General features: G+C 41.8%; 2 protein-coding genes across 13 annotated transcripts; one reads left to right on the top strand and one right to left on the bottom strand.

The window, feature by feature from the left end:
• Nucleotides 1-51,024: 51,024 nt before the first annotated feature.
• On the top strand, nucleotides 51,025-83,492 carry NEMP2 (nuclear envelope integral membrane protein 2). The gene is made up of 10 exons (XM_043524784.1): nucleotides 51,025-51,165; nucleotides 67,579-67,694; nucleotides 69,146-69,374; nucleotides 69,560-69,632; nucleotides 71,068-71,161; nucleotides 71,901-72,015; nucleotides 73,654-73,879; nucleotides 76,237-76,413; nucleotides 79,648-80,049; nucleotides 80,126-83,492. Exons 2-9 carry the CDS (start codon nucleotides 67,605-67,607, stop codon nucleotides 79,880-79,882), a joined length of 1,239 nt encoding a protein of 412 aa, XP_043380719.1. The 5' UTR covers nucleotides 51,025-51,165; nucleotides 67,579-67,604; the 3' UTR covers nucleotides 79,883-80,049; nucleotides 80,126-83,492.
• Nucleotides 83,493-84,637: 1,145 nt separating this feature from the next.
• Nucleotides 84,638-128,341, bottom strand: MFSD6 (major facilitator superfamily domain containing 6). 12 transcript variants are annotated; one of them, XM_037912782.2, is made up of 8 exons: nucleotides 127,977-128,309; nucleotides 113,473-113,499; nucleotides 111,782-113,356; nucleotides 102,580-102,677; nucleotides 95,258-95,419; nucleotides 94,483-94,581; nucleotides 90,325-90,605; nucleotides 84,638-86,967 (listed from the first exon to the last, which is right to left on the bottom strand). In XM_037912782.2, exons 3-8 carry the CDS (start codon nucleotides 113,299-113,301, stop codon nucleotides 86,803-86,805), a joined length of 2,325 nt encoding a protein of 774 aa, XP_037768710.1. In that variant the 5' UTR covers nucleotides 113,302-113,356; nucleotides 113,473-113,499; nucleotides 127,977-128,309; the 3' UTR covers nucleotides 84,638-86,802. The 12 variants fall into 12 exon arrangements, 11 of the variants coding, with proteins under 11 accessions (XP_037768710.1, XP_037768712.1, XP_043380713.1 ...); XM_037912784.2 differs by lacking the exon at nucleotides 113,473-113,499 and adding an exon at nucleotides 87,166-87,184 and having other exon boundaries at nucleotides 127,977-128,215; XM_043524778.1 differs by lacking the exon at nucleotides 113,473-113,499 and adding an exon at nucleotides 123,851-123,917 and having other exon boundaries at nucleotides 127,977-128,205.
• Nucleotides 128,342-129,110: the final 769 nt, after the last annotated feature.

The raw sequence follows: 129,110 nt of genomic DNA, 5'->3' as shown, positions 1-129,110 counted from the left end.
GCCACAGGTTTCCCATCTACCTCAGCCAGAAACTTTCACATCACTGCTGCAAGAGCCAAGAATTCAGGGGGTTCTGCCCTAGAGACAGCAGCTCTGGTTAGCGTCCAGATTCTTTTGCCTCTTTCACGTTTGTTTTCTTGGTGAATTCTTCTCACCCAAAGACGAGGCAGGTAGTTGAAAACAGACGTTATTCTGGGCACTTCTTAAAATTCCCTGTGAGGCAGGTTGGGTATCCTTGATAGATCTTCCTCGCCCCGGTTAACAGGGGAAGGTGGAAGGGTTCTGCCACTGGTGTCTCTGAACTGGGCTTTGTTGTAAATTTAGCCAATGTGCAAGTGGCAGCGATGGAAGATGCAGAGGTGGAATTGATAGTAGCAGAATTGAAAAACTGTCTGTGTGCAGGTGCATGGTTGAAAATCGGGAGTGAAGAGCAAAAGCTTCTAAGTGAAAATAGTGCTGATGAGAAGTGCCAATGTGATAGTCTTTGGGAATGAAATTCTGTATCCATAACGTAGTTAAAGGCTTTTCTACATCAATTCTCAACACTAATCCGGAAGAACCACATCTAGGGATGAAAAACCAATTCATTTGACTTGGCCCTCTGGTTCCTGCCCTCTTATCTGAGACTGCCAACAAAGATACAGATTATTATAACTCTTTTATCATTGATGATTGACAGTGGTGACGGTGGCTTACTAAGAACCAGACCACTTATACATAGGCCTTCAGATGCTAACAATTTTCAGTCACTTACCAACATGAGCTGCATTCAAAGTGGGGACCTAAAAGGGAAAAACTCCGCCTCTTGAGCCAACTGACATCCAGTATGTTCTCATATTTAGCCATAATTCCTTTGTCTAGATCTGAAAGCAAGTGAACAGTAAACCACTGTGTCCTCTTTCTCCTCTTACATGTCAATGACTATAATATACAAACCTTTATTCTAAACTAGTAATCAGTGGAACCAGTAATAAAAAGTGAAACTTATAAAAGTAAAGGAAGTATTTGTAGATTTAATTAAATAATATGTTAATAATCTTAAAATTATTGTACTGATAATAGTGAAATTATGCTTTATATGACATTGTTCTTTCCATTTCTTATTAGACAGCTCTTTAGTGGGAATGCAGTCTGTTATTTACAGAGACTTACTGGTTGGGGTCAAGAATCAAACTGGTAATTTAGGTAAAGTTTCCTTGAAGTACTGATAAATGTAGTCATGACACAAACTATAAATTAATGTAGACTACTAATTGTCGCATATATTAACTGTGCAATGAATCAAAATAATATTCCCAATGGAACCAGAAAAAATAGTGAGCTGTGTACAGAATAATACAAACTCCCCTTTTTTGTGTACCGAAATCTTCCAGCAAGGGTATTTCTTACTGTCTCCTTGATTTTAATAATGCCATCTAATGATGACAGCAGCAATGCTATTTCAGGGAATAGTTACTAGCCTCTTTGTGTAACGGTTTGATTAGAATATGGTGAATTAATTCCCCTTTTTGTAGATGTTTCTTTTCTGTGAAAACTTGACAAAAAACCCCAAAACAAAAAAAAAGGATTTATTTTTGTTCAATATCAAGATGAGGCATTGTGTCCTGGCTCACCAATTATGTGATTCTAGGTTTGACTGAATTACAATTCTAATTTTGTTCTCCTCCATTACTGCTTCATTAGAAGTTCATTTTAATTTTATGGATTTTTAAAACACAAAATATCCTCAGACCAAGTAAACTGAGAGAAAGCTATATAGTACACAATATTTAGCCAATATTCAAAAAGCAAGGCCAAGCAATTGATTAAAGGATAATTTGAGAATCTGAAACAATTTAAATCCTGCTTAGTGTGTAAGACGGGGGAAAAGGACAAAGTGTAAAGAATGAAAAAACAAAACAGGGAAAATCTAAAAATGTAATAAAACAGGTTTAATTAGCTTTAGGTGCTCACCTCAAATACTGATTCCTTTCTTGCAAATTTTAGACTGCATATGATTTTTTTTAAATAGGAGAAACTTAGCTTTTTTTCTTTTTAGAGGGCATTTTCCATTGCCTTAAAATTATCAGTATGATACTAAAATTCATACTTGTTCGTTTGCATATGTGCTTGCCTGCTAGGAGGCTGAGTCATGTGCTAACCCTTTGATAACCGCATTTAAACAAAACTGAGTTTGTTTTTCAGTTTTTTCAACTATCATGTCAGACAGCTTTTAAAACGATTTATTCAGGAAATCTTTGGTAGATCATCCACCATATGTACTTAAGGACATCTAAAAACCAATATGTGATCTAAACAAGTTTGTAGAAAGTAAAATGTACGTTTTAAATGGCTTTAGGGCTAAATTCTGCCCTCAGTGACTCTCATACAACCTCAGTGAAGTCAGTGAATTTGCACTGGTATAACAAGGCAGAAGTTGGCCTGCTGCCTTTATTATGTTTTCTTACAGTAAACCTGCTTTTTGTCCATGCTAGTTGCCCATTTCAGAAATCTTAGCAAAATAAGAAATACTGTCATAATGGAGTAGGGTGAAACCTTGTTAAAGCTGGTGAACAAAACATCCTTCATATAGGATAAAGCAGTTAGGCTTCTTTTTGGAGTAAGATAGCTGAAACATTATAAGCCACTGCTCAAAATGGGAGGCCACATGCAATGCTGGTCAGAAGCTGAGCTATGCGGGTAGAGTTTTTCTGGGGACTGAATGCAAATAGGGAGCTAGGAAGAGGTTGTTTGGTTAAGGTGTGTCTGTAAGTCAAAGCACCCAGAAGCAACCAGAGAAAGAGGCGGAGAGAAGTAGAAAGCCAGCAAACAGCAAAAGAAGCACTTGTAGCATGATTCTGAGGAAAAAAAAAAACACTAGAGAGCTTTTTGGGCAGAGTGCTGGCTGGGAACAGATTTGGAACTGTGAGCAAAGAAACTTTCTGAACATAGTAGGAAAGAAACAGGAGGCAAACAGAACTTTGTGTACTTCTTTCTTTTGTATAATTCTTTGTAAATAAACAGAATTGCATCAAAGAAATACCTGAATCTGTCATCAATTTCTCCTCTTAACAGAAACAGCCCAAGACCTCTGAATGTTGGCTAACCATCCAGGTCAAAAGGGGTAACAATAACGTTGCCCTGGCAAAGGGTGAAAAGGTGGTTTTCATGGTGAGCCTCCTGGTATCTAAGTGGTAGTCTTCCTCACCCAGAGGCTGCTCTAAAAGTGTTTCCATCCCTTTTTTCTGAAGGTAACTTTTCCTTCTTCAACTGGACTGGAGATTGAAGTATTCTAAGCCTCCGAAATAATTTTCAGCAAAAGCAAGACTAATTAACTGCCTCATTTTTATTTTGTGATACAGTCACAACGCCCTGTGTTTTTCTTTTTTCATTATAACTCTTTGAAACTAATTGTGTTAACCACATATATATTGGCTTGCATAAAGCCTGTTTACATTGCTATAAAGGTTCCTATGGCAAATTCTGCCTGAATGTTTATGCCAGAAATGCTACACAAGGGCCCTCTGTTTTTCTCATTGTCTCTCCCACACATAATATGGATGGGTAGGAGTTTAGAAGGAGTGCATGCTCCACTTGCTTTGTGTACTGAGATCAAGAAATAGGCAGGTTACTGTAGAGGTTGCTGTTTTCAGTCTAAAAAACCGATGCCACAAATCAGCAGTTCAATTCTGAACTCATTCCTGAGGCAAAACTGCCACTGACTTCAAAGGCAGTTTTGCCTAAGGAAGAACATCAAGCTTAGGCCCTAGGTACATGTACAGAAATGGAATAGTCACTATTTAGGACTGCTGCAGGGGATGGAAGTAGAGATAGACGAACTCTTACTTAACACAGAGATGACTGTTGATATCTTTACCTTTGGGTCTGAGCCATGAGTCTACTAATGGACTAGCCACAGAGGTGCATGCAGCTTTTCTGTCTGGCATACTGCATGGTTCCCACGAGAAAACGCGATTGTGCATTGCCCTGCAAAACCACAAAAATGTTCACAGTGCTACCTTCTCTCCTCCCACTCAAAATGGTTTTGCATATGCCCTTAGGCACTACAATAATAATAATTAAAGCTGTAAAATATTATCATCGCACTTCGGTAGCACTTTCATCCCAAATGCTTTAAACGCTATACATACAGCACAACAGATATGCAGCCACTTCTGGGGACAAGGGGCAGCGACATTGCACAACAGCGTGGGGCGTGAAATTTTGATCAAAGACACTGCAATAAACCTTTACTCTTACAAAGAGTTCCAAGAGCTCTTTATGGTGCAAACATACAAAGGATTCCTGCAAAACATAGTCCACACATCAAACTGTATGGAACTCAATTTATCTACTCTATAAGGAAGAAGGGCTATATTAATTCCTCTAGAGCACGTGAACCCAAGGATCACAATGTTTTATTTTTTCAATCTGGTGCTTAGAACACTTAGCCTCACCTCTGGCTTCTGATGGATGCCACTGAAGCTGGCGTAAAATCACAGCCTTCTCCTGGGTTGCCCTAGATAGCAAGTCTGGGAGGGAAGGATGAGGTACACTTGTCTTACATGCCTTCCAACATGATTAGATTTTGGGGTGGAAGGGAGAAAGCCTGGAGCAGGTGATGTGACAGCCATAGCGCTCCCCAACAGAAAGCAGGGTAGAAGTGCCTTTTGCAATGCTTTAAGGGAGAAGCTCATAATGTGCCCTGATCATATCTCATGCAACGACACAGCATGGAAGCTGGTGCATAACCTGGCCCTACCAAAGGATTTTCTGATCTCTGGGACTTAAGTGCCCTGGATCTGTTTACAGTCTCCCTGGCCTTTGGGAAACTGTTCTCCAAGGCTTTTTCTGGGGCCAGGACAGGGTAGTGGGATTGGCTGGCAGGGGCTGAGGAATGGAAGGAATCTGATTTAGGATTGGGATTTTGGGACTCTTCATCTGGAGATCTGTTCTTTTTTGGTTGATTATGTTTTACATTTTGTGTTTTAACTGGTTGTAATATGCCTAAGGCATAGGATAGGTGCAACAGGGAAAATGTAAAAAAAAAAAAAAACAAAATCAGTGGGATCCAGTGTCCTGTGTACTACAAGCTCAGTACAAAGGATACCACATCTTCATAAGAGCATCTCACATCTATTTCAGACCTTCCTTCCTGAAGTGTTTACAAGCTGTGGGCTAATTTTCATAGATTTTAAGGCCAGAAGGGACAATTCTGATCATCTAGTCTGACCTCCTGCGTAACCCAGGCCATAGAATTTTACCCAGTAATTCCTGCATACAGCCCAACAGTTTGTGGTTGAAATTCAGAAACGATGCATAAAAGGGTGTAAGTTAGAGTCACTTACATGCAAAAGACCTACTTCAACCTACTTACACCTGCTCTACTGTTGCATAAGGGTGTCAGAGTAGGTGTAATTTACATGCTGAAGAGCTGGAAGAAGGTGTAAGTTATTCCATTAGGTGGCTGGGTTCCTCGCATCCCTCAAAGACTGAAACATAGATTCACTTCCAAAACCCACAGAAACCCTTGGATTGTTGCGAAGGTTTAGTGCCACTTTGCAACCAAGAGCCCTCGATCCCCAGCTATAGCTGTTCCAGGGATCCCAGCCACAAAGGGGCCAGGAAAGGGAATATAGCCCAAATGTGAGCTCTGCATGGATTGCAGGGTGTGTATGTGGGTGTGTGGAATGGGAGATCTGTGCCCCCCTAATTATATCCCCAACCTACACTGGCCCTTCTACCTGCCCAGCCAGCCCAGTTCCTCCCTCTTCCCCTTGCATGGATTCCAACCCTACAGAATGCTCTCTTGGGACACCTAAGAAGATAACAGGTAATATTTCTGCTGAGGTGGCTTCCCCTTCCTTCCCAATTTACTGCACAGATCTAGAGAGCATGATCTGTGTTTTTCATTTTATTTCTGATTTCTTAAAACAGATTAAATACACACAGGGTATGGAGGTAGCATATAATATACACAAGAATATGTATGGGATTGATTCCTTTTATTATAACCCTTCCCTCCCCCCCCCAAATGTTAGAGTTTATCATGGGTCTGTATAAGATCTGAGTCTCAGATTGATAACCGTATATGTTCCATAGAATCAAAAAAAAAATCAACAGCAAGCAATTATATTCAGGAAGACAAGACAGCAAAACTGCAAGGCTGCCAACACAGCAGCTGGTATAGCTCCCTTAAGAGTTTCAAGCAGAATGTCTCCCACGGTTTGGTTCCCAGCTTCCCTGACTGCCACCAGAAGAGATGAAGTGGGGAGGAGGAGAAGGAAGGGCACAATGTGAGGGCGTATGTGGCACTTCACCTCCTCATTACAGTCTGTTTAATTCTGCTAGGTCACAACTACTAGTGGTCATAACACAATTATTATTTCAAATGTATGTTTTAAACATATTTCTTAGGGATGCTATTAATGTGTGTGAAGAAAACACTCAAACTGTTTGCTTTTAATTATGAAGACTGAAAATTAATTGCATATGCATCTATGTTTTTATTATCTATCATTTATATTGCGCCAAGTGTCCATAACACTGTGCAATGAGTGGGATGTGCCAAACAGATGACAGTGCCTGTTAAAAGTCCATGCCCCAGAGATTGTACGTCTAAAGGCACCACATAGGTATAAGCTAGTGTAACATACTGCAGAGCAAACACAAACACAGAACAGGGTGTGTAGCTTTGATAGCTGGAACTCCTCCCTGTACAGGGGAGTAACAAAAAAGTTTATGAAGGAGGGTGCATAATGAATATTAAGCAACAGACTGTTCCAATGAGAGGGGGCAAGATGAAAGTGAAAAGTATAAGGAGTGGGCGAAGTACACAAAAGGAGCAATCATGAGAGAAGCTTGGGTGGAGACTAGGGAATGGAGTGGTGTGTAGGAGTTGATGAGGGCAAATATGTAGGCAGGGCAGAGCTGTGCAGAGAGTTAAAATGAAGAGAAGTTTTAACCTGATGGGAGGGTGGAAGCCAGGGAGATATGGTCAGAATGGAAGGAGAGGAAGCAGTCTCAGCAGCAATGTAGTGTGAAGCTTCCTACTGATTCTCAAGATACAGATTGATAGAGTATAAAGCCAGAAGAGACAGATACAATCATAGAATGTGATCTCCTGTATAAACACAGGCCAAAGAATTTCACTCAATAATCTAGTTACTTAGTCCTTTGTCAATAAAATGGCATAATAAAATAATAATAAATAATAATAATAATAATAACTATTATTATTACTAGAAAGTTTGGATTAATCCCTTAAAGGAATTCTCAGTCTTTGCCAGACTTCAGACATTTGAGTCATTTCAGTCCTTTTAGGGAAACAAACTGAGAACTCTGCAAGCACATGATTAATAAAAAAATAATAATACTTTTCCCTTGTATGGCACTGTTCACCTGAGGATCTCACAGGACTTCACTAATATTAGTTATGTAATGATCTTCAACACCATTCCATTTGCAAAGCTCTGCATATGCGTTATTTAGTAATGACTATTAAAGTCAATAGAAACTGTTGAGCAAAAACTTTACTTATCACTTTGGAAATGGAGGTCTTTATGGTCTTCTCCCATGGGGCATGGCAGGGAGTCAAAGCAACTTAGCTTTTACTAATGGGTCAGAAGGCGATTCATGAAGAGGAAAGGCAGCTAACACCATATTGCTGATGGCACCTGCTTTGTACAAGTTAAGTATCAGAGTCATTCTGAATCGTGCAGAAGGGGCCTAGCAGAAGTGGGAAGGAGTAAGGAATAGCTGCTCTCCATGATAGGTTCCCTTCCTTAAACTGCATAGGCTCTAGAAATAGAACCCAAACGTCAGTGGCACTATGAGCAACTTCCACATGTTCTGTGACTTCCAGTGGCCACAGTTACATGATCTCCTCCACCACTGAGACTAACAGAAAAACTGCACAGGGGCCAGTGGTGTTTTCACTGCTGAGAGTATGGGAGGTATATGGAGGTAGGAAGGACTCATATGAACAGGCCTAGATCCATAGGGTTTGCACTGCCATCAGCTGTGAATCACAGACATAAATGTGAATTCCTGCCCAGTCCACACCCCTGCCTGCCACATCATAGCAACAGGAGGATGCACCAGTGCTGATCCCTGGCTGTCACTCAGGAAGTACTCCAGGTGTGTTCTCCTGAGCTGGGTAATTTAATGCAGTCTCATTAAGAGGAAAGAATGTTCACATCTGCTAGGTAAAATATACCCTAATGAATTACAAAAAGGTGAGTGAGTTTAATACACATGGACTGAGGGACAAATAGGACTAGTCAGAACTACACAAAATGCCGTAAGGAACTGTGCAAAATTCCCCTATGCAACTCTACCAATTTGGATCAATCCGGAATTATAACAACCTTGCAATAACTATCCTGAGTCTCTCCTTAATAGAAATAGATGGTAGTTCAATGGGTTTAGGATACTGACAAATGAAGATCAGGATGGGACCACCAAAAAATTAATTCCTTAAACAAAGCCAATATGTGAACTCCTGTTTCAAGAGGCGCAAGGCAAGTGCATTGCAATAACACCACCATCTAAAACCCCATGCATGTTGCTTAATACCTTTTTTCAGTGCTAAGAATATATTTTATTTAATTCTTTGGTCTGTAAAAATAGTGGCGGTGGGGGAGGGAGAGAAAACCTGGTTTGAGTGACAGCAAGTGTGGCTTTACACCCCAGGAGTGGGTGTTTGGCTTAGCATCCAGTCACTTAGATCTCGTCAATACCCTGAGGTGATTTTTAGTTTGTAACTTTAATCTTTTAATCTTTCTCTCTCCCTGTGTGTGGGAGAGCAGCTCGTTGGTGGGTAAATTCTATAGCCTCTCTCTCTCTCTTTTTGCTTCGTGCATGTATGTAGTGTGAGTTCTGTATGCCTTACCTAATTCTGATACCATGGATAAAAACTGAGACCACAAGCAAACAATGAGTGGTGTGATCATTCCCAGTGGAAGAGCTTTCATAAGGATAGGTATGGAGACAAAACACCTAAAGTTCCTTAAAGACAAGGCATGTCAGGGCCAGCAGCACAGGCCTTCATTGTAGGAAGGTGATTGCCCAGGGAAATGAGCAACAACTAATAAAAACTCTAACCTAGTAATAAAAAAACTTTACTACACACAATTTTGTATACTTGCATTTGAGAATAATAGAGCTGCTGCAAATGCAGTGCCTATGCAGTGTCTTTGACAGGGTCATCTAAAGATTAGAGCAAAGAGTGAGAAGTCAGGATTCCTAGTTATTAAACCAAGATGATTGGCTTGCTGTGTGACCTTAGACAAGTCACTCAGACCAAACTTTTCAAACTTGAGTGCCTAAAAATGGGGGTGAAATCCTGGCTTCTTTGAAGGAGTGGCAAAACTCCTATTGACTTCAGTGGGAACAGGATTTTACCCAAGGTAGCAAGTCATCTAAATCCATATTTAGACACTTAAAAAAACAGTCTGGTTTTCAGTTGTGCTGAACACTCTCAACTCCCATTCCCCCACTGTCTTTTATATGGATTTAGGCGCCTAACTTTAGGCACATATGCTTGAATATTTTGATTTGAACCACCTCGTACTTCAGTTTACCCATCTGTCAAATGAGGATAATACATATCTACTCCACAGGGATTTTGCAAAATCAAATGTTTGTAAGGAACCTTCAATCCCCAGGTGAAAGGAGCTATAGACTGGCAAAGTATAATTATGAACACATTCCAGGTCCTTTCTTGGAGTAAGGAGAAGGCTTCTACACTCTCCAGCATCTTGCCCCTTGGCAATGATTTAAGTGTAGGCAGTGGTCATAATTAGGAAGTGCCTCCTCCAGTTTACAGCTGGTGATACCACCTGTGCCTGTCTAATTCCAGCCAAAACAAACCTCCTCAAGCCCACTTGCGAGGAAGGGCAGAGGATCCAACAGTGACAATTCAGAGTCAGAGGGGATAGTGAAAGTAGTGGTTCTGGTTTAAGCACTGACTTATTTCTGGAGGTTTGTTGCTTTTTTAACGGTGGGATATTTTCTCTTTCTTTGTAAATACAACAGCTCAGTGAGAGAAATAGACTCTGTAGTACATTGACTGACGGGTGCACTTAGCAGCAAGGGCAGCATCTTAGGCCAGGTCTACACTATAAATTTACATTGGTATAACTACATTGCTCAGGGATGTGAAAAATTCATAGTCACTCCGACCTAACCTCCAGTGTAGACAACACTATGTTGCTGGGAGGGCTTCTCCCATCGCCATAGCTACTGCCTCTTGATGATTACCTGTTCTGTTCATTCCTTCTGGGGCACCTGGCACTGGTCACTGTCAGAAGACAGGATACTGGGCTAGATGGACCTTTGGTCTGACCCAGTAGGGCCGTTCTTATGTTCTCTTGTGGAGGTGGATTAACTATGCCAACAGCAAAAGTTGTCCCATCAGAGTAGTAGCATCTTCACTGGAAGTGCTATAGTGGCGTAGCTGCAGTGTTGTAAGTGTAGACCTGCCGTTAGTTATTGCCTAAGGGTTGGGGATATGACCTGGTTGGACAGTAGATTATCATTAATAAAGGGCTTTATCAACCAGGATTGAATTTAAAGGTACTGGGCACTAGGGAGACCACAGTGGTGCGTACACTAGTTCGTAAGGCCACTACTCTTTCCTTCAGTTCCCTCAAGAGGGGAGAGTTTACCACAAGGCCTACAAGAAATTATCCAATTAATAATGTAATAATGATAAGGCAGAAAGTCAGCTTGGGAGAGCACATACATGTGTGCGTGTATAAATTGGTTGTATATTTTATCTCTCTCTCCTACCCTTAGTTTGTTGCTCATCTTCTCGGAGTATAAGCTCTTTGGGGCAGAGATTGTGTCTTATTAGTTGCATTGACAGTGCCTAGCACATTGTGGGTGCTACTGTAATACAAATAAATTATAACAATAGAAGTCTTGACTAGAACTGGGCGAAAACTTTTTGCGGAAACTTTTTTCAGCAAAAAAATGCTGATTCAGCAACACCAAAATAATTCATTAATTTGTGAGTCTTTTGCTGAATTGTTCTTTGGGGGAGGGGGGAATTCAGAAAAAGTCAAAATGTTTCAGTTTGACTTTTTTTAAATGAAATTTTTTGATTTTTCAATTCAAAATGCCTTTTCCTTTTGAAAATTCCTTCCATTTTATAGGGGAAATAACCCCCTAAAAATCCCACTCAAAATCGAAACAAAACATTTAATGTTAGGTTGACCCAAAATTTATTTTTTAAAACTTTTTGAGTCACTGAAGAATTACAAAAAATTCAGTTTTGAGTAACTCCAAAATGACTTTTTGTTTTTGATTATTCAACCCTTGCCAGCAAATTGAAAAAATAACGTATTCAACCAGGTCTAGGCTTGATTACTTATCATAATTAAATAGCCTGTGGCACTTTTCACAAGACTAGGAGTATTGGACCCCATGTCCTAGACATTGCAATTTGAGGTCACTGCCTTCTGCCTACCTAAATCCTCTATAGTTTTAATTGGATATGGCAATCTTATTGACGGCTTCCTAGTGTGCAGTATTGCTGTGCACTGTTAAACAGCTACTGCAGTCCACTCTAGACCTGCACTTCAGTGCTAGTTGAAATGATTCCTGGAACCTCTAGGATGACCTTTTATTTATTTATTTATTTATTATTTTAATATATCTCCTGGCTCTGTACAGGACACTGTAACCTAGTCTCACTTGGGGAACCAGAAACTCAAGGTAATGTGTTCTTTAGAAAGAATCATACATGAGTTCTTCTGGGGAAACCGATATTAACAAGGAAAGTCTAGCTCCTGACTTTGTATTTGTTATGTATTTAGCAAGGACCTTCCAAGAATTCCAAAGTGAGATAGTCCAGACAGAATGAACAGAGAAGAACATTTTAAAAAGTGCTAATTAATTCTGACTTAATTAATTCTGTTCCAGGTATTCAAGCTGAGACGCATACATTAGGGTCCAAATTCTGCTCCTAGTGACATCAATGATAAAAATCCCATTGATTTCAGTGGTGCTGGATCTGTCACTTAAGGTCTGATTTTCAGATTTACTGACCACCTGCACCTTCTACTGACTTCATCAGGAGTTGTGGGTACTCAGCTCCTCTGAATGATCAGACTTCAGATGCGTAGGCTGGACACCCAAAAAATTAGTGCATACCTTCTATAATTTTGGCCATAAGAGCATAGGAATTGCCAGACTGGATCAGAGCTGAGGTCCACCTAGCCCAGTATCCTGTTTCTGCCAATGGCTACTAACAAATGTGTCAGAGGAAGATGTAAAAACCTCAGCATAGGCAGATGGAGAGTAAATCTCCCCTTCCCCTCCATCTTGGTCTCTAATTGTTAGATATTGGTTTAAACCCTGAAGCATGAGTTTTAATGTTCCTTCCAGAATATTGTTATCATTAATTAAAACTCTGGATATTCTTGATAAATGTCCAATCCCTTTTGAATCTTGCTAAATTCTTGCCTCAATGCCATCCGGTGACAGTGAGTTCTACAGTCTAATTATATGTTGTGTGGAAAAGTATTTCCTTTTATCACTTTTGAATTTCTCACTTTTTATTTCTTTGAATGTGCTATGAGATGGGGGAACAGAAGCTCCAGATCTACTTCTCTAAATCATTCATTATTTTATCATGTCCCTTTTTGTCTTTTTAAGGTAAACAATCCCAATCTTTTCAATCTCTCTTCACAGCAGAGTTGTTTCAGGCCCTTCATCAGTCTCATTACCCTTCTCTAAACCTCCTCTAGTTCTGCAATATCTTTTTTGAGAGGGGGTGACCAGTACTGCCCATGGTATTCCAGATAAGACTGCCCCATTGATTTATATATTTATATTCTTTATGCATCCTAACAATTTGTTAGCTTTGTTGACCGCAGCTGCAAACCGAGCAGAGATTTTCACTTAGTTATCTACAGTGATGCCTAGCTCCCTTTGTGGAGGAGATACAGCTAATTTAGAATCATAATATTTATAATGTGCATAATTTAGCCAAAATGTGCTCACTTATATCAGCTATGCAAAGGTGGCACTTGGGGAGCAGACATCAATCTAGAGCTGTAGGATCTGAGACACCTTCAGAAACTGAGTTATAAGGAAATATGATAAATGAGGTGGTGCAAGACCTTGAATTACTGATCGTGAATAAGGATAAAAAATTATTCTGCACTGACAGACTGGGAGACAGTGTTAGGCCATGTCTCAGGAGCCCTATGACCAGGCAATTTAGTTGTGGCCAGGAATCTGATTGATGAATTTAGGATTTTGTTAATGCGGGGGGAAATGGTCCTGAATTTAGAGATAGGTGGGAAAATGACCAAGTGGTTCACCAATAACAGACTGGGTCAGGTGAATGCTTTGCCAGAGAATTCTAGGAGGAAGTGAATCAGAAAAAGAAAGGAAAGAGAGGGCTGTGGCTGTAATTTTTCTACTGTGGGTTCAGTGAGGCTTTTGATAAGATATTGCATAGAAAGTTAGTTAAAGTCAAAAGTTCGTGCATCAACTCTTGAACCTGGACTGAAAGTTTGTTGGCCAAAAAAGGAGCCAGAGTGGCTAGAAAACCCTCAAACCTCAGAAGAGTTAGAAGCCTGGCCAGCCAGAGACCCTTACCACAGGCTGATCTGTGTTTTGCATTTGCAATTCCAAGAGGCCAACAACAGGTCCCACAAGTGACCCCTTCCCCTCCAGTTCATTTGGCAACTGGACCTTTATCTTTAAATCCCCACCTGCCTGACAGTGTCTCGGGACAGATATCAAATTAATCACTGAACAGGTCTGACAGTTGTTATGAAACAAAAACCTATTCAATCCTATCAGAATTCAAATTCAGATCAACCCAAACCTCAAAACAACCACTGTTGTTACAAATACAATTTCAGCCTCTCCTAGTACCATGAGAAGGGCAATACCTACTGTGACAATTGATATGCAGCTAGAATCTTGTAATTGCAATTATGGTCCCACTTGAAAGTATTTTAACTAGTTATTTTCATTCTAAAAACATACATGGGGAGAGGACAAAAGGATTAGAATAAAAAACAAAAACACTTTCTGACACTGGATAAAGCAATCTGCTTCATCAGTGTTTCCCCCTTTTTAATGCCTGTCTGCTATTTCATTTCCCACACCCAGTATAACCTCAAAGCTGTTTCTTGGATAACCTTTATTCTTTTTGCCATGGATTTTGCTGAACTGGCCCATTTGGCTACAGCAAGCATTTACTAGTCTCTGTTTGAAAAAGTACATTCCTGTTGTCTGATCCTATAATTATCTGGGTATGAATTTGTAGTGGGCAGGTTCTCATCTTCCAATTCAGATTTTTTTTTTAAATAAACAAAGAAAAGAAGAAACTGTTCAGCCTCACGAATCTATAAACTTTTTGATCTTTAGTGTTTGGGGTTTTTTTTCAGTTGAATGCAGTAGTGACAAACAAGCATATGAGTGACTGACAAGCCAGCATACAAAGACTGACAAACACGCATATCTAAAATTCCAAAGAGACACTCAACATTTTTTCCCACCTCACATGGGAAAATCTCTCTGTCAAAATTTGTAAAGCTGCCACCCTCTTTTCTTTCAAATCCTTCTGTAAAACCTACCTCTGCGATGATGCCTGCAGATCATTCCCATCTGGCACTGGTTAGGCAAGTGACAAGTTGTGACTCTGCTTTTCTGTTCAACTCTGTTTGTTTTATTGCTATTGCATCCTTCCAACCTATTTCAACCCGATTTGTCTGTTAAATCCACCTACAGTGTCCTGTCTGACCAAACAGATTCTAAGTTATATGGGGCAGGAGCTTTGTTACTTAACTGTGCAGCAGCTAGGACAATGGGGTCCTGTCCTTGATTGGGGTCCCTAGGCACTACAGTAATACTAGACATTAATAACAACACTTTTCTTGCTGCATCGCCAAAATTCAGCCACTCTTTCTCCTGTGGCTTCATATCCTAGTGTCATAATGCCTGTTCCTGAGGCACCTGAAATGAGACACCAGTTCCATCAGCAACTCAAAAGACTCCTGGCAATTTTACCCACTGTCTTGTCTTCTTCTCTCTAGGATTTAGAATAGAGGCCTCCGCTTTCTCTCCACCCTATCTGGCTTCTTGGAGCAGGGGTCAATTTGTTGTCCTTCTTGTCATCCCCTTTGTTGGGACCTCAGTTGGAATGAATGAGGCTGGGATAGGCAGTACCCTTGTGGTTTCATAAAAACATCCAGCTGGTAACTCACCTTGAGGTTGCAACCATCTGTTGTTGTGCAATGAGACTCCTGTAACACACTTTCTTAGGAGTGGGCAAGGTAGGCAGAGGGGCTGAGTGACACTGGAACAGAAGGAAAAGAGAGATCTGAACCATGTCTCAGCTATACTTTAATTTGGTACAGATTTAGGGGTATACTTCATCTCAGTTCCTAGTGCATGCAAACTTCCACCAGGCCCTCCACTGTCCCCCCTTCCCTTTTTAACTTTTACTCAGTGTGCAGCCTGGAACATACAGAATGTAAACAGTTTCTAGAGCTGACAGCTATAACATAACAGTGTTTGACTTGTCTGACTACAGGCCTGATTCTGCAAGCATAGAGCTCCCACAACTCAGCAGCAGCAGAACAGTTACTTCAGATTTTCAAAGATATTTATGCATCTAACTCCCATTGATTTAGGCACCTACATTCCTTTGAAGATCTGGGCCACAGACCCCAATTCAGCAAAATAATTAAGCATATGTGTAATTTATATGAGTATTGCTACTGACATGTGTAAGTACCTTACTGAATCAGGACCTTACCCTGTAAGCGCTTTCAGGCAAGGAATATGTTTTGGCCTATGTTTGTAAAGCACCATGCAAGTTTATGGTACAGAACATTATTATTATTATTACAGTAGAGCCTCAGAACCCCCATCAAGGTTGTGGGACCCATTGTGCCGTGCTGTACAGACAAATAACAAAGAAGACAGTCCCTGCCCCAGATAGTCACAACCAACATTCCAGACAAAAGGCAACAGGTGGGCAATACAGACAAATGAGGCTCGGTGTGGATTGAGGGAAAGGGGGATGAGGTTACAATAAAAAAACCAGAAATTAGCAAAAAAGCAAAAGTCTCAGCTGACCACTTTCCTACATGTGATTTTTTTTTATCAGAGTGAAAGTTCACAAGCAGGTCGATAGCCATAAATAAAATACACCTAAAACCTACTCAAAGGGCTTCTTCAAAGAACAGGGAAATCTGTACATAATCACAACTGCACCATGATCCCCTTCATGCCTCTTCAGGTAGTCTCATGTATTATTCCATTGCTCCTTACACAATGTCCTTTTGTTCTGGAAATTAGTAGCCAGCTTTCTAAAGACCACAAAACATGTGAACTTCTTAAGGTACTTGTTGCTTGGATTTCAAGCAGATGGTGAGGTCAGGGTTCTAGTCCTGCACCAGCACCCCCTTCGGGTGTTGTTGGGGTTGCATACTCACTCCAGGTCAGGTCGCTTGAGTGAGGGCGCTCCATAGCACTCTGAAGGGGCCAGAGTCTCTGGTATCAGCCCTCCAGTCGAGTCCCTCTGGATGCTCACCCCTTCTGGGCTCCCAGGGGTAGACAACTTAGGAGCAAGAAAATAAACGAAGGAAAAGGAAATATACCGTCAGTCCCAGCTGGCATCTCTTCCTTCTGAAAGGCCTTGGATAGGCCACAGTCCGGCTCAAAGTCGGGTGCTTTGCTGGCAGAGCAAAATGGTACAGTCCTGTCATGTTCCTCTGTACCAGATAAGGAGTGGCTACAGAGCTTGCTTATGCATACCAGATGTGTTCAGTACAAGATCCTTTAATGTACTGCCAGTTATGGCTGAGGTACATTTAAATAAGGTATTTTACATACAGTGCCACCTGAATAGTATCATACAGTTTTGCATTCCATTACATCTCCCTCTAAGTTCTACTTTCCTGCCATTTACAATATTTACACTATCATGCTGTCTTCGAAGTTCAGTACAGATCAGTCTGTTAAGTGTCTCTAAATCGTACTGGTTTTCAAATTACATGACCCGAACGTGTAACAACTTGGTCATCTGGCTGCCCATTAGTTGCAGTAACTGGCTGTGGTTTGGAATCTTTGAGTCTTCTTTGTGTTCTTCATGGGCCATCTGTAGAGTTTGCTTTGTTGATTGTTCTTTCTGAGGAACACAAGACGTAGACAGTTTCTGTTGAACTGTCCACTGTTGGTCTTGATCATATATAATCGGGGCGCTGAATTTATTTTCTTCATGACTGCTGGAGCTGTCCATCTTTTTTCTCCATCCAATTTGACATAAACATGGCCACCAGGTTCTAGACCCGACAGTTCTCTGCATGATGTCTGTTGTAAAAATGTTCATAAGCTCTTTTAGTTTTTTTATCTGATTTAGCTACTCTCTTCATGTCTGGCTACTCTGGAGACAGGTTCTTTTCCGAAGCTGGAACAATAGTTCTGAGTTGTCTTCCCATCAGGAGTTGTACTGGACTATATCCAGGAGCTGCTATTGGTGTTGATCTGTATCTCAGTAGAGCAAGGAATGGATCTTCCTGCTGTAGGATTGTCTTGGCTGTCTTATAGCTCTCAGCCTCTCTATTCTCTTGTGGGTAATGTGGGCTACTAATAATATGATCAAAATATATTTCATTTGAAATTACTTAAATTCTGCTGCAGTGAATTGTGGTCTGTTGTCTATCCGTAATTGTTCTGGAATACCAAAGTGAGGAAAAGTGCACTTCAGTTTCTCGATAACACTGCAAATGTTATGTCTTTCAAGTAGTTATTTCTATATACCTGGAAAAATAGTCGACGACAACCAGATAATGATATCCTCTGAATTTGCATAAATCTGCAGCTAGGCTTCTCCAAGGTCTGTCTGGTAGAGGTTTTGTTGTTAAAAGGTCTTTGTGTTGTCTTGGTCTCTTAGTTCTGCAGTATCCACATGCAGAGACTTTATTCTTTATGTCCTTGCTGCTGCCCAGCCACCCCACTGACCGGTTGGCCCATTCACAACATTTAGTTAATCCTTGATGTCCTTCATGGATGAGGTTTAGGTTTTCTCCTCTTATTTTGTTTGGAATTATGATGCAATTACCTTTCATCATAAGTCCTTTGACTCACTTACTTGTCCAAGCACTGCAAAGTAGTATCTTGTAACTTCCTTAGTGTCCTTTATTAGATACTGGAGCTAGCATCCCTTATGTAACTTAGAGCTTCCTGAAGTTGCGTGTCTGTCAAGGTTGCTTTTTGTAGCTGGAATAGTCTCTTTTCTCACACTGGTTGTATGTGTCCACAGCATCCACATACGCCTTTATGTCATCTTCGAGCTCACAAATAGTTGAGTGTGATGCTGGACTCCATGACACCGTGTTTGCTACTACCAGATTTTTCCCAGGAACATATCTAGCAATGTGTTTAAATTGCATTAACTTTAGCAACAGACATTGGCATCTCAATGGCTCGATTGTCAGTAATAGAGTCAATTTCCTGAGTGCTTTGGTGTCACAAACAGCTGCAAAATGTCCATATTTCTTGCATTTATTACACAGCATGCCTCTGGACGTGCATCATATCTTGGAATATGACTTTTTTCACACCTTGTGCACATAAGCTGGAATTTGTCCCTCTTAGCCTGGCAGTTCTCTCTTCTTGCCTCAGGGGTTTTATGATAATGACTTTTAACACTGAAATGTCTGTTTACAGTTTCTAAGCTTGTTTCAGCGTTTTCAAGTTTGTCAAATTGCTCTAGATTTTGCTGTTTCACTAGCCCAGACTGCTTTTCTTTCTGTGTAGCTGTGGCTAAGGTTAAATCTCTCTTCCATTGTAGCTGCTGTAAAGGCTGTTATCTATTCACCCAACGGCCAGCCTGTCTCTGATATCTTCATGTTTTACAGTCCCAAAATTGCAGTTTTCAGCCAATGTATGCAGAGCTCTTATAAAACATTCAGTATTCTCCCCTGGTTCTTGTATTTTCGAATGAAAGCATGTTCTTTCATAAACCACATTTCTCTGAGGTATGCATCAAACTTAGCCAGAATGCTTTCATAGTCATCTTTGTGACGGTTACCAGTAAAGTCAACAGATTTAAATATATGATCCACTTGCTTCCCCGTAGCATAAACTAAAGAAGATACCTGTATATCTCCAGTTTCTTTGTGGAGTTTGTTTGAAGTTCACAATCTTACAAAATACTGCTTCTAGTCCATCCATTGTGAAGATTTGCCAAAGTTTAAGTTCTCTGGGGCATTGAAAAGTGGCATGTGGATGAGATCCTGCAATTTTTGTTGCTGTTTCCTTTCAGTTTCTGCTTTTAGTTTACTCCTGACACTATGTATCAGGTATGAACAGAGCTTGCTTATACATACCAGATGTGTTCAGCATAAGATCCTTTGATGCACTGTCACGTATTGGTGCGGGTTATTTAAATAAAGTGTTTTACACACAGTGCCACTAGTGGCTGGATGGTATAATACAGTTTAGCATTCCATTACAGCCCTCTTTGCCACAGGGAGCTTGGACCTTCTTTTAGTTTTGCTCTGCCAGGCCTCTCTCTGGGAGCTGGGAAGCTCCCCTCCCAGAGCTGCCCACTATTGAGCTGAGCTTCCCCCCAGCCCTTGACCTCCTTCTCCATTCTTGACATGACTTGCAAGTGCAGTAGTATGGAGCCACTCCACCCCAGAGCAATTCCTTAACACCTTCCTGCCTGGTGCAGGATTTATACCATGTCACAGGTGATTACTGTAGACAGGGTAAGGTTGCCACCTCTGAGGTACAAAAGTCCAGGACGTTGAGGATGATCCTGAGCCCAGAAAACTGGACAGCTGGAAGTGTGTACTGAGCCCCCTTGCAGATTTCCCTGGAAAGCTCCCACAAAAGAGGGACGATCCTGAGAAAATCTGGATAGGTGGCAATCCTATGGCAGGGCTGAAATTTCATTTGGGCTGAAATTTTACATGGTGGAGGTAAAAATTCTAGCTAAAATGCGTCACCATTTCCAAGAACAAGACTAGGGAAAATATGTTGTGTTGCCCAAATTGAAAAATTATGGCTACCTCTTCTTAGAGAAACATTAGTACCCCAGACTTTGGAGCAGGTACTTGTAATTTGGCCAGGGAGTGGCCTTTGTGTCAAGGATGTACTTTTTGCTAGCCCTGTGACAATCCACCCACATTTGGCCAAGTTACAAGACTCTGAAAAATCACAAGTCACACATGCTCAGTATTCAGAGTAGCAGCCGTGTTAGTCTGTGTCTGCAAAAAGAAAAGGCGTGCTTGTGGCACCTTAGAGACTAACAAATTTATTTGAGCATAAGCTTTCGTGAGACTTGTTAAAGCGTTGCAGTTTAATTCCCCAGAGATTCCATCTTCACTGAGCATGCTCCAGCTTGGAACTGAGCATGACTTTCCTTACAATTGCAGTCAGGGCTGCTGCAGACTGGGACCAAGTCCTGGTCTTCGTCTGGGTGCAGGTAGCCTGTTTCCTGTGCTCCCAATGCCCCCGTGCTGGGCGCAGGCAGAGTGGAGGAGGAAACTGCCTGATCTGAATGCAGAAGGGACAAGAACCTAGGAGATGTAGGGGGACAGACTGGAATGAGGAACCTGGCAGGTGGGAAAGGGAAACCTGTCTCACCTCCCATGGTTGCTGTGAAAATAAATTAATTAATGTTTGTGAAGCACTCATGCTATAGTGATGAGTGCCACAGAAAAGCCCATAAAGAAATTAATAATGTGTGTTCAGAGCAGGGTTGAATTGTGTGCAGTAAATAGGGCCTGGAGTCACCCACTGAACAGCAAGGAAAGAACAAAATATAGAATAGCTGCTCAAAGTGAGCACCGTCCATCCTGTACACTAAATGAGGCAAGGTCCTGTGGAAAAATAGTATGGGATCATGTAATTAAAGACTGTACCATAATGCATACACACAAAGGGACAAATTGAGGATGGACGGACAACCTTAAATCAGGCATTTCCTAGCTTTTGAGTTCTTGACTTTGCAACCTTAATGTTCTCATAATGTAGCATTTTTGTATATAATATGACTGCTGTAGGCATAGCCACCCCACAGCATCCTCTTCTGCTCAAGTATGGTACTGTCAGCACCCCTGCCTCAGTTTCCTTCTCCAAGATGGGTTTCCTCAGCTTTGCACACACAGATCAGTTCTGGAAATGTGGCTTGGCCCTCCTGCCAAGTCCTAACAACCACAAAGGCCCTTCCACTCTGCATGGGCTTCTCTTCAGCCTACCCTCTGGACCCTATTCTCGTGCCCTTTCTGGACTAACTTTGAGCTTTTCCTCTGTTCTAGAATCGAGCTTGTACTAGCCTAGTCAAAAATTTCACACCCCAGAGTGATCTTTCTTATTGCTTTTATGAGGCTCAGGTGTCCATTAAGACCCCCTTACTCCCACCCCCTCAGGCTGGGAAGCAGCTAATTAATTAAGGCCCAGGTGAAGCTGGCCCCATCTCCCTTACAGGGGTTTTGTCATCCTGAAACAGTACCATAGAAGTTGAATCATTTGGGCTTTCTGATCCTCTACCCTAAGTGGAAAACCTTTTTAATTTCAGAAACTTCCCTGTGACCTTTTCAATATTTGTCAGTACCCATTTGCAAAAGTCTCAAAATGGGTGCACTTACCAGATGAGATATTGCAATCTGCAACCCTTCCTTGCATCCCCTGCACTCTTGAGCTGAATAAGGAGAACTGGTTTTCCTACAAGAAAGTGGGAGCTGGGAAATGTGATGCAGAAGACTGATCATCTCTTCTCTGCCTATCAATGAAAACTCTTTGCGGGCATCTATATATTTTTTTGCCCCACCTCCTCCTTTAAATCCTAAATACATTCTTATTTAAATCTTAAATACACAGTTATGTTTGGCATTGGAAGACCCAGCTCATTAAGTTGGTCAGATGTGAGTGATATTTTTAGATTCACTAGTATCCTGGTTCATTATAATGGATATCCAGTGTATGAAACTGTGCAACTATCGTAGAGTGGAATGTATTTAATTTTACATTTGAGGGGGTGTTGTACACCTTTCAAATGTACTAATCAATAAGGGCCAGATTGCAGACCCCCTCATATGTCCACATCTTGGTAGAGAAGCAAGGAAGAAGCCCAAGGTCCCATCAGAATAGCTACCAAGTTGCTCCCCCACATGGAAATAGGACAAAGAATAGGCAGAGCTCTGGTTCAGCCCCCACTGCTCACCACACAGTGGAGCTAGCCACCATGTGCAGCATGAGTAGGCTGTACCACTTAGAGTGGCATCACATAATACTTTCTCTCCCCCCTGTAACCAGGCAGCAGAATTCTTTCCAGTGCTCCTCTGAGACAGTATAGCTCCTGGCTCCACACTGCCCCAGCCCAGGCCTGTGGCAAAATGCCACAATTTAATAAAATAGATAACGCTGTGTGCCACTATGCAATATTTACCAAGATTTTAATTGAATGATTTCCAGTTTTCTGGGAGAAGGGGGGGAATTATAGGGAAGATAGAAAAATGTGTAAAAAGGGAAATACAGAAAAAATGTCAATGATGAATAATTAAAAACTGCATTTAACAGTTTAAAATTGTCTGAGAAACATAAACATCCCTCTCCGTTCAACAAGAGAAGTTCATAGTCCCCACTGCTTTCCCATAGCTAGCAAACCTCTGGTAAGCAAAGGTTACATAGATATAGATATAGATATGTAGGTATGGAGCATTTGGGAAATGACAGACAATCCTTTCCTCTGATTTTTCTAATGTTTCATAGTGTCTGATTGTAAATTCTTCATCTAATATTTCACTCATTTCTATTTCTGCTGAAAATCAGCACTGAGCTCCAGTGTATATCCAAAAAGCTAAAACTACGGTTTGACAGAGCACTGAAGTTATCAAGTTTCAGAGTAGCAGCCGTGTTAGTCTGTATTTGCAAAAAGAAAAGGAGTACTTGTGGCACCTTAGAGACTAACAAATTTATTTGAGTATAAGCCCGATGAAGTGAGCTGTAGCTCACGAAAGCTTATGCTCAAATAAATTTGTTAGTCTCTAAGGTGCCACAAGTACTCTTCTTCTTTTTTTGAAGTTATCAAGTGACTTTTGCTCTTTGATGAATTATTTTGAGTATATTCAGGCGGGGGTATGCAAGAGGGAGGATTTTCACAATTACAATGGCATAAGAAATAAATATGAAACAAAAGATTAGCGTCCAGCTGTTCTACTAGGAGTCAGGGGAGAATGTAGGGGAACAGTGGTGGTAGACAGGCCTAATAATAGCAGTAAGAATCCCCAGAGACTTAAACAAGTGCTCAATTTGAAAACAGTTAGAGGTAGCTAGACTTGTAGCCCACAGGATTACTTTGCTAGCTATTATATCCTACTAATCCAGCCAGCAGTATAAATTAATATGTTTCTTTTTCTGAAATTAATCCATTTTATTCTTATATTTTATCAGTATTAATTCCTTGGAATTTAGGATGTGTTGAGGCATGTATTTCCTAATAATAAGTTTTGCTGAAATGCAAGAAGCCTACCAGCCATTAAGATCCGGTAAGATCTGCTATATAGCAAAAAGTATAATCAGTTATAAATATACCATCATAAATGTTGGCAACCTTTGGCACAAATAAGAATGGTCCCTGAACTTTGGGGAACCAAAAGGAGGAACTATCCACATCACATCACAGGTTTATTCGGCTTCTACAACCAGTTGGTAACCGCACGGTACATCACAACTTGGGGTCATCAAGAGAGCTTAGGTTGGCAGTTTTGGAATGAGATAATTCTTATTAATATATTTATAAAGCAAGGGTCATAATCCACTAACCTATAGGAGAAGGGTACCCATAAATTTCTTAGGGTAAGATCTGGGTATAGTAGGTTGGGCCTGAATTACATAGGTCAGGATACTATAAAATACCCTCTAAGAGAGATTCAGGGGTCAGTCTTTAGGGATAGCTTTAGGGATAAGTTCAGCTCTTCTAAGTTCTAAACGCTAGCTATCTATTCTATCTTCTATCACGCTGTCAGCTCAACTTATGTAGTATAGTATAACTACTCAACATTCCTAACCATTGGGGAAGCGAGCACCATCGCATTATCGGGCATGCTAGGAGTGAGGCTGGTCCTTCACCTCCTATTACCAGGTCCTCAAGGAAAGGTGTGAGTACGTTAGGTTAAGGTACTTATAATAAAGATGGTACCACCAGGAGTTTTGGAATTCTTTTACTGTTTTGCAGTTATAAGTTTCATTGCATTTCTTATTTTTATGTTAATTTCAATAAGGGTTTTATTAATTTGGTATTGTCCTCAGTGTACTTGTTCTTGCCAAGCACCCTGAGAATCCTCTCCCAATATAGAACTCTCCGAGTTCTTAAACTCTGTAGTCTGAATTGGATAAGAACCTATGAATCTTCTGGTCAGATGCGATCAGTGGCGAGCCATAATAACTAACCCATCATATTCAGGTCAACAGACTCAACCAATCCACCCCAACCCAGTATTTGACTTGGATCAATTTTAGATCCATTGCCTCTTCCCACATAACTGAAAGAGGAGCAGACCTCAATAAAGCACCTATTACCTTAACTGAAATCAACAAATTGTTTATACCAAATCACCAACTCATTTCTCTTAGCAACATATTTGGCTCAGCTGTTGAAGCCAAAGTTCAATACATTATTCACTCAAATACCTAATACCCATCATTACTTTAACAACAACAACTAAAACATAAAAAATAAAATAAAAAAGTTTGTACTGGATATATAGAAATGCACAGAGATTTTATTCAGTATATGGTATGCAATAGTCTGCTTTAACTTCAGATATCATCTGGACCAGATTTCAAAACCGGCCTCTGATTTTGCATATAAAAAATTGTACACCCACCATTTGAATGCAGAATTATCACACTTGCCTGTATAAATCAGGTAGCTGGGCCTGTAATGAACTGATTTTTAAATGTAAATCCTCTATTGAACTTGCAGATACAGGGCAAGATTGTAAGAAACTTGCCCTTGTTCCCCACACAGTGGAATAAAGGGATATAAAGAATAAAGAATAGAATAAAGGGACATAAACGGGCTACCCAGATCGCTTTCTGTGCATAGGGATAGCTGTCCATGCGGCACTATCTACCCCCATGCATACGTGCCCATTTTGGTGGGAGAAGGAGGTGTGAGTGGGCAGAGGTTGGGGTCCACCCTCCCCTAACACAGCAACCTGTAGATCTGAGCTGGAATGGGGTGAAGAAGTTAACTGTGCTTGGTAAAGGAGAAACAGAACATCCTTTCCTTCCTCACCGCCTGGAGCCATAGGAAAACCCGGAAAAGAATAGTGCCTGTCTGAGAGATGTAGCTACATGCCACTCCCTACTGCGGGTGAACTATAAAGTCTCATGCTTACCCATTGTAATTGTGCACACAGAATTAGAGGCTAGGTTGAGGCCGGGTGAAAATTAGACTGTCGACCCACCATGCGACATTCTTTATCCATGATTGAATATGTCTTTTGCTAGTCCTAATTTCTATGATCCTATGCAAGAAAAATGTGGTGTTTTTGCATGAGTCATTGTTACTGTGCAATACTGTGTCTATAAAATGGCTTATTTTTTGGACTTCATGACTGGATTGAAGAGAGGGGCATATCTGGATACCAAATAGTGGACCAGATCCTGGGCTTCAGTAAGGAAGCTTTTGTGCTTGCTAAACTACGGTTTTGCTCCTGGAAACCTGGCAGACATCTAACTGGTTTGGACCCACAAAAGTTTCCACATGCAAGGTTGGTTTCTTGTGTGCACACATAAATACATGCACAACATGCAGGCAACTTTAACTGTAGGGCCAGGTTTTCAGTGCACAATAAATATCTGCTGTTCTGTATTTACTCAACCCACAAGAAGTATTATCTGACATTTGAGTGTACGGTTACTCTGCTTTCCCACTGAGACTCTGTTGGCCAGGTTCTCAGCTGGCATAAATCAGTGTAGTTCCATTATGAGTCTGCTATCGAGAGATCTACCACTATATTCACTTTTAGCAACTGACTACCTTACGGCATTTTTGCACATATGAGTTTGAGGATGGTGGTGTTGGTGCTTTTTCTCACTTCCTTGCATCTTTAGTACTCATATCAAAATGATATATAATTTGCGGTGATTTCCACAGGGAGGGGCAGGCTAAGCATAATTGCAAGCTTCTAAGTAATTTGTGCCTTTCAAGCTAGTTTATGTAATACAGATGCTCCATCTAAATGTTACTGAATGCTCGTAGGTTCCTAGGTACTTTGGTATCTTTTCATACCATATTACAATATAGCCCTTTGAAGCACTGTATCTGCAGCCCACCCCCACTCCTTTTCCTTCTTTCCCTCCATCTCTGTTTGCTCACAAGAATGTCTAGTTACCTCTCTGTAGCTTTCAGATGACTGTGTTGTTTACTGCATAGCCAGCCCCATACAGGGATTCAACAGCTTTCTCTCTTCTTATGAAGAAAAGGAGTACTTGTGGCACCTTAGAGACTAACCAATTTATTTGAGCATAAGCTTTCGTGAGCTACAGCTCACTTCATCGGATGCTTATGCTCAAATAAATTGGTTAGTCTCTAAGGTGCCACAAGTACTCCTTTTCTTTTTGCGAATACAGACTAACATGGCTGCTACTCTGAAACCTCTCTTCTTATGATCTTCCACCCAAAGGATGCTCACTGGAAAATGTTCTTAACCATAGCTAAAAAACGATACCCCACAATGCCACCTCTCCAAAGCAGCAGATGGAATACTGAAGGTGATGGAGCATAATAGAAAAAAAACTGCTAGTGAAACTTGAACTAATGTATTATATTTGGCAGTTTGGGATATCCAAAAATCCTGACCTTTCCCATTTTGGAGTAGATGTATAGATAGATATATATTACTCAGAACAAAAATATAAAGGGTTTCAGAACACTTTTTGTTTCTGAATCTCGTTCAACTGGATAGACTATTATGACTCAGTTCTGTTTTAGAAGGGCTGGGAAAACTTGTCACAGTTAAGAATGAAATCATTAGGCTGACATGGCATTTAATATCTGAACTGCCATCAAACAGAAAACTGCACTGTCACTTTAAAAAAACCCAATGGGATAATTTATATTATGGGCCAAATTCATCTCCAGTGCAATCCAGTCATACAATGGATGAATCTGCCCCTATATTCCTCTGATATTAAAGTGTGGTTCTCCTCTGAAAAGAGCCTGTAAAAATGGCACTTTCAGACTCAGCTGAACAGTCCCTTGTGTGTATTCAGTGACATAACTGCTTCCCTCAGTAGCTAACGCAACTTTTTACTCTATTTACTCCTGTCGGCAGTGCAGGCCCAATACAGCTCCGGGAAAGTAAGCAAGATTCAGTTTTGGCTCATGTATCATCAAGAGGGTTGTTAATTAAGTTTGACTGTGGAAACTTTATTGATGGGGATATGTCAGTTAGAAAGAACTCAGCTTAGCTGTTGGAGCGTAGATTGAGTTTGCAGGGCTGGCAGATAGAATAACAATCATTTTATGTGTAAATGGAACAGAGTTGACCTGGAAATCGTTGAGAAACAATAAACATGGGAAACCCCTCCCCCTTTTTTTTCTGAAGCTACTGATACATATCTTTAACCATAAGCCTAGCATAATGAGGTTTTTTGCTTTGGAATTTAATTCGGCATTTGTAAGTATTTTTTTAAATTATTGCTCTTTGACAGGATTCCATAAAAGGTTAATAAGGCCTGCACTTGGTTACGCGGGGCTAAGTATGTTAAGGAAAATTCCATGTAATAACTAAGGGCGACACTGAGATTTTAGGCTCAGTCCTGAGTTCTAAGTTTGCACACAGCTGCAGGGGAAGCACCAGGAAAAAACTATACCTCAGAGGCACCCCTGTGAGTTTCTGTTCCTTCACAGTCCTGGGGTGTGTGTGCGGAATATGCTCTATCAACCATTACACAATGTAGCATACTCCTTGCTTTGCCTCCAGTTAGCTCCACTGGCCTGCAGGCAGGGGCAGAACTAGTGCCAGATTAAACAATTTTGATGCTCTGTGCACTATGGCAATTGGGGGGGCCCCCCATCTTCCCTGCCCCCCCCCCAAGGAGGAGACCCCAGGGGAGGGGCCACACCCTGCTACTGGGCAGCTGGAGGCCCAGGGTGGAGCTGTAAATTATTGATGCAAATGGTAAGCCAAAATTTGTGTTCTTGTGAATTGTTTCAGTTACAAGGGAAAAAAACTGATATGGAAGTCACATATTTCTTTGATGTAACCCTATTTATTTACAAAGAATGTATGAAGTCTGGTATCCCTGAACACACTAAGAACTAACCAGCAGGAGACAATTTCTTGCTCACAGTTCCAAGCCTCTTTTTAGCCAGTACTTTACCCCAAAGCAGCTTTTTTTCAGGGTCACACTGCAAGTCTTTCTCTGGCTATCCTTGGCTTTCTGTTGCCTTTTGTCTGTATCTCTCTCTCTCTCTCTCTCTCTCTCACCCCCCCCACCCCCCCCCCCGCAACCCTACTCCAGCCTGGCATGTGGCTTATATATTGGGTAGTAGTTCTTATTGTTTCAGCTTGATTGTTTTTTCACACGTATTCTGAAGGAAGGGCTGCTGTTACACCCACCAGCTACAAGGATGATTCACCAACCCCGGCATAACATTATTAACTTACAAGACTCTCCTAATCAAACACGTCCTCATCAAAACCAGCAGAGGGAAAAACCAGGGAGTCCAATTCTAAGTCTAGCTCAAATTATTTGAGAAACAAACCATATAAAAACTAAGTAACTTTCCAAAAGAAAAAAGAAAATCACCTCCTTTTTTAAACTCACTTATCTATGAAATGCCTCCTCCAGTTTGCCTCAAACTTTCAACAACAAAAAACCGCACCCTGGCTTCAAATCAAACATAGATAACTGTAGATGGACTGATTTACTTTTGGCAAAGTTAGGTATGGTGGGTAGGGGTCAAAATTGGATTTATACTGGAAAAATAGCTCCACATTTCTCTAGAGAAAGGCTATTATCTTTCCATAGTAAGATGACAGGCTTTTGAGAGAATTTCTGTTATGTTAAGCAGAAAAGCTTTCCTCACTAAAAACCAAGAACTCCTCTTCCTTCAAACACTGAGAACCATGCATTGTATAAAATGTCTTTGAAAAGCAATGTGCACATACAGTATAGTCTGACATTATCCCTGTGGCACTGGGAACTTGTTGAACAGAATCACCCCTCATTGAACTGGTCTTACAACAGCAAACACGCACACAAAAAAGCTTTCCCTACAAAACTGTAAAACATTTATGCTCTCAACACAAATCCAATTTAGCAGCCAGGATTTGAGTTACAAACTGAAACTACAGTAGTTGTTATTGTCTCTATTGCATGAACTGTATCAGCATTAAGACAGAGATCATGGGTACACTTGCTATAAACAGTCGTCCGCTGGACACTCAGAGTATGGCAGCAGCAGAAAATGAAATTCAGTGTTTCCCTGACTTTGGACTAGGAGACAGCAGAATAAACTATGCCAGAATGCTTACTGATGCCAGCACCACTCCTACTCGTACAAAGAAATCCAAATCCAGGCTTGCTTTTCTTTGTTATAAGCATCATCTTATTCAGTTTATGAAAGCTGATGTTCCTATAATTACGGACAGAACCAAGCAACAGCAAAGATCAAAAAACATCATTCCTGTGGGGGTGTACATGATAACTGTCGCACTACCAAGAGGTTCATGTTCAGAGTATGACTACCGCAGAGCAAAAGGTTGCAACTGAATAATTCTTCAATATGAAATGGCGGGGTACTGCATCAATTCAAACTCATTCACAGTGTATTTAGCTTCCCTACAGTTCACAAGGAGGTGTTAGAAACTTGTGATTAGTATTAATGACTACACATGGTCTTTTCACATACATAAGTGAAGCCAATATGAACTTGGGGCCTGATTCTGATCTGACTGTACACTGGTGTACATCAGGAGTAAGTCCACTGAAATCATTGGATTTACCTTAGTGCAAGTGAAAGGACGATCAGGATTCTCTGGGGCACAGGTTGAAAACACAGAGGTCCTAGTGCAACTTATTCAGCCTAGAGCTGAAAATATACATATGTCAACCCTGGGAAAGACTGTTATAAAACAAACAGATAACGAGACTCATGCTGTGTTTGCACTGAAGAGAACACAATGTGTTGGAACAAGAGGGGGGAGCATGATGCTCCCTGCACGAACACGCCTCGTGCACCATTAAACACTGCATTGCAAGGCTTGCACCCACCTAGCTGTAGGTGATCCTGAAAATGAACACTACTACCATGAACAACAAAAGCCTGTTATTCATAATGCCACCACTCTGCTTCTTGACAAGCCTCTGCACGAACAATTAAAATAAAATCACAATAAGTAAGTAAATAAAATTGAAGCATTGCAAAACCAGTCAAATATTTCACATAAGTGACAGAAGAGTCTACTTAGAATACTTACAACACTCAATACATACTCAGAGAGGAGTGCTGGTCTGGGGTGGATTCCCATTGGGAGCATGTTCCAACGCAGCTTGGGTTAGGTAGTAATCAAAGGTGCAGTGGTGGGCACCCTAAAAGGTAGGTGGTGTCAGAGTGCAAATACCTGTCACTTTAACTGTTCATATTCCTTTTCTGAGCATCTTCATTGCAAGTTGGCCATTTGCCCAGGAAACAGACTGTGAAAGCTTTGTTGCCTCATAAATACTCATCATATGCAACTCACCTCCAGGCTATTCTAATTGTTCTTGACAGATCCAGTCTGTGGGTCTGATCTGTGACTCTGCTGAGGCAGGTACAGGAGAAACCTCCACAACAACCCCATTTCAATCCCTTGGCTACTCTTCTCCTCAGAAGTTCACACTGCTTTTTGTGGATTCATGCATCTTATCTTAAACAGGCATAATAGTCAGCTTAGTTTGCCCAAGAAGAGTGGGTATCAGGGTGACAGAGATTTCAGTAAGGAAGACTCTGGAGAGCTATGTACACCATAGTGCTGGCACCCCTCATCCTACTTTCCCACAGCAAGGGGAAGCTCGACACTTTCTATCCCACTGGATGTGAGTTTCAGTTTTCAGACGCATCCCTCCTTCCTGATCCAATTCTACCTCTTCATTTTCTCCCAAACTGAAGAACCAGAGGCATGCAGATTTTCAAAGATTGTCCCTCCCAGGTTCTCTGGCCTGTGTTGTATCTGCAGTTGTAAAAACCAAATGATTCTGTAACTTGAAAGGTTTGTTTATCCCTTTATAGATTTTCTCCTTGCATATGACTGAAATCCCTCATGCTACTCTCATTTCCTCTCAGATGCTTCTATCCTCCATTTTCTGTAGACCTGACTATGGTTCCTCTCAGAGTTGTGGTTCTATGACTCATGGTGGAAGGAACTAATGTAACTCCGTGTTGAAACCAAATAGTAAGTTGGTAGCCATAATAACACTACACAGAATGGGAGAAGAATAAAGGAAAATGTATGTCTCTATGAGAGTGACTAGTAATCCCGAGCACCTCTAGTTTGGGTTTAAATGTGACACTTTCAAAGTGCCTGATTTTCAGAAAGAGCCGAGAACCCACCCTCTGAAGCTCAGATTTCTTTAAGATATCTCACAATGGACATCCAGAATCACTAATTCCTTTGGAAAATTTAGGCCATTGAGACTGGAAGTTATCACTGACTGGGGAGCAAGGTGGGTGAGAAAGTAGAAGCAGGGATCAGTGCTGCAGGGAGTTGGGCACCTGTTTAGAAGAACTACACTAGGGAGCAAGGGAAGTACCTGCTCCTGAGCAGATCCTGGCCTGATGCCAGAAGTCATCTTCACCTACCAGCATGACCACAAGATGCTCTTCTTCCTGTTCTTCCTACAGCCAGAAGATTGGCGCTCCTGCTTGGTTCTCTTCACACTAGGGGCACTGTCATAAATATAAAGGGAAGGGTAAACACCTTTAAATCCCTCCTGGCCAGAGGAAAAACCCTTTCACCTGTAAAGGGTTAAGAAGCTAAGACAACCTCACTGGCACCTGACCAAAATGACCAATGAGGAGACAAGATACTTTCAAAGTTGGAGGGGGGGGAAACAAAGGGTTCTCTCTGTTGTGTTGTCTTTTGCTGGGACCAGAGCAGGAATGCAGGTCAGAACTCCTGTAAAGAGTTAATAAGCAATCTAGTTAGATATGCGTTAGATTCTGTTTTGTTTAAATGGCTGATAAAATAAGTTGTGCTAAATGGAATGTATATTCCTGTTTTTGTGTCTTTTTGTAACTTAAGGTTTTGCCTAGAGGGATTCTCTATGTTTTGAATCTGATTACTCTGTAAGGTATTTACCATCCTGATTTTACAGAGGTGATTCTTTTACTTTTTTTTTAATTAAAATTCTTCTTTTAAGAACCTGATTGCTTTTTCATTGTTCTTAAGATCCAAGGGTTTGGGTCTGTGGTCACCTATGCAAATTGGTGAGGATTTTTATCAAGCCTTCCCCAGGAAAGGGAGTGTAGGGCTTGGGGGGATTTTGGGGGGAAAGATGTTTCCAAGTGGGCTTTTTCCCTGTTGTATTTGTTAGACTCTTGGTGGTGGCAGCAATAAGGTCCAGGGACAATAGGTAAAATAGTTTGTACCTTGGGGAAGTTTTAACCTAAGCTGGTAAAAATAAGCTTAGGGGGTTTTTCATGCAGGTCCCCACATCTGTACCCTAGAGTTCAGAGTGGGGAAGGAACCTTGACAGGCACAAAGACAGATGTAGGAGAAAACATAGAAATTGAAATTCTACTATCTTTACAGAATAAGCAGCTATTCCATCAAGGAACTTAGAAGATTACTGAATTTCTTTCAGCGTCTAAGCTGCCTGAGCCACATCTGTCCGGCTTAAACATTTTACAAACACTGCTACAGCATTGGCAGAGCTTCTGAACACTTGGAGCAACAACTATTAGGCTCATAGTTTCCAACTATTGTCAGGTGTCTGTATGGAGCTGTTTGGCTTATGGAGCTGACAAGGTTCTCCACTTCTAAGATCTTTGAAGCAGAGAATTTCCTTTGGAAGCTTAAAAGCTCTGTAGGATGTCTGCACAGTTTGTAAGCTCCCTCAGAGGAATCACGAAGTATGGAAAGTGCAGATCACTTGGCTAATCACTCCTGAAATTGGCACCATACTTTTGGAAAAATCATCCTATGCACTAGAAATTAGGGCATAATAAAATAATTAACACATGAAATTTCTACGCCATGTCACTTTTAAGATTTCACTTAACAAACATTAAGAGCCTCTTTAAAAAATGATAAGACATCATGTTCAAAGTCCCATATGTCAGAAACTCGTCATCTGGTTAACATGAAAATTTTGACAACAAAAAAACAATACATACACAGATAAAATCTGCCTTAGTACTAAGATCAACACAAGCCAAAAAAGATGAAGAGAGGAGTTGAGGAGAAAATTTAGATGGAGTTTAAAAATCAGGTTTATAATGCAAACAGGTACAGCCTTAATTATAGAGTCATTACTGTTCTCCACCATCTAACTATACCTTATGCATTTTATATGCAATGTGTATACATGATCTGGCAAGCCAGACCCCTAAGGCCAAAATGTCCAGTAATTATGCCTTTAAAGAACTGTGGAGCCCAGCTGCTTGTGATGCTGACTTCAGTAGGTTGCCCATCAGAGATTTAGCCCATAGTCAATAAGGGTGAGATTTTCAAAGTGCTCAGCATTGACGTAACTCTGCTCTCATTTCAGCAACAGTAAAAACACTGACATCAACAGAAGCAGAGTTAGGTAGGTGCTGAGCACTTTTGAAAATCCCACCCACATCTGTGTAATATGCTCAAGACAAAGGACAAATTGTGTGGCTGGGGATGTGGCTGCCCATTGTTTGTTGCACATGGGGACATCTCTAAAAACTGAAAGTTTTAGAAAATTTTAATTTATAGAAAATAACCCACCCCTGACCATTGTACTTTATTCTTTCTGGTCTCCATGGGATACATGCCAGAATTGAAAAGACCCACTTTTGCCTGGTATGAAAGAAATGCAGGGACATCAGCAGCTGTACACTGCTGCACTCAGACTCCTGAAAATCCTCAGTTGTAATTACATTATCTTATTAAGCCAGTTAAAGCTAATGTTGATAATATAAAAGGCTTGAATAACTCCAAACGGTTATAAAAGCCTATGTGAGGCATGTCCTGCATATCTCAAGCAACTGCAAGAACTGCAATTATCAGCATGGACAAAATGACTGTACATCCTGGCTCTCCATAACTCTATACTTGATGCATGTACAAATATTCATATTTTATTTATCTGTGTTTTACATGGTGGTCCCTTTAAGCAAATTACCTTATTTCAGAGATAGGCACTGGAAAGATTCCAACATAATGTGTGGCTGATTAAACCCATCAAGTACTTTATGGGTTCTAACAGCCATTCACACATCTATACCACCACTACAAGTTATTCATAGTATTAGTTTCTCAGAGTCTCACCCAGGTGTACATTTAGTTACAGAAAAATGCAGCAGTGAAAACATTCAGAATAGGCTAGGAAAGAAATATTTGAGTATAGCTACAACCTTTAGAAAGAATCTGCTTGATAGCATGGAAGACAATAAGCCCATTATTTTAAAACACTTGAAGAAAACGAACTGTACCTTTTACAGATACTTATGCACTAATTGTTAAGGGATATATGACGGCTATAAACTTGCTAATTAACCATAAAGTGTCTGTCACAACAAAAAAGGCGGAAATTCTATCATCTCAAAACATCCATGACTTTTGAGTCCCACACTGGCATACTGCACGAGTATGAATGGGAAAGGAGTGAGTGAAGATCGGTACAAACTTTATTAGAAGTCTTAAGAGAACAGCCAAGGGCAAGGAATAGGCAGCAACACTACACAGACTGCGGATAGATTACTGGTGGATTAGTAACATGAAGTCACAAGCACATGCAGGTTTAAAAAAAAAAGTTTCAGAAAAGCCCCCACAAACTGTAAGGGCCAGAATGTAGCAGAAAGTCACAGGTCTCCTGTGGGTTGAGGCAGAGCTGTACTGCTCCAGGAGTTGTTGTAGGATGCACAACTCCTACTAGATCTCCTCAGTGCAAGAACCATCCCTTACAATGATATAATTTTCTCCCCCGCATCTCTCCCACCATCTGCTTGGCTAAATCCAATGGCTGCTTTCTTGGGCAAAGGCCATGGCCCACCACCTCAAGGAGTGTTCATGTCCATGAAATTCCTCCCAGCACTCCATTGAATGCAGGGCCTGTGATTATACCCAGTGCTTGACTAGGATGTGCTGGGGGGCGCACGATAGCTTCTTGTCTCTCTTCCCCTCCTGAACACCTATGCAAGCACAGGGTACAATCCAGCCCTAAGATTTCTATGAGAATATTTTTAAAAACCTTAGACCTTCAAGCAGGACTGCATAAAACAGGAAAGATCAGTAATTAAGTACCCGGGAGAGAATAAGATGTCCCTAGAACCTTTAACATACAGGCCAGATCCTGGTAGAAATTGTTGTAGTCCTGGGGGTGTGGGGGAGGGTTCACAGAGTCTTGGTTGGATAAAAAGTGCTTTGGTGTCTGCCAAACACATTCATGGCTTTCCAGAACTTTTGCTGTGGTTTCCATGATTTATGACATGGTTACCATTACTCCTTCATGACTTTTCCAAAAATGTATCTTAATAATCAACCAACACAACCCCAATGATAATTATAATGTATTATTTCAAAATAAGAGATGCTCTTTTCAAGAACCTCTTTACTACAAAACAACCTCCTTCGATCTAAAAATATGTGACAGTCTTCTTTGATAATGCAAAGATTAATCATTAATGTAGTCTAACACACTTGAGCTAAAATATAATCCCAGGAAATAAGGGATATTTGGAAAGACACTACAAATGCTCCCCGGCTTACGCAAGACCCGACTTATGCAAATTCGCACTTACGGAAAAAGTTCCATCAGCCAGAAATAGGATTTTCGAGTTGCGGAAATTTTTGTGTAATGTACAAGTATACATTTTCAACTTACGCAAAATTCGAGTTACGCAAGGCTTTCCAGAATGGAACAATTGCATAAGTCAGGGGGTGTCTGTAATTCTTTTCACATTTTTAAATGTTGTTAGCAAATCATTTTTCCAAGCATGTAATGTCAGGCTCCAGAATAATTAATAAAAGCTACTACAGTAGAACCTCAGAGTTACGAACACCAGAGTTATGAACTGACCAGTCAACCACACACCTCATTTGGAACCGGAAATATACAATCACGCAGTAGCAAAGACAAGGCAAAAAAAAAGCAAATATCGTACAGTTCTGTGTTAAACGTAAACGACTAAAAAAAAATTAAGGGAAAGCAGCATTTTTCTTCTGCATAGTAAAGTTTCAAAGCTATATTAAGTCAATTTCAGCTGTAAACTTTTGAAAGAACAACCATAACATTTTGTTCACAGTTACGAACATTTCAGAGTTACAAACAACCTCCATTCCCAAGGTGTTTGTAACTCTGAGGTTCTACTATATATTGATATAATAATAAGCAAATCTGTTTATATGAATGCAAATCTGAAAATGCAAGGCAGTGAGCCATACAAATACGTCCATAAACAAAACAAACATTGTTCCTATTGTCTCTTAACAAAGCCAGACTATGTGTGATGTGAATTCTAATGGAAGCCAGGGTGGGTTTAGTTTTTCTGTTAGGTCTTTGTTCTTGTTTTAGACAATGTTTAAAAATAAACATCCTGTGAATGTAGTGCTCCTGAAAGCTGTTTGACTGACAGGTCTGGAGATGAAATCCTCTGTTTATTCCCAGAACAGACACAGCATGATCAGTGACCCTGCAAGCCACTGCCTAGCCTTTCTAACTCAATCATAAACAAGAGGGAACACCTCTAAGGGTGAAGGCTGTTCAATTCCCATTTCTATTCAAGTATTGGCCACTCTTCTGAGACTGCCAACAAGGGTGCCAACCAGGGTGGTGGAGTGTGATGTGGTTACTTATCAGCTAAAGCACCAATTCACACAGACCATCAAAAACCATCAGGTAGTAACGGATTTTAGTAACTACTGGTTTGGCCTAGATTGAAACCATTAGCCTTGGGGCGAAAGGCTATATAATAGCACACTGATAATTCTCTGAGTCATCTTGTCTCATCTTGTGTCAATTTATAGCATCCCCATGCATTAGCCCAGATTGTCTCCCATGAAGTTGAGGGTCACTCCATATACGGATCTCTCTTCTCCATTATACTCCTGCATGGAAGGGGGATCACTCATATCCATGATACAATCTTCTTCTCCTATACCCTGCAGAAGCCTCTCTATGGGACAATGCGCACCCCAAGGCAAAAAGGTTGGGACTGGGACAGACACACATCCTCCTCCTCTGGGCTTATGAAGCTTAAAGAGAAAAGATAACACAACATACGCTATATTTGAGAAGTACCTATGTGGAGTGGATCCATTCAAGGTATATGTATCCAGCACACGAGTGCAATACAATCTGACTATAGCTTCAGGATCAAATGGATCACTTACCAGGAAATATCCCAGAGGTTCATTCTGGCGGTTGCAGTATGTGACATTAAGGAAGGAGGATATCAATGTGAGGACTTCTTCATTAGCTCTCTGAAGGATCATAGCCTCTGTTGAGATCCGATGCACTTTCTGACCAATACTGCTCTCACTTACACCCTGCTCCTAATTTAACTTATGAAATTATATTCAAAAATGGCAAAATATTTGAAATACAAAGAAAGTATTACAGTCTTAAAATGTCTGCTGTAACTGTTCCTGAAAAAAATATGCAGTCCTGCATGCTTGAGGGACCACTTCTCCCACAATGTCCATCCAAAGTAACTGAGGTTTCCAAGTTGTCCTTACTCTTCATCTTGAGGGTTCAGGAACGCTGTCTCTGGAGGAAACTCCCTGGAGTCCTAGTTGTTTTCAAGGCCCAGTGCAAAACTTCTCTATTCAGATAGATTCTTCTGACCATTCTGATCTCCTTGTATTCAGCAGCTCTTCCTTTTTGCACTGTTTCTTTTGCCTTGTTTTATTGGCGGGAATGATTTTTTTTTCTAGGTACTGAGCCAAGTTCTTGTTTAACTCTGTGTAGAGATTGCACAGTGCCTCAGATAAAGTGGATGAGTTGGGCACTTCATAAATCAATCCATTCAAAGTGCCCAACTCATCTTATGTGCACTCTTGTTTAAAGAGACTTTGAAGGACTTTCAGACATTTTTTCCAAGTGTTTGTTTACCGTTTAAAATGTCCTGTATTAATAGAGCTGACCTATTAATCAACAGGTCAGTGCACTTCCGCCACTTTGTCTTGTGTGGGCACATATTGGAAGGGGATACCAAACTGTGAAAGATATTTTTTCGAGAGGCAATCAATGAATTTCCAGGGTATTGTGTCTGAATGATCTGCAACTGCCCTGAGGGCTCTCATGTAAAGTGGCTGATGGACTTTCATGGCTGTCTTGCCTCCTTAGGTAGTATTCTTTGAAGGAGAAACAGGCTCTCTTACCTTTTGATGGGGACCTCAAGAAACTCACTTGGGTCCCGTTAGGGCTTCCCTATAATGACTTTGATAGAATGAAGACTCTGATATTTTCATCAGTGAAAGATGCACATGGTAAATAGTAGTGTTCTGGGTCAAAACATTCTGCCTCAGATCTACATCTGAAGCAGAGATGGAATCCAGTAAGATTTAGAATACTGCTTGCATGTCACAGAAAAAGCTAAATTTGACATACTAAGAATAAACTAGATATATTTTAATGGCCCACTACTAATAAGATGCTTTAGAAAACATTGGCCTAATTCTGACCTTAATCATTACTATTTAAATCAGGAATAATTCCAATTAAGTTACAGGAGAATATATAATGAGATCAGAATCAGACTCAGCATGTTCCCAGCATTAGCATGGGCATATCCACCTGCAGAATATTCATAGAATCATAGAATCATAGAATATCAGGGTTGGAAGGGACCTCAGGAGGTCATCTAGTCCAACCCCCTGCTCAAAGCAGGACCAATCCCCAAAAATATTTTTACACCATAGGCCTGATCCTGTATTGCTTATGACCCAAACTTCCCACTGAGGTCAATAAAAAATGTGGGTGTTCTATGAATGTGGGATCAGGTCTCAGGAATCTACAAAAATCAGAAGCCAAGCAAAATAAAAGGGGCCATATTATCCACACCAGCCTACTTAAAGAAACTTCAGACTCCTTCCCCCTTTCACTTGGATACATGCTAAGAGATGACAATCAAACACTCCTCACCTCATACCTATGATATAATTGGAAACCAGACATTTTGACACATTGTTTTTCAAATGTGCAGTTGGCCTGAACATAAGTATTTGGCACTTAGGTTAAATATGCAAAGAGTTAAGAGAAAAACACAGGGCATAAGAGAGTGCAAAGAACATGATCCATTTGCCTAATCAGTAAAAAGCGACACTTTACTAGCCTTTCAAAAATCATTTCTATTGTTCAGTTCCAAACTGAACCACACCATGCATTATGAAAGATATCTAGAGTACTTACATTTTTGAAGTAGTAAATATTCCTAACAGTGCAGAATCTGGCCCTCTATCTATTAAATGTCAAGCATAGAAATTAGCATAAAACTACTGTAACAAGTAGCTCTACCTATTTTCTTGTAGATCATTTTTTCTCCCACAAAAAAACCCACCATTTTTTGTCTGAAAAATATTTCAAACTAATGCACTTCTGAAAAGGCAGTTAGAGATTAACAAAATACTGTGAAATGGCTCTTCTGCCTATTTTTAACTCTGAGAACTCATTTAGATCAAATATAAAAAGACACCATAGTGTACTTGGTTATAAACTGTATTATGTGCAAGGGCACTTACCAAGCGTGAATGATTTGTATTGTCAGAATAAACATTCAACAGAATACACCAAAGCATGTGATGCTGTTTAAAGGGAAATAAAGTAGCTCTCAATTCCAAATTAATAAAGGCAAAGACAGAAGTGTGCTTAAGCACATACAGATACTGTGCTATTTTGATTACATGGGGCAAGCTAAAAGCAGAAAGGCTGTCTGTTTTGCCATTTTCTCTTGCTTTTCTACGAAGCCAAATATTAAGTACTTGGGTTACAAATCTCCTCTCACAGTCAATCCCACTTCCTTTGACATTCACCTCCTACGAATGACACACAATCCAACACCCACCTGCCAGCCCTGAGAAAAAAAGAATAGCTGTAGATCTAACAAACCTGCACAGCTGGCTCCAGCCAAAAAGATAAAACATTCTGTAAATGCAAACAAATTATATCATTCACTGATGTCAAAAGAGAAAAGGTGGAGGAAAGTGAAAAAAAGAGGAAATGACCAAAGAGCCCTTAGTCATCTTGACTTCGTGTAGAGATTTCAACTGAGTGTTGAGATTAGAATCCTCTACTAGATTTTAAGAGCTATGCAATAGGCTATAAAATACATTTTAACAAATCATGGCATCATAGTAGTTGGGAATGGACAGATTTATCAAATCCATCCTGCAAAGGCAGTTTATACTCGTCATCAGCCCCACAACAGAGAACGTTTCAGATTTTAAAATTTTATTAAAGCTTATATTAAAATTATCTAAAACACGGATTAATGAAAAAGTTTCTATTCATCTGGGTATAACGCTTAAATTATCCAAAAGTAGCAAGTTTCGTTTTAAAAGTCATAAAATGCATATAGTTCATAATCTCCAATATCCCAAATTAAGGATCTTAACCGAAAGGTCAAGAAGAAGAGACGCCGGCGGAATGGCTGGGGTCTTTGAGAGAGAGTTAAAAGGCAATTCAGTGTTATACCAAAAATTGTATTAATTTTTCAAACAGGGAGTTTCAATATTGGGTGATGTAACATAGCATTATGGAAGTTTCAGATGGGAAAAAAAAACCTCATTGTGTCCAACTGCTGCAGGTCCCTGATAGAGGATGAACCAGACACTAAAACTGATGCTACATTTTATTGGGTGCGTGCCCGCTGTTTGTTACTTGAGTTTCCCATCAGGGATTATTGTGGGATCCACAGTTGCTTCAGAGGATCATATAACAGCAGTGTGTCCAGGGTAACTTAATCTTATCTTCATCTGGTCCAGAGGATTCTGAAAAGCAACAGTGAAAACTAAAAAGAAAAGGAGTACTTGTAGAGACTAACCAATTTATTTGAGCATAAGCTTTCGTGAGCTACAGCTCTCTTCATCGGATGCATAAAGTGGAAAGTACAGTGAGGAGATTTTATATACACACAGACCATGAAAAAATATACATGGTAAGGAGAGTGATCACTTAAGATGAGCTATTACCAGCAGGAGAGTGGGGTGGGGGGAGAGAAAACCTTTTGAAGTGATAATTAAGGTGGGCCATTTCCACCACATTTCCAGGAGTTAACAAGAACGTCTGAGGAACAGTGGTGGGGGGGGGGGGAGAGGGGAGGAGAGGGGAGGAATAAACAAGGGGAAATAGTTTCACTTAGTATAATGACTCAACCACTCCCAGTCTCTATTCAAGCGTAAGTTAATTGTATCCAATTTGCAAATTAATTCCAATTCAGCAGTCTCTCGTTGGAGTCTGTTTTCGAAGTTTTTTTGTTGAAGGATAGTCACTTTGAGATCAGAAATCGAGTGACCAGAGAGATTGAAGTGTTCTCCGACTGGTTTATGAATGTTATAATTCTTGACATCTGATTTGTGTCCATTTATTCTTTTACGTAGAGACTGTCCAGTTTGACCAATGTACATGGCAGAGGGGCATTGCTTGCACATGATGGCATATATCACATTGGTAGATGTGCAGGTGAACGAGCCTCTGATAGTGTGGCTGATGTGATTAGGCCCTATGATGGTGTCCCCTGAATAGATATGTGGGCACAGTTGGCAACGGGCTTTGTTGCAAGGATAGGTTCCTAGGTTAGTGGTTCTGTTGTGTGGTGTGTGGTTGCTGGTGAGTATTTGCTTCAGGTTTGGGGGCTGTCTGTAGGCAAGGACTGGTCTGTCTCCCAAGATTTGTGAGAGTGATGGGTCGTCCTTCAGGATAGGTTGTAGATCCTTGATAATGCGTTGGAGAGGTTTTAGTTGGGGGCTGAAGGTGACAGCTAGTGGTGTTCTGTTATTTTCTTTGTTGGGCCTGTCCTGTAGTAGGTGACTTCTCGGTACTCTTCTGGCTCTGTCAATCTGTTTCTTCACTTCAGCAGGTGGGTATTGTAGTTGTAAGAATGCTTGATAGAGATCTTGTAGGTGTTTGTCGCTGTCTGAGGGGTTGGAGCAAATGCAGTTGTATCGTAGAGCTTGGCTGTAGACAATGGATTGTATGGTTTCTGGGGAGTTTTCACCCTGCTGCAGCTTGGGAAAGCCGTGAGAAGCAACCACGACACAGGAGACATCATGGGACAGCACTGCACTGGTTTATATTTGGTTCCCAGTTGGAAGGTTCTCTTTGTCAACCATAAGAGATAAAACTCACTTTTTTCATAATAAAAGCTTAGATGCTGAAGAAGTTGATGGTTCTCACCTTGGAAATCTTCCAACTCACCATGGCATCTTAGGTTTTTTATGCCACACCTTAGGATCCTCTCTACCCACTACTGAAAGGCAGTCTTCTGCTACTATTTAACAGCATACCGCACACAGTTAAGGACTGGAAGTGTATCTAACTGGAATTGTACAGGGAGTGTATTGAATCAGAACAGAATGGTCCAAATTGGAATGTGTCCAAGATACCAGTGTTAACAATACTGCAAAATGTACCACAGAAATTTTAGTCACCACAGATAGTCTAACTTTCTAGTTTCTTTTACCATGTCTATCACTGTGGTATCTGAGTTCCTGATGCCACAGCCTTGACTTTGATTTTATATCTCATCAAAAAGAGAGCACAAGGTCTTCCTACACTGATGCAGTATTTGGCTCAGTACTGGCCGAGAGTCTACCGAATCATCAACATCATTGCCTGCAACATATAAATTTTCTCTAGCTGTCTCCCAACCAAATACTAATCCTGCTCAGTCCTACTAACCTTATAAGGTATGGTGAGGGAACATCTTCAGCTAGTATGGCTGAAACCAGTAAATAACTTCCCCCCCTTTTTTCGTATCATATTTGTAAATAAACGAGGGCTGCATATGGGTGGGGAAATTGCATGCAGGGCCATGAATGTAGGGCTAGGGCAGGAGGTTGGGTTGCGGGAGGGAGTGCAGGGTGTGGGAGGGGATGCGGTGTGCAGAAGGGGCTCAGGGCAAGGAGTTGGGGTGCAGGAGGGGTGCGGAGTGTGGGAGGGGGCTCAGGGCAGGGGGTTGGGGTGTGAAAGGGGGCTCAAAGCAGGCGGTTAGGGGGCTCAGGGCTGGAGTTCGAGGCACGGGCTCTGGCCTGGTTCCGCTTACCTCGAGCGGCTCCGGGGTGGCAGTGGTGGACAGAGGGGCTAAGGCAGGCTCCCTGCCCTGCCCTGGCCCCGTGCTGCTCCCAGAAGTGGCCAGCATGTCCGGTAGTGGCTCCTGGGGGTGGGGTGGGTGGGACAGACAGCTCCACCGCGCGCTGTCCTCGCCTGTGGGGACCACCCCAGAAGCTCCCATTGGCCCTGGTTCCCCATTCCTGGGGAGCAAGGGAAGCGCATGGAGCCCTCTGCCCCCGCTTTCCCAGGGGCCGCAGGGACGTGGTGCCGGGTGCTTCCGGGAGTGGCGCGGGGCCAGAGCAGGCAGGGAGCCTGCCTTAGCCCGCTGTGCCATGGGGCTGGCAATCCCGCAGGCCAGACTGAAAGCCCTGATGGGCTGGATCCGGCCCGCAGGCCGTAGTTTGCCCTCCCCTGAGCTACGGCAACATTACAACTGAGGTCAAACACCCTGAAAATAAGAGTTAGAAATAGTGACATCCTTAACTGTAACAACACTAGCAGGCACCACCATAACAACAGAATTATAACCTCTTTTATCAAGGAATACTTAGTGTGGTAGAACACTGTCGAATAGATATTGTACCTTGCTTGATTGAATATGTTCTCCTTGGAAAGGTTTCTAATAGTTTCAAACAGAGCGTGGTCCCCTAAAGCTACATTTTACTTCCGTTTCATACTGACTGACTGTAACCCTAAGACAGTTATTGAAAGATAACTAGCAGTGAAGTGCAAAGAGCTCTAGGAATGAACATGCAAAGGCAGAAAATTGAACACAGATTTGCTCTCTCAGAAAAAAAAAAAGTCAAAAAGATTAACATAGAATATCTCAAATAAAAAATTTGAGAATGATTCCTTTAATAAATGTTGCTATTAACAAACCAGTTCTGTTAATAAATATAACTGAGAGGTGACATATTTATAGGAACTGATTCATTACATGAATAAACATAACTAACATGTCCAACATTTCAGCCATGACTTCAGTTGCGACAGAGAGGCTGGTAAAGGCAATCTTACAAGTATCCAAATTGGATAAAGACCGCTGAAGAAACAAACTTGTTGGTGGCTCCTTTCTTTACAGTCTGAAGTTCATGCTTAGTAAATCAAAGATATTGCACATTGTATCTAATGTAAACTATTTTGGGCCATATTCACCACTGCCTTGCAGCTTGCAAGGTATAATCCACATTTATGTCTGTGCTGAGTGAGTGCAAAGTGGGTGTAAAAGGCTACCAAATCAGAATGACAGTGCTTAGCCACCCACTTGGCACAGGTGTAAATGACTAGACAAGGTGCAAGGCAGTGGGCAGGCCTTGTACATGTTAAAAAAAGCCAAGATGAAAAACAATATTGTCCATGAAAGAAAAGGGTTAGCTATTCAAGGGTCGGATCCAATTCTCATTGAATGCAATGGACTTCCCACAGTGACTCCACTGGGAATTGGATCAGGTGCTAAATAATCTAGATTTAAAAAAAAAAGAAGATGACCATCTGGCACACATATTAATTGTGCAGTGACAAAAAAAAGTATGAAGTCTGACAAAGCAGAATGTAAAGGACAAATAAAGGATCGGCTATAAAATTAGACATTAGTAATGCCCAAAAGTCTTGACATATTCATACTTATTGATTTTCACAGTATATGATAAAAGAAAACACTTTATAGACACATAAACAAATCCTCAAACATCCTTCTTGTTCTCCAGCCACATCCTCACATCTTGCCCTTATTTGCAGATGACTTGCAAAGCAAGAGAGAAGACTAGCACACTTGTGGTGGAGAACTCAGGCTGCATCTGACCTAGCAAAGGTTTTGATAAGTCAGACTAAACATTTTTTAGAAGTCCCTGGAGTCCAGTCAGGTGAGAGAATGGTCCCCCCTTGTCTCCCAAGACATCCACACACTTCCCTGTTCTAGCACTCTGGACCATCTCTGTTCTCTCTATCTCACTACCCCAATTAAAATCCTATAAGGAGAAACAGCAGACTTTGAACACAGGAAATCTGAGGTAAAGGTGTCTAGGGGGTGTGGGCCAGAAGGGGTAGGCAGGGTTGGGGATAACCCTGGCAACCTAGAAACATGCCAGGCTTTTTTAGTGGTATTTACTAGTTGTATTCAGAGAAGCTCTGTGTTAATTTTGCTTTGTAATTTACCAATCGAGCCTTTAGTATCGTAAGAGTAAATTAACAATGGGGGACAAAACTCTTTTTTTTTTTTTCTTTGCTGTATAATACTTTAAATTGAAGAGAATCCCATATAGGTTAGAAGGAAGTGTGAAGTTTCATTTCTTGGGAACAGATATACATTTATTTTCTTTTTTCCCCCCCTTTTCTTTGTTAGTCTTAAAAATGGTAATAGAACATTCAGGGGTGTTTGCAGTATCATAATCCGGGGAGTCCTTTAAGATTATGTAATATGAATATACTGTTATGAAGGTGTTCAATTGATCAAGTTGATCGTGGGGGCTGGAACAGGCCAATTCCTACAGACTACCCATATAGTTAATTGGTGTTTGGTTCTTGTATCACACCCATGACCATTTGAAGTGCCCTACAAATCTCTTAAAAGGAGCACAAGATCTGTGTCTGTGTGAATTTCTAGGTCACTTTTATTTATTGAGTAAGCTTTTATTTGTCATGGTGCATAGATGTTTTATTTGAATCCTGTCAGGTCAATTTTGCATTGTTGTGATCCCATAGTTTACGAAGTTTGTGAATTCAGAAACTGAGCGACGCCATTGCTGTACAAAAGAGTACATTAAATACAAAAGAAAAGAAAAGCATATTGGAGGCAAAATCCAAAAGGCTAAGGCACTGAATGAGTAAGGGAAAATAAGGCAAGAAGAGGCTGTATAAATATATTAGGAGGAAAAGGAAAGCGTAGATCCATTCACTTAATGGAGAAGGAGAGGAAATAATGAATGACACACAGAATGCTGAGTTGTTTAGTGTGTTTTTTTGAGGCTTCAGTCTTCACTGAAAATCTTGATTGTGACCAGATACTTAACAATGTGGGAAGGATCTCAGATCAAAATAGGGAAAGAACAAGTTTAAAGAATATTTAGATAAATGAAATGTATGTAAATTGACAGAGCCAGATGAAATTCACCTTTGAGTACTTAAGAAACTAGCCAAAGCAATCTCTGAACCTTGAGCAATTGTCTTTGGGAGCTAATGTAGGAAGGGTGAGGTACCAGAGGGCCAGAGAACGGCAAACATAGTAGCTAACTTCAAAAAGGGGGAAAACCAGAGCTGGGCAATTATAGACACATCAGCTTAACTTTGATACCCAGAAAGATACTGGGACAATCAGTTTATTGTAACCTAAAGGGTAATAAGGAGATGAGTAGTAGTCAACATGGATTTATCAAGAACAAATAATGTCAAACCAAACTTATTTTCTTCTTTGATAAATTAACTGACCTAGTGGATAGAGAGGAAGCAATAAATAGGACAAATACAGTCTTTAGTAAGGCATTTGACCCTGTCCCATATGACAGTCTCATAAACAAATTAGGGAAATGAAATTTAGATGGAAATATTATAAGATAGGTGCATAACTGGTTCAAAGGCTATTTCCAAAGAGTAGATATCAATGGCTTTCTGTCAAACTGGGGGATATATGTTTCTCTTGGGTCCACACTATTCAGTATTTTCATTAACGACTTTGATAGAGTGGAGAGTATGCTTATGAATCTGTTGTTGTGATGTTTAAACCATTTCTTTGCCTGAAATGTTGCAAATTAGTAATTGGTGTGTAGTTCATGACAAGATGACAGGGTGCTGCTAATCAAACTATTATGTAAGAACACAGGCTATCAGATCTCGGTGTGTTAATCTCTAATAACAAACACGTGTTATCTCATTGCTGTATATGTTGGTACCACTCACCATTCCAGGGGGAATTCTGCACCACTGCGCACGTGCATAATTAATGAGCCAGACATTTTTAATTTTTTGCGTAGAAAAAAAGCTTCTGCCGGAAAGTTGCTTCAGTCCTGCCTTTTCCCCACCAGAGAGTGCTATTGTGCTAGAACAGGGGGAAGGGGGTTTGAGCATCGACCTGCTAAAGCCAGGGTTATGAGTTCAATCCTTGAAGGGGCCATATAGGGATCTGGGGCAAAAATTGGGGATTGGTCCTGCTTTGAGCAGGGGGTTAGACTAGATGACCTCCTGAGGTCCCTTCCAACCCTGATATTCTATGATTCTGCTGTGGCTGTGAAGGAGGCAAAGAAAAGTTTCTTTGTCTACACCATAGCATCTGCGAAATCTCACTTAAGAGATTGCTTCTGGGGGACAGAGGGCCTGGTTAATCTGTGCTGTCTCAGTTTGTTTCTTTCCAAAGAGAGTTGTGTGGAACCAGACCAAACTTTTGTGTCTGGAGAGGAAAGGAGAGAGTGTGCAGAGTAACAGATTGAGAAGACAAATACTAAATCCTCTATGCTTGAGTTTTGGCTGGTTTCTCAATCTGAGGTGCTAAAATGTTGGAAGCACCTCATGCCAGCTCCTGTGCTTTGGACCCAAGCCTAATCCTATTTTGGCTCTTGAAGACCAATTGAGAAGAATTGAGTCCACTGTTGGTGAAGATTGTCAACATTTCTTTGGGGAGGACAGAGTGGTGGTAACGTGCCTCCAGGAAGCTTTTGTATTTGACATTGACCAGGTGGTCCATTATTACCCAATATATGATCTGTTTTTAACATGAGTAATGTTAAGAATTTGCAGAATCAGGCTCTAAGAAGACCAAACACAGATGAGGGGAGGGAAATAGAACATAAACATACAAGCAAATGACCCAATCCTGTAAATACTTACACACTTTAATGGAAGCTAACATGTAAACTCTTCACAACTTCAATGGGACTACTCATGAGAGTAGTTAAGCATGTGTGCAGGGCCTTACACTGTAAAATTTTTGGTGCAAATTCTTTGATTCTTTCGTATACGTTTTAAAAGCACCTAATGAAACAGATACCTGAATAGGGCTTTTTGGTACTAATACATTATCAATGATAAATAATGAATACCCCATATTTCTTTTTTAAAAATGCATTTAACACATAGGGAAACTGAGATACAGAGATAGAACCAAATCCTGTTGATGCCCTGTCCTGTGCTTTAACTACAGGATCATGTATGCACCTGATTCTGCTCCACTAAAGTAGGGTTGCCAGGTGTCCGTTTTTTGACCAGAACACCTGGTCAAAAAGGGACCCTGGCGGCTCCGGTCAGCACTGCTGACCGGGACATTAAAAGTCCAGTCAGCAGCGCTGTAGAGCTAAGGCAGGCTAGTCCCTATCTGTCCTGGCACAGTGATGCGCTCCAGGAAGCGACCAGCAGGTCCGGCTCCTAGGCGGGGGGGAGGGGTTGCACGGGGCTCCGCATGCTGCCCGAGCCCCCCCAAACCCTGCTCCTCCACCCCAAACCCCTCATCCCCAGCCCCACCCCAGAGCCCGCACCCCCAGCCCAGAGTCCATACCCCCTCCTGCACCCCAATCCCGTGCCTCAACCTGCAGCCCCTCCCACACTCTGAATCCCTCGGCCCTACCCCCCAGCTTGGAGCCCCCTCCTGCTTCCTAAACTCCTCACCCCCAGCCCCATCCCAGAGCCTGCACCCCCAGCAGAAGCCATCACCCCCTCCCGCACCCCAACTCCCTGCCCCAGCCTGGAGCCCCCTCCCACACCCTGAACCCCTCATTTCTGGCCCCACCCCAGATCCCGCAGCCACAGTTAGAGCCCTCACCCCCTCCTGCACCCTACCCCCTTCCCCAGCCCAGTGAAAGTGAGTGAAGGTGGGGAAGAGCGAGCCACTGAGGGAGGGGGAATGTAGTGAGTGGGGGCCAGGGCCTCAGGGAAGGGGCAGGGCTAGGGTGTTCGGCTTTGTGTGATTAGAAAGTTGGCAACCCTACACTAAAGACAAAAAGAGTTTTGCCATTGGCTTCACTGGGAGCAGCATCAGGCCCTATCTGAAGACTAGCCAGCAGGCAGAGAAGACTCCTGAGAAATAACTATTCTGTTTTCATGTAAGTGTCGCTATCACTGGGGGAAAAAAAAGAGGAAGAAATTCAAACTATGACGTATAAAACAGAATAGCCCCTAAACAGAATGTTTTTCAAAGTTTTCCCTAAAGTACCATCTGCTCTTTAACCTCCTTATTACTACATTGTCTAAAGTTTAAAATACATTTAGCTCAGAGACTTCTTGCAAATTATTCCAATTCAAATCCAACTGTTTCCCAATGTATCAAAACAAAGTTAAATAACAAAACTAGAGTTAAATAACAAACAGTGGGACAGAAACATTAAAAGATTAAGACAAGAAAAGATACGTAATTGGGTGAGACTGAAGTAAACGGACAGTTGAGGGGACAAAGCCTGTTCCAGATGATAATAGCTGCAAAGAAAGTGGGTCTCATTTCAACAGTTATGAGACTCTCTCAAAAAAGACAGAGAGGAAGCCAGTGCTAAAACTGTGGAAAAAGGGAAGAAGATAGACAAGGTCCATGTGCTGCTATAGCACCATAGCATAGACACTTTCGACATTGATGGAAGGGGTTTGTCCATTGTTGCAGTTAATCGACCGCTCCACGAGGTGGTAACTAGGTTGACCGAAGAATTCTCCCACTGACCTAGCCCAGTCTACACCAGGACTTAGGTCAACCTAACTATGGCAGACAGGGCACAACATCTTTTACAGCCTGAGCAATGTAACTAGGTCCATCTAATTTCTGAGTGTAGCCCAGGTTTGAGAAAGGCAGGAGCAACTTGTTAGATGATTTTAAACATAAGGAAGGAATTTTAGACTAGATCCTGAAATAAATAGGAAGCTGTGGACTGGAGCAAACCAGGAAATTCAGCAGACACATATAGATCTTCTGTTGAACAAAGTTGAGATGGATCAAACCCAGAACATCACATTCAAACCCTTCCAACTCCAGGGTATTGGGATCTGTCTTGAACACAGATCTAGGGTCATCGGCCCTTCAGAACAGTCCTGGAGTCTCCAGGAATTAAAGATTAGTTTTTAATTAAAGACTGTCATGGGATGAAACCTCCAGGAATACATCCAACCAAAAATGGCAGCCCCAGCCAGATCCAAAGCCAACAGGGCCCTATTTTCTCCCTCGGCTGTGACCAAAACCTCAGGTGAGCAGCAGGGGAGAATTCAGCCCGGCCACATGATTCACACCCTAGCCCCAGTCTGCGCCTGCTCTGGAGGGACCTCAAACAGCGCCTGGTCCACTACTGTGAGGTGCAAAGCTTTAAACGTTTCCCACCCACAGCAGCTGCAGAGACCTCTCCCCTCAGAGGCGCCCCGGGCACACTGGGTCCCCCCGCGACGAACAGGGGAGCGCGATCTGCAGCGGAGGCAGCTCCCGGGGACGGGGAGTCCCAGCAGCCGCCCTGCTCCAGCCGCGGGACTCCTCGCCCCGCCTCGGCCCGCGGGCCTCCCCACCTCGCCCTGCCTCAGAGGCGGGGCCGCGGGGCCGCCCCCTCCAGACCCAGCCAGCCGATCGCCTCGGCCCGTCCTTCCGCTGCCGCCATTCTCCGCAGCCAGGCGGAGAGTCAGGCCCCGCGGCGCCGGCCCATCCATCGGCCCGGGCTCGTGGCGTCTCGGCTGCCGGCTCCAGTTCCGACGCGCCCTTTCAAACGGTGCAGCCCGCGGGCTCCCCGCTGCGGCTCCTCTTCCTCCTCTCGCTGGCCAAGGCGGCCAGGGCAAGCGGGGCGGCGGCGGGAACAGGTAACGCCTGGGGCGGCCGCCCCGTGGCCGTGCGGGGTGTCTTCAGACTTTCCCGCGGAGGCGCCCCTGGGCCGACGCGGGGTTCTGCAAAGCCCCAGGCCCTGGCCTGTGGCCGCTCTCCAGGGAGCGCGATCCGCCTGGCGCGAACCCGGCCGAGGCGGCCAGAAGGCGGCAGCGGGTCGTTTGGCCGCTTTATGTTATTCCCTGGTCTGTAGAGCAGGGGTACCGGGCATCCACGGGGTTTGAGCTCCGGGATTCTGCAAAGGTGGCTGGGACCTACCCCAGGACAAAAGCTGCGGGAGAAACTTTTAGTTTCTGTATACAGATCGCTGTAAAGCAGGGTTTTGGTGATTTCCCCCTCTTTTTTTTCAGACCACAAGGGTTTTATGAAACGAAACACAACCCGCGCTCGGTGATTTACTTAGTCAATATAGGTTTCAGAGTAGCAGCCGTGTTAGTCTGTATCCGCAAAAAGAAAAGGAGGACTTGTGGCACCTTAGAGACTAACCAATTTATTTGAGCATAAGCTTTCGTGAGCTACAGCTCACTTCGTCGGATAGTCATTCTTCAAAGGTAAAAAGACACACATTGTTGGAAAGGAAAAATGGGCAGTTCTGTAAGTAAAATGTAATAATGGAGTCTCCTCTCCACTCTTAGGTCTTTGAGCATCACGCTTTTTTTATCTGCCCTTAGATGTACCCTAGCCAACTGATTTCCATTTTCACCACTGAACCAATTACACAGTTTTGACCAAACCAGTGTAACTGTAAAAAGACACACGGACTCAGTTGGGCAGGAGTCCTAGCCTTTGACTCATTAAAGGCCCCAGGAAAATTGTCTGCCTTATAACTTCTGCAGACTTCCCACTTGTCTGTTCTTGATCTCTCCCACCTACTTTCACAAAGTGACCCAAGATTTATTCAGCCTTTTAGCGACGGATATTGTCATTGTCACAGAGCCTTTTGGTTTACAGGTTTCAGAGTGGTAGCTGTGTTACTCTGTATCGGGGGGAAAAAACCAAACAAACAAAAACCCGAGGAGTACTTGTGGCACCTTACAGACTAACAAATTTATTTGGGCATAAGCTTTCGTGGGCCAAAACCCACTTCATCGGATGCATGCAGTGGAAAATACAGTAGCAAGATATACATACACAGAGAACATGAAAAAATTGTAAGGAGACTAATCAATTAAGGTGAGCTATTATCAGCAGGAGAAAAAAAAACTTTTGTAATGATAATCAGGATGGCCCATTTCAAACAGGTTTCAGAGTAGCAGCCATGTTAATCTGTATCCGCAAAAAGAATAGGAGTACTTGTGGCACCTTAAAGACTAACAAGAAGGTGTGAGTAACAGTAGGGGAAAAATTAGCATGGGGAAATAGTTTTTACTTTGTGTAATGACCCGTCCACTGCCAGTCTTTATTCAAGTCTAATTTAATGGTATCCATTAGCAAAAGCGGACAATCTCTATGCAAAAGAATCATAGAATCATAGAATATCAAGGTTGGAAGGGACCTCAGGAGGTCATCTAGTCCAACTCCCTGCTCAAAGCAGGACCAATCCCCAATTTTTGCCCCATATCCCTAAATGGCCCCCTCAAGGATTGAACTCACAACCCTGGGTTTAGCAGGCCAATGCTCAAACCACTGAGCTATCCCTCCCCCCAATAATAATAAATGGATACAAATCAGACGTCAGGAATTATAACATTCAAAAACCAGTTGGAGAACGCTTCAACCTCCCTGGTCACTCAGTTTCAGACCTAAAAGTTGCAATTCTCCAACAAAAAAATTTCAAAAACAGACTCCAATGAGAAACTGCAGAATTGGAATTAATTTTCAAACTGGACACCATTAAAGCTGGAAGTTGAAGCTAGACAAATTCAAACTGAAAATAAGGCATACATTTTTGACAATGAAAGTACTTAACCACTGGAACCATTTCCCAAGGGTTGTGGTGGATTCTCCATCATTGACAATTTTAAAATCAAGATTGGGTGTTTTACTATAAGACCTGCTGTAGGAATTATTTGGGGGAAGTTTTCTGGCTTGTGTTGTACAGGAGGTCAGGTTAGATGATCACAGTGGTGCCTTCTGGCCTGGGAATCTATGAATCTATTTGATTCTGCCTAGGTGAGCTGCATGGTACACTGCCACTGTTCATACAATAGCTCCCATAAAATGGGTGCTGATAGTGGCAGCATTTAAAGAAACAGGAAAATGCAGTACTTCCTTACTTGACTCATTCCTAGCTCCTCCTTTCTGAACACTCAGTTTGCTATACACAAGACACTTGTTGCGCTGCATCCGAGAGTGCTAAAGGAGTTGGCAGATGTGATAGCAGAGCCGTTGGCCATTATCTTTGAAAACTCATGGCGATTGGGGGAGGTCCTGGACGACTAGAAAGGCTAATGTAGTGCCCATCTTTTAAAAAGGGAAGGAGGAGGATCCGGGGAACTACAGGCCAGTCAGCCTCACCTCAGTCCCTGGAAAAATCATGGAGCAGGTCCTCAAGGAATCAATTCTGAAGCACTTAGAGGAGAGGAAAGTGATCAGGAACAGTCAGCATAGATTCACCAAGGGCAAGTCATGCCTGACTAATCTATTGCCTTCTATGATGAGATAACTGGCTCTGTGGATGAGGGGAAAGCAGTGGACATGTTATTCCTTGACTTTAGCAAAGCTGCTGATACCGTCTCCCACAGTATTCTTGCCAGCAAGTTAAAGAAGTATGGGCTGGATGAATGGACTATAAGGTGGAGAGAAAGCTGGCTAGATCGTCGGGCTCAACGGGTAGTGATCAATGGATCCATTTCTAGTTGGCAGCCGGTATCAAGCGGAGTGCCCCAAGGGTCGATCCTGGGGCCAGTTTTGTTCAATATCTTCATTAATGATCTGGAGAATGGCGTGGACTGCACCTTCAGCAAGTTTGCAGATGACATTAAACTGGGAGGAGTGGTAGATACGCTGGAGGGTAGGGATAGGATACAGAGGGACCTAGACAAATTAGAGGATTGGGCCAAAAGAAATCTGATGAGGTTCAACAAGGACAAGTGCAGAGTCCTGCACTTAGGACGGAAGAATCCCATGCACCGCTACAGCCTAGGGACTGAATGGCTAGGCAGCAGTTCTGCAGCAAAGGACGTAGGGGTTACAGTGGACGAGAAGCTGGATTTGAGTCAACAGTGTGCCGTTGTTGCCAAGAAGGCTAACAGCATTTTGGGCTGTATAAGTAGGGGCATTGCCAGCAGATCGAGGGACGTGATCGTTCCCCTCTATTCGACATTGGTGAGGCCTCATCTGGAGTACTGTGTCCAGCTTTGGGCCCCACACTACAAGAAGGATGTGAAAAATCGGAAAGCGTCCAGTGGAGGGCAACAAAAATTATTAGTTTCAGAGTAGCAGCCATGTTAGTCTGTATTTGCCAAAAGAAAAGGAGTACTTGTGGCATCTTAGAGACTAACAAATTTATTTGAGCATAAGCTTTCGTGAGCTACAGCTCACTTCATTGGATGCATTCAGTCCACTTTTTAAAAATGATTAGGGGACTGGAACACATGACTTATGAGGAGAAGCTGAGGGGCTGGGATTGTTTAGTCTGCGGAAGAGAAGACTGAGGGGGGATTTGATAGCTGCTTTCAACTCCCTGAAAGTGGGTTCCAAAGAGGATGGATCTAGACTGCTCTCAGTGGTAGCAGACGACAGAACAAGGAGTAATGGTCTCAAGTTGCAGTGGGGGCAGGTTAGGTTGGATATTAGGAAAAACTTTTTCACTAGAAGGTGGTGAAGCACTGGAATGCGTTACCTAGGGAGGTGATGGAATCTCCTTCCTTTGAGGTTTTTAAGGTCATGCTTGACAATGGGATGAGATGATTTAGTTGGGGATTGGTCCTGCTTTGAGCAGGGGGTTGGACTAGATGATCTCCTGAGGTCCCTTTCAACCCTGATATTCTATGATTCTATGACACTGGAACTTTTTGGAACCTGTAGTGAACGAATCAAAGAGCCTATTATTCCTGAGGCAGGATTTCAAGGGAAACTGTCTACTTGAAATCTAGCCAATTTAAAAAAAAAGAGTTAAAACAGTTGCAGGTACCACACCTGTCCCAGAGTTCCATATCTATTTTTGTGATTTTGCAATCGCACTTTCCTATATTTAATAATACTTTCGCTCCCTTGTTGTTGTGTGCGCCCACTTAAACTCAAGGGGCAGCTGACTATTAACTGATTGAACAGGGAAAACCATGAAAATCCCTGTAAATAAAGTGCTGTCAAATGCACAAGGTAAACACCCTGGAAAAAAGAAAAATATTTGCCCCCTCCTCATCTTTTTACAGTTACAATAATCCAAGGTCTTTCTTGTAATAGTAGATAAAACCAGTTCACACAGAAGTGTGATTTTTAAGGTTATGGTGTCCCTTCCGTTCTCCCTGTAGTCTGGTTCATGATAGCCGAGGCAGAGTGTATCTTTCATCAAAGAGGACTATGATAGTGAGAGGGACTATTGAGATTCCAGTTGCAGCACTGATGTATAGTTCAAGAGGCATTTTACCAGCTTGTTTTCTTATTTCTTGCACTGAAGGTCTCTGCCCTTGGTTCTGTTTTAGGTTTCTACAGTTGATCCTGATTCTCTCCACAGATCGTAATCTCTCACATTTGGACAGTTCCCTTCCCTTCCTTGCCTCAGGTTCAGTCCTGTTTCTCCTAATGCTGAAGTCACTTGTTCAAAGGGATCTTCCTCTTGGAACTCAGTTGGTTTATAGTTACCCTAGATGTCACTCTCATGGAGTTGAGGGCATAGTCAAAGTGGAAGATGGCTTGGTAAGGTGGTTTTCTTCAGAGAGAACATGGATATTGATATGTTAATACTTAGGGTGGCACTGATAAGAAAACATCTGCTAGCTCTCTGGGAATAACTAGCAGGGAAACCAGTTCTAATCTGAATAGAAAGTTTATTGTAATCACTTAACAAACAGGGCAGCACCCTCAGCTCTTGCTTCTGGAAGGAATCCAAACTACCTTTTGCCTGGGCAGGCAGAAATCTCCCTGCCCTAAGAACCTGTTACCTGGCACGGAAGATAAATTACCTGCAGACAGTCTAAGGAGAGAATGGAGTTCCCTTACTACTGGGTTCACCTCACTTTTAGCCAGGGGTTGTGCCCATTCATGAATCTGTTTTTGACACCAGCAAGTAACAAATTCCGCAGATAATATAGCAAGTACCAGGATCCTCTACTGAGCCAGTTGGATTTCTTTGTGATTCCCTTTTCCACTGTTGTCCTTTATTCATCCATCCCCCCCCCAGTGCTTCATAAAATAATTCAAATGTTCTGGCCCGACTAAAGAGCCATATTCACTCTTTCATGATCCAGGAGGGTTTGGTTTATGGGTTTGTATATGGACAGTCTGTTACCAGCTTTGCCCGTTACTTTAGGGTATGCTCATTTATTAGGGTTACTCTTCTGGGGTGCGGGAGGGTTCTGTACTTCTATCAATGTACTGCTTGTGTCACTTGTGTTCTCATACAGAGCTCTACTTCTCCCTACTGAAAGTTCCCTCCCAATGGAGTTATCCTGCAGGACCTAGGTTCCCCAGATGGGTTCTTCCAGCCCCAGAATTAGATAAACACACACACAGCGCATCTGAGAGGACTGGGTTAATCAGCACTTCCAAGCTGCCACCCTCATATGTCCCAGGTTCAGCACGTCTGTCATAACCATACAGCTAAGGGTAGCCTGTATTCCCATGCTGCTGGGGGAAGACTTGGCCAACCACGTGAAGCTAGCCAAGAGGGTGGGAATGGTCACCTGCAGCCAGGCTAAGCGAGCTGTCACACCTAGTTCTGTTCCTGAGCTTTCAACAAGGGCCTAGTCTATGTTACCAGAGACCCAGACTGAGGTGGTGGAACCGGACACCATGCCAACGTCTGCGACAGCAGTAGTGGATCCAGTCGCAGAGACCCAGCCAGAGCCAGTCCCAAAACCAGAAGTGGTGGAGCAACCAGTACCAGAACCATTGCCAGCACTGAGTTCAGCGTTTGCAACCCCGTCTACAGCTCCAATACCAGAGGGCACCACTGAGCCTGCACTGGCAGCAGCAGATAACCCTACACAAGAGGCTCAGCCAGAGCCTGAAATACCATATAGTTCACCAGTGGAGAGCGGTTCACAGTCAACGGAAACAGCCCCATCACCTTCATCGTTTCCAGAGGGACCAAGCCCAGGTCCACAATCCAGTGAGGAACTGATGTCTCCAGCATCAAGGGAACAGTTCCAGGCCGAACAGGAAGCAGATGAAAGCCTCCAGGGAGCTTGGACAGCAGCACAAAGCAACCCACCGCCTCTCAGCTCTTCTAATCGATCCCAGTTTGTTGTAGAAAGAGGACTTTTATACAAGGAAACTCTTTCTGGTGGGCACCAGTAAGACTGGCATCCTCAGAGACAGTTGTAGTTCAACTAAGTACCGGGGAAAGCTCTTGAGCTTAGCCCACCATCTTCCCTGGGGCCATGCTGGGGTGAACCAGACCAAAGACTGTTTGGGGAGGTCCTTCCACTGGGAGGGAATGGGCAAGGGTGTTTCTACTTATGTCCAGTCTTGTGAGGTGTGCCAAAGAGTGGGAAAACCCCAAGACCGGGTCAAAGCCCCTCTCCAGCCACTCCCCATAATTGAGGTCCCATTTCAGCAAGTAGCTGTGGATGTTCTAGGTCCTTTTCCGAAAAAGACACCCAGAGGAAAGCAGTACATACTGACTTTCATGGATTTTGCCACCCGATGGCCAGAAGCAGTAGCTCTAAGCAACACCAGGGCTAAAAGTGAGTGCCAGGCATTAACAGACATTTTTGCCAGGATAGGTTGGCCCTCTGACATCCTTACAGATTCGGGAACTAATTTTCTGGCAGGAACCATGAAAAGCCTTTGGGAAGCTCATGGGGTGAACCACTTGGTTGCCACCCCTTACCATCATCAAACAAATGGCCTGGTGGAGAAGTTTAATGGAACTTTGAGGGCCACGATAGGTAAATTCGTAAACAATTGGGACCTAGTGTTGCAGCAGTTGCTCTTTGCCTACAGGGCTGTACCACATCCCAGTTTAGGGTTTTCACCATTTGAACTTTTGTATGGCCATGAGGTTAAGGGGGCCATTACAGTTGGTGAAACAGCAATGGGAGGGATTTACACCTTCTCCAGAAACTAACATTGTGGACTTTGTAAACAACCTACAAAACACCCTCCGAACCTCTTTAGCTCTTGCTAGAGAAAACCTAAAAGATGCTCAGGAAGAGCAAAAGGCCTAGTATTATAAACATGCCAGAGAACGTTCCTTTAAAGTAGGGGTCTTGGTCATGGTCTTGAAGGTGCTCCAGGCCCATAAAGTGGAAGTGCCTTGGGAAGGGCCATTTACGGTCCAGGAGTGCCTGGGAGCTGTTAACTATCTCATAGCATCCCCCACCTCAAACCTAAAGTCTACGGTGTACCATGTTAATTCTCTAAAGCCCTTTTATTCCAGAGAATTAAAGGTTTGTCAGTTTACAGCCCAGGAAACAGATGACACTGAGTGGCCTGAAGGTATCTACTACGAAGGAAAAAGTGACAGTGAACCTCTCAATGGCCCTCGGACGTATGCAGCACCAGCAGATCAAGGAGCTGTGCACTAGCTTCATGCCGATGTTCTCAGCCACCCCAGGATGGACCGAACGGGCATGCCACTCACTCCATTGACACAGGTAATGCTCACCCAATTAGAGCCCAACCGTACCGGGTGTCTCCTCAAGCCAAAACTGCTATAGAACGGGAGATCCAGGACATGCTACAGATGGGTGTAATCCGCCCCTCTAACAGTGCATGGGCATCTCCAGTGGTTCTAGTTCCCAAACCAGATGGGGAGATACGCTTTTGCGTGGACTACATAAGCTAAATGCTGTAACTCGCCCAGACAACTATCTAATGCAACACACAGATGAGCTATTGGAGAAACTGGGACGTGCCCAGTTCATCTCTACCTTAGACTTAACCAAGGGGTACTGGCAAGTACCACTGGATGAATCCACCGAGAAAAGGTCGGCTTTCATCACACATGTAGTGCTGTATGAATTTAATGTTCTCCTTTTCGGGCTGTGAAATGCACCCGCTACTTTCCAAAAACTTGTAGATAGTCTCCGAGCAGGATTGGCAGAATCTGCAGTCGCCTACCTTGATGATGTGGCCATCTTTTCTGATTCTTGGGCAGAATACCTGGAGCATCTGCAAAAAGTCTTCGAGCGCATAATGGCGGCAGGGCTAACTGTTAAGGTTAAAAAGTGTCAAATGGGCCTAAGCAGAGTGACTTACCTTGGACACCAGGTGGGTCAAGGAACTATCAACCCCCTACAGGCCAAAGTGAATGCTATCCAAAAGTGGCCTGTCCCACAGTCAAAGAAGCAGGTCCAATCCTTCTTAGGATTAGCCAGATATTACGGGCGATTTGTACCGCACTACAGACAAATTGCCGCCCCACTGACAAACCTAATCAAAAAGAAACAGCCAAATGCAGTTCAGTGGACTGAAGCGACACGCTGTCTGACCCTGTGCTAAGGGCCCCAGACTTTGACAAACCGTTCCTAGTAACCATAGATGCGTCTGAGCGTGGTGTGGGAGCAGTTTTAATGCAGGAAGGACCGGATCAAGAATTCCATCCTGTAGTGTTTCTCAGCAAGAAGCTGTCTGAGAGGGAAAGCAACTGGTCAGTCAGTGAAAAAGAATGTTATGCCATTGTGCACGCTCTGGAAAAGCTACGCCCATACGTTTGGGGATGGCGTTTCCACCTGCAAACAGACCATGCTGCTCAGAAGTAGCTTCATACCATCAAGAACAATAACAAAAATCTTCTTCGGTGGAGTTTAGTTCTCCAAGATTTTGATTTTGAAATACAACACATTTCAGGAGCTTCTAACAAAGTGACTGATGCACTCTCCCGTGAAAGTTTCCCAGAACCAACTGGTTAAAATAGTCCTTGAAATGTGGAAAATATTGTTAATCTTTATATAACCAGTAGTATATCTAGAGGTGCATGTGTCTTATTAACTTTGTTTTCTCCTAGAGCTCCAGGAAGAAATCACAGCCAGTGTGGTACAGGCTGTCCAGCACCATCTGTGATTTGGGGGGTGTCAAGGTTCCTTCCCCACTCTGAACTCTAGGGTACAGGCTTGGGAACATGCATGAAAACCTCCTAAGCTTACTTTTACCAGCTAAGGTTAAAACTTCCCCAAGATACAAAGTATTTTATCTTTTGCCCTTGGATTTTCGCTGCCACCACCAAATGTCTAACCGGGTTTATTATTGGGAAAGAGTTGTTTGGAAATGTCTTTCCCCCCAAAATCCTCACCAAAACCTTGCACCCCCCTTCCTGGGGAAGATTTGATAAAAATCCTCACCAATTTGCATAGGTGACCACAGACCCAAGCCCTTGGATATTAAGAACAATGAAAAAAAGCGTTCAGTTTCTTACAAGAAGAATTTTAATAGAAGAAAAAGTAAAAAGAATCACCTCTGTAAAATCAGGATGGCAAATACCTTACAGGGTAATTAGATTCAAAACATAGAGAATCCCTCTAGGGAAAACCTTAAGTTACAAAAAGACACAAAGACAGAAATATCCATTCTATTCAGCACAGCTTATTTTCTCAGCCATTTAAAGAAATCATAATCTAACGCATATCTAGCTAGATTACTTACTAAGTTCTAAGACTCCATTCCTGTTCTGTCCCCGGCAAAAGCATCACACAGACAGACTGAGACCCTTTGTTTCTCCCTCCCCCCAGCTTTTGAAAGTATCTTGTCGTCTCATTGGTCATTTTGGTCAGGTGCCAGCGAGGTTATCCTAGCTTCTTAACCCTCTACAGGTGAAAGGGTTTTTCCTCTGGCCAGGAGGGATTTTAAAGGTGTTTACCCTTCCCTTTATAGTTATGACAGGGGGCGTGTCATAACCACACAGCTAAGGGTAGCCTGGAATTCCTCCTTACCTGTAAGGGGTTAAGAAGCTCAAATAACCTGGTTGGCATCTGACCAAAAGGACCAATGGGGAAAGAAGATACTTTCTAATATTGGGGAAGGCTTTGTTTTTGTGTGTTCTCTTGGGAAGCAGAGAAGCATCAGGTCAGAAAACTCCTCTTATAAACCATCCTAAAAGTCTCTAATATTACAAAAATTGTAAGTAAAAGCCAGGCAAGGTGTGTTAGATTATCTTTTGTTTTGCTTGTGAATTTTTCCTTTGCTGGAGGGAAGTTTATTCCTGTTTTTTGTAACTTTGAAACTAAACCTAGAGGAAGTTCTGCTGTGTTTTTGAATCTTTTGTTACCCTGTAAAGTTATTTTCCATCTTGATTTTACAGCGGTGATTTTTACCTTTTTTTAAAATAAAATCCTTCTTTTAAGAACCTGACTGATTTTTCTGTTGTCCTAAGACCCAGGGGTTTGGGTTTGTGACCAACTTTGTAACCAACTGGTTAGGATATTATTCTCAAGGCTCCCCAGGAAAGGGGGTGTAAGGGCTTGGGGGGGCTATTTTGGGGAATAGGAACTCCAAGGGGTCCTTTCCCTGATTCTTTGTTAAATCACTTGGTGATGGCAGCATACCCTCCAAGGGCAAAGAATTTGTGCCTTGGGGAAGTTTTAACCTAAGCTGGTAGAAATAAGCTTAGGGCGTCTTTCATGCGGGTCCCCACATCTGTACCCTAGAGTTCAGAGTGGGGAGGGAACCCTGGCAATGTCTCTATCCCCACTTTCACGTTACAGTTGTTCTTGTAGTAACCTACTTGATGAGCAAACCCCACAGGATTTTTGGGCGCTGCAGGGATCTTTTAGCTTAGGTACGAGGAGCGTTGCTGCAGAGCGAATGAGGAAACCAAAAAACACCCACAGGGGGGTAGGGGTGGGGGTGGAAGGGAAGAGAGAGAGAGAAGCAACCAGCTTAATCATGAAAGTTATTTATTGCCAGGTAATAACCATAGGGGAGCCAAACAAACAAAACAGTTATAATATTAAATCGAACTTAAACTTGATTATAAAAGTCAGGTTTAGAAAACTATAACTGATCACACAAGTCAGGGTCAGAAGGCTAGAGAGAGAGAGAGAGAGAGAGAGCTGGGTTCTCACCATTCCATGAAGCTTGAATTGATCAGGGGTCCCAGGTGGTGGTGGTAGCTGAGGGTCCGGAGTGCTGGAGACAAGCAGAGCCCCCAGCATGATCAGTCAGGAGAAGATGAAGTCCCAATGGAACTGATGCAGATTTTGGCTCCAGGCATCAGAACACTTACTTGAGCATGGATAGGGGTTTTTGAAGAGAAAAAACAATAGTTCAAGGGAGGACACTAGATTTGTTTATGTATATACAAGGGAGAATACCAAAGTTGTTTTATTCAGGCTAGACATGGGAGCTGATTATTCCTGGCTTTGGGCAGTGTTCCTTGGATGGAGCTCACAATGCAGCTAGGGAGCTTCACTATTTTGCATACAAATAAAGGATTTATTTCTAGAATTGGTCTGATACCTACTGAGCTAGGTGTGTGCATGTGTGGGTTCATTAACATCTGGAGTAGAGATCCCCCATCATGCAGTGCTCCCCTGTTTTTCTGGTCCCAGAGTTCTGTGCGGTTCTTGCCTTGGAATCTCTGTTCTTCATTCTGTATGCTAATGGAGATTCCTCCTTGTCCCATCCTCGATGCAAATGAGGCTAGGGGAGTTTCCTTAATTCTGTCTTCCTTATCCCAAGGGTTTAGGTATGTCTCCCATTGCCTTTTCATTGCTTTTTGTAAGTCTTTCTTCTGATGCAGATTTGGTTCAAGCAGAGGCTGGGGAGGAGGGGGAGTCTTTCATGTACTGTGCCCTGGTTCCCCAAGAACACAAAGCTGCTAGATAACAAGTCCCCCCGTTGATGGGATGCTTGCGACAAGCGAGTATCCCCATCACATTCTTTCTCCATGGTACCGGGTCTGATCTTCAATCCATTGCAGCTGCCGCATCAGTTGGTGGATCCAGCAAACCAGAAGAATCAGACCAATTGCTAGTATAATTTGGAAACTGATTATCACCACAATGGGGTGAAGCGTGATATTTAAAAGACCTGTTGCACTGGGGCTCCACCAAGCAAAGTCTCCCACCAGGAGTGATGACCCTGTGTTTTTAACTGTAGCTACAAGTCTAGTGATCTCCTGGTTGAGGTGTTGAATCTCGAGTTTGCCATTCTCCCCCAAAGTTTGGAGCTTCTACAGCTCAGTTTGTAAGGAGGGATGAGTTAATAGTCTCTTAATGGCAGTGAGACCCATTCCCAGTGAAATGGGGGAAATCTCCTTGTAGAGCTCAGGATAGGCTTTCAAATGTTGTACAGTCCATATAGGCACAGTAAACTTAATATCTCAACTAACAGTAGTGGTTACATTACAGAAACAGCGATTAACGTAAGGCACCAGGGGTTGAATCCAATGTCCATTAATCAGTACAATATTACATTTCGTTCTTACGCACACACATGATTTACCAACACAGATAACAACAGACCCCTCTTCCTGGATAACATCGAAGGAACAGTGAGACCTATTCCCCGGTTTTGGGAAGAAGCATTCATCATGTTCCTCCAGCGCTTGGTCTTCACAGATATAACCCAAACCTTCTTTTCTCCTACACCCTTTACATTTACTGTGTTCCTCACTTTATCTTTCTGCCAGGCCCAAGTGTTAGGATCTCTGGAGTACATTACTGAGTTATCATTAATCTGTAATCCCAGTGGGACTACTGGGTGGATTACTCTAAGAATAACTGCAAGCTTTGCTGGTGGTGATTGTACGAACTGTTAAACATCTCTACCAAGGCCGGAGGTCTAATTCCGTTACATGGGGTCAAATAAAGTTGATTGCCTCCATGGGAATTTGTCCTGCTATGACTTGCCGAATAATTCCCATGATTATGTTCTGGGTGAGAGCCTGAGCTTGCTTACACCTGAGGTCAATGAGACATTATTCTGGAGGGACTGTACACCAGATATTATTAACTCTTCATTTTTTTCATGAGTCTTTTCCACCCAGAAAATACCTTACTTATTAACTGCTGTTACTCACTTAACCGTTTCAAAGACGCTGTTAATGGGGTTCCCATCTTTTCTATATTTTCGGTGGCATATGATAGTTTATTAGCCAGAACTTTTATGTTTGCAGCATCAGCTAAAGAGATTCCTGTTCCTACAGGTGCAATCCAATCACTTAATTCCCTTTTTACTCTATTTACATGGTCAGCCCCTTGCCACACTCATCCTAACCCTTATGGCTAATTCCAATCAAGGGAGCACAGACAGGTGCTATGTGAGAGACAGTCATGCCTTTTAAGTGGATTTGAACCTCCTTCAGAGAAGTCTGAGGTTGAAAAACCAAATGTTCTTGTTGATTCAATTTTAACACATGGGGTCCTGAAATTTGGTCTCTTAAACGTCGGAGGGGAGTGAGGTTTGTGATCAGAGGGTCAAAATTTAAAACTGTTTTTTGTTGTTGGTCCAATTCTATTCTGTACAATCTGGGCTCATGGAATCCCTCCAAAGTGGCAATGTGCCCATAGAATTTAAACCAAATTGTTGGCATGAGCTTGTCACAATGTGTGCCCTTTAATGGAACTACCCAGTCTGGGGGACCTTGCTGAATCAAGTAATGTCCAGCTAAAGTCCATTTCAGAGGTTCCCAGTTTATGAGGAACTGTGTGATAGTCTTGCCTGCTGGCGTGATCGGAGACAGCTGCAGTTCATCTCTGGGTAACGGAGGTGTCTGGGTTCTGATGACGATGACGACATGTAGGGGCATGGTTGCTACCCAAACAGTGGAGGAAACCGGGACTATCCGCCACCTGGGAAGCTGTTGCTGGTTGCATCTGATGGTGTACATCCCTTTTGAGACCACAATGGCTTACAGAAGAATGGGACGGAATCTGGCGTGGTCTTAGTTTCATAACAAAACTTGAGTGACTCCCCGGGGCACTCTGTGTGCAATTAGCAACGCTTTCCCAGGGGCAACCCGAGGAGTTGCTGACAGCGTAGAACTGGTAGCGATGCTGCAGGGCCAGGGGGTTGCTTGCATTCCCATAGAATCCATGCATGTGGCACAGCAATTTTACTTCCTGGGCTCCAGCTGGCAATCACCTCCAGAGGTTCAGAGGGATCACAGGTTCAGTATAGAGCCTTGACAGCATCAGACTCCAGACACTTATGAACAGCAGAGTGCTGGTGAAAGGGATAGATAATAAGACAGAAAATATCATATTGCCTCTATATAAATCCAGGGTACACCCACATCTTGAATACTGCATGCAGATGTGGTCGTCCCATCTCAAAAAAGATATATTGGAATTAGAAAAGGTTCAGAAAAAGGCAACAAAAATGATTAGGGGTATGGAACAGCTTCCATATGAGGAGAGATTAATAAAACTGGAACTTTTCAGCTTGGAAAAGAGATGACCAAGGGTGGATATGATACAGGTCTATAAAATCATGACTGGTGTGGAGAAAGAAAATAAGTGTTATTTACTCCTTCTCGTAACACAAGAACTAGGGGTCACCAAATGAAATTAATAGGCAGCAGGTTTAAAACAAACAAAAGGAAGTATTTTTTCACACAACGCACAGTCAACCTGTGGAACTCCTTGCCAGAGAATGTTGTGCAGGCCAAGACTATAATGGGGTTCAAAAAGAACTAGATAAATTCATGGAAGATAGGTTCATCAATGGCTATTATCCAGGATGGGCAGGGATGATGTTTCTAGCCTCTGTTGGGTCACTTGATGATTACCTGTTCTGTTCATTCCCTCTGGGGCATCTGGCATTGGCTAATGTTGGAAGACAGGATACTGGGCTAGACGGACCTTTGGTGTGACCCAGTATGGCTGTTCTTCTGTTCTGAAGGAGTACATTTCAATCTGTTGGTGCTGGTAGCTTGATGAGTGAGGCGTTAAGATGCTGTACTCAATGATTGGGATTGCCAGTTAATCCACAGACTATATTCAGTCCTGGTCTGAAAGTTTCCCGCTTCTGTTGGCTTCAATGTGGGTGAGAGTTAACTAGTCAAAGGGTTTGCCTGCAGAAGAAAGTTTCACCAGTTTAACGTAAAGTGTGAATTTAAACCGATTTAGTTAAACCAGTGCAAACCCTTGGGTGGACAGTCTTAGTTAAGTTTTAGAGTGGCTTATTAAACTGAGATAAGTGTGTCCAGACAGGGATTTGCATCATTTTAACTAAATCAATTTAAAACAGAATTTAAATTAAACTGGTGCAACTTTCTCATATAGAAAAAAGATCGATTTTTACCTACAAACAGCATTTCTTTGAGTTGACTAAATCGAGTCTGCACAGGAGCTCCTTTTGCTATCCTCAGTGTTTGACAACATTCTGTCCTGTATTATTCAGATAGTTGTTACATTCACACCTAGTTTTCTCTTTAGTGGACCAAATTCTTTCCTGAGTTAACAGCTGTATAATGTTTCTTTATTCTGCTCTTTAATTATGTTACTGGAATCTTGAGGTGATACACTGTAGGACAGTTTTTGTGTGTGTGCAAGTTTGCATGTATGCTCTTGAAAATTCACCCCACAAATCAGTTAGGGATATTTATACTGTGGGATTTGTATCTAATCCTGAAAGCAGTAGGGAGTATCTAAAATTTCCATGAAGCAAGACAATGGAAATGATTGATTAGACAAGTTGCCAATGCCATTAGGAGTGCTAGAGACAGCTAATTACCCTCACCACCAGAAGGTGTTATCACTGAAAATTATGTTAACATTCAGAACAAGTAGGAGAAATAATTTGATTACATATTTTAATATACTACTTAAAAATAACAAAATTACACTATTTCTCCACTTCAAATTGGTTCTGATGTTAAAACTTCTTCAGTTGGCAGCAATATCATGTGGTAAATGACTGTTTTAACATGAAAAGCCTGTTTTCCTCATTAGACGTCTACAGTCAAATTCACCATTGGTTTAAGCACTAGAGTTACACCCACTTATGCCAAGAGTGAATTTGGCCCATGGGCCTTATCCAAATGCTATCAAAATACTAGCACAAAAGTAATTTTTTTCTAAATGTAGTAAAAAGCCAAAACGGGCTAGAGACAGAATGTTGCAAAGTGCCAAAGTGATGTAGGCCCCTAAATCCCGTTGAAAATCATTGGGACTTAAGCTTCTAAGTGCCTAGGTCATGTCTGAATTTTCAGCTTGGGCTCCTAAGTCACTTCTGAGCTTCTGAAAATATTAACCTGTAGCAGGGTTTTGTGTCAGACTTTCTGCAAATTGCTTCTGGCCCCCGGAATATCAAACCTACAATTCAACAAAAGCATGAACGGAGGAAGTGCACATGTGCCCACACTTTGAAATCCACTTCATTTAGTGTTCTTCTTTCTTTAGATAAAAACTGTAGCCATTTGAAGGAAATGGACATCATCCAAAAACCAGATGCAGATTGTTACTGTTATATGCAAAATGGAACAAAGCACTTAAAATATATTTGGTCAGCTCTTCAGGTAAGACTCTGTGTTTGGAGCTTGCTTCAGATTTTTAATATGTTACATGTTTTCCCAGCAACCAATCTGATCAAGATATGAGATCACAGGTGCATCTCAGTATGAAATCAGTCCGAGGGTTGCGTAGGCGGAGCCTAGAACGAAGCATCTTTTAGTGTCATGCTGCTTTCACTTCTAGTGTGGCTGACTTGGGAGATGGTGTCTCTTATTTGTTGCACAGATGCGGGGCCTTATTTCTTTGCTGAGAGGACAAAGAAATGTCAACTCAACTGTGTTGTGTGTATTATATGGTGACTTTTTGACAGCAAAAACAAGAACAAGGCTACATAATATCAGATGTATATTTCCAATGCTGACAGGAGTGGCAAGGGTGCACCTTGTAAGATATTCACCTTGGGCCCTGGGCTGCAAAGTACTAAGTCTCAACTACCATTGAAAGCACCAGAAGCTTAGAGCACCTCTTTAACCCCTGTGCTAAGGAGCAAGTTCAGGATCTTCTCCTTGGCTCTTCTTCTGAGGAGTTGACTCCCTGGGTGGGGAAAGAAACAGTTTCACCTCACCTCTGCTGTAGGAAGGGGCTCCCAGGTGTAAGGAACTGGAGTTTCCTCTTCATCTCTGCCCAGAACATTTTTCTCCAGGCAGATACAATGTGTATGGTCATTTTTATGAGCGGTGGCAGACTTTTGGCAGTGATCACATCCAGCAACTGGGAAAGTTTCTTGACGTAAATGCTTAAAAGTGGACAGCTAAGATTTTCCCCAGCAGATCACTCTCTTCTTGCATTTCAGTAAAGAAGCCTATCTTATTAGATGAGATAATGCTTCTCCTTGTCATTGGGCATCCATTATTTCAGATGCCCAGGTTCATTAGCTCACAATTGAAGCATCAGGAGGACTTTTCCTGTTCAGAAGGTGGAGAAGATCAGTGTTACAGTTCAGTCCTTCTTGAAGAGAAGAGGGCTGGATTTTTTATTCCGGTTTTTGTTGCGCTCTCTTCTGCTTTCTGACAACTTCCATTTTTGTTCTCCCGTAACATCTAATGTGCAGTTAGCATCCTTATCCACAAGAAGATTCAGGAACAGTGGGTTCATAGCCTATGAGGAAAGTGAGCCTGGGTGTCTGCCAAAGAAATTGTGGGCAGTCAATGTTAGTAGTGTGTCAAACATCTGTAGCATCACAGTGCTCATGATGGAATTGTAACCTTAGGATCTGGTTCTTCAAATGGATCCATGCACCCACATGGGGGCCCACTGACTTCAGTGAGGCTGTATGTGAATCATTAAGTACAGTAGGACTAGGTACCTGATTTAAGGGACTGCAGTGGGATTATTGTTCCCTAGGCTTCTGCTCTGTTATTCCTCCCTATGTTATGTTAAATACTGGGTGTGTTTTTGAAAGATACCTATTGATCCGAGTTCCTACTATGTATGTTTTGTTTTGCTCTGTTTACAGGTGAAAATTAACAGCACAGAAATGTTCAAGTTTGTGCCTATCTCAGCTGAAAGCAATTGTCATAATTCAGAAACTGTTTTTGCATTTTTCAAGTGTGTTATTCAAATCATTTGGCAATCAGAGGCATCTAAAGAAACGGTCATAAACATAAACCAATATGGAGAGAATATGTGTTTCAGAGTCCAACCGTACAAGAAGGTACCCTACACTGTGAGTGTACAACGAAACAGTAAGTAGGGTGATGCTTTCCATTCATCCAATGAATGGGCTGGATAATATTGCCAACATTATCTGAATAGTGCATTCTGAGTTGTAAGTTACCTTAATGGAACAGCTGAGACTTGTCTGATAATGTTGGTACAATTAAAACCACCCAGATGAATTAGCCTAACATCTCGTTTTTTGCATTTTCAGTGGTGGATAGGAAACTCGTCCTTTTGTTTATAGCTGGTGTTTTTCTGTTCCATTTTGCAAATGCCTTGAGTAGGTAAGTATTAGCCCCTTTATCTTGGTATTCTTTCCAGAGTCATTGCATTCTTGGTGTGTTCCTATTCATGTATTGTCCTCTCTGTTTATTTGTATAGCTCAATGATCCCAAGCAACTGTTTGTTTTTTAAGAAATGAAATAAGAAAAAATATATGTAAACTATCATAATAATGTAGCCATGCAGAGGAGAGATGTGATGTAAAGATTTTTCACTTGTCTGGCTGTGGTAGGGCTTCCAAGATCATGGCTTCTAGCACTTGTAGGTGTACAAGGACTGCACCTGGGATTCTCCCCATGAGCAAGTGGGCAAGGAGTATGCAGAGCCATCACCTCCCTTCCAATGAAGCCTGGGGGGTGCTGCATAAAGGGAGGTTGCAAATTTCCCATTCCCAGAGTGTGGGAATCTTAGGGAGGAACTGTGTGTAAAATGAGGTCATCTGGGCCTCACTGCCTCCTCCCTCCACCTCACCCCATACTCATGGCTGCACATTAAAGAGCACAAGCTAGTCCTCATATTTTGTGTAGTGTAGAAGGAAAGATATTTGCAGTCACTTTGTTTCATGCTGGAGTTTGGCATTGTACAGTGAGTTAATTTGTGACTCATCTCAAAAGTTCTGTTCCACTTCAAAATTTGCAAATCACCAAATTTTAAACAGTATTAGGTCAAATTTTATCAAAACTTTGGATTTTGTAAAAATAAGTTTACAAAAACGAGAGTTTCTAAATTTTCTTTTTATTTCCATCAAAACGTTTTTTAAAAAGTAAAATAAAAATATTCTTGCAATCCAAAAATTACAGCATTGTGAACAAGGAAATGAAATTGACTAGAAACATGATAAACAAAAGTGGAACTGAGGAGATGTTTTCGCTGTTGAGATTTTGAGACATGGAAAAGTAAATAAAAGCTGAAATAAGGAAAAGGCAATGAGATTATTTTTAATTCTCACAACTCTAGTAATCTAATGCTTTTTGTTTTTTAAAAAGTACTAGATCCTCAGCTCCCTTGAGTTCACACTCAGCCCAGCATAGGAGCTGGCTGGGGCCTAATGTGACCCTTGTGTAACTTCAGAGCAGCTCTAAGTTCTGCCAGCTCCCCTATCCCACAAGGTCATCTGGGCACCATTCAGATGCCCATGCACTGCCCCCCACCCAACCTCTTTCCGCCCCAACACAGGGGTTGGAGACGAGCAGGCAACCTACAGCCATCTGTGCCACCCAGAGATTCCTCTCTGTCAGGGAATTCTCAGCTGCCTCTTTATGGGAGTTTTCTGGCTGCCTCGTTCTGCCTCCACAGTGCAAAGCAGATGAAGCCAGAGCTGAAAATCTGTGTTCAGTCTCTGATTAAGTACAGCATTACACTTTTTGGTACTTCCAAACCAGTTGCAACTCAGTAAAAGGTTTTTACAGTGTCCCCCACCTTGCTGTTCCCTAACAGGAGTACTGTGTTCTATTACTCTGCTGGAGTGGCACTGGGTGTTCTTGCTACGCTAGTCTTTCTCCTGTTGACACTTAAAAGATTTATTCCAAAGGTAGGTGTACCATGTGGAAAACAAAATAGCAAATTGCAAGTCTAGGGCCAGATTCTGATCTCTCATTGGTTTTATGACAGAGTAACTCCATTGACTTTGATGGGGGTTTACTTCAGTGTAAAACCAATGTACCTAAGATCAGAATCAGGCCCTAGATAGACGGCCCTCCAAAGTCTGAAATAAACAGTTACGTTTGCTGATGTACAATGACGAGCATTTATTCTGAAACCATAATTACAGGGGTGTGATTTTAGTCTCTCAACTCAATTTGCTTATGTTGTGAGACAACAAATCAGACAAAATGAAACAATTTTTGTGGCAGTTGTAACCTTGACTTTATTTTTCATATCCAGTAGCAAAATTATCTCACACAGGCAGGGCTGAATCTTATGCCACCCCTTTTCCCCCCCAAAATGCTTTGGTCTCTATAAAACATGTCAGAGTTAAGTATTAATTATTATTATTGTAATACCAAGACATGATACAGCTTCAAGAAGTTTGGTCAAAAATCCCATGCAGTGGCCCCACTTCATCTCACTTATCTTGAGACTTCAGAGCATGATACAGCAGGGTTAACGAGTGAATCAGCTCAAAAGTTCTTCAGTACAGATAGTGCCTATGTTTGTGAAATCCCTAGCCCACTGTGGCCCAGTCCTGATTGGGACCTGTGGATGCTACCATCATATAAATAATAAATCATAACCGAGCTGGTTCACTAACTGTTTTTTTTTACTCCCAGCACAGCACCTTCGGGATTTTAATGAGTGGCTGCTGGATGTCCTCTCTCTACTTTATTTACTGTTTGAAAGGGGAAATGAAGTGGCTGTGGTCTGAATATAGAAACTACTTACTGGGTAAGAGAATGAGCAGAAATGTACAGCAGACAGGTTTTTGTTAAGAGGTCAGAACGAACAGTTTGTAAGAATTGCGTCTGATTAATATTTTTCTCCCATGAATGTGAGGTGTGGGAGGATTCTGAAGGCTCCTAATCCATTCAAATGAGAATTTATTCTCATTAGATTCTTAAATAGGGAGTTTGATGTTGGTTTGTAGAGGCATGAAGAAGAGGGAACGTTTTGCCCATCTTTGGTTTCCATCATTTCACACCTACCATGGAAGCAAAGAGGGAGGTGGTGGTGGGAGAAGACAGCTATAATCTCTTCTCTGGCTGGAACTTGGAGTGGGGGTTGTGCTTCCTGGAAAGGGGGAGTGGCCAAGGGGGCTGGGGAACCTATTGCTTCAGCACATTTCCTCGGCATCCTCCTTGGTCAAAACAACTGTGCAGCCTCTATTATCACCTAAAGCCATCCTCCCTGGAGTTAGCCCTATCCGACAGTGGTAATGGTAGAAACAGTGCTATCTTCCCTGAGCAGAGCAAGCATCTCTGGCACTGGGAGGTTCAGCTAGGGTGCACTTACTGTTAAAGCATTTACTAATATAAGAATCATAAGGAATTCCCATGCCCCCTGCTGGCCTAGGGAGAGAGAGATTGGGATACAAGCTTGTAACTTGGTTCTCCCCACTTGCTCTAGCAGCACAGAGCACTGCTCTTAGGCCGCTATGCCAGCCCCTTATGCTCTGTGCCTGTTAATATTCACGAACTGCTTTCGACCCAGTTGAATAAGATACTGGGGTTTTTTTTTTTGTTTTGTTTTGTTTTATGTTCACTCACCTTTGCTTTGGTGGCACCCCGAAGCACACAGAGAAAAGTACAGAGAGAAAAATTGTTCTTGCAGAATTGCCAGGATGGCTGAAACCAAAAAGTACAGTGCTGAATAAGCATGGACTCCTTTGGAAGCTCCAAACCTTTCAGCATTCACTCTTCACCAGTTAGGAGGGGAAGCATGGCTTGACCATGTGCTTTTAGCATGAGTGAGATGAATGTGATACACATACTGTATCTGCAAGCCTATCAGCTTCATTTACAATATTTTATTTGAAAATAAATACTGACTTATTGTTAGTACAGAGCCTAATCCATGCATACGTTTACACAAGTATTGAGTTATAATTAGGACCTTTCAACAATGCAGCTGGACACCATTCTTGCAATTGCACATACAGATGAATTAAACTGATCATTTTAATGGCAATTAAATTCTGACATGTAATTGTATTGCTAATGGCGTTTTAGAATGCCTACCACCTTGGATAAGCATTTTAAGTTACGATTTAAATCTAAATAAATAAATATACAGGATATTTCGGCACACAGATAGCCAGTTATGCCTTTAACTTGCCATCTGCACATGCAACTACACAGTTTGCATATGCAGTCATCGTAATTACATATGCAAGTCCAGTGTGCCACTGCATGCATTTTTTTGCATATGTATTTTAAATATCAGGCCCTTCATATTCCCAAAATACATAGCAGACAGCATGAGGAGCAGAAGTGGGATTTGCTGTGTGGCAGTTTTAAGCTCTCAGTCTACCATTAAAGTTAATCCTTTGTGTCATTATATATATGGCATTTTTTTCTGCTTTCACAGGCTATCTTCTGACTGTTGGATTTATCAGCTTTGTGGTTTGTTACAAGCATGGACCACTTACCAATGAGCGAAGCATAACCCTCTTAACGTGGACATTACAATTAATAGCCTTTGTCTTGATTTATTTTGGTGTCACCATCCCACAGGTTGCATATGCAGTAATAGCTATCATCCTCTGTTCAAGGGGCCTGTGCTATCCCCTTGGCATGGTCTGTTTCGTGGGCAGGTTGGTATCCATTTTCTGAAGATGTAAGTCACTGTATCATAAGGTAATATTAAGAGGTTCCTAATAAAACCCACATAAAATGACAATTATCTGTCAGTTACTAATCCTAGTACATATTCTTACCTAATGAATACTTACATCAGAGACAAGGCTTGAAATCCCAAGGCATAAGAATTTAATAATTCTCAGTGCAGGAGTTTTAAGCATGGATCTTGCTGTAGAGAGAACTGTGACTATAACCTTCATAAATACAAACTGAACAGCTTTTCTGCAGCATCCGGGAACTAATGGCTTTTCATTTGATTGATTGGTTAGACTGCAGTGACAACATCATGGTTTCATAGGTGTGACAGGAATTTGATTTTTAACAAGAGTTACCTGCAGATTCCTATAGGACAAAACACTTACCAAAAGATGACGTGAGATATTGACATTAGGATACTCCGATAAAACTAGGTTAGCTGGTCATCACTGTCAAGGGTAAAGTTCAGGGGTGAACTCCTACCCCATTAAAGTCAATGGGAGTTTGCTAGTGACTTCAATAGATCCAGGTTTTCACCCCAGATGTCCTTATTTACTCTTACCAGGCCCCAACACTACACTGACCTCAATAGGGGGAGAAACCTGGACCTGCATGGATCCCACTCTATAGAAGTGTGGCTGTGTGCTGGAGCTGGGGTCCACCCATATGGAGCTGCTTGCAGGATGGAGACAGTAGTTTGGAACACTTTTCAATCCTGATTTTGGCTTTCCTGTATATGGTGTGTAGCCACATGGGAAAAAGCTTCTGTTTGCTATCATCCTGTGAATTTAAAATGTGTTTTATCATGTCAACAGTAACACACAAATGATTTTAAAGGCAGTCCCAACCTGTTACACTGAACTAAGGAGCCTACAGGAAGTCAAAGGCTGAAGCTGGCTTTACAACAAACCGCAGCAACTTTAAAAATTACTTATATTTTCTATGCTTTACCACCACTCAGTTTTTAAAAACCATTTTAATATTTCTTTGCCTTCCCCTAGATAAGTGCTGGGTTTTGGGGATTTTAGTACAACTTGTCATTTGACAAACACTGATTTTTCCACCCCAGCTGAAAAGAACAAACTACTTTAAACAGCATCATGTAAGAACAACATTTATCTGATGTAAGCAGTGCTCAGCTCCCTCTGAAGTCAATGGGAGAAGCACCAGTTTAAGCCAGTGCTGAATGTAACCAGAATATACCTTACCATAAGTATATACTCTGACATGTCAAAGTGTCTTTGTTTCTGTACTGACCCCTGGCATGACTTCAGTTTTTGTTTTGACTGCTCCTGCAGAGCCAAGAGAGTTGTAGCACATACAATATAATATGAAAAATCTCTTTCAGAAAGGAAGTTTTTGATTTTACAAACAGTACATTTTAAAGTTATTTGTTTGTTACTTAATTCTACAGAACAAACTCAAACCTTGAGGGTTTGATAAAAATGATCACAGAGGATGCATAATGCAGTTTAGTAGGCATCTGTACATACTGCTGATAATCTGATCTCCTAGTAAGCTCTAGAACCTGGTCCCATTGAGCCCACTGGGAGCTTTGTCACCGACTTCAGTGGCATCAGGATTTGACCCTTACCACACAAACAATGACAAACAAGAGCCTCACTCCATTTTCCATTGTCTCGAGGGGAGAGGGAGTAAGTCAAACACAGCTGGCTAATGCAGGTACATTTATATAGAGTTTAACTCTGTTTATGGGCATCCAGCCCTCACTTGTCTTAACTCCAAAGTTACCACACCAACAAAAATTGAAAGCAGTCAATAGAAGGGAACATATAGCTACATCAGATTATAAATATTTTTGTCTCAAACGACTCAACTGTGTAAGGTTAAGGTCCAAGTAAACAATATGAACAATTTGCAACAGATTTTAAGAGCACAGTTTAGCTACAAAGTTCCAAGGGCACACGGGGCCTGAATTTCAGCCCCATCGTCCCGGTGTGCCTATTTTGCATGTGCAAATCCCTGTTGCACCTGCAAATGGCTAGATAAGCGTCCATTTATTAGTTTCCCTTAGGCTTCTCTGTGCATATAAAGGACCTTTTGAAAGTCAGTGGGACTTTGCACTGACTTCAGTGACTTTGGACCCGAACGAAGCAGGCAAATGCACATGGGCCTTGGGAATGAAAATCAGGCTTATTAGGTTGGACTTTTAAAGTAGCTACTTGCCTCTCCCTCATGCCAAGGCAAGATGCTGTTATGCTGTTCCCTTAATAGTAGATGCCATAAAGAAAGAAAAGGTCAATGTATTTGTAATGTATGTGAATTCCATGTGCGATAGATTTGGAAATATGAATTGTGTTTCTTTTTGTTTTAGAAAAATCAAGAATTTTTTAAAATCAAAAAAACGAGTGTTTCGGCTCCTTACTGAAGAGGAATACAGGGAGCAGCAGGAAACAGAGACTGTGAAAGCCTTGGAGGAGCTACGCTCATTCTGTAGGAGTCCAGATTTCTCATCATGGTTAGCCGTGTCCAAACTCCAGTCCCCTAAAAAGTAAGAAAGACTCTCATCCCTTAAAATTGAATGTATTTTATAGGCACTGTTACATAGAAGAGTCAAATACTCCTTAAAGAAGCATAATTTATAGGCCTAATCCTGCCAACACTCAATCAAACATGTAACTTTGTTCATGTGAATAGTCCTGGGCACAGATCTTGCAGCTTAAAGGGCTAAGGTGGCTTGAAGGGACCTCTGTGCCCTTCTGTTCCTGGGCTGCTCTGGGGATGAAGGGTCCTCTCAGCTAATTTAGACAGACCTGGGAGCCTCTCTAAATTATGGCAGCCAAAATCTCTGCAGTGATGCCTGCAGCCCTGTCCCTGATAGTTTCCTCCCATTGCTGCTCCTGGTATGCCTCCTACATTGGGGCTTGCAAAGGGGTCCTCAGAAGGCAGCCAGATGGCTGTCCCCACAGTGCCTGCTTTGGTTGGAATCATCCCCTGGTTGGGTATGGAGCTCTTAGGACCCTTCTACACTGCTTCTCAGTCTTGTACATGGTGTAAAGGGGGCAGGGTGGGAGTGAGGATCTCACCCCAAATGCTGGCAGGATCTGGCCCTATAATCATAAGGTTCTGCATTACCAAACATAAACCCATTGGAGTGTCAGTCCATGTATCTTTTTCCATAGGCTGAGCACTGATCTACGCAACAGTTAGGTCGACATAAGGCAGCTTATGTCGACCTCTGTCAGTGTACACACTACAGCCTTGCTCCTGCCGATGTAAGTGCCCTACTACACCAATATAACAACTCCACCTCCATGAGAGGCATAGGACGGCTTATGTCGGTGTAGTTAGGGTGATGCAGTGTCCATGTAGACACTGTGTAACTTGCATTGGCTGTTGGCTGTCATTCTCTGGGCTCCCTGCTCGGAGCTGAGCTGCCCCAGGGCTCCTGGCTGGGAGCCTGGCTGTTCTGAGGTTCCTAGCTCCATGCTGGGAACCCGTGCAGCTGCCCTATTCCTGGCGTGGAGTGTGGAGCCGAGAGCAGGAGCCCGGGGGGGGCCACCAGGCTTCCAGCGAGGAGCAGGTAGCGGGGCTGTGGGGGCAGCTGTGCTCCCAGCAGTGAGCAGGGAATGGAGAGCGGGGGAGGGAGCTGGCAGGGAGCAGGAGCCTGTGGGGCAGCTGGGCTCCTGGAGGGGAGCAGCAAGTGGAGCTGAGAGACCAGGCTCTCAGCTCCCCACACTGCCCCTCTTAGGTCAGTGGAAGCACTCCTGGTGAGGATGTGCACCACAAACTGAAGGAGGGTTGTGTGGACATGAACCACCACAGTAATGACTGCAGTGGCTATAAAGGGGGCAGAGTAGGAGTGTATATATAGTAATTTAGTATTAGTATAATATAGTATTTAGTGTAGACATGCCCTGAAATAGGACTAGGAGTGCCATGGAAATAGCATGTTCTGCCCCTGGGAATCTGAGTGGATGGAGAGACTGTGTCTGGAACAGTTCAACAGAGACACCGCTGGCAAAGAAGAAGAATGATGGTGGGCTAGAAAGGAGAGGCCATATAAAATGAGGGCTGGCAGCCAGAAGTGTTAGGGACATAAGAATCATCAGAATTTCAACATGCTTATCTGAAAACCGAAATTATAACCGTAAAATGTTAGCAGGAGGGCTCCAGCTATTATGCAGCCACAGAACTCACCCTCGCCCCTGAATTGTACTTCAGAATTTAAAGCGCCCTCAACTTGGAATCTGTTATCAAAACTGAGTTCAAGAGAGTTTCGGGAATGGGAACTGCACCTGCACTTGGCCTCCTATGACACTTTCTGTAGTCAGGTTTTTGTAGTTTTCAAAAATAATCTGTCTCACTTGTTACCATGGAAAAACTCATACCAAGCAGAGGGAAAACTAACTGGTTATATGCAACATGCTGCCAAATGCACAAAGTAAACAAAGTGAGAAGAGAGATGTTTTTCTCCAATCACTTTTAGTTATTCTCAGGAATTATTTGTAACAATAGTATGTAAAAAAAAAGAGTCTGGCAGAAGTCTGATTCTTAAGTTGGCCGTGTCTCTAAGCTTTCATTAAAGAATAATTATATTTCTTCCCCTTACGATAACAAAGAAAACCTACCAAATGAAACGAAAGCAATGTCTGCCTGAGTCTGAAGTACATTTCTAAGAAGAATGAACAGCCCTGTTCAGCTCAGTGAAGTTTTAGCTCAGAAACTAATGACAATGATATGAATATTAACATTAACTGTTTACTGGTGATCACTGTAACAGAGCTGTTTCTTGAATGTGCTTTTCTTACAACCCCTCACCGCCATTCATACCGTTCAGGCACCAAAAGCACCAAATGTCCCCCCACGTTCCAAAAAAACTCCAGCAGCCCCTCTAACTTCTGCACTGCAGCTGTCCTTTGTCAAAGTAAGATTGGCAGCATGTCAAAATGCCTGGGCCAGTGTCAAATAAATGGAATATAAGCTCTCAAATAGTACACAGAATATTACTGTACTATTTGTTTTCATGTTTTATTCAATGAATCCTCCATTTTGGAGTTTATCTGGAGCTGCTGCAGAAATTCCAGCCTGTCACACATGAGCGCCATAGAGAGCAGGGATCCTACTGCGGAGTTTAGGCCCAGTTGCTGCAGAGTATGCGATGCTGTAGTGCAGGAACTCATGGGTGTTGAGCTCTTGCCCTTGTTTCTCTCAGGAATAGAGTATCAGCACTTCTTGAATTCAAATAACCCCTGTAACTTACATAGCCCTTTATCTCTCAAGTTCTCCACAGACATTAATGAATCCTCATAATATTCTTGGGAAAAAAGTATTATCATCCCCACTTTGCTAATTGAGAAACTGAAGCTGAGAGAAGGCAAGTGACCTACTTAGGCCTACACCGCGAGCAGTAAGAGCTGGAAACACAAGTCAGATGTGCCTGGCTCAGTCACTTTTCCCTCCTTGTTCTCTAAGGAACCAAAATTACTTAATTAAAGCATGAAGCAAAGACTGAAAACATTTGAAAGGAGGATGATGAAGGAAAACAGCTAACTGAGGTGACAAAGTTCAGTAGACAAAATTCAGATATTCCCCTAGATGATTTTCCCTCTTGTGTGTGTGAATCCTTAGCTCAGGCTTAACTCCAGCTGCCTTGGGGGCATGATTCCTGCTCTGAATGCTGTCTATACATGCAGGTCTCTCCTCCAAGTCAGGTTTAATTGGCAGCATTCTGTGCATTTGGTTTTCTTCCTGCTTGATCTTTTCCCTTTTTTAAATACGACAGATTTGCAAACTTTATTTTGGGATCTCCCCACGTGTCACCTGCAGAAGTGAAAGCATATGATGAGCAATATGGCATTGGAGGCTCCTTCTTGGAACAGCAGCTCTTTAGCCCAGAGCCAGAGCCGAACCGACTAGCCAATTCCATTCAGGAGGAGGATGATGATGATGATGATGAAATGCAGGAACAAAACGAAAGTGAAAATGTTTCACACTCCAACAATATTGGACTATTCTGAACCATTTGGAAAATCCCCTGTATGGGAAGAAAATTAAATCAAGTGGGAAAGGAAGGCTACCTTGGCTGAGTGCGTGCTGTCTCGGAGAGCCCTACTTCTGACTTGGCTGTAGAGGGCAACCAAGATTCATTGAAGGATTTATTCCTGCTTCACTGTTCAAAACAGTAGTAAGTTGCTGGGTTTCTTAAGTGAATGTTACGTTCATGTAGTTGGTATTTTGTTACCTCACCTGTTTATTTACAGGGCAGGTACCAGGCAGCAGCAGTGCAAACTTGCTCCACCACTGTGCCTCAACTCCCTTGAAGAGACTGCCTCTACAGAGGTCTGATCTCTCTCCATGCCGTCAGTGCTGGGAGTGCCAGATGAAGAGGAAGTCATTTATGGTGCACTTTTACTAAGTGCTCTATCTGCTAATAAATTCCTTTGAACTCCTTTCCTAAGGTGCCTTGCTTACCGCTCTGATCCCTCCATGGGATCTCACCTTCCACATCAGTTTTAAGTTCCTCACCCTCTCCCTGAGAGTCCTGCACAACTGTGTGCCTCTGCTTTCATTGCTCTTCCCTTAGCCTTTCTACTCTAGCCAAGCCACTCACCTAGCCACCGCCATCTTTGTTTCCACTCCCACCCATCTCTGCCCTCTTCACTGTGGCCCCCTGTGCCAAGGGCCCTCCACCTGATCCAGTTCTCCATCTCCTCCTCCAAATGTCTCCTCCTCTGGGAATGTGTTTTCCCCAGTGTATTCGTCTTCTTCTTCTTTTCAGCCTCAATCTTCCCCCACAACTAACAAAACCCCAAACCAAAACAAAAATACAAAACCCCACCATTCCAGCCCCACAAGTGTGCTCAGTAAAGGCCATGTATCCTGGAACTGTATTAGCTGCTCCAAGGAATCTCTGTTGGTGCGGGTACCTGGTGTAAGGATGGCCAGGGAGAAGCTGAAGCTATCCAGCACAGAGTACCCGTAAGTGGCCCTAGTGTCCTGGGAATCCACCGGGTTTGGCAGTGGGTCCTGCAGCTCATTTCATGACTGGGAAGAAATCTTGCCTCCAGGACCACAAGCAGGGAGGAAGCGCTGGATGGATCCTCCTGGAGATCTCCTGACAGTGTGGCCTTCTCCAGGGTTTACCTCAGGAGGTGGGGATCTGACCCTGGCAAGAAAATAATTACAGTCAACTGTCAACATCCATATGAGAATAGGAGATTCCTTCTATGGGTATCTATCTTCATCTTTCCCCTGTACAAATGGGATCTCCCTCTCTGTTGTCCTTCAGACTATGTCCCTTACTCCTCACTTTTCATACACACTCTGCTTCCCATTAACCCCACTAAGTATCTCCTCGTAGGAGAGCGGGGGCCAGTAATTTCTCCCCCCCAACTGCCACTCCAAACCCTCCAGGAACTGTCCCATTCCAACATTCACCTCTTTCTAAAAGGTGTCGCTCTGAAGAACAGGCTGCACTGGGTTTGAAGCCAGGCTGACTCAGTGGGTGCACTCAAAAGGAAAGTTCCCCTTTGCTGGTGAACATGCTTGGAGATTTCTCAGTTGGTAGTCTCCAGGGGGGAAACCCAAATAGCATAAAACAGTGCTAAAAAGAAACAGCTTACCATACACACAGCTGCCACCTTACATTGAAAAGTCATCAGAGCTTGCTTTAAATCAGCACTTCCCAGACAGAATTATAGGGAGACTCCAGGAGGCTCTAGAGTGTAAATTAAATTTTAAAATGAGAATGTTTCTGTTTTTCAATAAAGAGAAGCCTAACACCTAATTAAATACCATTAGGCCATCTTGCTCATTCAGGAAGACAAACTCTTCCTATAGAGAGAGAAGATGAGCCATGCTTATTAAACTTATAAACCAAACTGGGACCAGGATTATGTTAGCAGCAAGAGGGCTCTACTGAGCAAGTCTCTAATTGTCACCAATAAAATACAGGGGGAGGATTCTGCTAGATTCCCAGCCACATCTCTCCATCTCAGTCCCAGCCTCATATTGGGCTTGCTTTGGTGCTTTCAGCTACTAGCAAGATAAACCCAACACATTAGTAGATACATTCACAAAACAGTGGTCAGAGCCATGGGAGAGGTGGATAAAGTCCAAGGTCTTTGGCTGCCTTGTAGAGGGGTGGATCTCCCCTCTAGCACAATGGCCTTACATGGCTGGAGGAGGTTTATGTTACACCTGCATAGTTGAAGCTAAGTACTTGAAATGTATTGTCGTAAATATCTGGACCATCAAGGAAAGGCAACATAGTATGACACATTTCAGGCTCTCTGCACCATCCGGAAGCAAGTAAAGGATTTTCAGCCACAGTGCTCAGGTAGCTGAAGGTTCACAATCTCGCTCTCTCTCTTTTTTTTTTTTTTAATTAAAGGGACATATCTTGTCCCAACTTAAACCCATGCAACCCTCTTGGGCTTTATGAAACAAAGCAGCTAATAGATTGGTGATGATGCCCCACACATGAGTAGATTATCCTTGTGAAGGAATGTACTACCCCTTTAAGGGACAGCTACTCCTCATCAAGGAGACCCTGCTCCACCCTAGGGCTGGACTATATAAACAGAAAAGCTGAGCAAGAGAGAGGGAAGTAGAAACTGTGCAGATGATAGCAGGTGTTTGTTTTCTCCTCTCAGGCAGGTCAGTGTCCTGGAACCTAACTAAAGGCTTTGTTTATGGATTTAAGTTTAGGAGCTGAAGCAGGTTCTGAGGTGAGGACCTTATGGGCAGGTTTTAATTGAATTACTCCCGTCCTGAAGCCTTGATAAAAGAACTTTTTTTTGTTAGTGTGTGTTAGCTCCCCTCTGGGTGTTAAAGCAAACCTATTGACCCCCCCCCCAATCAGGGGAAATTAAGGGGGGCACTGCTGCAGTGCCAAACTGAGCCACATGGTGAGGTACAGGGACTGCCTGCACCTCCACAATGATATAGTCACATAGCTCACTATGAACATTAATACGTTCACTGGGGGAAAAACATACAATTCAATACAGTTGAATTTTTCCTGCACTTTACCTGTTTTCTTGATATTTTTCAGTAGATCAAGTAGGGTGGCTGCTTCAAACACCTCCCCCCGCACCCCCAGGAGAGAAGAGCAACAGCATCCTGAGATACACATGAATGTTTTAATGACTAGCTCAAAAAGAACATTAAAACAAACCTTTAAAGCCTCCAAATATCGCTAAGATCATGAACTTGAGAATTTATGAATGTTTATCTAGGTATTTATAACCCCCCCCGTCCATTAGCCATTTGGTTTCTGAGCACTTTACAAAACACTGGAATTTATCCTCATTGCACTCCTGTGAGATAGGTCAGTACTATCCCCATGTTAGAGGAGCACTGTGACAGAGTTGAAAGGGACATCTCAAGATCACACACTCAGTCTTTGTGAGAGCTGGGAGTAGAACCCAGATCTCCTAAGCCCCAGGCCTGTGCTTTGCTACTAGAGCATCCTTCCTCCCTTAACAAGGCTTGTATACTATTTTATCCTCTGTTTCATTTATTTCTTTCAACAATTTCAGGTTTTGGAAATATATGAATTTCATGTACAGTGCACTCGACATACTATGCTGTGTCAAGCTTTTAAATAAAAATATTTTTCAGCTAGCAACGTTTGTTTGGTTCATTTTAACCACTTTATGAAAACAGTACACGTCACAAAAAAAAACAGACAGGTGGGTGCACCTGTTCTTCAGGGGGAGGTTGAGGTCCTTTGGTCTAAAGGGTGCAGTTCCCCAGTATTATTACCAAGCTGCTTCAAAGAGGTGTTCCTCTATTTCCCCCCAACCCCCAGAGAAGTGTTTGCATAGAGTGAAATCTTCTCAGCCCTCTCCATGCCCACAGAAGAGCTAAACCTCAGCAGAACCACAGTGTGGTGATAGTAAGATAAGTACGGTTGAAGAGGAGGAACATAAGAACGGCTTACTGGGTCAGACCAATGGTCCATCTAGCCTAATACCCTGACTTCTGACAGCAGCCAATGCCATGTGCTTCAGAGGGAACATACAGAACAGGGCAATCATTGAGTGATCCATCCCGTCATCCACTCCCAGCTTCTGGTTGGGGTTTGTAGGAGGTTTCCCCTTAATGAGTATGGAAGAGCTATAGATTCCCAAGGTCTCCCCCTTCTGCTGCTCCCACATGCCCCAAAAATTAAGCAGTCAGAAGAAAAAAGTGAATTAAATTTGTCCTGCCAAGATAAACTTCACTGTGCCAACACACACTGCTACTGGACACACTGGCTCAAAAATATTCATTAGTTAGGAATTCGCAGTTAAAAGGACTAGAACCAGACTTTGAAGATACCCCCAATAAACCCATTTAAGCAGCCAAGATACAAATATTCAGAAAGTTATGAAAATGTGGTTACTAGTGGCAGCAGAGACCACTTTTTACTTTATCTCTTGGCCTGCAATGAGAAGAACTTGCATAACTCAAACCTCACCCATCCATCTATATGGGGCTGTTTGGGATGCACTGACCCCTTATAGATCATCCCACTATTAGCTTTTCATTATTATGAGAGTTGGGTGATTTGCTCCTACATTCTGCTCCCTCTCATAAACAGATTTTGATTTGAGACACTGCTTTACCTTTCACCTCATATACATTAGGGCAACACAAAATCTTTCATGGGAGAACCTTGCCAAAGCTGTTTAGGATTGATTTTTTTAACTCAGGTTATCATCAGGTATGTGGCCAATGTGTGATTACACAAAATGGGAAATTTAATAAAAAATTCAGACAGGTTATTTTAAACACATTATAGATATTTTATATTTTTCTTACTGCACTTTTACAGTTTTCACAAATATCAAAACCCATGTGCACATGTTCATTTTGCAACAGGGAACGAATGTACAGTTCCAAAAGAGCAGGCATTTCAGAAAAACAATTTGGAAGTGTAAACACAATATGTAAGATCTCCACCTCATGATGGAGGTGCTGTTCAGTAGAAGTTGCGGTAACACCATATTGCATTAACTCTCCGTATAAATGTTTTCGCTTAGCTGAGAAGATTTAACACCTTTAGCCTGTCACCCGTTCAGTTCTCCATTCCCAAAATGTTATACAAACATACAATAAATACATTTCTGATTTTAAAGGACACTTCAACGAGTCATGAGAATTTACAGTACAGTACATTTAAGTTCAAGTGCAAAACATAACTAGTGGCTAGTTATTAACATTTATTTGTATCTCTTTGTGGTGCTGGTCCCAGGCACCAATGCGTGCGCTCTACCTCAGCCCCATAGGCCTTGCTAAGGGATGTGCGAGGATAGCAGGGGAGGCCTTAATTCATCCAACTGGGGATCCAAGGGTCTGGAATTTCCACCCACCGCTTCATTCTAAACCATCATTCTCCTCTTCCTCCCTCACACCCAGCTGTATCATGTCACAGGCTGTGCACTGAAGTCAAGTGAGGCAGCATGCACCTTCTGCAAGGAAGCCTGCTGAGCATGTGTCAGATTCCACGACAGGCTGAACATCGGCAGTTCCTAGTCACGTCAAGGGAAGCTACATGGGCTCAGCTCCTCTCAGGATCAGTTCACTGACATGAGACACTGGGCCAAACACTGTCCTGACTTATACCCCATGCCAGCCCATTGATTTCAACCTTGAACCCAAGTTTTCCTCTCAGCAGCAATCTGTGTTACGAACCAGCCACTGGGCTGGCTACAGTTAACATTGAAAAGCATGACTGGACATAACTCAAAATCTTCCAGTGTCTGACACTGCCTGTGTAAAACAAGTCTCTAAAGATATGGTCATTTAATCACGTTTCTTTATTTTGGAGGGTTTTGCTCATTGAAACTCCTGTGAACAGTATCTCCCCCCCTAAACCCAATCATTATGATTTATAGGCAGTTCCCTCCTGAGGCACTTGAAGCTCTTATCTTCTATACGTAACCATAGTAGGAATACTTAGTTCAACAACATTTAATATGATGAAATTAAAAAAAATAAAAAGGTGTTTCCAGTGGACACTCTCAATCAATCTCAAACTGCCCAATCTTGATCGAGGTCTGTGGACTTGGGCATAATATCAAACCTAAAATTACACACACACATGCTCTTAGCAAACACCTGTTTAGTGAAGGGCTGTAAGCATACTGAGTTGATTTAACCTCACCTCCATTTGCTTCTTTCTAAAATGCCCTTTTCAAAAGTTTATGCCTTGCTAAACTAAACCTACCTCTCAGAAGAGCGTTAATGGCAGCTTCACTATTCAAAGATTCCGCTCTGGGTCACTTAATCCATCACCACATTATAAAAACATTCTTGCTGAAGCTATTCAAGGTTTTTGAGAAGTCCTTGCAAAAGACTAAGCTGCGCCTTTATGTATTTACTTTGTCTAGTGTCTCTTAGTTGTTTAACTTTTTTAGGGAAATGCAATTTTTCTCCTAAAAAGAAAGACAGTAGTGTTTTCTTCTCCAGTTTAGTTTCTCTGTGGTAAAAAATTAAATTTAAACTAATTGATTAAATAGGGGAAATCACATCAAGTGACAGTGTTTTTTCTTCGCATTACACAACTATCAGTATAAGCTCCCCTTTCTCTACAGATTGCAAAGAATTTCATAACATTTGACCAAACTTTAGCAAAGCAACTGAGAATTTCTAAGGCAGCAAGATTCAGTCCCATTTCCTCTGCCAAGCCTTCCAGACTTTTAGCTTCCCCTGCAATGTTGCTACTGTATATTGTCATATGAATGGTCTTAAATATTTAAAAGCTTGTGCAGCATCATGTGACGTGTCTGACTTCAAGATGTGCTGAGCGCCTGTAGTTACTAGTCACTTAAGGTGAAGGGCTCTTTTGAGCTCTTGTTCCACCATTTCCCAGCAGAGCAGCACAATTTCATGCAGTGGATTTGATAAGATGAAGTCATCTTTGTGCCCTGCAGCAGCAGATAGAGCATTACTGACCAAGGGAAGATGATCCAACACTAGGGGGCTCTGGGTCAGTTTGGGAGTTGAGTGTCGTTGCAGGTATTGAACAATCTCTGGATTCATCAGTGTTTCTCAGATTTGGGGGCTGTTCTGTTGGACTGGCTGCTGGAGCACTCTGATTCTCACTGGGTTTCTAAAGAGACAGAAAACACATGCAAATGTAAGTGTATACTCTCATTACACTGCCCTAGGGGAAAATGCATTCAGACACATTCAGAAAGTGTTCTTACACTGAATGCATGCAACACAGCAAGGGAACATAAAGCAGGAAAGCAATAAAATAGTAATGTTATCTGCATATGAATGTAACAACAAGCAGAAAACAACTTACCTTCCATTTCTTTTCCTAACTGCACCTCCACAAGAAGCATGCAAAAAACAAACTTGCTATGTTTTAAGACAAAAACTATCAATAGAATTCTACTGTATACAGACAACAATCATCATCATGACTGCACTGTTTACTAAAACATACTTCATGCTCCCTTCTGCAAATCCACCTATATTTCCTTAACATTTTTTCTAAGTAAGATATTTCTCAGTCCCATTGAGTGGCAGCACTTTTGCAGTAAAAGCACATAAATTTCATCCAATTTACTTAGCAATAGGCTTTTTCTTAGTAATAATAGCTAGGTCAGCGATTCAAGCAGGCAATTCTCTGGTTCAAGCAAGAAGAAAATAGTTGAGAACAATTTTCTGAAAGGCTCAGTGCAAATTTTTAAAAGCTGTTTCCCAGATTATGTGATCTTATTTTAAAGACATATGCTAGCTGCATTCCCTGAGGGCCAAAGACAAAACAAGTCTTGTACAATATTAGTACTACAACATCTTCTAACCTCACGATTTATCTTGGAAGATTTGTTTTGTATCAAGTAATTAGAATGGTGAGCATGCTCCTTTCCCTGAAGGATTACTATAAGCAAGCAGTAATGTGAAATGAGGAGGCACCAAAGTTTTTCTGTCGTTAATCCCCTTTTCTATGCTCTTAAAGTTTCTCCTCCAAATGACCAACTTTCCTGTGAATTCTTTTAGGAATGCTATTTAAAATGTTTAACAAGATAGCTAGGCAGCCTTTTCTGGTTTAGTGTTTTGTTAAATTCAGGCTAAAAGAACAAGGTGAAAAAAAGCAACAGCAATGCATAGGGAGTTCGTTTTTTAATTTTTAGAATTAAAATGTGGGTGTGTTCTGCAAAAGCAGGCAATTTCTCCAAGGAGCTGAAATGATTAAATATATCTCTAGCTTCATGGAACTGAGATGCATCATGTGTGCATCTTCAAATGGAGGGTGTGGAATACTGCTTCATTCTGGGTAAACAGTTTTTAAATACCAAATTTTTACATACAAATACAATGGGGAAAGATGCTATGCTTTCTTGTTGTGGTAGGGTTGAATGCTCATTGATCATATTTTATTCACAAACTGGAAGACAGATCCTTGAAACTGGCCAGCTGCAGAACAGCAGACTGCCCTGATAAAAGTGCAACCAGCCAGGGAGGGAGGAAACATTAAGAGTCATATTTAGCCTAACTTTAAAATTTGGGATTTGGTTGAGCAGAAATAGGGTTTTTGATGTTTGACCCTAAAAACACAGGCCTTAATGAAAGACAGAGGGGCATTGCATGGATGCAAAGATATACCAGTGCATATCCAACTGCAGGATTGGGGCCTTAATAAAACTATCCCATGGAACCAATTTTCGTTGTTCCCATAAATACTAAGAATCCTATCTACTAAGGAATGGTTCTCAATTCTATCAGTCACGTGTGGAATAGATAATGCAATGCCCAAAATTCAATAGTATTAATAAAAAGGCTCCATGAATGGCTGCATGAAGTTATGAGAAGGGGAAAGAGGTTATTAAGAGAACATGTTTCTGAAGATGGCAGAGAGTTATCGGCGGCAATAAAAGACTTGAGAGCACTTCATAATTGCCCAAGTCATTTACTGAGACTATCTCCAACACTATGAACATTTGTTGATTCTCTCTCCTAGAGCTTACCATGAACTATAAACCAGCTTTCTTGCCCTGGGAGGTATGGCAGATTGTGTGTGACTGCCATTCTCCAATTTATGCCAACAACAGGGCTGGGCTTATACTGATAATTGCTTAAGAGAAGATTGATGGAAAACTGCTTGGGAGAGTGGCATGGGTTGAGAGTGTAACACGACAGCATTGTGTCAATGAGGATTTCATGGTCATTCAAAAGGAGACACTTGATTTTTCCGAGATGTGTGTGTCTGAAATTCGTCTTGTATAAACAGACATTTAAGAGTCATTTCAATATGGTTGCTCACTCTCCCTGAGGCATGCAAGTTAGTCTCATTAAAGCTAATGGAAGCTCAGCATGCATATTGAGAAGGGAACATATGCGTAGGGATATTTACAAGAATATAGACCAATGGGGGAGGAGGGAGACAGCTGGTGAAGTTGGGATTTCTTCAAATGCTGCTTTGCCACATCTGCAAAGTCATGTCCAAAATCATCACCTTCCAGAAGTAGGACTGGTGGAAATGACATTTGGGTGCATATGGTATGGCAAATATGTAAGGGGGAAGCTGCACCACTCCTCCCCGCGGCAGACAGGAGAAACAGGAAGTTTATTACCCACACTGTTTGAAAAACCAGCATTGACCGCAGCAGCCCAAGTTTCCCTACATTGCCTCACCAACCACCACTGTGCTCCAACCTCGTTCTGGAGGGAGCACCCCAAAAGATCGGATGATAGTCCAGTCTCTGAGTTCGTCCAATCCTTGGCCCCTCTGCCAAGATTCCTAATAAGGGTGCTGGGGGATTCTGTAATGTGAACACTGGAAAACAACAACTCATTTCACACAGGCCACAGAACAGCTCTCAAGTCGTAGTCACTTTCAGTCACCACAAGCCCAGGCCAAGCTCCAGGGGGTGAAGGGCTTCATATTCCATTATTAATTTGCTGGGGTGCCCATTTCCACCATATTTTGGATGTTTGGCAATTCGCACTCCCCCCACGCCTCCAGGCTAATCTCTAAAAGGAAACATTTAATCAAAACGGAAAAAAAAAAAAGATAGACAGGCATGTTACACCTTAATAATTATGCAACTTTGTTAATGCTCACCCTCAAGCCACAAAAGTTCTGCAAGTACACAAATGTGTTCAAACTAATATGAAAACACTGTCAGTTTAGAGGCAATTACAGTAGATCCCAGCTTGTCATGACAAAGGGGAAGAGGAGAAAGTGGAAATTAGACTATAAGAAGCAGAAAGATCTGCTCAAATGATTTACTGAGCACTCCCCCCTGTACCATACACATGCAGCAACTGAATTTGTTACTATCGTTCAACTACTGCTTTACACAACTCCAAGTTTCTGATCACTGATGGAGAATGCTTGCCAGATATTAACAATTTTATGGTGCTGTAGATTACATTTGGTCTTAAAACCTTCAGCAGTACATTTTTAGGTTAACATTAATGGTGATATGAATGTTGCATATTAAGAGCGGGTTACCTGCAAAGGCTGGTTTTCAGGCATCAGATTGCTTTTAGACAGCTCTACCATCTCCTTTATTTGATAGACAGCGTAAGCCAGAGTAACCCAGGGAGAAGAACTGATCCCCCACGCAGGCTTGTTCACGTCTTCCTGTTCTTCTTGATGCTTCGTTTTCTTGGGAGGAAGTCTGGGCTCAGTTCGAGGCATGATATCTTCTGACTGCTGGTGTATGAGGTCGATGGTTGCTATGGGAACAGGGCTGGAAGGCACTGGGATCCTTTCTGCCAGCATTGTCTTCTCTAAAGTGTAGGGCAACATAATCATCAATGAAGTCAATGATCATTACAAGGAAATGGAGAATCAAAGCACTGAACATACACAAACATGCTTTGCAATACACTAAGAATTACTCTGTTCCCTCACTGTGATTCAAGGACCTCTTGATACCAACTGGCAGTGGGTACGGGGATTCCGCTGGGCTCACCAAAAGAATGTCATGTAAGGTCTCTAATGAAAGCCCAGGTCAAACTGGTCATCAAGTAATCGTTGTGAGATGTATGTATGGAAAATATGCGGAATTATGCATATACACTGAAAATTATGTACTTTAGGTGTGCGAGTTAAGACAGACCACCAAAAGGTAATCCACATAATCCTGGCAGGCAGGGGGGAAGAGATGCTTATCTCACTCTGGCCTGTCATAGGCAATCGGAGTATTGTATCTTTCACAATAAACACCTGTTTGCAGTCTGAGCAAAATGCTAATCAATAGATCACAGGGGCTGGAGGAAAAAACAAACAGCAGGAGTTATCCTGTTTAGGGGTAAGACAAGGCAATGCCTTGTTAAGTTCAATGTCTAGAAGGCATGATATGATTTTATTTTAGATGTAACCATTTGTTTCCAATATGCTTACTCACTGTCACTTGAATCTCTGTTCTTTGATAACACACGTATTTGTGTGTTCACTATGTAGCTATCGCTAAGTGCTGAGGTGTTAAGCAAAGTGGGGATCCTGGGTTGAATTTTACAAGCTGGAGCACACTGTTCCTTTGGGAATAGAGGATCTACGAGTCCAGAGAGTGCTCAGTGGAACAGGGGCTGCACCCTCCACAGGGAGGATTCAGGGATTGGTGGGCACTTATCTCTAACACGTACAGAGGCAGCGAGGCCTGCGGAGCCTGGAAGCGAGAGCTTGCGTTGCCAGAGGCTGGTGGCTTCAGGGAGCTGAGCCCCAGCCAGCACAGGCAAAGCTCCCTCATGCTAAGGGCAGGTGTTGATGAGGTGCCTCATAGCCTTGGCAGTAAGAATTGTGCTGTTCCCCCCCTTGCACACACTTCTATTGTATGTACACAGTTAAGACTGTGGCTCTATCACAGTTTTACTTTTGATTTGAAAAGGACTGTTTTCAATCGATGCATCAGACAGGCAGAAGAGCCCCACCTGTAACCTCAGTGACAAGTATCAAGTGGCTAGGCAAGCACTGCAAATGCCTAAGTGAGACGCCTCTCTTTAGATGGGTTTTTTGAAGCTTATAAAGTCCCAAGGCTCAGTGGAAATGAAATTTCTTTGGAACGCATCAGTGGAGGAGTTCTGTAAAATATCTGTATTGGAGTAACAGATGTCTGTCCCCTTTCAAAACCCAGCAAGATTACTATCCTGTAACAAAGCTTCATCCCTCCGTCAAGTGCTTGAGAGGAGGCAACCGTAGTCTCCAGTGACAGTAAAAAAGACACATGATAGCGGAGAGGCCACCAAGCAAATCAATCACCCACGAGCTGCCCAGGAAAGCTACTCCAGCTTTGACCTGGATTCATGTCTCTCTGCAGCACCACCGCACCAAGGCATGTGGTTTCCAGGAATGTATTTTTGTTTCAGTTATGTGTTTGTATTTCCGTGTTAAGTGCAATTTAATAAGGCTTTTGAATAAAATAATAAACTTCGCTCTTTACACACAGCCCTTTTCTTGTGACTGACCATTCACAGTTATAACCACCGGGCACCATGTGGTGAAATTCTATGGCCTGCATTATCGGACTAGATGATCATGATAGTCTCTTCTGTCTTTAAATATATGCATTTACTGTTCTTCCATGAGTAACATGCTACACTCATATTTAGTATGGACAGATCAGAGAAAAACCCTTCCTCAGGAAGTTACAGAGAAGTTAGGGAGTTGGTGACAACAAAGGAAACCCAAGCATCTGTCATGGTGGTTTTGGCTACAAGCAGCCAGTTCCGACAGAGGGTAGAAATGATCCACTTTTCCCTCAGGTCTTATAGGTGATATGATGCTGTTTCAGACCAAGATAGTTTTAAAAATTGCAGAGAAATATCACAGTTCAATACTCCTCTCCAAATCCCCACCGAGAAAGGTGTGAAACAAGGAGATACAGTTTCACCAAAACTATTCACAGCCTGTCTTGAACTGGTTTTTCAACGAGCAAACTTGAAAGGCAGGATTAATATCAACGACGAGCGGCTAAACCATCTCAGGTTCCCAGATGATATAGTGCCCAGCTTGAGAGAATGCTTAAAGAACTGAACGCGAAAAGTAGTCAAGTTGGATTAAAAATGAACCAGTCGAAAACGAAATACATGAGATCAGATGTTCTGCCAAGAACCCAAACAACTCTTGGAGGAGATCAGATCCAAAAGGTTGATAAATACGTTTATTTGGGCCAAGAAGTCAACATGCGCCACCATCAGAAAGGCGAACTGTCGCACAGAAAAAAAGCTGGATGGTGCGCATTCAGTGACATCAAGGACATCCTCCAAGGAAAGATCAGCAAAACAACTCGTGCAAATCTTTTTAACTTGACCGTGCTTCCAGTGATGTTATATGGCAGCGAAACATGGTTGCTGACAAAGATCGAAGAACGTGAACTGTGTCACACAGAGGGCGATGGAACGAACATCTTTGGGCATTTCGCTTGGCGATCACATCCCCCATGAAATACTTAGGCAGCAGTCTGGAGTGCGAGACGTTGTTGAAAGCAGGCTCAGCAAAATGTGGTGGGTGGGACATGTGTCCCGACTCAGCGACCTCAGATGGACCGCAGCTACATCCGAGTGGTATCCACGAGAACAGAAACGACCACGCGGTCGGCCTCCAAAGAGGTGGGATGATTTCCTAACAAGGAGATATGGACAAGCATGGCAAAGGATGGCCAGAGCGAGAGAAGATTGAAAGACGTGTTGTGATCGGCTCAGTCTCAACTGATGAAGGACCGACAGTCTACGCAGAAATATCTGATCAATGCAGTGATTTATTGCCTAACACACTGTGCCCTAAAGATTCTGGATTGCTGCAGGACATTTCTATATATAAAAAAGTAATAAAATAAGTGGGCTAGATTTTTTGAGCAATAGCTCTGTGCCATGTAAAACAGTCTAGAGGTAAAATATACTATTTTTTCCTCAGACATTTTCAAGAGAAAGCTTAAATAAAATACTAACAAGTAAAATACTTCAGGGACTGAAATGGCAAACCATTAAGCACATGCTTAGCTATACTCATGTGAGTAATCCCATTTAAATCAATGAGACTATTACAATGCTTAAAATTAGGCTTATGTTTAAGTGGATGCAAGATTTATGTTTAAGATTTTCAAACAAGTACAAAGATGCAGAAGGAAATACAATAACTGGAATATTAAATTCTAGAGAACTATGGCCCAAGAGAAAAATATGAATCCATTTGGGAGGCTCACACATGTACTCCATATGCAATAGAAACAGCGATTATCCCGTCCAAGTTTCTCTTTTGTGCCATAATTTCTTCCACCTGTGTTCAAGTGATAAAGGCAAAACAAATATTTGAACATTCTTAAACACAGGCAACTCAAGAACTACTCAAGGACAACCCTTGTATTTTTAGGATAAAGAAAAATGAACTTCAGATCTACCTGGATTTTAGTATGGAATAAAAATAACATTTGGGTAAAAGACACTAAATGTTTGCTTATTATTTTTCATCTCTATGAAACAGGTTTATTTTCGGTCTGTAAAAATAATAATATATAGGGTTAATGAAAAAAATAATGTCACAGCTCCTGGGGAATGATTCTGGGCTAGTCTGCCTGTATTATGACCACATATCTCAAATGTCACACACTGTCTCGAGTTATCATCAGAACACAGGAACAGTCTTGGTCTCATTGACCTGACTATTTACCTTCTTTTTCATCAGGAACAGCTAGCCACTGGATTAATGCAAAGAGTAGTAGGATCACTAAACAGGCCATGCCTATCCCCCTGAATGTTGCTGCAGCCCCTGTAATGAGAATTATTTTTAGAGCATTTGTTTAGGTAATACGGGAAAAGACAGATATTTGTGATGACTTCATTCACTGCTTAATATCCCATGTAAACTCTCTTTCTTTTTATATGGCATCTCCATTGCTGGAGGTTTGCAACCATGGCAGCCCATTCTGTATGATCTTCTGCCAATCTCTTTGTGGATGAACAGTCCTCTAGATCTACTCAGGATACCACATCAGAGTCCACCCAAGATCAAACTCTCATTAGGTTATTTACTCACTCTCTCTCCCCCCCAGCACTTTCAGCGGCAGGTTATTTTACACAGACTCTAAACAAATTATGCTTTCACTTCTCAATTGAGTGTGTAGAGGTTGCATGACAACCACACAGTAGTGAACAGTCATTGGTCATCTGATGAAGGATTCATCCTGCTGTCTAGCTGAGGACAGGGCAGTGCTTAGGAGTGGATTTGCTCACATAGTACTAAAAATTCAAGGCATAACATTACAAACACATACACATATAATTATCAGTGTACAACATCTACATGTGTCTAAATAGATTTTTATGTGATTGAGGGTAACAAATATGGCATCATTAGCAATACATTAAGTGTACATGCGCTTTTAGTCCAGTTTTGCTGCACTACTAAGAAACTGCAATCATACTTAAATAAAATGTTTGCTTACCAAGATAGTTGACCAAAACCCCACCGATCATAGCCCCACAGCCTCTGCCCAGACCTAAGTGGAGACCTTGTAGAATCCCCTGAGCTGAAGTTCTTAATTCTGGAGGCACTGCAGCACTAAGATATGAAATACAAGCTGCCCATATGGCTGCATGGGTTACACCTATGGAGAGGAAACATTTTAGAAAGCACTAAGTATGCTATCATGATCTGTTTTCATTTATTAGTTGACTGCAGCAGTTAAATGTTCTGGGAAGGAAGTGTTTATTAAAGTACTAAAGTCAACCATGTTCCTCTGAAGTATAAATTAGTCTTTCATGAAATAACAAAGCTTTCCATTTTTTCTGTGATGCCCAACCTGCCTAGAGATGCAACAACTAGGGCTGTCAATTAATCTCAGTTAACTCACGCAATTAATTCAAAAAAATTAATAGCATTTTTTAAAAATCACGATTAATCGCACTGTTAAATAACAGAATACCAATTGAAATTTATTAATTTTTGATGTTTCTACATTTTCAAATAGATTGATTTTTATTACAACACAGAATACAAGTGTACAGTGCTCACTTTATATTTTTTATTACAAATATTTGCACTGTAAAAATGATAAAAGAATTTTTCAATTCACCTCATACAAGTACTGTAGTGCAATCTCATTATCGTGAAAGTGTAACTTACAAACGTAGATTTTTTTTGGTTACATAACTGCACTCAAAACAATGCAAAACTTTAGAGCCTACAAGTCCACTCAGTCCTACTTCTTGTTCAGCCAATCGCTCAGACAAACAAATTTGGTTACAATTTGCAGGAGATAATGCTTCTCGCTTCTTGTTCACAATGTCACCTGAAAGTGAGAACAGGCATTCGCATGGCAGTTTTGTAGCTGGCATTGCAAGGTATTTACATGCCAGATGTGCTAAACATTCATATGTACCTTCATGCTTTGGCCACCATTCTTATACTAGTTAAAAACATAATGCGTTAATTAAATTTGTGACTGAACTCCTTGGGGGAGAACTGTATGTCTCTTGTTCTGTTTTACCCGCATTCTGCCATATATTTCACTTCATTTGGGTTCAGGGATTTGGCTGAAAGGGGGTGAGCAAGGTGGGGGAGGGAAGAGCAGAGGGAGACAGTGGGGAGAGGGCAAGGGCTGGGCGGAGTGAGGCGGGGCCTGGGGCAGAACAGTGGTAGAGTATGGTGGGGCCACAGGCAGAAGAGGTGGGCTGGGGAGCTAGCCTCCCCAAGGAGCAGCTTCACCCACCACCCATGACAGCAGATAAGAGCGGGTCGGCTCCCAGTGCGCACTACAGTCTCCTTAGGCAAAGGCCGTCTTCACTGAACCGAATGTGCCGGCGCCATGCATTCTGCATGAGGGAGAGGGTAAAGGGGTCTCTGAAGGGAACGGTGACTCTCCATCACCGTGAGGCGGGCTGGGCAGCTCTGTATCCTTTGCTGCCTTGTCCCTCCCCGCCCGGGCTGTGGTCAGGCATAGGGGCACCAGTTTAATAATACTGCGCAGGGCCCCATAAATCCTAAGGACAGCCCTGCTTGCGACACTGGCTATAACAGTGCCATGCAAATGCCTGTTCTCACTTTCAGGTGACATTGTAAACAAGAAGAGGGCAGCATTATCTCCTGCAAATTGTAACCACACTTGTTTGTCTGAGCGATTAGCTGAACAAGAAGTAGGACTGAGTGGACTTGTAGACTCTAAAGTTTTACATAGTTTTGTTTTCGAGTGCAGTTATTTTTTGTACATAATCCCACATTTGTAAGTTCAGCTCTCATGATAAAGAGACTGCAGTACAGTACTTGTATTAGGTGAATTGAAAAATACTATTTATTTTCTTTTTTACAGTGCAAACATTTGTAATTAAAAAATAAATATAAAGTGAGCACTGTACACTTTGGATTCTATGTTGTAATATCCAAAATATTTAAATAAATGGTATTCTATTATTGTTTAACAGTGCGATTAATCACAATTAATTTTTTCAATCGCTTGACAGTCCTAGCAACAACCCATTTTCTGTCAATAGCTCCTCCTCCTCATGAGAGTAGCTGAGGGCTTCACAAACCCTAAGGCTGGCTCACTGCCTACGGGCAATCATATTGTCAATGTTTCTTAGGCTAGGTTTGCAATACTGAGCCTGTGCTGGCATAGCCATAGCTGCCAGCACAGCCTTGTAGTTTAGGCACAGTGTACGTCTACAGTACAAGGAGCTCTGCTATGGTCGGAACACCAACTCCCTAAACAACGACAGCTATGCCAGCAGAAGCACTCTTCTGCTGGCATAGCTGCATCTACACCAGGGGTGTTGTCAGTCTGGCCCTTCTGTTAGGGAGTGTGGTTTTTTTTCACACCCCATGACTGACACAGTTACGGTGATATATGTTTTAAATGTAGAAAGGCCTTAACATTACTGCCACATTGGAAGGAGTTCAAAGGCTAATCCTTACATCTACATAGACACACCACTGTGGAAATCAAACTGTTTAAAAAAATAAAATAAAAGCATATTCTAAGAACCACCTCAAAATCAATTCTTTCCAAACTCTTGGCACTACTCACTTTGCATTTGCACTTGGCTTTGGAGATCTTGGCTGACAGACCACAGAGGTTCCTCAGGGTTCGGCAAGGTACAGTAAGCTTTGCTTATGCTGTTTTGAATCAGACACAACAGGATTTCTTCCACTGTTGTAAGTCTGTTCTCACTAAGTGTGCCATTACAAATCATTTTTTCCCACCGGCAGTCAGACATCACCAGTCTCCATTGCTAACAGTGGTAGAGGTCCTTTCAGATCTAAATAATGCATATGCATTTGAGGCACTCTTGGCTAATCAAATTATAATACATTTTGGGTGCCTTTATTATTTTTTTTCTTACCATGGAAAATCAGAACATGCAGAGACAATTTTGCCTAAGGCAGAACATAGTGGTCAGATGTCATGGAGCAAAGAAAAAAAACAAGAAAACCCACCAATTATCAGCAGGCAGGGAGAGGGGAAGGTTGCTATCTGCAGCCTCAATTTGAAATCCTGAATTTGGGGCAGGAGGCAAGAATAAAATGGCAATTTTGTAGAGAGTTACATGGTGAACACACCTGAAGCTATTTTAATCTGGTTCTGCTTTAAAAAAACAAACAACCCTCATGGGTTGGCTGGTGATATTTTTTCAAGGTTGGGTGGATTTAAATATAGTCACAGCTCATCCCTTGACTAGCCATTGCTAGCGTTTGCCCCATTGCTAGCTTAGAAAAATGATTTGGAGAATGGATGATTTAATCAACAGGGATCAGTCCTATGTACCTGATTTATTAACCAGCATCAGGTAGAGACAGTTTGGTTCTGCAACAGCTGATCAGCATAGACTGAACAGCCACATAAACTAAATTAAATAAGGGTAATAAATCTATAGGTGGCATACTGCCATACAGGATTACATAGTATTCATTTAATGAATGGCAATATACTGGAACTGATCTTCTGGTTAGGAGCCTATTTGATGGCTAGAAAGTTCTATGTTTATTTTTCACTCTCTGCAAAAAGTCTGATTTAGATAAGTTACAACAAAAATATGTGGGAGTTTCAGGAAATTTAGTAACAGAGGATTAGTCAGCAGATTACAGAACACACCATGATTAAGTACACATCTAGAAATAATTTTTGAATTGTGAGTCTGTCCTTACTTATAACACATGAAGCTTATTGAAAGACAACTTATGCTAGACATGCTGAATGATTTTCAGACTACTTTATACAGTATATATGGGTCCAAAAATTTAAAAAGTAATAATTTTGAAAAACCTACTGGTTACATACTGATGAGATTCCTGACTGATTTCATTTTAAGTAGAAAGTAACTATCATCTTCTTGATCCACAATTTAAAGGCGTAAACAAACAAGGGTGATTCAGTTTTTCGAAAACTATGTCATATGCTGATTAAGGAAATCACTTAAAAGCTTATGTAATGCATTCAGACTGTCAATTACAAAAGAGAATAAAATATTAATCATCAAGTTAAAACCTGGCAAATCCAAAACATTTCTGGTGCACTTTTAATAATTTGAGTACCACGCTCATTTATTTGGTAAGGAACACAAAGGCTACAATATTAAAAACACACACACACACCCCAAGTCTAGAACAATAGGGTCCAGAGAAGTGTCTGGAGTTTTTAATTCCCTTCAAAATGAACTTAATCCCTTTAGAGCCAAATAGGAGGAAATTTGCTTTTTATTTTTTGTGTGTAACTAAATCATTTGGTTTTTGTGATGGGCATCTATGTAGGATTAGAACGAGTTAAATGTTTCAAGAGAGACTGTCCATGTGAAATATAAATCAAAAATCAAATACATTGTCTTGCTTTAGCCACTGGCATCTCTTTGGACACAAGATCTACAGTAACAATTTACACTGAAGTTTTCTACTCATGCTAACCTCTAGCAAACTAAGTTTTAGAGCATGGATATTTTATGGGATGTAATTCATCCAAACAAAAAAGGAAAAATATTTTATTAATTACCCACATACCCCTCTCTCCCTTGGGGATTCAGATACATATACTCTGACTCTCCTACCTAGCTGTTTAAAATAGCCACAAATTGATTCTAGGACCCCATTCCACTGTTACACAATCCTGACATACAAAGGAAGCTCTACAGCAGAAGGCACATGAAGCCGGCAAGAAGAGACCTGTTCTGTCTTGGCTGGTCTTTGTGAGGACTGTACCATTTTATGTCCGTTAACTATTCTATTGGGACAAATCTGGCATTGTTTCTCAGATCATAACTGTCCACTGCTCCTCCTTGAAGAGTCACAATCAAATTATAACCTTTATATAACCAGATGGTCAGCGCCTATATAAAGAGCTTTCAAACTAATTCTGATAGCGTAAAAGGAAAAGATTTTAGTATCATAGCCTGTCTAATAGAACTGTGGTGAATAAACCACCCCTCCCTCCCCAACATTATTTACTCCACAGAAGTAACCATCTTTGCTAACTTAAACTGGAGCTTCAGGTGCAAAAGGAAAGCAAGATTGGTCCTGGTACTCATTTCTGGAGCTTTTTAAGCCAGTTGCCACTTTGTAACAGCTCCAAATCTTTAAAATTGATATTTTCAGGTCATTAGTCTCATCACCCAGCCGGTCAATTTAGAATGGCTGCTATTAGACAGATGAGGTAATTTTATACTGGGAAAAATTCTTTCCCAGAATAGAGTTCAGCCCATTGTTTTGAAACCGACATGGCCTGAGTATTTTAGTGTTAAAACTACAGTCATTGTATTGAGACAGAAAAGTGATTGATGGGGCTTTTAAGCTTCTTTATATCTATTAAATGCAAAAAGTCAACACGTTTGAAAGACAACAGTTAAGGGGGGTGGATTTATGCTTGTTTTAATTTTTTTTTTTTTTTTAAATGCTCTAGCCACCAAGGAAAATGTTCTGGAACATCCTTTCTTTGTTATATTTTTCAATTACTTTCTGAACTTATAATTTAAGCTACTGAATGCTCTACTGTAACCTGACAAGAATTGGAGGCAGGTTACGTTAATTCATGTCTTTGCATGATTGGAGAATGAACACATGCAGCATTGTATTTACACCCCACAGGCACTCATTTGGCAGGCAGCCTTGAAACTTCTAGCAATCTAAGTTAATCCAACCCCTTATTTTCATATAACCATGCATTTGTGAACAAACAAGGCGTATGGTTTCCAAACACTTTCATTAGGAAATAAGTGTAAAATAAACTCCTCTCATTTTCTGTCTTAAGATGCTGTGCTTGAGCAGCTCTCACCAACTTGAAATACACTGAGAGCAACAAAACTGCTGCATGGTTAAAATTACAAATCAATAGATGCAGTTTGCACAGTCTCTTCTAGAAATCTCTCCATGCCCTCTATGCCCTGCGGTGGCCTTGAATTCTTATCTAGAAATTCAATTGTAAATTTCTAATTTTATGATAATTAAACATTTAATCTTCTTTAAAATTAACTTATCCACCATTACATACAAGTATTTCATTTACTTTGATTTGACAATCAGAGACCAATAAATGAAACAGTTTTACGTAGAGAACTTCAGGAATCACAAATTCCAAATCCCACCCTAGGTAATAAACAGAGTAAAATATGGCAAACTTGTGCTATCAGTTCTGCTAAATATGTAATTCTACAGAAAAGTCATTAGGCATTGGAAACACTGTTAGAGCATATTGTGATAAGACACTTACCAAATAAAAAATTTTGAATTGCTACATTAAAATGCACTCATGTGATGTATATAATTAAAAAAAAATATTTGGAAACCAGAAGCACTAGATCAAAACAGAAGGCTCATTAATACCACAACTTGTAGTGACTCATCGGATGTTGCTCACTTTGAATGGGAGAGTCAAGTAATCTAGATCTCAGATTAGAACCACCTCAAAAATGGTAATATGGTGGGGTGTGATCTTTTTTTGAACGGTGTTGCATGCTACAGTAAATTAAGAGTATAAATGGTAGAAAGTAAATCTATATAGAAAGTAAATCTGAATTACAGTAATCTAATATGCTTTTAGTAACACAGCTAAGGTCTTTTTAAAAAATATGATTTTTCATCTGACAGCAAGACTCAAAATGATGCTTCTGCACAGACCACACATATCATTAATATCTCTAATTTAAAATAATGGCCCTGTAAGCAATTGATTTGAATAAAAAGTAAAACTAAAAGACTTGCCTGGTCTTGCAAGCACATACAGGGCTTTGTTGAAACCTAAATTCCTGTCAGGTTACAATAGCTTAAGCTATAAATCACAGAACACCACTGAAAAACAATTGCAGAAAAATTGAACAGACAGGATGTTCCAGAACATTTTCTTTGGTGGCTAGGGCATTAAAAAAAAAAAAAGGTTAGCACAAACATAAATCCATTCTTTTTAACTGTTGTCTTTCAATCATGTTGATTTTTTGCATGTAATAGATATAAAGAAGCTTAAGGACTTCAGCAACGAAACAGCATGTGCAGGTGTGCATTCAACTCATGCTCCTGTCTCTTTGTTTAATTATAGGGCGTGTTGATCTCAAACAGATCTGTTTGGATCAACAAACAGAACAGTGTGCAGATCAACCGCAGAACCAACCTCCTGACGTCAAACCTTTTCCATGACGACCACTGTAAAAATTTATGAAACCATAAAGTGTTTTGGGATATTTATAGTCAGAAGCAAAGAGCTACTGGACTTTCTCTTAATCACAGCTCAGATGGCAACATGAATAATTTAAGTGGCTCGCTTTATACTATAAGATCATAACTGCATCATCTTACCTTGAAGTACTTCCATAGGGAGAACAGTCCAGGCATTTTCCAGATAGGAGATATAAATGTAGCGAGCTGTATTACAGGCAAGGCCAATATAGAGCACTCTAAAGGGAGGAAGGAAGAAACACAGTTGTAGAGGTTTGCAGCTGCCATGTCTTGTATAGTACCATAAATATACTGGATTGCTTTCTATATCCTAATAAGAATGCGAAATGCAGCACAAGGAAGTGTGTGCTCACATGTAACAATTTCTTACTCAAAAATCTTCCTTTACAAAGATCCCACACCTAAACGCAACCTCTTCCCACTCTGCAGGCATGCAGTTAACCTTCTTCCAAGTTAAAAATAAAAATGTGATTGATTAAATTTAAACAAAACCCCAGGAGAATTCTTTTCAAACCACTAATGGAAAACAAATTAATCCTAAGTAGAGGGATGTTTCTGTCTAGGGTTAATAGACCCTCTGAGCTTCTGACTAGGTAATGTCTATTCTCATTTTATGTACTGTCCTACTGCAATTATATTTTAGAGAGAATATGGTTTCCATCAAACCTCACACCAACCTTTTTAAATGCCTCAACGATTCAGACATCGTGTCCTGTAATTAGTAACAGAGCTGTACAGTTTAAGATGAGTATAGGTCCATATTATTATAGGAATTTATTTCATCCATGCTGATGTAAAGTTAGCATTCCAGGAGTTGCATCCAGTTCACTACTTCTCTGAAATATGTACTCTTCCACAAAAAACAATATATACTCCATGTAGTGACAATACTACTGTTGTCACTTGTCTAGTTTTCAACAGGACAATCCAGTTTGGAAGCAAGAGGTTAAGAGTCAGGTTTTAAAATAACTGGTGACCAGAAAGCTCAAGTCGTTTTCCCAGTTCATTTTCTCATCATACTATTTAACCAAACATCCTCTCTCCTTTCCTGACTTCAGGCTTCAACCCAATTGCTTCTTCCTCACCAAGCGAAACTAGCATTCCTAGAAGTAGCCTTTGTTATGCATCGTATCTTTCCTGTGGCTCTAAAAAGGAAACATTCTAGTAGGAGGAGATAAATCATCTCTTTTCCAGGACCAGGGAAAGAGGTAGATTTGGATAACAGACTAAATTAGTTTAAATTAGCGACAAGTCACTTTCCCTTGTTGTCCATCACTGCCAGGAAACGTAAGCTGTAAAATCAGAAAGGAAGAGGAACGTGACTAAACCCCCCTTACCATCCGTCCATACATAGAGGGGTAACATTAACTTCCTCCCTGGTTTGCATTTGACACGTACCAGGTTCACCTAACTTTACAATAACTTTTCTGATTTTTTTTAAAGGTTATTTTTGGCTCTTTATTTCAACCTCTCTTTTAGCACTCTGCTTATTATTCCTCCCTACAGGGCAAAGATGAGACTGCAGTATTTACTGATCTGCACGCAGGTGTTTTGTAAAAGATCTTGTTATTCAACTTGCAGGTTTCTAGTGGACCTGTTCCAAGTGGGAGCAACTGTAGAACGTTCAAGGTGACCCACAGATATTTTAAAAAACCCTAATCTTAGAATGATGCACTGCATCTCTTAAATAACCAAGGTACGAGGGCTACTCAGGATTGAAACACAGGAAAATTAAAAAGGAAAAGTTGGCCTGGAGGTTAAGGCACAGGCCTGAGTCTCTGAATATCAGGGCTCTATTTCTTCCACAGCCTCAAGCTCACTATGCACTCTTAGCAAAGCCATTTAATTGCTTCGTGCCTCCATTTACCACGTGTAAAACTGGGCTATTGATTTCCTATTTCACTCAAGTATTGTGAAGCTTAAATCAATGTTAAGAAACTTTGAAAAATCTAAGATGGAAAGTGCTAATACAAATGCAGTATTTTTAAATTTTTTTTTAAAGAGGTCCCATGATGTTCAGTCTTACCGGCTTCCACTCAGACAAAGGCCACTTTGCTCATGATATCACTACTCAAACGTAACTACCCTGGAGTCAACCTACTGGGATCAGGTAAGCCTGTGCTTTCTGCAATAATGCCCAGATTTGCAAACTTCTTAATATTTTATACCTTACAATAATTCATGTATTGTTGCAGAAAGTCTTACCAGGCACCCCAACAGGCTGGCTCCAGACTCTATGCTTCCACAGGTATGGCATGGCGTCAGAGGGGGTCGATAGCTGATGTGTGTCGCCAGGATAGTAACACTGGAGCATCACTTAGAGCAGAAAATGGGGAACAATGGCAAGGCCGGACATTAACAGGCAAAGTAGGGTAGGGAGATTAAATCTGTAGGCAATGAGAGCTACAACAAATTTGTTCCTTTCATCCATTCATCTCTACCATCTTTCTGTCCAACAACTTCACCCATTTTTCTTGATTGACTCCTGCGCATACAATTTCTTGCCAACTTCCTCCCAAAGAGAAAAATGGCCCTATGCAGTAAGCACACTTTTCACGTTCCTTCTCACCAGTTTCTCTTCCTTTCTGCCAGCCTCCATTAGCTCAGAAGCAAAAAATCAAGTAAGGAATAAGGACAGAGTTCTCCTGTTTACTTGTCTGTCACAATGTTCAGCTAGATATTTATAAATCGAACCCAAAATGGCCAAGACGATCACATTTGAGTGTCAAAAGTTTAAGCACCCAATTAAAAGTGGCCTGCTTTTAGAAGGGCTGAGCCATTGAATTCAGGAGCTAGTAAGTACTTGGGGAGCCCTCATCATAACCTCTGAGCAACTGCTTGTTTAATTTTTCTCATCTTTCCATGATCTTTCATATCTTAAGACACAGCTGCTTAGCAGAGCTGGGCGAATAACTGATTTTTCTGTTCACTGACAGTTATGAAAAAATAATCCAAAAAGGTTCAGGTTCACCAAAATTGAAAAATTTCAACAAATTGAAAAAAGTCCATTTTGGGCACTTGTAAGGGGCTAGATTTACAAAAAAACACATGGAGGAACCACTGCCCTCCTTATAAAACTTTCAGTCCAGTGGTTAGGGCACTCATCTGGAATGTGGGAGATCCACGTTCAATTGCTCTCTCTGCCTGATGTGGAGCAGGAGCTTGATTTGGGTCCTCCCACATCCTAGGTGCGGACCCTAATCACCAGTCTATAGAGTCATTCTCATGCTTTTTCCCTGGCCCAATGACTATTCATTGTCATTCACAGTGACAATTCATAGTACACCACCACCACCTGCCACTTTGTGAATGGCATTTAAGGCCTGGAAAACAAAATGGGGATCAAAACTATTTGGCAAATTTGTGTCAAATTTACTAATAGTTTCTGGTCAACTAAAATTGCATTTTTCAATACACTATACACATGAAATTTTTTGCCCAGCTCTAGTCATCACCCAACTGTTCCCCAGCAGAACAATGGGTGCTAAACAATTTTGACAGTCTTTCCACTTAATTTAGGTGCCTAAATGAGAGCTATTTTGAAAGTCTGGCCCTGATGCTTTAAACTTCCTACCCTCCATATGACATGCAGACAAAATAGCTAAGTGCCAGCATCTAAAAACTAGGAAGCAACTGGAAGAGTAGGCTTATGCCCAGAATAGAGCAGTGGTATTCAGAACTGTCTGAGTTAGCAACCAAAGAAAGAAGTGCTCATTGCCAGAGAGCAATTATCTCATTTTGAAGAAATTTGGACCCCTTTTCTAGATACATCTGGACATAAAATATTGAGACGGTTCAAAGAATGCCATACCTTCATTCCACCTAACCTCTTTTTCCCTGCCCCCTCCTCTCTCTATTCATGTACATCTTCTCCTAGTTTATTACTGTTAACCCCACCCTGACATGTTATGTCTATGCATTATTGTCTGGTTTTGTATTGGCTTGTCTTGCCGGTTTGACAAATTGTAAGACTGCATAATTCCATTAGAGATCCTGTGAAGCATGTGAGATTTGGAAACATAAAAGCTGTAAGTCATTTACCTTTCTATTGTCTGCTTCTTTATGAAAAAAAAATCAATATTTTTTTTTAAAAAGGAAGCAGAATTTCAGTGCAACATAGCACAGAACTCTCAATAAGACATCCTGCAAAATACCCACGCCACCACCACCTACATACCTCTCCATCAGAGAGCATGCCAAAGGAAATGCATTCATATGCTTCTTCTTAACCTGAGTAATCCATTCAATTAAGTCACAAAACCTCAATTTGCTGGACAGAAAGGGGGAGAGTGACAAATAGCATGGTCTAACGGTTAAAGAAGGGGACTTAGAATAAGGACACTTGGGTGCTAAGCCTAGCTTTGACATGGATTTGTTCTGTTGTACTGGACAAGTTATTTAACTTTCAAATACCTCTTTTTTTCCATCTGTAAAATGGAGAATACTGCCCACCTTTATACAACACTTTGAGATACCTGGAGACACAAGTGGAAGGCACTAGATATGAAGTACAAATACTATTAACATTGTTCTATTAACTTTCTGGTTGCATGTATAGCCTTATAACTGCTTTGCTGGCATTGAATTGAGCACAAAGCACTATGGTGATCTCTAAAATGTTTACAACATAATTTGACTATCAGTACAGTGATACGTGAATCTGCTGTGAGTCTCAGAACTAGAGTTGGGCAACATTTTTCAGATGAATAGTTTATTTGCTGAAAAATGCAGCTCTGGTGGACCCAGAACTATATGCAAATTTGACATGAATAGTTTCAGCCAGTCACAGAGGAGGAGGCAGCTGGAGGAAATGGTGATGCCACCACTGCCCCCTCTTGTAGCCTTTAGCCCAGCAGTTTGGGCACTCACCTGTGATGGAGGAGACCCAGGTTTGAATCCCAACTCTGAAACAAACCCAAAACTAACTTTTTCAAGATTCAGTTCAACCTAAATCTATTCTTTTTGATTTTTCAGAACCTCCACCAAATCAAAAAATCAGTCACCTGCTCAGATCTAATCTGGTCTGAACCTGGAATGCTGGAATCAGCAGTTTCATTATACTGGAGGATGACAGTTGTGTGAGTAGCTGATCTACCAAGGCGCAGCTTACTGTGAACAGCGCCGATACATTTCCCCCCCACTATTTATCTGTCAGAGCGTATAATTACAAGAATCAAGCCTGTGCCGGTCTCCAAAAACTCAGGCAGGAGGGATAGTGAAGGTACTAGTGCTAAGCTATCAGAAAAATTACAGCAAGAGCTTCTATTCTTTAGAATGGAAGGAACAATACGTAGACATCAGTGTACTTCTTTGCTGGTAGTAGGGGTTAAAGGAAGATAGAACAACTTCAGCTGTGACCTTTCTACACCATAATAGAAAAGTCATAGGCATCTCCCTCACAACAGACCTAGGAAGTCTTCAGGGCTGGGTGTGTAGTGGGAGGAACCTTTCCCCTCCCACTATTATATGAGACCTTAGAGCACAGTTTCTGAGGACACTTAACCCTCTATGTGCCAAAATGGTTCATATTCTGTTTTGGGCCATTAAAAAAGGATACAGATGTACAACACACAACCCTGGTCTCATCTGGTTATCTCTGTTTTCCATAAGATACATTAAACATCCCTAATGCATTAGTGTAGTTGAAAGCTAATGCTACTCATTTTATTAATAAGTGGAGTAACCTTAAAATAAAGTAAAATAAAATAAAGCAGTCATACCAGTCAATGTGTTTAAAGCAATGCAAAGAGGATCACATACAGCAGTGGTTCTCAAATTTTTGTATTGGTGACCCCTTTCACATAGCAAGTCTCTGAGTGCGACTCCCCCCCTTATAAATTAAAAACACATTTTTATATATTTAACACCATTATAAACGCTGGAGGTGAAGCGGGGTTTGGGGTGGAGGCTGACAGTTTGCAACCCCCCATGCAATAACCTCGCGACCCCCTGAGGCGTCCCGACCCCCAGTTTGAGAACCCCTGACATACAGGATCATTAACTCCTCACCGTTGCCAGTTAGTTTTCACTTTTTGGGAGGAGGGGCTTTAATGCAGTGGACCAAGAGTCTACGTTATTTTGCAAAGTTCAAAGAGCTAGTGGAGAAAGATAGCATCTGGGGCAGACAGTTTGCAAGTTGCTATGACTAAAATATAAATAAGTATTAGATAATACTAAAATATGAAAAGAATAGGACAAACAGTTAATATACAGTCATTGTTCTGGCTGTGGTTATAAAGGGACGTGTGTTAAACTGACACTAGCTACTGTTAGTATCTAAGCAATTTAGGTCGAGTGAAGCAATACACTCTGCCCAATATCTATCAAAGTTTAGAAGAGATGGAATTTCTTTTTAAAAAGAAATCCTTAATATGGAAAATGTAGAGAAAAAGCAGCAAGGTCTACACCCCATTCTTGTCTATTTTACCCTCTTACTTCCACAGTCCTGTCATTTCTCTTTCCTACTTAAACCACACATGAAAGAAAAAAGGCTAAACCTAAGTGTTGGTACTATAATCAAGTACATTTTGAAAACACCAGGAAATGGAAGTAACTTGATGTAGCCCTATGACTGACTGCCCTGACCACTCTGCTTGTATATTTTAACTCCTCCACTCCGTACATGTTTCTAGAGGCTTTAAGGTTCTTAGAGCAGGGAATTTCTTCCTATATATGTGCGTACAATATCTAGCGCATTGTGGGTTCTACTGCAGTATAAAGAAAAATATTAAGAGGGGAAATTAGGTTTCACGCTAAGAGTTGACCTTAACTCCCAAGGTTGCACAGGAGCATTATACTACAAAGCTTGATAATTAGTGTTGTGTAAACTAACTCCTATTGATATCAAGATTAGGAACATCAAAGGTTAATGAAAAAAAGCAGTATTTAAAGGTACTCTAAGCAGCCAGGAGCTATGGAACTGTAGATTCCAAAGAATTTTGCATGTAGGAGATATACTTCAAAACCGGCAGTCTCCTGTTCAGCAAAACATCGATTGCTTCATACCCAGATTTAAAACCATTTTGACTATGATTTGCTAATGACTGTTCTTTCCATGAGTATTATACATTTCTCAATGTCACTGTGCCCTAAAAGAAAATTATGCATTTAACATGAGCAAGTCCCAGGTCCAGATTATCTCCACAATTACATTGCATACAAACAAACAGACAAGATATAATTATTATCTCTTGTTCATTTATACACCTTTAAAGTCAATATACACATGTAAATTCCAGGGCTTCAGCTCCATCAAGGGGTACTTTCTGGCGACATCGGGTGGCACGTACGTATCTCTTACCTGGGCCGTGTCATTACCAAAACCTCCAATATACAGAATTTAGCCGTGGACTGTCAAATAAATAATCCTTAAATCTAATCTTTTACTTAAAAAGGAAGCTTTCCCTTCCATGATCACTCCTTCCACTTCCCTTTTCCATCCAAATGCATCTAGATCTAGAGTAATGAAAGTACTACATCCACACATCTGGCATAAGACCTCGTCAAAACACAGTGCCTCATAACTCCACCAGTTTATTTATGTTTCTTTTTCAACAGACACTTTAAATGTCAGAGGAGAAATACATATCTTTTTAGACTGCAATCCATCTACTGCCTGTCACATAACATAAGGCTAATATTCAATACACTTCATATGAGAGGAGGAAAGCAAATTTAATATGCCAAAAACAAAACATTTTCATGCTGCAGGTGTAGAGACCGTCTCAAGGTTTCAGCATGGTCTATGAGCTGAAAATGAAAAGTATCTTTTGCTATTAAATTACACTCTTCTTTTTTCCTTTGCCTGCGAAGTGCCAGTAAATTTTGTTAACTAATTATGTGTAAAATTTAAAGTTATGAAAGCTATTTAGCCTTATTATGCAATCCACTTAAATGGAAGAAAGATATGAAAATATGACAACTCCTGCTTCACCAATAAAAACAAGTGAAGGGAAGGGAGAGAACATCTTGTGATCAGCACAGAAAAATGTATACTGGTTTGCTTAAAATAATGGATCTAGGTTAATTAAAAGCCTAAAGACTCTACTTGGTATAAAATTTGATGTCCCAAGTGCCAGGCACAGTAACTTGAGAGATCACTTGAAACATACCTTTGGCTGAGGTCAAGAGAGACAACAGTGGGATCAACTCACTGAAAACAAACAGGACAGGATGCAGAAAAAACTGCATGACCCATATGGTTGAAAATGCACTGACATCTAGATAACGGATCCTCAGGTGTATTGGGAGAGGGTATGGAAACAAGACTACATATACAGTTTTGTGAAAATATGCTTTGCCTCTGTTTAGGGGACCACCGTAAGATGTGACAATATTACACACTTCAAGATAAACAAGCCCAGAATAGATTGTTGTTCAAACAAATCATGGAGTTTTGAAGCAAAATCATTGGGGATGCACTTTAAAGTAATCCTTTCAAGGTTACGCTGCCAAATATCACTGAAGTGCTGAGAAAACATTTTGGGTGTCATGAGTAAGTTACATCATATACATGTTTAAAATGGACATTTCTTTCATCAGGCAGTCACATATCTGAGTGTACGCAGGTCAGGCAGAGATCTTTAAAACAAGGGGCAAGTGTTGTTTTGGAGAAGTGTTGCCTCACTGTTTAAATCCACAGTAAACAGAGTTCTCCAATTTAGAGACTGTAACCTAGTCCCATTCTCTAGAGAATGTATTCACGGTATTTATATACATTTTTGTAATATAAAGTTATAGCACTGGAATATATTACAAATTCACTGTGCCACATTAGGAATTTGACAGAAATTGGGGGAAAGGATCACATTAAAAATAAGGCTTGCTAGAAAAAAATTCATAATAAACTTTGACCAGTTTCTAGCTTTTTTTTTTCTTTTTTAAATATTGGGTAAATGCTACAGGGATCTTTATGTTACTTCTTCTGTTTCTATTGCACTGGACTCCTACCTTGCCTGGTATATCAGAGAGACTACACTATTTCTGGATGTTCAGTGTTCTAGCACCAACACAATATCACTCCCTGAAATACTTCTAGGGATGGTGCTGGCAAATATTGACGTCTTCACCGACGGTGTTCTCCAACAATGAAGAGATAAGTGAGGTTGTTCATCTCCAGGCAGAACCATTCTTGGTCCAGCTCAGCCAGGAAGAGCATAACTTAAAAAGTCACATTTATAAGCAGCACAAATATAGTAAAAAAACAGATTCACAGGAGGAGACTATTTAAAACAGAGAAACATGAGGCTAACTCAACTTAATACTCTAGACACTTAGCTCCAATAACACGTGCACAGTTCTTTAGTGATTGTCATTTGCTTACCTGATGTGACCAATCAGTTCAATCAACTTGTGGCTAAAGAAGTAGGCAGTCAGCTCAGATACGTGGCTCAAGACAGAACAGACTCCAAAGAGGGTGGTAGTGCCATTCAGGTCTTCCAAGTGCCAGTAGAGAAAGGTGAACACAAACCCATACCCAAACCCCATAAACCAAGCCACGAACAGCACAGACCCATACTGTATGCTGCAAAGGAGCTTTATCAGGTCCCAAAAACTGAATGACTGAGACTGGCTTATGCTGCTGGGGGTGTCATCAGAGGATTCAGTGGAGGCATTTCCATCCACCTGTGGGATCTCTACTTCCTTCCTCTTGTTTTCATCTTCTTTGTAGTGGTTATAATGGAATCTGAACTGGGTGGCCACAATAAGTGCCATTGACATCAGTACACCAAAGACTATGAAAACAATCCTGTAATTCTTGTACTCAGGAGCTTTACACCCCAGACCTTCGATGATCACTTCTATACGGGTATAGTCTATACCAATTCCCACCGACAGCATGGCCAGTCCCCAGCCCAGAGAGCCCCACATTCGCTGCAAGCCATAGCGGTCCCTGTGTTTGCCAAGATATTGGAGAGTCACGGTGTCCACAATGGTAACAGATGAGGCACTGAAAAACTCTCCTATAATGACAACCAAGAGAATGAGTAGAAAGATAGCTTCTACTTCTTGATGATCATAAACCAGCATGACATGGTCAAAAGATACTGGCTTCGTGGTGACAACAGGTGGTGGCGTAGGGTGGGTCATATTTTCTGGCAGTCCTGGGTTAGTGGTGGTATTCTTTGAAATAAAATTTGTATTGTTGTTATCCAAGGCAAGGTCTCCATTTCTGGTCTGAGCAGAAAATGGAAACAATTCCAAAGTTGGGGGACTGCTAGCTAACAGTCCCCGCTTCCCACGACCCTTCTGTAATGTAGCACTAGCTGTAGTTAGTAGAGAAGAAATCGTGGCATTTTGGGGCAGCGATGTTAAAAGGTGGCTGGCATTGGAAGGATGTGGTGGTGGAGGGACCTTTGGTACACATCTTAAGGTAGCTGGTCTAACAAATCCAATCCCCAGGTTAAATAAAATCCAACATAAAAGCGAAAAGAGAAGAACAACTTTCCCTTTTTTAAAGCGATCTGCCACCACTCCCCAGAAAGGAGCACTGCAGAACTCAATAAAGTACCTAATGCCCACCAGAAGTCCACTCTGACTGGGCGACATGCCCAGCTGCTTATAATACACAGGAAGCAATGGGTAAAGGGAGCCATATGCAGAATAAAAGAAAAAATAAAAGACCTTGGAGATCAGAAGATCATTGTTTATTTTGACACAGTGCCTTTCTAACCAGTCTAGCTCCTCATCTGGGACAGTGGTGGTCTCCGTTGAAGGGGTTTCATTTTGGGGCTGGAGATCTTGCTCCTTGGAAATTCCATTGAAAGGATCAGCAAGCACATACTTTCTCTTCTGCTCTTCTTCATCATCAGTTAAAATGGCAACTTTATCATCAGCCGCCATAGCTCACCACAAGCATCCGATACTCAACTCACTCTCCACAATGACTGCAGCTATCCTGTAGAGCAAATAAAATAGACTACAGTTAAAGCACAACAGAGAGAAGGAAGGGTGCAATCATGGAAGGTCAGGCACTGAGGAATAAAAGAAAGAGAGCCTCTTTTTATTACTTACATGCCCTGCCCATAAATACCTCAGGAGCTGAGGAAAGAAAAACATTGTATTCAACGATTAATTCACTTTGATAATGCCAGACAATACTGGCAATCATGAAAAAGTGGATTTAGTGACTGCCACTGCCACTACTATAGCAATTTATCTTCCAGCAGCAGTTCTGTAGCTCTTTGCAATAATCATTCTTTACATTTATTACAGGAGAGATTTTCAAAGGCACAAATAGAAGCTAGGCAACTAACTGAAATTTGTGCCTTTGAAATCTCCCCCTGCAAGTCATCTACTTTCCTAAGAATCTAACTCCAGTATTTACAGTTTTGCTTAAATAACCGTAGGACAGAGAATGAGGTGACTCAGGGGACAAGTCATGAGATATGAAGCTCTTCTTCACAAGCCATATCCATTACACCTGAAGGCCTATGCAAAATTATTTGATCTCCAACTGGAGTCCAATTTTGAGAAACGCTGAGCATCTGCAACTTCAGTTGAAGTCAGTGGGACTGTGGCTGCTCAGCATCTCTGGGAAAAAGAAAAGTAAGGCCCCCTAGTTCCTAGAGGGCAGGTACCTACATCATAAAAATCATCCTCACAATTAGGTTGGAAGCCTCAGTAGCAGGGGGCAAGGATCGAACAGACATGGGATTAAACTGATCTTTTATCCCTTCCAAGGTTCAGAAATACAAGAGGGACTGAGGAGAAAACATATTGCCACTGCAGGCCCCGTACTTATTCTGTGGAGAAACAGTGGATTTTAGGAAGGTCAGTCCTGTACCTTTTTACAAATAATAATGAATTTAAAAACCAATTTTAAAAGCCACCAGGATTTAGATTTTGCTTTTAAGAGCATCTTTCATACTTAAGGTGCTCATAAAAGATCTTAATAATAGTGTTAGCCATTAGTAATTTTACTTACGGGGAACAAAACATCGGTGTCCCACACAGAAGTGCAGTCCATTAGTTCTTGGCTACCAGATTGGAGACATATTGCATTAATTTGAGATTTTGTGGCATTAATATTTGTAAACTCAACCTGGAAAAAAAATTAGATTCACAAACTATATAAGGTAAATAGGTTTCATTCTAAATAAATATTTCAGTGCATGTTTCTGGATAAGTCAAGAGATGCCACAAAACAATTTAACTTAAATATTTAATAGATACTCTCTTGCCTGAAGCAATATATTTGTGTTTTTCCCTCTGGATCAACTTACGTTCCAAAGCAGAATTTTTTCAGGTCTAAGTTTTAATTATAGTGGTTTCAAACTCTTTTGGATTGCTGATAAACTGTTCCACTTAAATTTATTAATGTCATAATATTTAAATTGTGAAATATAGAACATGTTTCTCCAGTGAGTCCTTTAATATTCTATAAGGAACTTAACTTCCTAGTCTCAAAAAGCTGAGAAGCCCTCATAAGATTCCAATCTCTAATATTTTAGAATCAGATTGGAAGCTTAGTTTTGCCTTTTTACTAATTCATTGTTGATTGAGATAGGCAGAGATTATCCTTTTAAATAATCTGATTATAGTTCAGAATTTTTTCCCAAACATTAAGGGCAATAACTGACCAGGGATGTAAGTTTAAAAGATTTCTTTCCAACCTAATAGTATTCACAGGTATTATTCTATTTCAGTGATGTTTATTAAGTTCTGTTACATATCAAACCAATGTGCATTAGGTAGTTGTACTTAATTAAAAAAAAACAAAAACAAAAACAAAACATCAGAAGTAGGAAGCCTGCCAAACAAATGAGTGGGGCCACCAGATGATCGAGGTGCTAAAGGAGCACTCAAGGAAGATAAGGCCATTATGGAGAAGCTAAATTAATTCTTTGCATCAGTCTTCATTGAAGAGGACGAAAGGAAGATTCCCATGCCCGAGCCATTCTTTTTAGGTGACAAATCTGAGGAACTGTCCCAAATCGAAGTGTCATTAGAGGTGTTTTGGAACAAATAAATTAAACAGTAATAAGTCACCAGGACCACATGGTATTCACCCAAGAATTCCGAAGGAACTCAAATATGAAATAGCAGAACTACTAAATGTGGTATGTAATCCATCATTTAAATCAGCTTCTGTATCAGGTGACTGGAGGATAGCTAATATGCCGCCAATTTTTTTAAAAGGCTCAAGAGGTGATCCTGGCAATTACAGGCTGGTAAGCCTAACTTTAGTACTAGGCAAATTGGCATGATTTCCCTTTACAAAAGCCATGTTGACTCTTCCCCAATAAATCATGTTCATTTATGTGTCTGATAATTCTGTTCTTTACTATAGTTTCAACCAATCTATTAGAATTCTTTGAGGGGGTCATTAAACATGTGAACAAGGGTGACCCAGCAGATATAATGTACTTTTATTTTCAGAAAGCTTTTGACAAGGAGCCTCACCAAAGGCTTTTAAGCAAAGTAAGCGGTCATAGATAAGAGGGAAGGTCCTCTCATGGATCAGTAACTGGATAAAAAGATAGGAAACAAAGGATAGAAATAAATGGTCTGTTTTAAGAATGGTGAGAGGTAAACTGCAGTGTCCCCCAGGGGTCTGTATTGGGACCAGTGTTTTTTCAACATAGCCATAAATCTGGAAAAAGGGTTAAACTGTGAGGTGGCAAAATCTGCAGATTCCACAAAATTACTCAAGATAGTTAAGTCCAAAGCAGGCTGTGAAGAGTCACAAAGGGAATCTCACAAAACTGGATGACTGGGCAACAAAATGGGAGATCAAAGTCAATGTTGATAAATGCAAAGTAATACACATTGGAAAACACAATCCCAACTATACATATAAAATGATGGGGTTTAAATTAGCTGCGATCACTCACGAGAGAAATATTTGAGTCATTGTGGATAGTTCTCTGAAAACATCTGCTCAATGTACAGCAGCAGTCAAAAATGCTAAAAGAATATTAGGAACCATTGGGAAAGGGACAGATAAGACGACAGTAAATATAAAACCACTATCTATATCCACAGTATGCCCATACCTTGAGTATGTATATTAGAAATAGAAATGGTACAGAGAAGGGCAGCAAAATGATTAAGGGTATGGAACAGTTTCCATATGAAGAGAGATTAAGACAACTGGGACTTTTCAGCTTGAAAAAGAGATGACTAAGGAGGGATATGGTAGAGGTCTATAAAATATTGACTGGTGTGGAGAAAGTGAATAAGGAAATGTTATTTACTTCTTCACATAACACAAAAACCAGGGGTCACCCAATGAAATTAACAGGCAGCATGTTTAAAACAAAGGAAGTACTTCTTCACACAACGTACACTCAATGGAGGGGACTCATTGCCATGGGATGTTGGTGGGAGGGATAGCTCAGTGGTTGGAGCATTGGCCTGCTAAACACAGGGTTGTGAGTTCAATCCTTGAGGGGGCCATTTAGGGTTCTGGGGCAAAATTGGGGATTGGTCCTGCTTTGAGCAGGGGGTTGGACTAGATGACCTCCTGAGGTCCCTTCCAACCCTGATATTCTATGATTCTATGTTGTGAATGCCAAAGGTATAACAAGGTTCAAAAAAGAATTAGGTAAGTTCATGGAGGATAGGGCCATCAACAGCTATTAGCCAAGATGGTCAGGAGTGCAACCCCATGCTCTGGGTGTCCCTAACCCTCTGACTGCCAGATGCTGGGACTGGACAACAGGGGATGGATCACTTGTGAATTGCCCTGCTCATTCCCTCTGAGGCAGCTGGCATTGGCTGCTGTTGGAAGACAGATACTGGGCTAGATGAAGCATTGGTCTGACCCCGTATGCCATTCTTACGTTCTTAATGTTTGTGGAATGAGCTGCAGTGGCCCAGTAATATAATCTAAATTTTAGTCTGGAAAGCTCATCTCTTTCTCACAGATGATTTTGTAATAAAAAATGCCTGCAGATAAAATCAATCACAATGCTGGAGTCTAGAGAATTTGAAATTTTTAAACAAGTTCAGTGTTGCCAATTCTGGGATTTTACCATGAATGTTGCAATATTTGGTGTTTTTCTCACCAACCCCAGCTGATGAATAATATTACCTGAGAATCTCTTCTTTCATTTCAGAAAAAGGTTCTAGCCCTCATAGTTGAAAAGATTGAAAACAAGAACCCTAAAAGCTCTAAAACCAGAAGACAAATTAAAAAAAAAGTGACTTTTTGTTCTTAAGACTCATGATTTTTAAATCAATGTCATAATTTTGGGGGCCTGAATCTTGATTTTTAAATGTTTGGAGTTGGCAGTACTGCAAATTGCAGAAGCTTTCTAAATAACTGATGCACACTCTTGTCAAATTTGAAAATCATTTTTCTTGCTCTTATTCACTAATATCACAAGATAATCTCTTAAAACCAGTTTTTGGAGTATACATTAGGTCTGGTATGTTAAATACTATTACTAATCAATTTAATTAGACTGCTGGAATCACTGAGACAAGTTCTTTTGCACATTTACAGTGGACTTTTTCTATTATTGTTCATCTTTGGTTGAAAAACACACAAAACAAATTCTTCTAATTACCACGTTAGATTTGCCCTTGAGTTCTTCAGTTTTTCTTTTAGGCCTGCCTTGGTTCTGCAACTTGTGGGTGGGCAGCGCCCTATTCATGGGTGGAACCCCGCTGACTTACAAGGAGTCAATTGAAGGACCATGGCCTTAATCTCTACCCTCATATTAACCTTATGAGCCTATAAAAGTATCTCCATGCTAATTCTAGCTGCTAAGAGTTAGTGTGTCAGAGTTTGGTTTCTCTCGATTATAGACAAGTTCTCTCTTACATTGCAAGATCAAGTGACAAAATGTCGTGCAGTTTGACATCAGCTCTTCTTAGGTCAAGAGAAGCCACAATAATCTTGATTAAAAACAAAAACAAATACATTATATTCCTAATCCTATGCATATGGATTCAAAACTATCTGATTTAGCACCAGAAATACTTGGGTGGCAATGTACAAAGAATTTTTAAACACAACAAACATGATTCTTAATTTGTCTTTTTATTTTCAGTTTCCTTTCCAATTGGAATAGGTTTCAGATTTATGTTTCCTTGAGTATGTTAATTTTATTAGGTTTATTGATAACTAATATTTTACAATTGTTTATTATTGTTGGGGTTTAAAAATATTAAGCTATTGGATCTTTTTCTCATATGTTTTTACATCTGCTCTTGCATCCATTTTCTTCTAAATTTGTTATGTATGTGTAATGTGATAGAAACACCTGTATTTTCACTGTATTTTGTCCATAAACTTCTTAGTAAAATGTTATAGAAAAATATTTCATGAAACAAAAATTTTAAAGTAAATATTTCATTGAATTCCATTAGTAATACACTATATACCCTTCAGTAATCGGACACAGTAGCAGCATTAGCAGAAATTTCACAGGATTACTTTTCAGATTTTGAGCAGAGTCAATTTTTTATATGTGGTGTTAATTAAAAAAAGGGGGGGGGGGAAATAGTGGAAATGAACAAACTAACAAATAGATTCTTTGGAATTTCCTACAATGGTTCCAATGATGGCTTTCCAACTTATAACAAAAAGGCAGCACAGCTTGGACATTAGGCAGCTCTACAGTGAAATCAAACTAAGCAGCAGCAAAAACCATTTATAAAGTTATGTATAAATTGAAGTGAGAGGAATAGTCTATACCTTCCCCATTCCAAGGTTAGTTTAACTACAACATCACTACTGAAATTTTACGAACGTTACTGCTTTGTAAAAACAATTTCCATATCTACAAAACTGTAGTCCTAAGGGACCGTGTGTGGACTATAGTTCTAAGGATCAGCTTGGGCAAACTACAAACATTTGTAGCCAGGAACAAACATGTTGAGAGTGTCCAGACTAGATCCCTTACCAATGTATTAACTATCTGGAGTTAACTAGCATTCTACTGGAGCCAAAAAAAACTCTAGTGAAGACAAGGCCTTAGAAGAACATGGTGACGGAGCGTGGAGTTTTAGCCATGGGCTACTGAACACTGAGTTCTGACCTCATCATAGAAATCGCGAACATACGTTCTGAAGGCACTTTTTACCAATTTACCCAAGTGACAAGGTTAAACTGAAGAGTAGCCACTAGCAAATATCATGCATGCTCCGATTTAGTTGCATTGATTAAAGGATTGCCTGTGAGAGATCTTGAATAGCCTAATAAACCATTTGCAAAGAGGTGAGGTGTAGCATGTTGCACAAATCCGCCTGTGTGATACTACCAAGAGGGATCTTGTCCCCCAACATGCAGGACAAATAAACAAACTTCCCAGAAGTTAAAGTGCCCAAATCACTCACACAGACATAAGGGAGAACTATGTATGTAGGTCCTCAATATCTGAACACCTCCCCGACATGAAGTTCATAACACTTCCTCTCCGTTATGAGGTATTATTCTTCCCATATTACAGAGGCAGAGAGAGGAAGCCACCTGCCCAAAATCACACAGGAAGTCTGTGGCTGTTCCAAGAATAGATGCATAGACTCAGTTTATGAGACCACCCTTCCTCTAAGACTACTTACATAAACTTACACTGGCTTCCTTTTAACTACAAGCCTATCCTTCCTCTCTCTTTTGTGAGTGTGTATCGTTACTTATCCACAACTAAAAAGAAATCAGCTATATGCAAGAAAAACTCTGAAAAATAAAAGGAGTAATTGTGGCACTTTAGAGACTAACAAATTTATTTGAGCATAAGCTTTCGTGAGCTACAGCTCACTTCATCGGATATATATTACAGATGCAGAGAGAGGAAGCCACCTGCACTGTTGCATCTGATGAAGTGAGCTGTAGCTCACGAAAGCATATGCTCAAATAAATTTGTTAGTCTCTAAGGTGCAACAAGTATTCCTTCTCTTTTTGAGAATACAGACTAACACAGCTGCTACTCTGAAATCTGAAAAATAAATAATTCCTTCTGTTGTAAGTCAGTGTTCCTGTTCTTTCACCTCTGCTGTATTTAGTTAGGTTTTACTTCAAACATTCAAATCTATACCATTTTACTCATTTTGTGGCTGATTTTTTGCCAAGAAATCATCAATAGGATCATCTAGCTTTAATAATGATCTTCCACAATAAATGTTAAACACAGGGAGAAAAGGGAGGCAACCCTTTGCTCTGAGAAACGAATACAGATAAAGTGGGTGTCTCATGCTAGCTTTAATATCTAATATTACCCTCAAGAGAAAACCCCAGTGACTTCTTATAGTCAATTGGCTTGCCGGAGCCAGCTGTCACAATATTTCCCACTATATGTTAACCAGACATCTTATGTAGATTATTTTAATACTTAACATTAAAGAATGAATTTTAGAAAATCAAATGAAGATAAATTTATAAAAATCTTTACAAGAGAAAAAACAAACAATCTGATTTGTTCCTAAAGCAGGTAGAAAAATCATAGAAAATATATGTGTTTTTTGAGGCACCCCACTGTCTTGAGACAATTTAATTTTTCTGTTGCATATAGTGACATACAACACATACAAGCCTGAAACAGGCAGAATCTTCTGGAGAGGCCAAGCAGATAATAGCAGGCTTTTAAACTCAAAGTAATATAAAGAAGGTTGCACACAAAGTAATTTCTCTTCACATTATTACATTAATGTAACACTTATTTCTATTTATTTTTAATTTCACAAAAGGTACTTATTCACACTGACTCTAGGCATTCTGATAGTTAAAAGAACACAATCATACAAGGAATTGGAAAATACAAAGAGGCAATCTATTCCACGCAGCCCAACCTGGCACTACAAATCAATCCCTATAATCAAAGGAAAGGATCGAGTACATCAAAGCTCAGTTCTCCCCCTGCACTTACCCTTCCCAAAAGTCTGAGAAAACATGTGTACTTTGTAGCGTGCCGTGAAGTTAACAAATCTGATAGGGGAATGAATGCCAGAATTGAGGGGCCCCCCTTCATAGAGAGTGTCCTATCATTAGCCCCATCTCTTTTAAATCAAGGAGTACACAACTCAAGAGCCTCCATGCAGCAAGTGCAGCAGTATAGCAGGGACACAGCAGCAGCCTCCCAGGGAGGCAGATCCCAGGCCACTTGGGATATGTCTACACTGCAATTAAATACTTGCGGCTAGCCCATGTCAGCTGGCCCGTGTCAACTGGCTCAGGCTTGTGGCTATAAAATTGCACCGTAGACGGTTCGGCTCAGGTTGGAGCCCAGGTTCTGGGACCCTTCCCACCTTGCACGGTTCCTAGAGTTCGGGCTCCAGCCCAAGTCCAAGTCTCTACACTGCAATTTTACAGTACTGCGAGCCCGAGTCAGCTGACATGGGCCAGCTGACCTGGGCTATTTGCCAGCCATGGGTGCTTAATTGCAGTGTAGACATACACGTAGGGCTTTATAGGCCAAAACCAGCACCTTAAATTCCACCTAGAAACCAACAGGCGATTAGGTTTGATACCTTAGGGGGAACTGCTAATACTTAAATATATAGCATAAATATTTGATTTTAAACAAGAAATTGAGCATAGTTAAGAATCAAAAAGCAATATAAAGTTAGAGAGCCTCAAAAAATGAGCATATTAAGTGCAAAAGCCATAATTTGTTATACACATAGTGTAGACACTTACAGAAGGACTTTGATGAGTTAAGTACCTTCAACAATATGTGCACAAAATTATATTTACATATCACAGAAAACTAATACATCAGAGAGCATCCAAAACAGGAAGCATTAACGAAAGCCTTCAAATCCATAGCTGTATCAAAAAAAGCAGATTGGATTGTAGTCTGCATGGCATTGATAAAACAGATGCGAGTTTATCAGTGAGGCCTTCCATGTCAACATACCAATATGGCATCAAGTTCCTGTTTAACCCTCTCAGATTTTCGTTAAACTTGGCCAGTAGAGCAGGTTTGCAATAAACAAGAGAAATTTCACACGAAAATTTCTATTAGCAGATTTTCAAGTGTTCAGCCACTCATTCCTCTAAAATAATACTTCACAAAATTTACTCGATATCTTGCTAATCACTGTTTAATTTAGAAATACCCCTGTGCTACAGTTGAAGATGATTCTGTGTCATTGCTTACAAGTTGTGCACTTCTTTAACAGTTACATAACATTCGTTGCTAGCCATCAGAGCCAATAAACAGTGCATGAACTTATGTAAGGCATCGGAAGTGGTGTTTCTGTGTCTAGTGTTGAGCTATAGAGGTAACAGAGCTAACTTTCCTCCACAAACATCCTGACAAGACAATCTGTTTCAAAGAATAGGTGAATAAAAGAATATTAGAAAATGCAGAATTATGGGATAAATGGGGTTTCTACTAAAGCCATTGCATATTTTGCCATTGAAACACCAGCAGAACAGGGCTGAATCTGCAGTGACTAACAAGCAGTCCCATACTGACTACAATGGGACTATCCCCTTTACCAAAATTACATATGCGAGTCTTCATAAGATTGTGCTCTATATCTGTATTATGCTTTGTTGTTTTAACACTACAAACAAAAACAGGATGTGCAGGACCTTTCATATAGCCTTTTAGGAGTATACCCATCAGAACTTGATTGCTTTGGCATCAGTTTTCATTCCAAAAAGAAAAGGAGGACTTGTGGCACCTTAGAGACTAACCAATTTATTTGAGCATGAGCTTTCGTGAGCTACAGCTCACTTCATCGGATGCATACTGTGGAAATCGCAGAAGACATTATATACACAGACACCATGAAACAATACCTCCTCCCACCCCACTCTCCTGCTGGTAATAGCTTATCTAAAGTGATCATCAAGTTGGGCCATTTCCAGCACAAATCCAGGTTTTCTCACCCTCCGCCCTCCCACAAACAAACTCACTCTCTTGCTGGTAATAGCCCATCCAAAGTGACCACTGTCTTCACAATGCGTATGATAATCAAGGTGGGCCATTTCCTGCAGAAATCCAGGTTCTCTCACCCCCTAGGGCGGAGGGTGAGAAAACCTGGATTTGTGCTGGAAATGGCCCAACTTGATGATCACTTTAGATAAGCTATTACCAGCAGGAGAGTGGGGTGGGAGGAGGTATTGTTTCATGGTGTCTGTGTATATAATGTCTTCTGCGATTTCCACAGTATGCATCCGATGAAGTGAGCTGTAGCTCACGAAAGCTCATGCTCAAATAAATTGGTTAGTCTCTAAGGTGCCACAAGTACTCCTTTTCTTTTTGCGAATACAGACTAACACGGCTGTTACTCTGAAAGTTTTCATTCCAAAAGCACTGCTATAGAGTACAGAGTCAGGCCCACAGTACTGTACTATCAGAACTTCAAAAGTCATCACTTTACCCTCCTTTATATCCATTTTAAAAGGTCCTTTGGTGTGATGCCTACAAATCACTACCATTGGTTACACTGGTGACCACCTGAAACTTCCAGCACCTCTATGACTACTTACTTATGCAAACACCCAAATCTCTGCTCTTGTCTCATCCTCCCTCTTCTCCATCTCTCTGTTGATTCACCTGTTTAGTATTTAGAGAATGTGATCGTTAGCCCTCTGGATCAGGGGCTGGCTCTGTTATTTGTTCAAATCCTCTAATCCCTTTGTAGGGATTAAGGCAATACAACAAAGAAATAACAGTAAATTCTCTACTGCCTAGCACTTTGTGTATTTATTTACACCTAAACGAAGTGGATGTAAATGCTACCCTTCTGGTTTGGTAACATTTTACACTCACTTTGCCCATGTAAATGACAATACAAGATGCAAGACAGTGGGCAGTCAGACCCTGCATTTATTATATGTATAGACCAGCGGTTCTCAAACTGTGAGTCATGAACCCGTATTAATGGGGTCACCAGAGCTGATGACAGACTTACTGGGGCCCAGGGCCAAAGCCCAAACCCCATCGCCCAGCACTAAAGCCGGCGCCCCACTCCCTGGGTGGTGGAGCTCAGGTTACAGGTCCCACCCCCACGTGAGGATGAAGACTTTGTGCTTCGGCTTTCCTCCACTCACCCCTGGGACGGTAGGGCTCGGGTGGGCTCAGGCTTCAGTCCCCGCTCCTGGGGTCATGTAGTAATTTTTGTTGTCAGAAAGGGGTTGCTGTGCAATGAAGTTTGAGAACCCCTAGTATAGACTAGACTCAGTTCAGGAGAGGCTGGTATTTCCAACAGACACAGCCTTTATCAGCTCCTCTGGAACACCACATTTATTTACACTATCTGCTTAATTAGGAAATATTTATTTATCCTTATTTCAAAGTACTGCAGAAAAATATTTGCCAAACAACATTATAGTTTATTCAGCTATAATATGATTTTTTACTGCTAGAATTTTCTCCACTCACTTACGTAAGAGTATTGTTTTGACCCAACTGAGAATGGAAGAGTTTTTACTAAACAGTTTATATCCAAGATTGAACCAATCTTTAATAGGTTATAATCTGATACTGAAAGTCTCATGGATTTTAAATATGTAGTTTTTATTTTAAAACTACCAGTAGCTACATCTTATGAGATGCTAACACAAAACTAAGTCTTCAACTCTATACATGGCAGCAAACACTATTCACAGATAAATATTAAACTTCTGCTGGGTTTGTGAGGTAAGCTCATATACTACATATGCCAATAGCTATGCTGATAAATGAAGCATGCAAGAGTATGAACAAAGTAGTAAATAAAAAGTTCCTACGAGAATGTGGTTAGTTCACTAAGATCTTAATTTTTTTTAAATATACATTGAATATCTGCCCAAGGGAGTGTCATGTGTAGGCACCCCCAGCACAAGATAAAAAGGACCATGCTCCTGAAGATGTTTTAGAGAAAACTTGGCATTTGGTCAGTGCCTCCAGTGAAATGTGAACTATTAACACAGTATATTCCATCAAAACCTGGATGTTCAACTGGGAAGCACTGGTTAATTTGGAATGGAATGACTCAATTACAGAGAATTAGGCCTCGCCCACAACACTGAATACTATGTTGCTACAATTTCTAGAGAACAAGGTTAGCGTCCTATGGAGGTTATAGTCTAACCACAGCACATGCCAAAGATCTGAACTGAGAGGAAAGATTGGATGTGACCAGTTTCCTCAAAAAGCAGCATGTGCGCCGATCCACCCGAAACACTCATGTTCTTATAAAGGACCTGGGAAAATTGGCTAAACAGAAACCTGTTTGTCAATCAGAAAGGTCAAACATATTTGAAGAACAGATCTCAGAGATACCAGGAAAGTGCTATGAGAGAGGATTCAACCTGAGGAGAATACCTATATATCTCCCAACTACAGTGTAAGGCAGCGGTTCCCAAACTGGGGTTTGTGAACCCCTGGGATTTCGCAAAATGTTACAGGGGGTTCTCGGGAAAAAATTCCCTAATGGTGGACAGAGCTGTCTCTAGGGACTCCGGGCAGCACAGAGCCAGCAGCCTGGAGCCCCTGGACTTCCAAGAGCTAAGTAGATCAAAGCAAGCATATCTATCACACTGAGAAGATTTAAACTTCAAGACTCTTTATAATAAATAGACAGGGAGGTGGATATTTTTTGCTGTTTTTAAAATTAAATAGGCAGCTACTATTGTTTTTAAAATGATTATGAAGACCAAGTTTAAGCTTTGTTGTAACGTGTGTTGTTTGCCTGGACTGCTCAAGACCTGAATTCTTGTGTAGGAGGAACTCTTTGAGTTGACTTTTTAAATACCTTCATGCTATTTCATATCTGATACTCCTTGATGAAACGGAGGAGCCTTGTCTTATAACAGGCTTATTCAAAGTGATACAAGCTACGAAAGTGAGATCTTGGAAGAGTGTTGCCGTTTTCATAATGTAATAAAAATACTGTAATGATAAATAATAATTAATAATAAATAGCGTGTAATAAGCATGTCATAAAAACAAATTTTATATTTCCACGATCACTGCTTTTATCATTTATACTCAGGTAAAGGAGAAAAATCCCTGGAAATATTAATTTTTAGGAGGGGGTTCGTGAGACTTGACATTTCAGTGAAAGGGGTTCACAGGTTGTTAAGTTTGGGAACCACTGGTGTAAGGGAAGGGAGAAAATACTTGGAGTAACATGGGTGGCGGATATAGATAGTCTTCAAAGTAGATGGGAGGCACTGCAGGTTATGGGGAGGGGGAGAAGAGAGGGCTGCACTAGCTGGGAGAGAAGCTTGTCTAGTATGATGATTATCACCCTCCTAATACTTTTAGATAGAAAGAAAATCTGACTGGTCCCCACATGCAGGAAGAGCAGGCTGGAAGACTGGTGTGTGGTCAGAAAAAGGAAGCAAAGCAAGTCCCCATTACCACAGTGAGAAACACCCTCAAGGCAATCCCTGTAACTACTAAATCCTCCTGTACAATTAAAAAGAATTTGCGCACACACACCGCTGAAAAACACTTCAACTGAACCCCCAAATAACCCAATCCCTATATGGAAATACCCTATAACCCCTCTTAATTTCCAAACCCTGTTCCTTCCATCCAAGAGCCCTGAGCCATCTTCCTGACATCAAAAATCTTTCATCCCACCACTGCGGCCCTCAGAGAAGAGAAATGGAATGGAATTTACGAAACTGGACTAGTTCTCAGGAAAGAGGGGTTTGTTCCTAGCTCCGCCACAGACATCCTGAGTGACCTTGGGCAAGACACTTATTCTCTCTCAAGGCCATACCTCCCTACCTCACAGGGTGCGAGGTATATACACACACACTAATGTTTGTGATGTACTACTCAGATACTACAGTAGCCCAGCACCACAGAAAAGCCTGCTAACAAAAACATTTAGTCCTAGCAGTTGTGCCTGCTCCTCCCCTTCTTCCAGTTTACCCATTTGCAAGGCCACACCTGCATTTCTGGTTATTTGAAAGGCCACCTCCTTGTGATAAAGGCTTTTCACTATACTCCAAAGAGACATGTAAATCTCACTCCATTTGCTAGGTAATTCACTCAGTTTGGGGTATCGCTCATTCAAACGGACCTAGCTTGGCAGTGGTGCAGAGATGACTTCTGTCGATGCACAAAGACAAGAGCTGGCTGACTGGGCAGGGGGGTTTCATGCCGAGGGGCAGGTGCACGTCGGGGGAACGATGGCTCCTCCGCACGCAGCCCCCGGGCACCCTGCTCCGCAGCGCCTTTGTTTGCAAGGGCAGTTACGTTTGCGGAAGTCCATGCCCGGGCGGCGCGGCAGCTTCCACATTACAAAACAAATACGAACCGGATTACTCAGTCTCACCTCCCCGAGCTGTAGCACCAATGACCGGGCAGCACGCAAAGCCCCGTGTCCACCACAGCCAGGGCGGGGAGAGGAAGGGATGGGGTTAAACGCAGGTAAACGAACCATCCTCTGGAATAAAGCAACAGCAGCTGCCGGCACCAGTCTCGGAGCCAACGGAGTCACACCAGAGGCAAGTCACTGCCAGCCCCCCGGGAACCCCCCGCCAGCCCCCGGGAACCCCACCCACCCAGCCTGCCCAGGGCCTCCAGTTCTCAGCCAGCGGCAGGCGCAGCAAGCCGGGGCAGATTTCCCTGCTTTCCCCCGAGTGCGTGTGGAGGCGACGGGCAATGACTCACCTCGTGCGGGGGGGTCCCTCGCAGCCTCTTCCCTCTCGCGGCTGCTCCCGGAGCGCGCGGCTGCTGCTGCTGCAGGGGGCCGCGCACCATCCGCCGCCAGCTCCTCTGCGCACGAGCGCTGCGGGGCTCAGCAGCCGACCCGACCTCCAGCGGCGGCTGCTGCACGGTGCCGGCTGGAGCCACAGCGCAGAGGGCAGGGCCCGACCCAGAGTCAGCCGGGACTCCGCCCTCCTGGCGCTCCGCGCCCCGCACGCCAGGGGGCAGGCCTGGCACAGCGTGGAGCGCCCTCCCGCGGCGTGGGCCGGGGCACGGAGCAGCGAGCTGGGCACATCTGCCCTGTAACAGCCTGCCCGGGGGCCGCCTTAACCCTGCCCCGGTCCGGCCAGGCGCGGGGGTATCGGTGAAAGCCTCGGATCTCCGCCTTCCTCACCCCCTACCGACACCCTTTGGGGTATCCACCCTCATCACCCCCTACCGACACCTCCTGTGGTGTCTGCCCTCATCATCCGGTACTGACACCCCCGGTGATATCTGTCCCTCCTCATCCCCTACCAGCACCCCCTGTGGTATCCACCCTCATCATCCCCTACCCCCAGCAACCCCTGTGGTATCCACCCTCATCATCTGGTACCGACATCCCTTGTAGTATCCATCCTCATCATTTGGTACTGACAGCCCCTGTAGTGCCCAACCTCATCATCTGGTACCGACAGCCCCTGTGGTGTCCGCCCCCCACCATCTAGTACTGACACCCCCTGTGATATCTGCCCCTCATCACCCCCTACCGACACCCCCTGTGGTATCCGCCCTCATCATCTGGTACCGACAGCCCCTGTGGTATCTGCCCCTCATCACCTCCTACCAACATACCCTGTGGTTTCTGCCCCTCATCATTGCTACCGACATTCCCTGTGGTATATGCCCTTCATCACTACCTACCAACATCCCCTGTGTATCCACTGTCATCACCCCATATCAACACCCTGGGTGATCTCCACCCCGATCATTCAATACTGACACCCCCATGTGATATCCACCCTTGATCACCCAGAACTGACAGGCGCTGTAATATCTGCCCCCATCCCTCAGTACTGACACTCGGGTGATATCTGCCCATATCAGACAGTGCCAACT

The sequence above is a fragment of the Chelonia mydas genome, chromosome 11 (genome assembly GCF_015237465.2).
Source record: "Chelonia mydas isolate rCheMyd1 chromosome 11, rCheMyd1.pri.v2, whole genome shotgun sequence".
Lineage (NCBI taxonomy): Eukaryota > Metazoa > Chordata > Testudines > Cheloniidae > Chelonia > Chelonia mydas.
This window is presented reverse-complemented; position numbering and strand designations above follow the sequence as displayed.

What these genes read in the sequence shown, in the direction of transcription:
- NEMP2 (XM_043524784.1), top strand. Translation starts at nt 67,605, where the DNA reads ATGGACATCATCCAAAAACCAGATGCAGATTGTTACTGTTATATGCAA. An exon ending in TTAAAAGATTTATTCCAAAG is followed by an intron (nt 71,162 to 71,900) that starts GTAGGTGTACCA and finishes TTTTACTCCCAG; the next exon opens with CACAGCACCTTCGGGATTTT. An exon ending in ATATAGAAACTACTTACTGG is followed by an intron (nt 72,016 to 73,653) that starts GTAAGAGAATGA and finishes CTGCTTTCACAG; the next exon opens with GCTATCTTCTGACTGTTGGA.
- MFSD6 (XM_037912781.2), bottom strand. Translation starts at nt 113,301, where the DNA reads ATGGCGGCTGATGATAAAGTTGCCATTTTAACTGATGATGAAGAAGAG. An exon ending in TGTTCCTGATGAAAAAGAAG is followed by an intron (nt 90,606 to 94,482) that starts GTAAATAGTCAG and finishes CCTACACTTTAG; the next exon opens with AGAAGACAATGCTGGCAGAA. An exon ending in CTGAAAACCAGCCTTTGCAG is followed by an intron (nt 86,968 to 90,324) that starts GTAACCCGCTCT and finishes CTGTCTCTTTAG; the next exon opens with AAACCCAGTGAGAATCAGAG.